Raw genomic sequence first — 120,372 nt, 5'->3', positions numbered from 1 at the left:
AACAAAACTGAACTTTGGAAATCTCCTATACTTTTGTACACAGCAAGCGAGGGAAAAACGCTGAAATCTAAAACAAAAACAGCTGAAATCAGCTTTACAGCTGAGATTTCACACCCCTGCAGGGCCCTGCAGACTTCAAAATTAAATTGATTGTTAATACAATTTTGCATGAAACACTGCTTCTAGGAATATTGAGAGTTGCCTGAATTCTACTATTAAACCAATAAAACAGTTTAGAACATGAAACAAAAAGAAATTGTTAAAGTATTTTGCTTGAAAACTGCCCCTACGTCAATTGAGAATTGACTAAATTCTACTTTTCTACCAGAAAATAACTAAAAGAAATGGTTAAAACATTTTGCTTGAAAACTGTGTCTACATAAATTGAGAATGGACTATACATGGATTTTACTTTGATACCAGAAAATGACAACTTATAAGACATAAACGTTATATGATAAAAATGAAATTGTCTTCTACATTACTTCCCCATGTCTTCTTGCTAAAATTGAAAAAGATTATCACAGCAAAATGTATCATACAACCACACTTTTTTCTAACAAACTTCAGTGAATCACACGTGAAACTCAACACAAAATTGTCTTCTAAGTTTTTTCCTGTGTTTTCTTGTTAAAATCGAAAATGACGACCACAGCAAAATGTATCATACCGGTACACCAACACTTTTTTCTAACAACATTAAGTAAATCACACATGGAATTCAAAATATGGACTCACTTTTTACATCACAACTACTAAGCAACTTTTTCAAAACAAGTTTTGAAAATTACCACTAAAAAGAAAAACTGAACATATAGTAGTAAAGTAAAGCACATACATGTACATGTATTAACTTTTTGATTAAAATCATCTTGTTTTACAAGTTAAAATAATCACACAAGTAAATGCAAAAAGAGGAAAACCTGTCTGAAGTTACTATTTTCCCAATTTAGTACACATAACATAAAGTGACTTTCATCAAAAGTATTTATGTATCAGAGGTAAACAATAAAAACTATAAAACATCTTTCCAATTGAGGGAACATATCAAGTACTTTAGAAAACCAGCTCTCAAATATGACAGTTATGTAAAACAACATTTCTATTCAAGCGTTCTTCGTAAATTCAAACATTTCTATCCAGGCGTTCTTCGTAATTCATTTAAAACCAATAGTTCCTTTCTTTTCCCCTGGGCAGGGCTCCCATCTTAATAGATTGTCCTTGTTCTAAAAGCAAACTATTCTACGCACCAAAACAGCTAGAGTTTCCAAACAAAGGCATATTTACAAATTCAACACACATCAATCTTTGTTTTGTTTTAAGCATGTTCAATATTTGGTAACACAAAACTGTCTATAAGAACTCTCTATTGTAACCAGCATAACATGAGTTTAAACGTCGTAATCGTGCTTGTAACACTTTGATAAACAAACAGTAAAAGTACATTCATTTCTACCTACTTCATATCTTAGATGTGTTTTAATGAGTTTTCAAACAGTAAATATTGAAAAATTTCAATGTTTTTAAAGAAGTGTGGACTAATCTACACTTGTTGGAAGATACACTTTATAACTTCATGCGCATATGCAACTTTTCCTTGAGCGTTTTTATGATTAAGATACGACTTAAAAAATAGTCTTAAACCTTCAGTGTTACATGTTTATGAATATCAGTACTGTAAACATACTTAATATTTTACTTAAGTCTAGACTACTTGTATAAGATGTTTTTTTAAAGATCTTAACAAAATATCACTTTCACCGACAACCTGAATTGGAATGAAGTAAATAAAGAAATAGTACTCAACTAAAAGTAACATCAATTTCTGGTTTTTTTTTTTTTAATTTCTTATTACAGCCAACTCCCGTTAATACAAAGTCAGCCGTACCTAGCCAAAAATGTTTGTTATATCAGAATTTTGTACTAAGAGGATTGTCGGTCCCAATCATTGTGCACATAAATGCACAGTCAAGATCAAGGCTTTTTGTTTGCTATAACCAGAATTTGTATTAACAGTTTTTGTATTAACGAGAGTCGACTGTATTTTCATTAACATTTTGGCATCTTTTTCATTATTGATATTTTTGCACCAAAACACTAAGGCCTCCAGTGCGCCTTGCCATTACACAACTTTTCAAATTTCTCACTAATGTTTTGACAATACTTTACAATTACTTGTCCATAACACTGCACACAGTTTGAGCCAATTTTAATGGTATATACACTGTACTTGTACTATCACAACCTTTTTCACTTTCTTTACAGTATTTTTCAAAGATAGAACAAAATCAATTCACATAACCTTAAAACATATCACAGCATAACTTTGTTTTGTTCTAAAAAAACAAACTACAGTTTGATGACTGACTTTAATACAAATTCTATATCTAAAACCGCGAAACAAAAAAAGTGACAAAATAACTAAAATGGTGAACTGATCGAAGTTGGAGCAAACTATCATTAAAATGGAAAACAAAAATTGAAATGAGAATGACACCAATGCAGTATTAATATATACATATAATGGGCATGTATCCAGTTTCAGGACAAAGTTGATCTAATCTTCAACAAAAGCATCAGCATTTCAACCCCCAAATCCCTGTTACACCCCAAACTGCCCTGCCTATTACTCCAAGTACCTCTATGGTGGTATGGATTCATGGGCGAATAAACACAATGTTATACAATGTAACACAGGTGCCAAAAAGTTCAAATTGTAGCTACAACTTGTCATAGTTGTACCTATCTTTAAAATGCCCTAACACTCTATGGTTGTATGGATTCACGGGCGAATCAATACAATCAATGTTATAGAATGTAACACGGGTGCCAATGAGTTCAAATTGTAGCGGGGAACGTTCAAATACAACTTGTCATAGTTGTACCTATCTTTAAAATGCGGTAACACTCTAGGGTTGTATGGATTCATGGGCCAATAAACACATGTTATGCAATGTAACACAGGTGCCAATGAGTTCAAATTGTAGCGGGGAACTTTCAAATACAACTTGTCATAGTTGAACCTATCTTTAAACTGCCCTAACACTCTATGGTTTTATGGATTCATGGGCCAATAAACACAATGTTAGACAATGTAACACAGGTGCCAAAAAGTTCAAATTGTAGCGGGGAACGTTCAAATACAACTTGTCATAGTAGTACCTATCTTTAAAATGCCCTAACACTCTATGGTTGTATGGATTCACGGGCGAATAAACACAATCAATGTTATACAATGTAACACGGGTGCCAATGAGTTTAAATTGTAGCGGGGAACTTTCAAATACAACTTCTCATTGTTATACCTATTTTTAAACTGCCCTAACACTCTATGGTTTTATGGATTCATGGGCAAATAAACACAATGTTATACAATGTAACACGGATACCGATGAGTTCAAATTGTAGCGGGGGACGTTCAAATACAACTTGTCATAGTTGTACCTATCTTTAAAATGCCCTAACACTCTATGGTTGTATGGATTCATGGGCGAATAAACACAATCAATGTTATACAATGTAACACGGGTGCCAATGGGTTCAAATTGTAGCGGGGAACGTTCAAATAGAACTTGTCATAGTTGTACCTATCTTTAAAATGCCCTAACACTCTATGGTTGTATGGATTCATGGGCGAATCAACACAATGTTATACAATGTAACACAAGTGCCAATGGGTTCAAATTGTAGCGGGGAACTTTCAAATACAACTTGTCATAGTTGTACCTATCTTTAAACTGCCAAAACACTTGATGGTTTTATGGATTCATGGGCGAATAAACACAATGTTTAATACAATGTAACACAGGTGCCAATGGGTTCAAATTGTAGCGGGAACGTTCAAATACAACTTGTCATAGTTGTACCGATCTCTAAAATGCGGCAACACTCTTGTTGTTTTATGGATTCATGGGTGAATCGACACAATGTTATACAATGTAACACGGGTGCCAATGGGTTCAAATTGTAACAGGGAACTTTCAAAAACAACTTGTCATAGTTGAACTTATCTTAAAACTGCCCTAACACTCTATGGTTGTATGGATTCATGGGCGAATAAACACAATCAATGTTATACAATGTAACACAGGTGCCAATGGGTTCAAATTGTAGCGGGGGAATGCTGAAATAAAACTTGTCATCGTTGTATCTTTATTTAGGTGCAGGATATTCGTCTGGCAGCAGGGTGTAGTTGCGGCACGTGGGGCATGTGCGCTGCTCCTGTAGCCACATCTTGATGCACTGTGGAGGACATAAAAAATATATCAATATACACTGTACTGCTGACTTTTAGTCCTTCATGATCTGATACACCGTGCCCTCTGGAGACATGCACACAATAGGGAACAAAAGATTGTATACGTCTCCACAGGGCAATTTCTATAGATGAATACGTCTCCACAAGGTTTTCACAAAATAGATATATGGATTTTACTCAAAAATTAGGAATTTCCAAGGTGTGTTAATCCGTCGCAAATGGTAGAGTTTTAGAAAAGGGATATTAAGTCTGAATTTCAGCCAAGGAAATTAATTCTGGTTAAAATGAGAGCATTTTGAAAGTGTACTTTCAAACTCGAAAACTTTAGTACACGAGAACAAAGAAATGTCTCCACAAGGATACAAATTTCAGTATGTATGTTTTGGATGGTTGATTGGCAGAGCGCTGTGGTCTAATAGTTACGAAAGGGTTCGACTTTTTTTTTAAACTTTTTTTTAAAACTTTTTTTCACTATTCAGCAGGGCCACTGAAACAGACTCTTAACTAACCCGCATGTTTTTCTTTTATAGAATGTTTCATATACAACAATGTGCATACATCTAAAACGTGTATCCTGAGGCAATCTTGTCAGTGATTTTATAAACATTTCTAATAATTTAACAGTTAACAGTTAATACAGTTTAGACACAAATTGATACAGGTTCGCTTTCTGATTTTAAAGATTTATTTCTTTCTGTCCTTTCATCTTTGCCGTAGCCCAATCATTTTTGACTCACCAGCTGGGCTACCTAAGGAATAGTTTGACTAGCCCGCTGCTGTTTTGACTATCAGGCTACCGCTAAAGTCAAACCCTATAAGTTCGCAAGTTCGAACCCTGACGGGGAACAAGGTGCTTGTGTTCTTGGGCAAGACACTTGACTACAATTGCCTCTTTCCACCCAGGAGTATAAATGGGTACCTGAGAAGGTAGAGACCTGATCTCGAGCTGCTACAAAAAATGGTCTCATGACCTGATGAACAGGGGTAACAATTGTAAAGTCCTTTAGAGACCCTTGATATAAAGTGCTATATTTACATGTAAGCGCCACATTATTATTATTCCTAAAGCAGTAAATCAAAGTTGGATTTGTTGCATCATATTTTTGTGCACATAGGGCGCTAAGTACGCACTACCAACTTTATTTTGAATGTCCATAAACCTGTCGCTTCTTCAGGTGCCAATCTGGGCGATTCACTATGCAGTGCGCCACCAAGAGTTTGCCACGGAGAGTCCATTTTTCAAATTTACAGTCGACAAAACATGGCCCATTTCAATGAGTGTCAGTAGACAATTTGAGCTAATGTGTTATAGATTGGGGCATATATAGCCTTACAAAAACACACCATATTGATAACAAGAAAAGAAAAGGGCAAACAGATCCTCGAATCATACGCTTACGAAACTACTGACCGCAAAACTAACAATTTCAAATGTCCCGCGCTGCGAATTTGTCGACCATCTCCCACAATGCACTGGGAAAAATGATCTCTCCATGGCAAACTCTTGGTGGCGCACTGCATTGTGAATCGCCCAAATTGGCAAGGCATTTGAATGTCCCCCAGTGGTCTCCTACAAGTTTCCCTATGCAACCAATTGAGTACATGGAGGCACCCAACATAAATAGAGCCCGAGACAGTGGTAAATTAGTTACCTCGGGATGGAATTTGTGTCCGCAGCGCAGCGTGACCGTGTCCATCAGCATCTCCTCGTGACAGATGACGCAAGGGTCCTCCTCCTCCTCGTCCTCCTCCCCGCCTCCTTCCGTCATCGGTGTCCCCCAGGCCGAGATGGGCTGGGTCTTGGCTGGCTCCCACTGGTGCAGGGAGGCGCGCGACGGTCCGGCTAGTTGCTGCTGCAGGGACAGGGTTGCTCCAGGCCGGCCGGCTTGCTGCTGCATTCTCTGTTTTAGAGAAAGAAATCCCCCAATGTAGAATTGCTAGTTTAAAAAACACTGCTATACGGTACACCTATAACCTATGACACCCCTTTTAGCACCACACGATTACTATGAACATCTTCATCCCTTTAACATTCATTAAAAGTCCATTTCTCCGTGAAACGAATCTTTAAGAGATGTTTCACGGACATTTACATGGGGCTTATATAGGACTAATCCTGTAAGGGTATTTTCACGTTTTTTTAATGACCCTGGCTGCTGAGGATTATCATTGGTTATACATAACGGTACACTTTGTACACTGGGTCTATCTCCATGGGTAAACAAAGGGACTTTCTTGAGGGTGTTTTCACGGACTCCTCATCTGGCTTAATATGTTGAAAAATCTGTGAAAATTAAGTTAACTGTAATTTCAAGGGAAAATGGCTCTTTGACAAATTTTTAAGGGATGAAGATGTTCATATAAGTATTGTGTCGGAAACGTGCTACAAAAGTAGAGAATTATCATCGGTTCATCTGGTTGCGGCGAGGATCAACGGTGAAGGTGGCACCGTTTAGGGTTTTCCGCGAGTCTCGGCTCAGAGGGGCATAGGTCGTTTGTTTTTCCCCCACCCACCCATCCCATTGGTTGGGCTCCGGTTTCTACACTTGATTCTCTCTTACCCCAGACCTTAACCTCCGACTCTGGAGCCCGAACAAAGTGGCGATGCAAACAGATTGCTAAAACGCAAGTTCGATCGGGAAGTACGGTTAACCATATTAGTTTGACTGACTCGGATCGAGCACTGGCTGGTCACTGATATATAGTACACTATTCAGGATCAGACTTGACTCAAGTTACTCAACTGAAACACTGCTGGAGTGTCCTCGACGATACAGTACAGCAAGGGTTAGGTATTAACCCTAAAGGGGCCGGGGGGGGGGGGGGTGGGGTGTGGAATCCGCCCCCCCCTCAACATTTTCCGCGATAGCCTCTAAAAAAAATTTTTTAGCGACCCGAGCTGTTATGACTTTTTAGCCTCGAGCTTTGCGCATCTTTTGATACCAAAAACATAAAAATCGGATAAAAAACATAAAAATTTTCCAACGCTACGCGCCGTGAAAACTGAATTTTCGCATATACGTCGTGCACACCGAGCAGAATTGCCATTCATACATATGAATAATTAATTAGCCATAATTCCAAAACCCTTTGATCTATAGTCATGAAATTTCTTGGGCATGTTTAGGAAGAGTTGCTCTATGCATGTGCTGAGTTTCAAAATTTTTCGTCACTCGATGGCTGAGATCTTTAGGGGGGGGGGGCAGAATCCCCCCCACCCGGCCCCTTTAGGGTTAAAGGATTACTCCTAAACCTTCCTCAATCCTCTTCAATCATCCAAGCGTTTTTGGAGGGTATTTTTTTAGGATTGAGACTGAATGTCAAAAAAAAGGGGTCGGTTGATTTTGGAGGATGCATTGTGTCAATTTGGTAGGCTGTTTCCAGCATTATTTATATTCAGTCATGCATAATTGAGCCCTGCATTCTGCTCGATATCATCCGCACTGCTTCTGAATGTCATCGGCACCGCTCAAAGTATTGACAGTGTTTGTTGGAGGATTTTGCAGGATTGAGGCGGTGGTCATCCTCCACTGAACAAATTCAAGAAGTATCGGATGATTTTGGGCGATCGAGGCTGCATCCAATTTTTACATGGTGGACATTGGAGAATTTTGGGTTAATCCATTAGTTACTAATATACCACCCCAAAGCGCCCTGCCTCTTACTCCGAATATACCGCCTCAAACTACCCTGACATGCTATGGTTCCATGGACTCATCCAAGAGTAAGTACGGTGTAGTACAATGTAATACAAGTGCTGAAAGGGTTAATAGTATTACCTGTAGTCGAGCCGCGTTCCTCTGCTGGCCGACTATGAGCTCAGTGGCTCGTTGGATGATCTCTTCAATAGACAGTCCCGACAGAGAACCCTTGTTGGCTGCGCGGACTTCCTTGATTACTTTGGTCAGCTGCACCCTGAAACAATCAAGCACAAAGGACCGGTCTGTTAAGCCTTGCCTCCTTGTTTTGACCGATCATGAGCTGAAGAGGCCGCGTCCAAATCACTTGGCTACGGTTAGCTGTAAGGGAGCGGGGATTTACTGCAATTTTGCGTGGGCACGCGGGCGTACGCATGCAAGCCGTTGTCTCGCACGCATACAGCGAAATATTGCTTTTCAACACTGCAAATGCTGCGCACACACTTGATGCGGTTGGCAGCAGTATCATTTTGGCGGGCGGCTTGATCATTTTCTTAAGAGGGGGATTATCTTTATTCTAGCATGCGCCAGCCATATCGATATCACAAATGTGTGCTCTGAAAAAAAAGGTGATACCCTTTTTAGATAATGGTGGAGCCGCCCCACAAAATAACGTTACTGCATGCAGGCGATCACATCAGGTGTGTGTGCAACGTTTGCGGTGTTAAAAAAGTGATGTTGGTGAGTAAAATCTCTGATTTATTGAAACAATTGACGCTCTGAGGTCATAAAACAGTTGTGTGGTATTTAGTATTTTGTAGTTTTCATGTTTGTTGTGTCCTCCTCTAGGATTAGTACCATGTATCGGACTTCAATCCCCTCAATTCACTTTGGATGTGAAGAAGTCGAACTTAGGCCAAACAAAAAAAGTCTCCGGTTTCTGGTATGCGAGCGCGTCGCCGTAGCCATGCGCGTCGGCAAAATGAAAAAGGTTTTTTTTCAATACAAGATGATGTTTCAAAACCGCCAAACTCACTGGTTTGACTGGAATTCTGCTGCTGCACAATTTTAACGTGTTTTTAGATGGGGTTATGATCGAGAATAAGATTTATGTGGCCTCTCTGGACTTCCATATATTTGCACTAAGTTTAGTCGGGCACCATTTGCAGTCATCAGCCGGAATTTGAAGCAAAAAAAAAAAAAAAAAACAGGTAAAAAAAAAAAAAGCCGCGTCGCCGCACCACTTTTGGGGCAAGCTCCATACCAGAAACTCCCCCCCCACAGTAGTGTGGTTGGGGTCTACGAGCGAATACTTACCTGTAGAGCGAATACTACATATGCATTGTTCCCTATGCCGGCAGGCAATTCGCTAAGAGTTTTACATACAATAGCGCCCTCACGTGTCCTACCCACGACGCCCTGTGACATGCGCACTACGTTAGCGTCCTCTTTTTCTCAAGCGTTACTTGCGTAAGCACTCAAGGAATCGAGTATAGTGGGGAAGGAGGGAGGGGTGCTCTACAGGTAAGTATTCGCTCGTAGACCCCAACCACACTACTGTGGGGGGGGGAGTCTACATCACTCTACTTACCTGTAGAGCGAATACTACATATGCATAGACTCGCACCGAGTAAGGCGGTGGGTATACGCAAATTACCGTATGTCTACAGGGGTGTAGGACATGAGGCGTGTCCAAAGGTTTCAAACAACACCCAACCAAAACCTACACCCCAGACGCTCTAGGTTTCACCTCGTCAGGGGAACCCAAAGAGCTCGTGCGCAAGAAGTCAGGGGGGTGTAACCATTATGGGAATGAACACATGATAGGTAAACCTAAGTAAACTTAATGCCCATACAAATATATATATGTATATTGATATGCTCACCCGTTAGTGCTTCCGTGAGGCTCGACTGGCCGCTAGCAGCACTTCTCTTCCAGCCTTGCCATCTGCCTGGAGGACATCCTTCAGGTAGCATTCGGAGAACGTGTTAGGGTTCTTCCAGCAGGCTGCCTTGACGATGTCACCTAGGGGGACACCCTTAAAAAAGGCCCACGAGGTGGACACTCCCCTGACCTCATGCGCTCGAATGGGTCCCTGGGTCGCTGGCCAGCCGCCCGGTACAGACCGGATAGCTGTCACGATCCAGCGAGTGATTGTATCACGGGACGCCGGCCCATGGGGCGGGGTCGTCGTGATGAACAATTTTTCGTGTCCCGTACGAAGTGACTTCGTACGGTTGACATACCACTTAAGTGCTCGAACTGGGCACCAAAGTTTGTCGTTTGCCTCGTTCGAAAAAGACTTGATGTCCGGGACAAAGATGTCCGGGGGCATAAAGGTCTCCGACTGGTTCTTTGCGAGAAAACCGGCCGTAGGGATCAGGCGGACACCCCCCGGTTCCCACCGGATGTGTCCCGTCTGTATCGATAACGAGTGTAGTTCGCTACGTCGTCGGGACGTAGCAACAGCCAATAGAAAAGCTACTTTGATGGAGAGCTGTAACAAAGTTGAGCAATTCATTGGTTCAAAGGGAGCCTTCGCCAGTGTAGATAATACACCGAAGAGGTCCCAAGATGGGATTAATGTGCGTACTGGGGGACGAGTATTAAACATCCCCTTGATCAGTTGGCTAATTGCAGGGTTGCCGGAAACGGAGGAACCGTCCGAAAATCCCTGATGGATCGCGGCAACGGCCGACCGATAATTTTTGACCGTGGCCGTCGTGAGCCCACTGTTAAAAAGGTATAGGAGGAAATCCCCCACTTCCCCTACAGAAGTATTGGGGGGATGAATGGATTGCCGTCTACACCATTTAAAGAAATGGCGTAGTCGGCTATCGTACACCTTTCTGGTTGAGGCTCTACGGGACTGGGCTGCAATTGTTGCAGCTCGTCGCGAAAGGCCTGCTGAGCAGAGGGATCGCGTGACAATACCCAGCACGTCAGGTGAAGATCCCCCGGAGCCTGGTGATTGATTCCCGAGCTGGGCTGATAAAGGAGATCGGCCCTCCTTGGTAGAATTACCGGGCGGTGAACCAAGAGTCGGACGAGCCGGGGAAACCACGGCTGGCGGGGCCAGAACGGGGCTATGAGGAGAATTCGGCAATCCTCCTGCTCGATCTTGGTCAGCACTCGAGAAACGAGGGAGATGGCTGGGAAGGCATAGGAAGGAAGAGGGAGGAAGAGGGACACGCACTGCCGAAGGTTCAGCAGGCGGTCCTCCGATGGCCGGGCCAGTCCCCTGCGAAGATCGAGGGATGCACCTAGAAAGGTGGGAACCTGAGAGGGGACTGGATGGGATTTCTTGGTATTGATGAGAAATCCCAGGTCGGAAGCAAGTTGCCACGTTAGTTGGAGCGCCGCTTCCGTCTCCCCTCGAGAACGGCCCACTACTAGCCAATCGTCGAGGTACATGAATATCATGACCCCTCGACGCCGCAGTGCCCCCCCGATCGTCTTCACGATCCGGGTGAACACCCGCGGAGAAGTGGATAGCCCGAACGGGAGCACCACAAATTCGTACAGTGTATTTTTGTATTGGAAACGTAGGAATTTGCGATGTTCCGGCCTGATCGGTACGTGAAAGTACGCGTCTTTCAAGTCTATACTGGCCGCCCACGCTGGTGTCATGATCGATGCAAGAATGGTCCGTAACGTTTCCATGCGGAAACGTTTCGGACGTATGAACTTGTTGAGGGGTTTTAAGTTCAGTATTGGACGCCACACGCCGGTTTCCTTCTTGGGGGCCAAGAAGAAGGTTGACATGAAACCTGCCCGGGTCCCCCCTTGGGGGACAACACGAACTGCTCTCTTCAGAAGGAGGGCGTCGATCTCCTCCTCGAGGGAGCGGCGTTTTGCCGTGTCGGGCGGTACGGGCGTTGTCCGAATTAGCATGTCCGACGGGGGGGTCCTCGTAAACTCGAGCGCGTAACCGCTGCTGATTGTTTCGAGGACCCACCGGTCGGAAGTCACCTGCACCCAGGACCCCACGAACTCCTGAAGGCGGCCTCCCACGGGTCCAGCGGTGGGAGGCCGCCTGGAGACGCATAAGTCACTTGCGCCACGCCCCGGTGTACCGGGGAGTGGGCGCACGGAAACCGCGTCCCGACTGGGGACGCTGTTGTCCGGTATGTGGTTGTGAATAGCGCGGGCCGACCGCCTTATCGGCGCGCCCACGAAATCCACCACGGGCCGCTCTGACCGGGGGGCGGCGCCGGGGAATGACAAAAGATGGCTGTTTCTTCTTGTCCGCGGTTTTCGGCTCGACCGGTTTCTTGAGATTTATTTTCTCCGTGGCCTTGAGGCGCTTTGCTTCGGCCTCCATGGCCTCCTGGAACTTACCAGAAAATAAGTCCGGGCCTGAGAGCGGGAGATCGTCGAGACGCTTTCGTGCTCCCGGTGAAGGGAGGAAAAGCGCATCTAGCACATTGGCGCGGCGTGACGATGTTGCTAAGGTCGACACTCTAGCAAACTGGTCGAGAGTGGAGCACAGGCCGCGATCGAGGCAATGGAGAGCAGCCACCATCATGTCGGCTGGTATCACCGAATCTTCTTCATATCCCAGTGCCAGGTACTCTGACAGGAGAAGAAGAAAGGACGTCGCACGCATACCCATGCGTGCCGCCGAGTCCATTCTGCGGGTGACATCTTCCAGCTTTCCACGGGTCTTGTCTGTAAAAGGAACCTTGGATGAAGCTGTCCCTCGGTCAGCGGCGAGCTTGTCAATGGCCGAGTCCGGCAGGACTGGAGTTGAGAAATATTTCTCAAAATCTCCTGGGGGGAAATGATAATATGAGTCTACGCGTTTAGCGTAGGCACTCCAAGTCTTTGCGTGCATTATACCGTCGATGTGGTCACCGCACACGCGGTCCAAGGGCATTGTGGGAAAAGCCCGGACCGGTTCTGCCGTCGGTCCCGATCGCTTCTTGAACGACTGACGCTCAGGAGGAGGAGGAGGTTCGGTACCAGCAGGAAGATTTAGAACTCTGATCATATCCCGTTGGACCAAGCGGAGTTCGGTCTCAGCCACCGATAGGCGTTGCATGGTGCGGGTCAGTTCGCTCTCGTCCGCCGAATTGTCAGAGTCCGGGGGGCGAGTTGCCACCGGGGAATGGGAACCAGGCCCCGGGGGCGAAGCAGCGCCGTCACGGCGTCCCGGTATCGAGCCCCGCTCAGAGTCCAGTGACGCCGATGGGTGTAAACTAATACCGGGCGGGGACGCCGGTGCACGGCCCTCCGTGCACGGCATTGTCCGCTGGTCTGTAGTCACCCCACCACGGCCGTGATGACCGGCGTGTGGGGGCTGTAATTCTGGAGGGGACTCCGGCGCACGGCTAACCGTGTGCGGTATGTCCCTTTGGCCCGGAGTCGGCCAACTGTGACCGTAATCTCCCTGTCTGCCCGACAATGAGGCCGCGAGGGAGTGAAAGGCCTCCAAAAAATCATCGCGTGAGATCGGGTCGCCACCCTTGTGGCGTTTCCCACGGTGCGATCGGCCGGATGACTTGCTGGAACTCGTCGAAGAACGGCGGGAACGGCGGCTCTTTTTTGATTTTTTCTTCTTTGAGGAGCGACTCCGAGTAGTTGCCGAGGATTGCGGGGACACGGGGATGCCCGAACAACGAATGAAATCCGATGTGGAGGCAGGGCCCTCCGAGCGTAGCGTTAAATCTCTGGGGGAATCCCAGGGATTCGGTTCTACGCTATCAATAGCCCGGGCGGCCGACAGCGCCCCCACGCCGGTAACATAGGCGGGTGCTGTACGGTCAATCAACCGGCCATATAACAGCCCATCCCCAGGCATCGTGGTAATCACGGGGCTGGGTGGGCCTGGGTGCACTGAGCCATGGAGGAGTACTTCCTCCGGCTGCGTGTGCCCCGTAGACGGGCCAGGGACAGGCACGGTGCGCCCCGTAGCGGGGCCACCTTTTGCCGTACGTCCCTTTTTGGGTATTGCCCCGGCGTTAGACAATTTCTTTGTCTTGCCGGTGCGTTTCCCCTTCAGTTGGGCGGACCCGCGAACATTGACCGAAGACGGTGGGGTTGTACGGCCCCCCGCTTGGTCAACGGGTCCGTCAGCTCCGACAGCCGGCAGTGGCTGAAGGGGCCGACTAGGGGACTGCTGCCGCGGTGACGTACCATCACCGGTGCAGTCCCCCGAGAACTCGGGCTTGTCTGGTGGGATGTACGTCCCTCCATTATCGACACACCCGGTCCTCCCCAACTTCCTATTACTCATTTCTTTCACTTTCACTCAAATCCTTCACTAGAACAACTCTACAATACTTCACTAGAACAACTCTACAATACTTTCTTTTCGAAATAGCTTTCTCTAAGCAAAAGAGGTACCAATAAAATAGCGAAATTCAGGTCGTTGAAATTTCACGTGTACCTCGTCCTGCGGCTAAGAGAAAAAGAGGACGCTAACGTAGTGCGCATGTCACAGGGCGTCGTGGGTAGGACACGTGAGGGCGCTATTGTATGTAAAACTCTTAGCGAATTGCCTGCCGGCATAGGGAACAATGCATATGTAGTATTCGCTCTACAGGTAAGTAGAGTGATGTAGACCGGAGACTTTTTTTTTTGGCCTTATACAATGTTATAAAACTAGTGCAGTGCCCGTTCAAAATGTGCCCGTTTGGAATGGGCAAATTGCTTGGCCTCTGGTAGACCGGCAAACGTGGCAGTAGAGTGCAGTGCCCATATCACAGCGCGCCATATCTACACCTCACCGTTGCGTGATCCTCCCCCTTCAAAAAATGGTTGAGGCCCACCTCACCACTGCGCGATCTTCCCCTTTCAAGAAATGGTTGAGCCCATACAGCCGACCACCATTTCCACATGTGTTAACCCGTACCCATGGCGCGGTATAGAGTGCAGTGTCTGTTTAAAATGTGCAGCAGTGCGTGGCGCGGTCTGTACACGTTTGTATGGTCTAGGCCTCTAGTATATTGCTGCTATTTTAGCAGCAGCTTTTCTGAGAACCGCTAATCCAAACAACTTCAATCTTGACACTGCACATTCTGGGGTCCTGAGCAGTACACCTGCTGATTTTCAACTTCATACATGTGCCCGGTTCTGGAGATAATCGAAGTACAGACAGACAGACACACAGAGATTCCTGGAAATATTGTCAGATAGAAAATGTGACTAGGTCTCTCTCAAAGACCGCCATCTCGGTAGGAGAACTGCAACTGGGTATTTGACTCAATCAAGCACGCATTGCGCAGTGTTGAAAATGGTCCAAACACGCGCGCTTGTTGCTCAACAAAATGTGTTCAAAATGCGACGCAGCCGATGCGCGTTACGCAAGTTGACGCTCAAAATGACAATGCACGTGCCTGGTCTGTAGGAAATGACATCATTTGAGACAAACCTATTCCCTCCCCACCGATTTCCGTCAATCTGGATGATGAAAACCTAAAACTTTATCTTAGCTGGCCATAGCAAAAATATCAGCTTGGAAGCAAGGTCTGAAGTTCAGAATACTCACTTGTTGTACTCAGGGAACATGTTGTGCAGTGGGAAGATGATTTTCTCAAAGTTGGACCTGGGCTGCGGGCCAGGGGGCACGGTGGACTGGGCTGCGGGGTCAGCACCCGCCCCTTGGGTGACGGGCGGGGACGGGGCCTTGGGCCTGGGTACACCTTGGGAGACCACGGTTGACATCTGTTGTGAACCTGTTTTGGGGGAAAAAAACAGGAAAACACAGAATTGTTTAAACTATCCAATGCCAGGCCACTTTCAATACAGGGCGAGTAAAGAAAACGAAACCCAAATGGCAGCACAAATTTTTGAAAGAAGTTTGGCCTGTAGCGCTTTCAAAATCAAGGACATGAAAATCCAGTCATTAATCTTTCGTTTAGTACAAGGATCATTCAAATCACTCATGACTGTACTTTTCAAGTGACAGAATTTTGAACACAAACACCGTTTTGAAGTTCTGTCCACTGATCACAAAAAAAGTTAGTGTTCTTCAGCAAAACGAAAACAATTCTCATAGGGGATGCGTGTGAATTGTTTTTCGTTTTGCTGAAAGAACACTTACCTTTTTTTGCGATCCGTGGACAGAAATTTAAACGGTGTTGCATATCAACTTGTGACATTCATGCCAGACTTTCGAGATAAATATGGAGTTTGCGCATAACCATGTAGGGTCTATGGTGTTTGTATAACTTTCTTGTCTTCTACATATAGGTAAAAACACCTTAATGGTAAAAGCTCAGGAATTCCTGTTTTTGAAAGGGAAAAAAAACCCCTGAAATCCCAATTCAAGGCAAGTTTAGACACACAATTTTCAAATAGTGAAAATAACCCAGACGACACGACACAAAGTGTAACCATGGGCCAGTAAGTCCACCATCACATTAGCAGTGTTTTCGTAGGGCTACAATTTTTGGCCCTTGCTTGAAAACTCAAACTTAGTCAGGTTGGATTGAAACAACAGCAGCCTCCGAAATTTATTTGAAGGTACACACAATGAATAAGAATCGACTCGTCAGCTCAATGTTTGGGAATAGCCACGATGCATGTATGATGTGATATCACTGGAAGCTTGACATTCAGACCTTACCGCTGAGAGCGTTTGAAGTCATTGTTGTCGTTGGGGGCTGTCTGATGGGTTGCGGTACCCCTTGCGGCACCTGAAACTGCCCACCTGGGGGCATGCTGTATCCTGGCATTCGTACACTGGTGGTAATGGACGGCTGCTGGTTGGACTGCATGTGGGCCAGTGACACGGGCCAGGTCGGGACGGGGGCAGCCTTCGGGGGCTGTGGGGGCCCTTCCACGGGCTGGGCCTGGGCCCCTGGATACCCGGGCACCTGGGTGGGGGCACCCATGGACACCGGCACAAGAGGGGGAGTGGCTTCCCGCTCTGGCATCGGAGCCCGGATGTCCTCCAGGGCATTGAATTCCGGGCGAGGAGGCTCTGGCTGTTGCTGTTGCTGCTGATGATGCTGGTGGTTGGCGAATCCCGCAGCTGCCACCGATTTCGGCGGCATCTGATTCTGCGGGGGCATGGGTTGGCCGTGTGCACCTGGGGGGACCCTGGGGCCACCGGCGCGGGGGCCATCCATGCGGGGGCCAAAGGGTACTCCTACCCCTGGGGGTCCCCTGTATGGCATTTGAGGTGCTTGCTGAAAACAGAGGAGAGATGATGAATTTTGATGTAAGAGATTTTAGAATGAAGACTGTGTTCTTTGGAACAAGAAAGTTCCAATATTTGAGAAACACACCTACATGACCTATAGTTATGGTCAAGGGCTAAGCACAGACAAACAAAGATGCTTAGCAAAAAGACGGCACCAGCCAAAACGTCATGCTTTATACATGTAACTTGCGAATGGATCACAGCTCAAGTTTTGCTCAGAGGACCGTGTCCGAATTACTTGGCCAAGGCTATAAATTACACACACGCCTATGGTAGCGGCTGCAAATAGACCCGTGTGTCATCTCCAGAGGTAGCCACGTAAGTGGGACGCGGCCTCACGTCCATCCTTCGACGGAGCGAACACCTTTAATGTTTAATATCAAGTGGCTGTATGGAAGCACTCCATGACAACATGTAACTTGAGCCACCCGACCCTCACAAACAATCGAAACAATCCCAATGTATATAGTGCATTTGTACACAAGCCTATGTAAATGTGCACAAGCACACAGGGTTTTCCCGCCAATTTTCAACCCCTCCAGTAGGATCGCAAGACTGACACCCCCTCTGGTGGATGTACATTGGTCCATACTAGGATCTGGTGATAGATGGCCCCGGGTGGGTATACCACGTGGCCAGGACAATATCAAACATAAAAATGTGGACAATCGTAATTCCCAGGTGAATCCTGTTAGTTTCTTAAGGCCGAGACGGTTTCAGTTGAAAATTTGTATGTTCCCCACAGTGGAATTGTTTTTAATGTCTATCATGTTTCATTTTTACTGAGCAACAATTTTTTTTTCCTGATTTTAAACCTGAAATAAGTCACTTTTTACGTTCTTCCTTTTTTATTGGATTTTGTGAAAACTGAAATTTAATTAAGTTTTTTTTTTTTAATATTGTGATAAATTTATTGAACTGAGTATTACCCGTAGATGCCCTCTAAGTAACACACTTACCGGTTGCTTGGCAGGTCTGATTGGTTTTGGGGGCTCAAGCTGGTTGAGAGAGAAGCCGGCTTTAATCTGGTGAACGAGGTCGTCGTACTTAGCCTGCGGTACAAAACAGCAAAGTGAAGGGCAAAATTTGAAGTCAAAAGCAATCACACTTTTTTTACAGAGCTAAGTCAGTGAAGGGCAAAACTTGAAGTCAAAAGCTATCACAGTTTTCACAGAGCTAAGTCAGTAAAGGGCAAAACTTGAAGTCAACCACAATCACAGTTTTCAGAGAGCTAAGTCAGTGAAGGGCAAAACTTGAAGTCAAAAGCAATCACAGTTTTAACATAGCAGAACTACATTGTAAGTCAGTTAAGGGCGAAACTTGAAATCAAAAGCAATCACTGTTTTCAGAGAGTTAAGTCAGTGAAGGGCAAAACCTGAAGGGCAAAACTTGAAGTCGAAAGCAATCACACCTTTGACAGAGCTAAGTCAGTGAAGGGCAAAACTGAAGGGCAAAACTTGAAGTCAAAAGCAATCACAGTTTTTACAGAGTGAAGTCAGTGAAGGACAGAACTTGAAGTCGAAAGCAATCACACTTTTGACAGAGCTAAGTCAGTGAAGGGCAAAATTTGAAGTCAAAGGCAATCACAGTTTTCAGAGTTAATTCAGTGAAGGACAAAATTTGAAGTCAAAAGCGGTCACACTTTTGACAGTCAGTGAAGGGCAAAATTTTGAAGTCAAAAGCAATCACACGTTTTACAGAACTAAGTCAGTGAAGGGCAAAACTTGACGTCAAAAGCAACCCTACTTTTACACAGGTAAGTCAGTGAAGGGCAAAACTTGACGTCAAAACCAATCCTACTTTTACACAGGTAAGTCAGTGAAGGGCAAAACTTGAAGTCAAAAGCAATCACACTTTTCACAGAGCTAAGTCAGTGAAGGGCAAAACTTGACGTCAAAACCAATCCTACTTTTACACAGGTAAGTCAGTGAAGGGCAAAACTTGACGTCAAAAGCAATCCTACTTTTACACAGGTAAGTCAGTGAAGGGCAAAAATTGACGTCAAAACCAATCCTACTTTTACACAGGTAAGTCAGTGAAGGGCAAAACTTGACGTCAAAAGCAATCCTACTTTTACAGAGTAAAGTAAGAGAAGTGCAAAACTTGAAGTCAGAAGCAATCCTACTTTTACAGACCTTGTGTGCATTCAGTCGAGCCCTGTTCTCTCTCAAACATTTCTCCCATGCTCCACCAAATTCCCTGAAACTGTCAGCGACATTAGGACTCCTGGTAGAAAACGAAAAATGCCATCAGCTTTGGAGGAATTTTTCAAGGTGGTTTGATTTTTTTTTTTTTAATAAATTGTTCACATTCTATAGACAAAGTCAGAGAAAGTACTGAAATGCTCTGAGGATTTTGACTATCCTTGTTGCTGTAGGTGTATCCGACAGATTGAATAAAAGTAAAGTCTGTCACAAGCCAATGTGACCCATCAGGCCGGCGTTTGCCTCCGGTTTCAGTGGCATGAAATGACGGGATGCTAGTCCATCCCAGGTTACTCCCCAGCTAATGAAGGGCAAAACTTGAAGTCAAATTCTATGTCCACTTACACCCCTGGGTGGAGAGAGGCAAGTGGGGTGAAGTGGCTTGCCCAAGGACACAACTTAGGGCCAGTAGCTGGATTCGAACCCCTGACCCTCTGATCACGAGTCACAAACCCTAACCACTAGGCAACAATCCCCCACAAGAAGGTAATTGAAATTTCTGACGCGCCATACGAAAGCAGTATTGGCCTGTGAGCTCCGCGTACCATTGCTGGAAAGCTCACCTCTCAATGACATTCTGGCAACTGCTGATGTGGAACCGACACTCTTGGATGATGTTCTCTAGGGGTGCGATATCCTTGTCACAGCGCAGGCGAAGTACGCTGATCTGAAAAAAAAAGGGGAAAATGAAATCATGCACGTCCTCTGCAGAAAACGATAGCCTTAGTTAACCCTTTCCTTACCATGGGCGACTTTTGTCGACAAGAAGTACCCCCCTGCTGGTTCCCATGGGCGACTTTAGTCGACCAGGAAACTACACACAAAACACCCTCAACACAGATATATTCACTACTTTTCAGAAAGGCCGCATGTTGATATGTTTGGCCGCCCATACATCAACTATATACCAGCTGAAAGAGTGTTTTCGGATCTTTTTATTGGTGTGGTTTATTCAAAGTGTTACCATTACAAAAAAATTAGAAAAGTGCTTCAGAAGTATCAACGCACAATTTGAGGTATGGAGTGCCATTTGGTCATGTGGTGAAATGGCCTGCAGTTTGATAATTGGGACCAGATGAACAAAAAGGCATAACTTTCCTATATTTGCACGTATGGACTTCATTTTTACATCACATACAAGAGTAAGGTTCAAGGAACAAACTTTACACACAACACATATGATTTAAATCACTCCTTGTTAGTGAAAATCTGGGTTGAAAAAAGTGAGTTTTGGACTTGTGGTCATTTTGTTCACGCTCTAGTGATTTCTGCATGACTGAGCAAACAATTTGGTCCTAGGGAGAGCCAAGTCAATAAACAATGTGGGCATGAAAGGGTTAAAACAAAAATGAGGTCCTCCTACATTTTTTGTCCATTGAGGAAAATGACATCATCAAAATAAGAAAATAAATCCTTGGTCAAGGAAAAATGACGTCCTCAGATGGGCAAACGTGATGTCCCTGGAAGAATGGTGTCCTTGGATGGAGAATATACGTCCTCGGAATGAAACTGATGTCCTCAAAAGGAAAAAACGGCACTTTTGAATAGAGAAATTGACACCCCAAAAACCATCAAAGAAAATGACATCATTAGGAGGAGAAAATTGTCTTAAATGTTTTCTATCCACTGAAAATGAAATCATGCACGTCCTCACAGAAAATGATAGCCTTAGTTAAAACAAAAATGAGGTCCTCCTACATTTTTTTGTCCATAGAGGAAAATGACATCATCAAAATAAGAAAATAAATCCTTGGTCAACAGGTCAAGGAAAAATGACGTCCTCAGATGGGCAAACGTGATGTCCCTGGAAGAATGGTGTCCTCGGATGGAGAAAATACGTCCTCAGAATGAAACTGATGTCCTCAAAAGGAAAAAACGGCACTTTTGGATAGAGAAATTGACACCCCCAAAAAACCATCAAAGAAAATGACATCATAAGGAGGAGAAAATTGTCTTAAATGTTTTCTATCCACTGTTTTATTTAATATATTCGTATTTTTATTTTCTATAATGTTTATTGTATTTTTTTTTTATTTTTTTTTTTATTTCATGTACCACACTTTTTATTTGGCCTCAGGGCCAAGACTGGTATTAAAATAAATAAATCTAAATCTATATCTAATCTAATTAGCATCTTCAGATGAATCGCACACACTGCCATGTTTCCCCTCCAAGAAGCAACTTCGGTTACCAAATTTAATTCTTTTAAAAATCTGTTTTCTAATAAAGCAACAAAAAAATCAGTGGGGTAACAGCATTGAGCGGCGGGATGCGTTACCTCTGCGTCTTGGCATCGTCTCAGCATCGACTGCTGGGCCTTCTCCAGGCTGCTTGCCGCCTCCTCCAACTTTAGCTTCTCCGCAGTCCACAAGTCCCTGCAGGGATGCGAAACACAGACATCAATAAATGGCACATTTGCAGCGACAGTAAAGCTCTTTAGTTCGTGTCGTACTGATATGTAGTCATGAGGAAAAACCTGAGTAAGCTCAAGGTACTAAACAGTACGCTCTTTTCATCATCTAAGACTATTAGCTTCCAATCGTAACCTTAAAGGGAATCTACATCATTTGCTTTTGCTGTAATTTTCAGAAATGGATGGAATTGGGGGGTTGGAAATATATAGCAAATATAGTTACACTGACTTTTTTGAGGTTTTGGGTTCGAAAATGCTATAAAAACCAAGAAAAACAATCACTTTCCTGTAGTCTGGTTCCCTGACTCCATATAAGAAGAAACAGAGCAGTTTACATACATTGGGGAATTGTAAGGTCAGGGAACCAGTCTAGCTGGCTTGTACCCGTTCATAGGTGTGTAACCGGAAAGTTAAAAAGGGCGCCACCTTGTGGCGAGATACACAAGCATGTGTACGGTCAAGCGTCGGCAAGCTGAATTGGGGGGGGGGGGGGGAGAAACCATGGCCGGATTAGGATGGTGAGGGCATCTTTTTCCCTTCCAATAACTGTTTATGATTGTTTATTGTATAATTCCAATAATTAGATGATTGATTCTTATAATGAGAGATTATTTAGATGTTAATTCGGGCTCAAATCCTTCAAACACAACGTGTCGGAAATACACGCATCCAACGAACATTCATGTACCACCGTATATATTAGTGAATGTACATGTGCATGTATGTAGGTTTTCGATTCGACATCCCGTTTCATGCACTTGTTTAATTGTTTCATTTTTTCCTCGTTACCCTTCAGAACAGGCTGACGGGCTTATGATGGGCACTCCTCAGTGCTCAACAAGGGCCTGCCACGGTGCTAACCAGGGCTTTTCACAGCCACTGTGTTCTTTGCAAGCTAACAAGAACTCGATGATAAATACACCGCTTTCCGCCACGCCCTGTCTCTCCACCGGTCTTTTCCTTTCCCCCTTTGCTATTCCATAACAATATTACAATTTATAGAATAAACGAAAATGGAAAATATAGATGGCATAGCTCATGAACCTTCAATTTCGATTTGTAATACTGGCTTTTGCCCTACTTTTATGTAACGTTAAATACAAATACCTTTCTGAATTCATTGTCTTCAGCGAACTCTCGAACAGTTCATCTTTGGAGGTCATCTGCCTTGTAAGACTGTAAAGGGAAACAAATTATTTTTTTTTCTTCAACTACATGTATACATGAACGACAATGAGTCTGCTTGAGTTTGAGAGATAACTGATTAATTTCATCAAATCCAATTTTAGAATAAACCAAAATGGGAAATACAGATGGCTTAGCTCGTGTCATTAGAACCTTCACCTTTATTGTAATATGAAACTAGTTGAAAATGTGCTCGCACTATTCCAAACTACCCCATCATAAAATGTTTAAATCCAACTCTGTAGCAAGTGAACAATACGCGCAATGCGCACACCACTAAGGCCTAAAAAAAAAAAAGTTATGTTGGCGTAACGGGCCAGAAAAAATAGGGTAGGTAGGTCGTTTTTTTTTTTTTTTTTTTTTAAATCCCAGCAACGAAAATGACATTAAGCCGGTAGTAGTACACGATAACAAAAGAAAACAAGGCTCATCATCAACCTTTCCAAAGGTACCTATCAAAAAGCGGAATCCAAAATCAGACAAAATGTTAGCCGTTTCATCTGCCGCGACATCTTTATATGGACCCGATTCTTCCTTTGAAGTTTGTATTTTTAGCACGGTGTAACCCGCTTTTACACCATCGGCACACCTCTGGGCGATTACCCCCAGCTCTAGACTCAAATTTATCCGCATTAAACGGTCGAAAATGACCGAAGATCCCCATTTGCCCTTGATGGAAACACTGTACGCTTCGGTACTGGGCGCCATGATGTGACGGCGGCGTACGCGCGTAACCGGACCACGGGTCGAGGGAGGGCCGGCCGGGTCGCGTTGGCCGCCGGGGTTATAGAATAGTTTACCATTTTAAGAATAAATATATATCAATTGTTATCGTGTAAAATAGTGGAAAATTAATTAAAATAATTTATATTATAATGAACTATTTTTTTAACATGGAATAAATAGCGAAGTATTTTCAATAGTGTATGTAGCAGTTCGCGCCGTGCAACAGTCTAGGACGAGGCTACACGTGTACTGTACATGTACATGTACATATGTGCATCTATCATGCATGCATGGTGCATCAATCTCCGCACGCGCACTGCCTGTACAGGCCTGCGCGATCAAGGTGCAAAACATTGTGCACTCCAAAGTTCCACGCGCGCTATCGTCAACGGTCAGAAATGGTTTCAAAACGTATTTAAAATTCATTTCTATAGATTTTAATTATATTTCTTCCCTTCAAAAAAAAAAAATATCCAGGGTCGGCCGCATTTTTAGGGTCGGTCGGGTTACGCCAACATAACACTTTTTTTTTTAGGCCTAAGCATGTGCACATGACCTTTTTGTTGCTACCGTACATGTGTGTATATAGTGGAACGCCGTTATAACAGACATTGCGGGATCCACAGAAATTGTTCGTAATAGCTCTGGTACTCACTTTGCAATAAATAGCGCCCTTAACTCCACCCCGCACGCCCTGGTAGTTACTGAAAGACGACTATGAACACGTGCCGACTATTGAATTATGTAATTACACAGTTTTTTTGAGCTTACTTCCTACAGCAATTGGTGGCTTTCCCCTTCTATTCCTTGGGAAAATAGCCACTTGTTGCTCTTCTGTTTACATTTTTCAACAACAAAGTTCGGTACGTTTTGTACAAAAATCGGGAGCCAAGGACGATGCTCGGTATAGCCGAATGTTCAGTATAACGGTGTTCAGTATAGCAACGTTCCACTGCAGTGCTTTTTAGCGGGAACAAATAATAGTCTTTTCTGGCCGTTGTATTGGTTTTTTTTTTTTGGCTGTGCACAGCAAGATAGTAAAAACACAAGCCAATGCCATGTGACTAGCTCTCGGCCAATCAAGATACAGAATCTGCGAGTGAGGTGTTATAAGAGTCCACAGCTAACCTGGCCATCTTGCTGTCTAGACCGCGGATATGAGTGTCTTTCTTCTGCAGCTCCTCCTGGAAGTGAATCCTCTCCGCTTCCTGAGACTTCTTACTATCCAGGAGCTGACGACTAATCTGCTTATGCTCGGCCTCGTATTTCTGCATTACGGGGATTGACACAAAAATCAGCAAAACTTGATGGATTTTGAGTGTTGTTTTGTTGTGAGCTGTCACCGCGAAATGAGCTCAAGTCGCAAATTCAAATTTCCTTGGGAGTTCAGTGAGGCAAAGCGAAAATTCAAAGGAGCTGTCAACTTTTGTTTTCAGGTGAACCTCAATCTGTGATTCCTCCCCCTTTTGTTGTTCTATCAAACATCCTGAAACGGGTCAATCTTTTCAAAAAGTTGGGCCTGTACCAGTCTTGTCTTAGGCTTCAAATTGTAATCACTTAGCTTCACTTTCAGGTGCGAAATGTTGCAGGAAAGTTTCCTTTAAAAAATTGAATTAAGACCTCCAACTTGGCTGGTGAAATACTGAGGACCTTGACTTTGCCTCACGAGCATTTGGGAGAATTTTGTTAGCTACAGAGTAAAATTGGCCTGATTTTGATAACTGTATGTTTTTCTGTACTCAAGGTCCCAACCTGGCAACAAACATGCCTGAGAGGCTGTAAGGCCAAAAAAAAAAGTCTCCGGTTCCTTATATGAAGCCTGCCCAAAAAGTGGTGCGGTGACGCGGCTTTTTTTTTTTTTTTTCAAATGTCGGCTAATGACGGCAAATGGTGCCCGACTAAACTGAGTGCAAATATATGGGAGTCCAGAGACGCCACATAAAGCTTATTCTCAATCGTAACCCATCTAGAAACACGTTAAAATTGTGCAGCAGCAGGATTCCAGTCAAACCAGAGATTTTGGCAGTTTTGAGACATCATCTTTCATTGAAAAAAAAAAAACTTTTCATTTTGCAAACGCACATGGCTACGGTGACGTGCGAGCATACCAGAAACTGGGGACCTTTTTTTTTTGGCCTAAGGGTCTTAAGAGAGAAGTCAGGTTGAAGCAATGGTTCTTTCCTCGCCTTCCATCTCTATGGCCTGGGTTCGATTCCTGCCCTGGTCCACTGTAGATTGGATATTCAGTCCCTACTCGATTCCGTGGGTTTCCCTTAGAATATTCTCCTGGGGTTTTCCTCCCACCTCTCTATAACCGTAATACCTCCTTATTTTCTTCTCTTTTACAGGCTTCTTCAGGCTTACGAGCGACACTGCCTAGGGCGCTTTTGAAGAGGAATACTTGGTTTCATTACCAGAAATATATAACAAAATATTAATGGCTGCGGAGTGTTAGATTCTCATGGATTCAGACTGATGCCTTGTTAGATTTACTTAGTTATGGTCGATGTAAATGTACTGAATATCTCTCTGTCAATTCCAAGATTGGTAATGAACAGAAGCCCTTTGTTCACTTACTGCATATGCCTGTGTAAGTCTCTTTGTTTCATCTCTGAGGCGAGACGTGTCAGTGTCGTATCTGTCCCTCAGACGTGAGTGCTTCTCAGAGATATCTTTTAAATTCATCTGGTGAAAGGGGAAAAAAGTAGGTAATTAAATAAAGTGATTGTCTGTACACACTCGAAGTCACTTGCATATCTTCAACAATGCTTTAATCATACAACCCAGTCTGTCAAGGTGGACTTCCTTCAATTTTAACACTAAAATTCATGAAAGATCAACCAAATGTGTAAAGCTCAACAAAACGTGTGAAACAGAGGCATGTCAATGGTCAAGGATGGTAAAAAAGAGGGCATCAAAGTATGAGCTTTTTCAAACAAAAGAACATACCTGTAAACGGAATTCATTGTTCTTCGATTCTTCTAGGATCTTATCGGGCCCAGTCATGATGCCGCGAGTTTTAAACACCACTTTCGGACATTGAGTCCATGAACTCTTCATAGCCTTCTTCCTGTCGGTGTAACATTTTAAAGCATTGTACAGCTGTGTGTATTTCCTCCACAGGTCATTATACTTTTCGGTGGTGACCACGCTGCCGGGGGAGTTTCCTTGATTACTTGGAGTTGCACCAGATTCTCCATTTGTATTGTTACTGGTGGCAGAGGCGGCAGTATTGGTGTCAGCGGTGGGATCGGAGGTGGGATTACTTATGTCAGAAGGTTTGTCCGAGTCAGCTGGTTCATGTTGGCGTTCTACACCTTGATTTGGATTGTTTGCGAAGCCAGAGGCCGTGTCTACGCACGTCCCTTCATCTGGTACGGGGTTCGAATCCAGCAAGGATTCAAGAACACTTTCCACATCCAAATCTTTGTTGCAGTCGTCGTTGCCGTCAATGCCATTCTGTTTGGGCACAGTGGGCTGATATTCATTCTCTTTTAGCCTGAGAGGGGCTCCAGAAACATTCTGCGAGTCCCAGTATTCAGTAGACATCTCGCTTCTGAGAGAGCTCAGAGAGGATTCCCCGCTCGTGCTGGACGAATAAAAACCACTCTCGGCACGATCAGCATTGCCAGTTTGAGTAACAGGTTGCAATTGTAATTCCGTGGGCTGTTCTAATTCAACAATCTTACATTCTGGTTTAACACTAGGGACATTAGGCTGAGTTGCCTCTTTCTTATCAGTCGATTTAGAGTCTGTATCAACAACATTCCTAGCAGAATTTGGTATAAAGGCTCCAGTATCGGCTATAAAAACAGAAGCTGAAGAGGCACGGCTCTTAGCCTTCGACTTGGGACTGGTTTTGGCAACGGGTAAATTTTTTGCTAAATGGGCAACATTCTTATCGCGTTCTAGATTCTCTTTGAGCGATTTGTCAAGTGAAAAAAATGAATTCAGAATGCCTCCCTTGGTGAGAATCATAGTCTGGATACCTTTTGGTTCTTTCTTGGGTTCTTTCTTGGGCGTGTCCGCTTGAAACCGTTCTTCTAATTTGCGTTTCCGCTCCTCGTATTCCTGATCGTCTGAGATATTTTTACGCATCTCTAATAATGTTTGTTCATGCTTTTGTCGCCGTTCCTCTTCAATCCTCTTCTCCTCACGTTTTCGTTCCTCTTGAAGTCTGGTAAAGTCTAAGATTGTCTGCTCATTTCTGAGTCGCCGCTCGTGATCGAGTCTTTCTTCCTCACTGAGTCTTTGGGCTTCTTTGAGACGCTGCTCCTCTTTGAGGGACTGCTCAGCTGCACGCTTTCGCTCTTGTGCGAGTCTCTGGAATTCTAACATTTTCACATTTTTGCGTCGTTGCTCCTCCTTGACTCGTTGCTCCTCTTTGACTCGCTGCTCCTCTTTGACTCGCTGCTCCTCTTTGAGCCGCTGCACTTCTTTGACTCGCTGTTCCTCTTTGACTCGCTGCTCCTCTTTAAGTTTATCCTCTTCCTTGAGTTTATCTCCTAACTGCTCCAATTCTGCATAGTATTTGACACTTTCGAGTAACTTAAACGCCCCACACATTTCTGGGTTCTTGATAAAGGCCTGGCGAACGGCGTTACTGTCGGTGACATCTAGATCCTTGGCATCATCGTATCCTTTTTTAACGTCTTTCAGTACTTCCCGTTTGCGCCTCTCCCTCTTCTCAGGATTGTCTGCATAGAGTATCTCCAGCTCCGCCAGGCTATAATCCTTGGGGGCCTTGGCCTTCTCTGGCTCGGTGGCAGGTGCTGGCACTGACGCGGCACCTTGTTGCTTCTTTCCTTTCTGATGCTGAGTGGCATCCTCGGCAAGCACCGCGCCGATTGCGGGAAAGTCCTCGGGCTTCAAATTGGCCGTGGCATTGTTCCAACCAGAGGGACGGTTGGGAGTCTTGGGCTGGGGTGAGGCGGGCAAATTCCCAGCCTTCAGTGCTTTGCTTTCCTGCACCATCTCCTGGCACTTGTCTGTGTCTCTTAAGAGGCAAACGTAGTCCTCCACCATCCCAAAGACTGGAGATTCCAGGAGGAAAGCGCCAAGCCCACCGTAGCGGTGCACAACAGCTTGTAGGTCGGGCGGCATCTGTTGGAGCTCGTCGCCAAGGCGCGTGTCTGTGATGGGGACGGGACCAAGACGCTGCAGAAAATCTTCAAAGTGCCTAAGAAAACAAGCATCAAACACATGACAAAAGGCATCTAACTAGGTAAACTTTTGTAAATCATTTTCCATGTGATCAAAACATATTAAACTTCAGCAGGATTGAAATTTGCGACATTAGCCATGTCATACTTTCTCTCCACCAACTGAGCTAACCAACACTTTGTTGATAGTCTCTGAAACTTGCTGAGTGTCGAGCTGTAGCCAAGTTCTCACAAGTCAATTGCACATCGGGCAATAAGCTATTGACATAGGCCATCACATTTTGCCATTGTTCATCTTCTGTTACTTGCGATTTGACTTGTGATGGATTGGACCACGGCTCTGCCAATCTGTAAAATGATCTTGTTCAAGAGGCGCTAGTTGGAAGCCATATAGCCCTGTATGTGTCATCTGGCCATGGATAATGCTTAAAGCTATAGTCCATCATTTGCAGCTATCCAAAAAAGTAACTGGCGTAATTATTGTTGAAAAACATACTGGTTGAAAGATAGTAAGGGGGCTAAACTCCCTGTGAAATTATCCTTTCTGGCAAGCTCTCATTTTGAAAAAATCAACAAAAGAAGGCATTTCCAACGGTGCTTCTTAAGAAGCACCGTAGGAAAATTTAAATTAGTTGTTTGTTTTGTTATTCGGCGCAGCGCGCACAAGCATTGGAACGACGCGCAGGCGCGCACGGTTGCTATAATTCGTCGGATCAGTGCGCGACATCGCGTAAAGCTGTAATTCAAAACAATTCGAAACATGATTTAGCAACTTTTGATTTTAAATTGAGATCCTAGAATGCTGTTTTTCTCGAAATATGAAGCTGAAGCTGAGCTGAAACTTCATCAGGTTAGTTGTTCAGTATCCTTCATTAGATTTTGAACACTTTTGTTGCTTCAAACGAACAAAATGCACTAATTACAAATGATGGACTATAGCTTTAACATGATGACAGGCTCAAATGATAGACGGGGTGGTGCAAGGTTGGTGTAGCGGTACAATAATGATCAAAAGGTAACAACTTACATGTGTAAAACTGTGATTTGGCTTTTTTCCTCCTCGGACTTGGCGCCGGCGATGGCGACTTCAGACAGCTGGGTCGGTCTGAAGACACTCTCAAAGTCGCTTGCTGCTTCTTTGAGATGTGCTGGCGTGGCAAACGGGTTGTTGGGGTCCAAAGCTGGGTAGGATCTGGCCCTAGAGAAAATTTGGTAACACAATATTAGGATAATAATACAGCCTCTACACCCTGGCAGGCATAGCCCCGCCAGACATCAGAAGATCAGCAGCCAGCATGAAGGAGCGTCAGCGACAGACAAATGACGAACGACATCCTATGTTTGGCCAGACACCAGCACAGAGTCGCCTGAAGTCAAGGAAGAGCTTTCTGAAATGTGTAACTCCTCTTGAGGATGACACAACAAGCGAGGCACGAGTCACCATGTGGGCAGACAGAAACAACAGTCTGCCACCCTCGGCAACCATGGGGCTGATGGCTAGAGAGCAACTACCACCTGGTGCAGACGCAAGCTGGGCAAAGTGGAAATGCCTCAACAGACTGAGAACTGGAGTTGGCAGAGCCAAGGTGACACTCAACGAGTGGGGATATAGTTCCTCCAATGACACCATGTGTGATTGTGGCGTAGAGCCACAAACTATGGAGCACCTTTTGAGATGCCCTCTTCTACAACACCCTTGCACAGCTGCCGACCTTGCCTTGTACAATGAAGATGCAGAGAAATGTGTTCGGCGTTGGCTGAACCGAATATAGCTTTGTGACGTGGACTCGATAAAAAGAAGGATAATTAACAATTGTTGACTGCTGTGATGTGGGATATGACTTTTTAAACACCCGAGGGAGGGGCCCCGAGGGTGTTCAAAATGTCATATCCCACATCACAGCGGTCAACAATTGTTTTGTTATAGCCTGTGTCTTGGATTCTTTGGATTTTGATGTAAAAAAGCAGGAAAACGAATAGCAGTAAACACAACAATCATGACAATCGAATGGCAACTCACAGGCATGTTGCGTGCTAGAAACAGATGATCGTCTGCTAATTCACTACTCACATTCGTATGTGGAAACATGGTGAAAATAGCATGGGTACTGACGATACAAGCGTTTCACACCGTACGTACCGTACGTACAGAGTCATTGCACGTGATATCCCACAGGGACTGTGCAATGACGTTTTATAAACTTCACACATGATCTTTCTAGGCCAATGTAGCCTTGGTCAAGGCGATAGTTGTTATTCATCCCAGCCGTAGCGCGGTAAACGATATCCTCGCTAGCGCTATGCATGCGGTGCATTAAAAATACAGTGCGAACAGCGACCTCACGCGGCCACCATTTCTATGCAAATCAGTTGGACCCAATCTAGCGCCTTGGTTCAATCGTCGGCAAAAGCTTATGTTTTTCTTTATTTTGCGCTGGATTTCTAGCGCACGACCTCGTATGCGAATAGAGATAAGTGTAGGCGGGGCTAATGTGGAGTGTCCAATCACACCTTGGTATATCCAGACGTCATCAAATTATTTGCAGCTATTCGCCTTTTGCAGACGTGACAGGAACCACAGTTTTTGTGCATCGGGGCCGTGTGCAGAGACACACAACGTGTACGTGTATGGATTATGTGCGGTGCCACGTTTCACTATGCAAGTTTCCATGCAACGATCGACCAATAAGAAAACGACATTTAAGGTCAGCTAAGGCTATTAACATAATGAGCACCACCCCCAAAACCTCACATGGACGATTGAACCAAGGCGCTAGATTGGGTCCAACTGATTTGCATAAAAATAGTGGCCGCGTGAGGTCGCTGTTCGCGCTGTAATTTTAATGCACTGCATGCATAGACATATGACTGCATGCATAGCGCTAGCAAAGATATCGTTTACCGCGCTACGGCCGGATGAATAACAACTAACGCCTTGACAAAGGCTAAGGCCAATGAAAAAAACAGTTTTCAAGACAGAGGTATAACAATGGTACTTGTATAATGCAATGCTGTATACAATCTTCAATCTATCCAATTACAATAAATGGACTCAAGAAGAGTTCAAGTTACCCTGCTAGTTGCCCGTTGGCCTCCTCGGCATGCCCCGAGGAAAACCTCATGCGCTCCGCAGCGTCTGAGAACTTGAACTCGATGGGCATGGAAGTCTTGTCCTGAAGAGAAAAAAAAAATAATGGTTTTACTAACTAAACATTTACATACAGTGGACTGATACGAGTCATGCGAAACATTTAGGGTCAAAAGTGTGGTACTTTTCCCGATCCCCGACTCACGGCCAACTGACACACCTGAGCGAGCAGGACACACTACGAGCATCCCACTCCAACACAATGTCCAACAGACAACCAATCAGAATCTACCACCACAAGCACTCCCAATCCTAACGCAGCCTACTTAAGCAACAGCATCTCCAACTCTCCTCAGTCTCCTGGCGAGATGACTAGAGCAGGCTAGTCGAACTGTTGAGACCAAAGACAAGTTCTTTGAGAACTTAACCCTTTCCTTACCATGGGCGACTTTTGTCCACAAGAAGAACCCCCTGCTGGTTCCCATGGGCAACTTTAGTCGACCAGGAAACCACACACAGAACACCCTCAACACAGATATATTCACTACTTTTCAGAACGGCGGCATGTTGATATGTTTGGCCGTCCATACATCAACCATATACCAGCTGAAAGAGTGTTTTCGGATCGTTCTAATGGTGTAGTTTATTCATAGTGTTGCCATTACAAAAAAATGAGAAAAGTGCTTCAGAAGTATCCACGCACAAATTGAAGTATGCAGTGCCATTTGGTCATGTGATGAAATGGCTTGCAGTTTGATAAATGGAACCAGATGAACAAACAGGCATAACTTTCTCATATTTACACATATGGACTTCATTTTTACATCACATACAAGAGTAAGATTCAAGGAACAAACTTTACACACAACACCTATGATTTAAATCACTCCTTGGCAGTGAAAATCTGTGTTGAAAAAAGTGAGTTTTGGACTTGTGGTAATTTTGTTCACGCTCTAGTGATTTCCGCATGACTGAGCAAACAATTTGGTCCGGGGGAGAGCCAAGTCAATAAACAATGTGGTAATGAAAGGGTTAAAGCAAGACTGTTCTTATCAGAACAAGATCTTTGTATTCAGGTCCTTAAACTTCCTGAGACGCAGCCTCAAACATTTTGTCAAAGTCCGCAACTCACACGTCAAGTAATTAGGCTACAAATCTCTTGTAAGGCCTCTTTTTAATATGGAATACAGTTCAGTAGTCCGGGATCCGTACACAAAGAATCTTAGTAGTCAACTGGAAATGGTGCAGAGGCATGCAGCAAGATTTGTTTTGAATCGCTGTGATCAGACTTCAAGTGTTGGAGCAATGCTGAAATCTCTTCAGTGGCAAACCCTTGAAGATAGGCGTACAATAGCAAGACTCACGATGTTCTACAAAATTCACCGTGGTTTGGCTGCCGTCAACATGCCAATTGAGTCCAAGAATTTAGATGCTCCTACCCGAATAGAAAACTCACAAGCTTACAAAATCCCAGAGAATATTACCAGATGTCCTTCTTCCCCCGCACTGTATTAAAGTCAATGGAACAAACTTCCTGCATCTATTATAGAGGCTTGCAACCCTTCAAACTTTAAGCAGATTCTAACTACAAAAAAATAGTTAGTGGCCTGACGTTTTGACCCTAGCAGAGTCTTTCTCGAAGGCTGAATGACAAGACTATAAACATAAACAGGTACATGTATACATTACTGATGTAACAAAAGCAGTCAAGTGGAAATAGATGATGCAGAGGAAAATACACAGAGAAAGCAGGCGGCTGAACAGAAAGGAGGGTAACAAAAGGGAGGGGGATTGGGGGAAGGGGATGGTTGACCACAAGAGGTGGGGAACACAAAGGACAAAGTCAATGATGGGGAGAGGGAGAGAAAGGTAGTTAATTGGTGAATGAGGCAGACTGGAGGGGGGGGGGCTTATCTGTGGTGAAAAGGAGAAGGCAAAGACAAAAAGTTATTAGTCATTTCCTTCTTGGATGTTCAGACCATGGGGTTGAATGGTCTGGAGACGTCTTATCATATATTATTTTAATATTTGGTCAGATTCTAACTACTAATGGGTCTACAATGTCAACATAGTAGGGTCTACAATAGTAGGGTCTACAATGTCAACATAGTAGGCTACGCACTCCATCAGCAAGTTGCGAACCCAACAATGTGCCTTTAATAGTCTTCAACATTATGAAGTTGGCGCAGAACTTGGAAGAAGAAGAGGTCTACCAAATGGCTCACCTTTCCCTTCTTCTTTCGAGATTTGGATTTGACCGGCTTGTTCTACAATGAATAAAATGAAAACAGAGCAGCAAATTACAACATATGAATAATAACTCCAACAGACAACGATAAGCCATTTGCCAGTTAAATTTGAATAAAATCTGGAACGCTGACTTAATCGAATGCTTTGCACGTTTTTACTTTGCATTCTCCCGACCAAACTATATCACGTGATTCGGGGCAAGCCTTACGCTAGCAACCCCCAGCTCCGGCATGGTCTGGTGTCTTTGTGCCATTCTCACCCATTGTGAACAATGTATTGATGCTTAGCGTGTCCTACGTAACTATGCAAGAGCTTGCCCCGAATCATGTGATTAGCAACAGTGTCTTTGGTCTGGAGAATTCAAAGTTAAAATGTGCCAAGCATTCTGAGCAAGTCAGTGTACCAGATGTTTTTCAAATTGAAATCCCAAAGGGTATAGGTCACTGGCAAAGTGGCTTATTTTAATATGTGGTCTTTATTTTGAAATATAGCAGTGTCTTATAACTTTAACAAGGAAGTTGAGCCCTGCTGCAATTAAAATAGTCCTCTTTACTGTTGTGTACATACATCGTCACCGTTTTCACGAAGAGCCACATATGTCAAAAATTACAATTTTTCCGATTTTGATTTTTTTTTCAATATTTTGCTTTAAAACAAAGTACTTAACCATGTTGACATGTTTCTGTAAGCAAAACATAATTAATTTCCAAGTAACATTAATGTTGCAAGGGGCCGAAATCTCGATAAATGCATTTTGAGTTTTCACGAAGAGCCACATACATTTTGGCCATTTGCACGGAAATACGTAAAACTAGGTCAAATGAGATTTGCGTTTTCACGAAGAGCCACATATCTTTGTTACATTTTCAGCTGTGCGCGCGTACTTACGCGCGCCTATGGAAATACACGTTGAACAGAAAGGGCCAATGTGTCGGAAAACTGAATTTGCGTTTTCACGAAGAGCCACATATCTTTACTACTTAATTTTCACTAATTAACTGCTATATTAAGTCTTATTACTGGGCTCATGTAAAAAATTCAGCTCTCGTAGAATCGTGGGATGGTTTCCTTGCTGCACAAAGTTGTTGCAAAGTGGTATTTTTTGCAGTTTTAAAATATGAGACATGTAACAGCTAACATAAAACCTGATGCCCCATAGTACATGTAGTAAACTGTGCCTACCCCCCGGTATGCAGACCCGAACACGTCAACACTGATTTATATATCAAGACTGAAGCATGAAAGTTCACTATTATAAAAAAAAGGCACTTCATTCAAGATTTTCTGTGATATTAGTCCATGGTGTTTTTATACACGCTCAGGGGCAAATGGCACCCTTGCCTTACAATTTCCTCCCCTCGGGAGTACCATTTGCACCCCTCAGAGTTACTATTTACACCCCTCGAGGTCACCATTTGCACCCCTCGGGGTTATCATCCGCTCCCCTCGGGGTTACCACTTTCACACTGTTGGGTTACCATTCGCACCACCCAGGGTTATCATTTCCACCCCACAGTGATATCATTTCCACCTCTCCGGGTTACCATTTGCACACCTTGGGGTTACCATTTGCACCCCTCAGGGTTCCTCTGGGTTACCATTTGCACCCCTCAGGGTGACCATTTACACCCTTCAGAGTTATCATTTGCACCCCTCGTGGCAACAATTTGGCTTTCACCCCTTTAAGGTTACCATTTGTACCCGTCGAATTGACTATTTTCACACGTTGGGTTACCATTTGTACCCGTCAGCGTTACCATTTGCATCCCTCAGAGTTACCATTTTCCCACCTACAGGTAACCATTTACACTCTTCAGGGTAGCCATTCGCACCCCTCTGGGTGACAATTTGCACCCCTGCTGGGTTACCATTCCTACCCCTCAGGGTTACCATTTGCACCCCTTGGGGTACTAAATCACAGCAGACCATTGTGTGGCGCGTGTGTGACTCACCACAGGTTCCTCCTCAAAGTCATCCTTCTTCAGGACGTATTGTGCGTCGACTGGCACTTCATCTTCATCCTCCTCATCGTCTTCTTCATCGTCCTCGTCGCCGTCCCCGGTGTTGAAGCTGGCCACGGAGGAGGCGTCCCCAGCGGGTGGGCGTGGCAACTCCAACCCCAGCATGGTTCCGTGGTCATCCTCCGCTCTCTTGTTTTGGTCTTCAGTCTCGTTCTCCTCGTCTGCTTGGCTTTTCTCCTGATGCTTCAGCTTCTTGGCGGGGTCCTGTTTATGTGACTTGCGGCTTTTCTTAGCTTGCTGCTTGCTCCTTGAATAACGATAGACATGAGTTGTCGTCAGGATATGTCATGATTCATCACAAGTCAATCACAACACAATCAACGAGTCAATTAAAACCATAGAGCTATATTAAATTACTAGAGCGCTAACCCTTCATTCTTGCGCACGGAGACGCTTTGAAGCCGCTCTGGGCGCAGACATTTTGAATTTATGTGCGTGTTTGTAGAGCACAGTCAAAATAGATAGATTGAATTTTAAAAGTGTACTCTAAATGCAACGCGCAAGTAGCAGATACGCAAACAACTTAAGCGCATCATGACGTTCAAAAAACGTCACGGTGAAAAGCATCTGCAGCGAAGGGACACGCACACGTTACGTGTTTGCGTAGAACAAAATGAAACGCTCATTTGCTGATCGTACGTTTCGGTTTTGGGCGTATCGGCTTCGATGACGCACCGGTATGGAATACAAAGGCAGATATGCAAATAGCCGTACAAAAGCCGTGAACAATTTTGAGTTTTCCCATAGGTTTGTGCACAAACATGGATGTTGCCATCAGGCATCACTTTGTACATCGAGTTAGTGCTCTAGTATTTTAATATAGCTCTATGATTAAAACTGAAACACGTCAAATCACCATCATTCACAAGTCCACTGTCTCATGTAGAGGAAAAACATTTTAAAATGAACTTTTCTTTTCTCTGTCAATGTTCCTGCCCACTGACTTGACTTGTGACCTGATCCGTGAGCGCTTTAATTTCCACTCAGTCAAAAGAAGACATTGTCGGTAAAGTCTCGCTTCCAATATTAGTGATGGTTTTGCGTAGTGTACAACAAGTAGGCCCTTAACTTTTACAAGTAGTTCTTTGCGTAAACTGTTCTGTTCCAAATTTACACTCCATAAATTTAGTCCAAATCACGACACAATGGAATATGGATTTATCTTTGTTCACTTCAAAACAAGTGGGGGAATGTAGCCTAGTTTTTAGGGTTCGCTGGTGACTCATGATCAGAGGGTCAGGGGTTCGAGTCCAGCTGCTGGTCATACATGTATGTTGTGTCCTTGGGCAAGCCACTTCACTTGCCTCTCTCCACCCAGGAGTATAAATGGGTACCAGCATTAGCTGGGGAGTAAGCTACGATGGACTAGAATCCCGTCCAGGCGGAGTAGACATATTCCCAGTCATTTCATGCTACTGAAACCGAACATAAACATTGGCTTTTACTTCTTCTTTTAACTTTCAAAAAAAAATTTAAAAAATGTAATGATGCATGCTGAACGCCGCAAGTTCGGTCTTCAATTCACTGATTTACATACATAAGGAAATTACCATAAAGCCATCTATGACCTGTCGCCACAAAAGGAGTTCAAAGTTGCAAATTGCCATTTTAGGGAACAGCGGGCTAAAATTTGAAAGGGGATTGCTTACTTATTTATTATTATGGTTTGTTTGGATTTTCCGGTGAACCTCAATACATGTATGTAATTCCAGCTCTACCATTTGACATTATTTTGTTCAAACATCTTTAAAACATTTGTTTGATCCTGTTTTAAAAGTTGGTTGTTCATTCACCGCAATACAACAGCACAGGGTTACAAGTTTCTGATAAAAAAAACTAAGGTTTTACAACTTCAATCATGTTGGCAGCCGTTATATCCGTCACTGAACTCAGTATCCGCTACACCATTAGACAACTCTTGTACTGTAGAATCCAGAACAATGCCGTACATATCCCAGTGATTAACCCTAACTCCCTAGTGTCTTTTACTAAGTACTGGACCAAGTCCGCCAAAATCCATCACTGACCCTGCTTCACATAATGTATCAGACATGTCAGAAGCAAATAATAAATAAGTAAGCAACCCCCTTTCAAATTTTAGCCCGTTGTTCCCTAAAATGGCAATTTGCAACTTTGAACTCCTTTTGTGGCGACAGGTCATAGATGGCTTTATGGTAAATCCGCTGAAATCCACCACAAGACCACCACTACTATAGGTGGATTTTGATGGACTTGGTACTCATGGCTTGCCTACCAAAGTCCCTAAAATGGGGAATGGATTTTGATGGATTTGGTGTGGTTAGGGTTAAAAAGTCAAATTTTGAGAACATTTTTTTGTGACCGGTCACAGTTCACTTTCTTACATCACTCCTTTGTTCTTCTTCTCCTTCGTTTTGACAGCCTCTTCCAATTGTTGCTAAAAAAAAAATTAAAAAAAAAATTACACTCTTTATAAATGCTATCTATGTACTTACTGAAGCAAACGCCAAGCTTCTTTGGCTATCCTTCTCTTGTTTTAGGTAGGTGAATATCCGACATAATTTATCAAATTCAGTCAGATCTTGATGACAAGTCAAAATTTAGTGTTGACAGTGTGATTAAAGGGAATATAAATCATTTGCTTTTGCTGTAATTTTCAGAAATGGATGGAATTGGGGGGTTGGAAATATATAGCAAATATAGTTACACTGACTTTTTGGAGGTTTTGGGTTCGAAAATGCTATAAAAACCAAGAAAAACAATCATTTTCCTGTAGTCTGGTTCCTTGACTCCATATAAGAAGAAACAGAGCAGTTTACATACATTGGGGAATTGTAAGGTCAGGGAACCAGTCTAGCTGGCTTGTACCCGTTCATAGGTGTGTAATCGATTGCAAACAAGTGCGATGGTCAATTGGGGCCCGTATTTGAAAAAAAAACAGTTTTTTCCAACGCTGGTCGGCCGACCAGCGTTGGAAATTGATACAAAAATACCACTTTTCTTAAAAATGACAGTATACCAGGTGCCATGATTTTACAGGATGCTTTACACTGTCATTCACTAACAGTCCAGCAAGGTATTTCAAAATGATTTGGTAGTTTTATTTTTTGATGTTTGCAAATGTTGTACTTTCCCTTTAAGAAAGACAGGTTTCACTTAACAGAAAATCAAATGTCCGTCAGAAAATTTACACAATTCAATCTGTAGTAGAAAGATCCTTGGTTAATATTTTTGTTCTGTAACAATATCCTTACAGTGAAATGTCCACTTCAAATATTTGAATTCAAATCAATTTATCGCCGAATCATCCCCAACGGGTGCCAGTTCAAAAGAAAATATCTCAATGTCCTAAAATGGCTTCCACCTGTCTTGACTTTGATGCTAGCTCATAAGATGTAAACAAGTTGCGTGATTATAATAAGGGAATAAATGTGTGCTCCGGAGGTTTTTATCACTCGTTTAATACCGCTTAGAGTCTGGGTGCTGATAATTACCCGAGCCGGAGGCGAGGGTAATTATCAACACCCAGACTCTAAGCGGTATTAAACAGAGTGATAAATACCGACCGAGCACATATTTATTCCCATTCATAAATACCTTATCCGTAAAAATATATCAAATAATTCGTTCAAAAAATCCCGATTTTGTTCAACAAGTTCACTTCATGCTTTTTGAAACATCCCTCTAGCAAAATAATGGAGTGTTCAGCTGGCGAGTAAGATGTAAACAACCCTTTTATGGAGATTGACGCGCGCGTAACATGTTCTGCGCGATGTCACGCAGAACGCACCTGGGGCGTTGCGTTTTGAATTTAGAACTATAAAATTCTGACTCGCTTGTAGTGTTGCGCATGCCTACGTGAGGATTGTGAACGTTCAACCAATGAAACGGTAAGAGGCACTGGTTTTTTAGGAGTCCACATTTTATTGTGACACTAGAAAAGTGTTTAAGACCAGCTAGCCATGTCGTCATGTCTTTATCATCCGTTTAAGACCGGCCACGTGACGGGCTCTCGACCAATAGGAATAGCTAAACTGTCTGAGGTATTTATGAATATGGAATGAAGTAAACTGATGCAATAACATATTAAAATCAACTAACCTCTGTTTTGGGCAGTCCATCTGGGCCGTAGATAGTCACACTAATGTAGACGCCATCACAGTCCGGGGTGCGACAATTCTTTGTCAAGAGCTCCTGCAACGAAAAACATTTAATAAATAATATTATATAACCGACATACAGATCCTTATCATTTGATTGGTGGAACTCACATCACGTGGCATTCGTTATTGCTCCCATTCATGCCGTGGCTCAAAAAGTACTATCCGCCCATGGGGAATGGGAAATACTATTCAACAGTTAGGATCATGACGCGGTATTTGTGTGCAAATGCATGCTGGTGTGCGCGTTCAGCGTTGTGCGTAGCGCGTATTGTTCCAAAGAGCCAGCGCTACAGCGTTGGGTTCAAACATTTTCATGAAAGGGTGGTTTGGAAGAGAGAAATACATTTTCCTCCAGTTTTGTATTGAAAAAAGTTCAAATATATCAAATGACAAGGATCTATATGTCAGTTATATAAAACAAATATTGAGTGGCTTTAAATTGTGAAATGGGAGGAATATTATCGCTCGGTAAAATCTGGACTTTCCCAGTTCACTCGGCTTCGCCTCGTGAAATGGAAAAGTCCAGATTTTACCTTGCGATAATATTCCCCTCCCATTCCACGCTGAGCCACTCAATATTTGTATATCGATACCTCTCTGATGAACAGAAAACTTGAATATCGGCTTGTAAAGAGAAACGTGATTCATTTCTGTAAATTACAAATGTCATGTAATTCACTAACAAATGTGCCAAGAAGAGCCGATATGGGTGTGAAACTTCCCCGCCACAAAACAAACCCTGTTGAACGACCTCTCTGACATTTTTTTTTATTTTTTATATTTTTTAATTTTTTTTTAAATGTTATTACACTCGTAATGCTTGTACAGTTCTTTGGGTGAAACTTGTTCTATGGGATGAAGTAGATCCGTAGGTCGAGTAACTCTTACCCTCTGATGGGTGACGTCGGGGTACTCCTCTGCCTTAATCTTCTTCCAGCAGGCGATGTGGTAGTCCATGTGACACCTCTCCCTACACTGGACCTTGACGTAGCCCTTGAAACCCACGTCGGTCAGGTACATCTCCGGCTTGTAGGGGCAGGAGTCCAGGCGACAGACGGCGTCAGGGGACGGGGGGTTACGGCAGATGTCCTCCAGCTTCTCCAAGGCAATCTGGGTTTGAACAAGGTTGAACAATGAAACAAAAACTGCCGGTGGTACCACGCTTACACAACCCACATAATGTTCCCAATTTTTGATAATGCCGGTTTTGACTACCTCCCTTTGCTTCGTTCATTTTCTTTGTTGTTTTCAACAGTCAGAATACACAATAAACTGCTTTTTCTTTTGACGAAACAGGTTTGAGGGTCATTGCGTTTAAATGGTGATATTCTTTAAACGGCTTGAGCAATTTCAGTTATTTTTTTATCTAAAAGTAGCTTATGAAATTGGCTTTCCAGTCATAATTACGTTTGGTGCTAAATATTTGATTAAATATGAAATATACTTTTGGGGGTTTGGGTTCCGCTTTTTTGACTCACCCTGTATGTGGACATGCATATCCTGCCTTGTGTATTTGTGTTTTGTTTGGCTTTGCTTCTCTTGTTAGTTGTTTGGCTTTGCTTCTCTTGTTAGTTGTTTGGCTTTGCTTACCTTGTTTGTTTGTTTGTTTTTTTTTTTCTTTTTTGTATACATATGTTGTTATGTTCTGTGTGCTTGGGTCTGTCTATCTATTTGTTGTGAATTTTTTTTCTGTTGATAATGTGCTTGTGTAAAAATGTACTGCTGCAGTTGAAGAGCCTCTCGATAAGCTTCTTTTTAAGCTTTTTAGCCAATACTGCAGGCCTGCATATGGTACAATTTAATGTAATTAAATCTAATTTCTTGTATTTTAGTTTTGTGTACCTTTGCCCTTTGTAGTTTGTCCTTTTGCTCATTTCCCCTTTGTTGTGACTTTATTTTACTGTTATGGTTTTTAATATTTATATATTTAACTTGTCATGTATTTTGATGTTGCCTTAAATATTATCCTGTAAATAAATAAATAAATAAATAAATAACCAGGGACCAGTACTTTTGCAACTGTCACATAAAATGTTCCAGTACATGTCATACGCATGAACACTCATGTCAACTTTCTGTGGGAAATTTATCACTACCGTGATTGGTCAAAACATCACAATACGGGGCTCCATGGATAAGTCTTTATCAAGTGCATGAGTTACGCCCAAACCTTCATCTGTCCTTCCTCCGTTTCTTTGATCTTGCGCCTCGTGCCGGGCCAGGTTTCCACGACGATGGGGAAATGCTCCACCATGTGCCTGGCTTTCTTCAGTGGCTCAAACACCTCACTGAACCTGCACATTTCAATTAAAACAAAAGCAAAACAAAAAATGGTCATCACTACAGAAATTCTCACAAGCCCATTCTAACAAAACAAATATCTTTTTCAAATGAATCACAAAGGGAAATTGTTATAATTCAACTAGACAGTTTTCCCTTTGTGGAAATAAAAAGCCATATCCTCTCTGAGTGATCCTCGTTTGCTATTTCCTAGGTCTGTATCGTGACTTTGGGTGTGATCCCTGGCTACATGGCATATACGGGTTTATGGCTTCTGACTAACGCCCCTTGAACAAAGATATTGACAAATTGGGAACTGCCAACATAGGGCTGGATAGCTCAGTTGGTAGAGCACCGGACATGCTGGAACGGTGATCCGGAGGTCGCAGGTTCAAGCCCCACTCCAATCAATTTCTTTGTTCAATTCTTCTCTAAAAAATCTTAATCGAAAAAGTTTGAGGCCTGACATTTTCACACTAGCAGTGTTGTTCTCAAAAGGAAAAAAGGAAAATGCATCATGTTGAATATATGCACAGCATACTGAATCTAAAATGCATTTAGCGATTGTTATCAAATTTGGCACACTGGGAGAGACTGTCATGCCTAGTACCGGTATAACTGCAAAGTTTCAGCTAAAATCGGACAAAGGTTTTGTAATAACAGTTATTAATATACTTCTATCGGCAAATCAGTGCTATTTCCTACACACGGTCGGGGGAAAGCACAATTTTTTTTAATATTTAATGTCAAATAATTGATGTTTCTCGTGAACCCTATTGTATGATTTTTCTGAAAATTGGTCTCAACACATCTGTGAGACATCACTTTACCTGTATATATTCCTACACACATTTGTAAAGGCTTGGCATGAACCCAAAAAACCAAAATAAAATGTATCAGCCTTTTTAGGGTTAAGGCTAGAGACAAAAAGAGAAAGTGCAAACTGACAGAATCAAATAATGAGAGAATGGTTCTGAAAAGAACCAGAGGTATAAACTTGACGTTCCGGTCAGTATTTTGATGTTGCCTTAAATGTTATCCTGTAAAAAAATACATAAATAAATAACCAGGGACCAGTACTTTTGCAATTGTCACACTGAATGTTCCAGTACACGTCATACACATGAACACGCATGTCAACTTGTTGTTGGAAATTTATCACTACCGTGATTGGTCAAAACATCACAATACGGGGCTCTCCTTTAGGCACTCTCCTGGAGACGGTCAGAGCATACTGACCGGAACGTCGAGTTTATACCTCTGGTTCTTTTCAGAACCATTCTCTTAGTTGAGAAATTATTCGCACATGGTGTTTCCGCAAACCTTTCATTATTTAGTATCTCCACCATGCAAAGCCTCAAATCTTACTTGACAGAATCAAAGCCAAACCACTTACTTGTTTTGTTTGAACAGTGCATAGCTGAGACCGTAGCTGGGAAGCGGGGAGCGGATTCTGCTGTGGTCCTCCAGAATCATCTCGAACTTGTTGGATGCGTCAAGAATCTCCTGCAAAGAAATTTACATTCAATAACAGTTATATGCGGCGCTTCATATCAAAACCAGTCCCGGAATCATTAACCCTTACCTTCCCAAATCCTCCAAAATCCTCCTTGCATACATGCAAGTGGAAGATTTTGAAGGATTGAGGCTATATGTCAAAAATGTGTGGCTGATTTTGGAGGATGCACTGTGTCAAGGTCTGGGGCCGGACCATGTGTTGTTTACGCTCAGCTGTGCATAAATTTAGGCCTAGATTATACTTGAAATCATCCGCACTGCTCCAGGATGTCACTGGCTCTGCCTCAACATATTGACAGTGAGGGTTTTGCAAAATTTTCTTCTTATGGTCTTTTCTCTACAATTTTTTTCAGGCTTTCGAGCTACAGTGCCTACCTGGGCACTTTTGAGGAATCCTTGGTTTCATTACCAGATATGCCAAAAATGAATAAATAAAATCAATACATCAAACCAGTGTTAAATGCAATATCAATGGAAACACATCCAACAAGCTTGAATTCCATCGGCAGTTTTGGTCATACAGTTTTATATTATTATTATTATTATTCTGGTTTATTCAGATAAAACACAAGGTAGGCAGCCACAGAAAAGTGTCGCTGATATAACCACGTTTACACTTCACAGGAATTTAAAATGGTTGAATAGCAGTTAAAAGGAGTAGAAGCATAAAATAACAAAGTATAGGATCATGTATACAGCACAAAACAGCACAATATTAAAAAGAAAAAGATTTATAAACTTTTTTTTAAAATTCAAAATTGAAGACAGATTATTCAGGGAAGTTGGTCTAATAAGAAGTACTCACTTGCACCTACATTGTAAACAATTCAGAATTACAAAAGTTCAGCTAAGACAGGAATTGTAGACTTCATGTATCTATCAGTTTTGCACTTGGGTACAACTAGCGTAGACGTGGAACTGTCTCTGAGTAATCTGGTAGTGGTTTTATTCAATTCAAGAGGGGGGAGCATATTTCTAAATCTGGGGGAATGTAATAGTTTGGTGCCAAAGTTATACATTTATTGTTTGAAGAATCTCACCTCATCAATGCCGGATTCCAGGCAGGCCATGCCGTAAGCATACAGGAACGTGACATAGTCCTCCTCACACAGACCCCCATACTGTCAAAGAAATATTAGAATCGGTCAAAATTCCAAAAAAAGCTATTTCACCAAACAAAACTGTTTTGATTCAAATGATAGGTTTTGCCCTTCACCGACGTTTAAACACTGTATACTCAGTGTGTTACCTCCCGAGTGAAAGTTGGGGAAAAATCACTCGGGTGGGACTCAAACCCACGACCTCCTGCTTTCCAGTGAATAGCCATTGTGAACTAATTGAATAGAAGTTGGGGTGCTTGGAAGCCAGATTTCTGGTTTGCTATTGTCTAAAGTTACCTCTAGAGCTGAATTGGTGATGTAGTCCGTTGCCTGCTTGTAGTACACGAAGGCCTGCCGGCCACGCTGCTCCAGTATGGCCTCAGAGCCCAGGTGGAGCAGCCTTTCCAATTCACTCTCCTGACGCTTTACAACCTATTAATACAAGACACAACAGTGGACGGGCTAAATAGGTACAGCGTTAAGATCATCTACCCAAGGAGATGTAGGCTTACAGTTCATTGTTGCATAACATTACATAACAATCAAAGAGAAGTAGAGCTAAAGCCGGCCTCAGGTCGACCCTGCGACGACACAGATCAGTCGGCGACTGACTTTTCAGAATCAAGCTGCGTCTGAGCTACGACTGTCGGGAACAACTCAGTCGCCGATTTTGTGCGACCTGAGTGCAACTGCCAGGATATTACAACGATCGACATCAGTTGGCGCGAATAATAAAATCACCAGTTGCAAGAGTAGAAAAATGTCAACATCTGCGATGTGTTCCATGCCATCACACGATTTCTCAGTTTTGTGACCCGAGCGTAATTTTTGTGCTGGATGCCAGCGGTTCCGTCGTGGCGCAAGCAAATCGCGGGTCGACCTGAGGCCGGCTTAACAATCCTTGTTTGGAGTGTGTTAATATTTCGTCTTCAAATCAAGCTCAGATAGCTTTACACTGTCATTCACTAACAGTCCAGCAAGGTATTTCAAAATGATTTGGTAGTTTTATTTTTTGATGTTTGCAAATGTTGTATTTTCCCTTTAACAATCCTTGTTTGGAGTGTGCTGATATTTCGTCTTCAAATCAAGCTCAGATAGCTGAGCTCAGTCAAGCCGATGGAATGAATACCTCCGTGGACAAACAGGTTTCGCACATGAAATGTTCAAACAACCAGAGCTCAGACACAAAATATACAACAGCAACAATTTGTTCATCACTTACGCTTTAAGGCCAGTACAATTAGCTACTAATCGAAAGTATAAAATAATTTTTAAAAATAGGTGAAAATTGCTGTCCAAAGTGGATTTCCTTTATTTGGAATCACCCTGCATTATGAATTGTTACGAGAGTCTAGGAGATGATATGCAATCAAGTCAAATGAGTCGTTTGTCGACCCTGGTCAACATTTTTATTACTACAGATTTGAAAAGAGCACAATCTCAGCATTACTTCTGTGAAAACCGCATGCTGACACCACCTTTAGTTAAGAAATTATGGAAGTCGGAACACCAAGAGATGTGATGAAGTGATGTGATGAAGTGGCCCTATTTTGGCCTGTATCTCCAAATGAAAATTCCCGACAAACGACTCATGTAGCTTGATTGCATCACATAGGAAGCGATGGTTAGGACAGGAATTTCCACTTACATTCATTTGCTCATCCCCCTGTCTCTTCAGCTCCGCCTCTCGTCTCTTCCTCTCCTGCTGCTTGGCTCGCTCCTTCCGTCGGGCTTCGTCTTCCTCCTTCTGCCTATCCGCCTTCTGCTTCCGGGCCAGTCGCTCAGCCTCCTCCTTCTCTTTGTTCTCCTTCTTGATGCGTCTCCTATCTTCCTCCTCCTGGCGTTCCTTAGCGGTGGTCTCTGGGGCCTTGACCAGGGCCTTGGGGATCTTGATCAGGCCTGTGTTGTCGTCCAGGGCCATCAGGTTCTTCTTGCGTAGCTTGGCTTTCTCCTCTTGGACTTTTTGCTTCTGTTTTTCCACCTTCTTGGTTTTCTGTCATATACAGGTATTGAATCAAAGTTGTTCACTGATTTAAACAATACTTTGTTTTTTTAATGAAAGATTTTTGAAAACGTAGGGTAGATACACCATGTACACAGGACTGAAGCCAATAGGGGGGGGGGGGCAGGCTGACGTCATCCGATGAAAACATCGAGTTAAGTTTACACACCAGTTTTCGTCAGTTGCTATGTGTTACCATTCAGCACTCCAGACTCAAGAACCACTGACTTTCAAGAACTTACCAATAGGAGCTAGATAAGCCAATGTAAAATATTCCCGTAAGTCCAGGCCCACCAACAAGGCAGAACTCCTTCTTTCATGTTATTTGTTTACTGCCCCCAGCAGTAATATCAACTTTTAGACAAAATGGGGCATGCGGACCTTGATGCAGGACATGAAGAAACAGCTCTCAAAAGTAACTATTTTTATGACCTTATTCCTACAATGTACATCATAGTAACTAAAAAATGACAGATGTCTTCTTCAATTCAAGACCTTATTTTAAATATTCAGAATCTTTCTAAAAGTAATATCAAAGCACTTTAAAAAGAATAACCATTAATCACAGAGGAAAAAATCAATCATAATAATAATGTGTATTTATAAAGCTCCCATTTCCACCAATATCGGTGCTTAAGGCGTTAATATTATCCTGCTCATTGGGCCAATGAAACAATCCAAATACCATCTCAGCTCCCTGGGGAGTATACAGCTCAATGCTGCCATTTCAGCGCAACGCAGCTACAATCAATCACAATAAACCATCTCTGCCCTCACACGTGCCCTTCTACATTCATGTACTCCTGGGTTGAGAGAAGCAATGACCGACAAAGTACTACGTGTACCTTGCCCAAGGGCACACACACCATAGCCCCAGGGTGGACTCGAACCCACAACCTGCAGAATTACCCGCAGCTAGACTAGACCACAAACTCAATTCATCCAGACCGCGAGGCCGCGGCACTCCACAACCGGCACTCAACAGCACTCCATAAAGAGAGAAAAACCTAAGAATGTTTTAATCCTAAAGTGCTGACAATGGCTGAGCATAAAGATTCTGCCATATGAGTTTTTTGTGAGTCATTTGCAAATAACTCCAAAACCTCTGACAAAGGAGTTTCTAAATTTAGGGTAACATTTGGATGCAGAGTTTCTCGATTGCTGACTAAAATCTTGGACGAGAACTTAAAATGGAAAGAACCACGGACCCTGCACAAAAAATGCACAATGGCCTTGTTCAGTACAGGAAAATCACCAGAACGTCCATGACTAGAGGGAATAGCTAAGGAAACTGTCGTCCATGACTGCTCTCGGCTCAGCTGTCAGGCAGGAAAAGACAGACGTAAACCACTCCAAATATTAACTTCGGGGAAAAACCAAACAGTTGTAAACGATTGGGGTTTCAAAGACGAATGCATGCTGTATAAAATGGCATACATTGTACAATAAGTTCACTAAAACCAACACCACTAAAACCAAAACTCCCTGTTGCCTCATTTGCTTCCGGCTCCCAGCAACTTGTAGACAAATGGACCATGCAGGCTCTCAACATAAAACCTTTTTATTATCTCATTCCGGATATAAATTGCACTTTTTATTATTACATGGTGTCATCGTACATGTAGAGGTCCAGCATGGAATTGCTTTCAACTGCAAAACAGAGCGGCGCCAGTTTATAAATTTGGGGTCCCTTCTTTCCTCATTGTCGATATCTGCCGACCCGCCAACAAACTTACCGTGGTGTCGGGCTCGTCCGAGGTTGCCTGGGAATAAGCGTGGGTGAAAAGCAGGTAACAACAATAGCCAGGGATGAAACAGTGAATCAACACCTGGCCGAAGATCACCACCACAACGTCCATGACCAGCGAATAGGTAATGAAGATGTCATCCATGACTGCTCGGCTCGGCTGTCAGGCTAGAAATGACTGACGCACTCCACTCCAAGCTGTGCTCGCTTTCAAGCACACGGAAACCGAAACCGTGTCATAAAATATCACAGAGGCCTGTTTTCCTCATAAGCAGAAACAATCACTTTCGCTACATGTATCACACAACACTTGCTTGAATGATACATCTTTATTTCAACATCTACATGTATTTATAACAAGGTTTTTGGAAGTCGCAAATTATATATTAGTTTCCACTGATTTATAAGTTTCCTTTTAGCTTGATACAATGTGTGTTTCCACAATGTAATGACAAAAAGTGAAAGTATAATGAAGTCCCTTTTTTTCCCCTTTTGCGACCGTGTGTTTAATACATGTAATAAGACCAATGTTTGTAAATCACAAAACTCAATCTATTTAGTTTCAGCTTATGTTTCGTTTAATTTATCGCTTCCTCCTTATCGTTTATCCAATTGGGGCCGGATCGGGTTTCTGTAATGACGCACAGTGTTCACCGAGCCGTGAAAGGCTTTGTGAAAGCGGTCACAAATTATCGGCACACTACGCACATTGTACGTCAATAAAGTGGGAAAGCAAGACAAGGCAGGCATAGAGGAAAGCTGGTCCCAAAGGGCAGAAAAGTCTATTCAAACGATTCAGAATGGCTGTTCATCGAAAGTCTTTTCATGGATACAGCCTGGGCCAAAAAAGAAAGAAAATAGTTTTGCTTCCGGTTTCCCTACCTACCCTATTCTGACAGCCCCTACCCTCATTTTCTATGGGAAAAAAAAAGAAAAAAACACCCAAAACCATGAATTTCTAAGTTTTACCACTGACTACACACAGACGCCTCCATATGATCGTACACAAAAAAAATTGGCAAAAAAAAAATCCCAACCTACATGTACATGTACATGTCTACCCTATTTTGGAATGCCATGTAATCGGAAGCAGAACTATTTTTTTTCTGGCCCTACATGTACACAATAGGCCGGATTTAGCCTGTTCATTGAAATTTATATGGGGTATTCCTTCATTTCATACTTTTGGACCAAGAGACTTGACCCTCCTTTTGTTTGATCAGTCACAGACAGTCAAAATTCAATCCTGTTCCCCTGCCTTGCCTTTTACACAGGCTAGTCACCAACAGTCAGGTCATATTTCATGTAGGCACTGTGACAGTCAAATTCCATCAACAGTTCTGTTTGAATCTGTCAAGATGGGTACAGTACCTCTAAACAGACAGTCTTTTACATTGGGTAGGCACACCTTAAGTCAGAAATACATGTATGTGTGTGCAGTTTTCCATACGGTGTTGGAATTGGCCAGGATGGGTATGGTTCCTAGTAAATCATGCTAGGCAGTTACATGTAGGTTCATGTTGTATACCGTTGGAAAGCTCTTGTTCTGCAGAATTCAGATCTATTTCTATCTCAATTCAATTTTTGATTTTCAGATTTTTTATTTGTAATCTTTGTTATCTACTACACACATTTTAAAGAAACAGTATAAAATCATGGAATTAAAATGTTTGTAAGGAAATAATCAATTGGCTTCAATCACTTTCACTTCAAAACTTGAAACTTTCAAAGCGTTTTTCTCAGTATTTTACTTTTTTGATATATCGTAGTGAAATGTAAACAGCCGTAACTTGACAACGGAATGTCCGATTGAAGTGCAACAAACAGAAGTGTAAGGAGAATTGTATTCTCTTTTCTAATATCTGCAAACCTCCATTTCGCACTCTGCCCAGTTTTGTCTTCTTTTGCCAGGGCGCCTCACATTTTATTTGCTAAGAAAACGCCTGTGTTTAGGCGAGCCATCAGATAACAGACCGTTCGGGTACCGGGACCGGTAAGCTAATTTCTTTCACCCCAATCGGTACGAAGCCAGAAGCCACCCGATCACTGAAGCGTGACGCCCCAATCCGTCCAAACTGGTGACTCAGGGTTTCACAATAGGCAACATAAATTGAAGTCTGGCCATTGTTGGAGGATTATTCAGCCCACTGGGATTACCAGCGGCAACTTCTATGAAGCTCGTCACAGTCATTGTTGCCTACTGGAGGATTAGCGCGTCGCAAGTTGGTTCCTTTGCGATGAGCCAGAGCCATGGTGCAGAAGCTTGGTGGAGTTAATCCAGGCCGATCGGTTCCATGCAAAGTCCCAATCCCTTCAACATACTGGGCGGGCTCAACCTCGAATGGTCCGGGGAGGGATTCTAATTTGAGGGCTCGCCTTAGCAATTCTACAAACTCAGCCCCCTTTGGGTTTTTCTTGCTCACCTCATCTGAATCCATGTCGCTATCCTCCGAGTCGGAGCTGGACGGATCGACGAGATCGGGCACGTCATCCAGCGCCACGCTCTCTGTCTGCTTGACCTGAAACCAGTCCTGCTGCACCTCTAGATCCTTGATGTAAGGGTCTTCCGGATTGTACGTCTTGCAGTGTACGATGGCGTCGGCGTTGGACTGCATGGCACGCTTCTGGTAGCCCAATTCAAACATGGCCTGGGCAAACCGGTGATGGCCCTAAGTACAAAGATGGTTACAGTCAGTGGAATGTTAGTATACATGGTGGATAAAAAAAATGAAACCGAGATATTATTGCTAATTGGAACAGAAGTAGGGCACATGTGAAACAAAGGGAGATATCCTCTGTTAGGGTTGAATCTCCTCTTAAAAATGACACCCTGGTCATGTCCTTACATTCACGGTTGACTGAGCAGTGACCCATTTTATGAGAGGGTCTATTTAGAGAATTGCGCCACTTTTCATGATGACATCTCTTTTTTTCCCACCTGCCTTGATTGGCGACCATATCCTTTCACGCTGTGACAAATGACATCACAAAAACCACAACTGAAAAGTAGGGCAATTCTTAGGTTTTTTTTTATCCACCCTGTACAATTAATGTTGGCATATCTGAAACCAAATTCTGTTTGGGGATGACGTGAGTTGCTCTCACATTTGGTTTGTTGTGACTCTCAACTGTCAGTCTGAAAGACATTTGTAATGACTAGACTCAAGTCCGACTCGAGTCACACTTTTTGGTGACTCGACTCGACTCGAGTCACTGCGAGCAAATGACATGACTTGACTCATGTCCCTCATCGGAAAACTCAACTCGACTCGAGCGAAGGCTAAAAAGACTCAAGTCCCAAAAATAAAACCAAAACTTTGCGAAAAGTAATTGCAACGACTTGCCCTTGCAAAATTATGTTGACGTCACTTTGTGAATGCAGTACGGTACAGCAGCCGCTTGACATGTACATGTACAAACATACGTGTCACAGACTCCCACCTCATGGTTCTAGAACGCACAAAATACTATCCAGAAACCGGACTTTAAACACATTTTCCAAATTGTTGTTTCATCATAGGCTTTGGGCGATTTCTTATAAAGCTCTTGGATTCGGATGCTGGCTAAATTTATGCCTTCCTTTGATAAGTTTCGGTATATAGTATTCAAATATTGGTGACTTGAATTGACTTGAGCTATACATTTGACTCGACTCCACTCAACTGTCTTGACCTTATGACTCGACTCGACTCGAGTCACTTCTTTAAATTTATGCTAAATTTATGCCCTCCTTTTATAAGTTTTGGTATATAGTGTTCAAATATTCGTGACTTGAATTGACTTGAGCTATACATTTGACTCGACTCCACTTGACTGTCTTGACTAAATGACTCGACTCGACTCGAGTCACTTCTTTAAAAGCATGAGCGTACTGTACTGGTTCGTGCGCGAAGTACGCACGACGTTTGAATGTGCAAAAGCTATAGCCACAGCGTCTTCGCGTGAGCATCATGCGTTGTCGGCGCTGTGCTCCAATGGTTACAGTGTTCGACTCACTTGCCGCGGTACGTGGGTTCGAACCCGGACGGGGAACATGGTGCTTGTGTTCTTGGGCAAGACACTTTACTACATTGCCTCTCTCCACCCAGGAGGATAAATGGGTTTCTGTGAAGGTAGAGACCAGAATGCGCTGATCTCGAGCTGCTGCAGAAACCGGTCTCATGGCCTGATGAACAGGGGTAATAATTGTGAAGCGCTTTGAGACCTTTGGTATAAAGCGCTATACATGTATAAGCACTATTATTATTATCCCTGCCCCCAATAACTTTGGATCGAATCAGATACCAAGGCCAACAACACTGACCTTTGACCAGGTAGTATTAAGAGTGATCGCCCTCTTGGCGTCCAGCAGGGCGTGCTTAAATTTCTTCTGATTAAGGAAAGCCATGGAGCGATTGCTGTAGAGTATCTCATCGTAGCGATTCTTGCGGATGGCCTTGCCATACTGGTAGATGGCTTTGGAGTAATGCTCTGCCTTATGTTCCATATTCCCGTTATTCTTATATGTTTCAATGGCCTGCAAAAATAAAATGTGAAGACAAAGACAAGTTTAAGGGGATCTATCCTTCTTAAATCATCACAAGTCTGTCCTAAGTCATCACAAGTCCTTCATACATTGTAAGTCATCACAAGTCCTTCACAAGTCATCACAAGTCCTTTATAAGTCATCACAAGTCCTTTATAAGTCATCACAAGTCCTTTACAAGTCATCACAAGTTCTTTGAAATTGATCACAAGTCTTTCACAAGTCATCACAAGTCCTTTACAAGTCATCACGAGTCCTTCATAAGTCATCACAAGTCCTTCACAAGTCATCACAAGTCCTTTATAAGTCATCACAAGTCCTTTATAAGTCATCACAAGTCCTTTACAAGTCATCACAAGTTCTTTGAAATTGATCACAAGTCTTTCACAAGTCATCACAAGTCCTTCATAAGTCACCACAAGTCTTTCATAAGTCATCACAAGTCCTTCATAAGTCATCACAAGTCCTTCATAAGTCATCACAAGTCCTTCACAAGTCATCACAAGTCCTTCATAAGTCATCACAAGTCCTTCATAAGTCATCACAAGTCCTTCATAAGTCATCACAAGTCCTTCATAAGTCATCACAAGTCCTTCATAAGTCATCACAAGTCCTTCACAAGTCATCACAAGTTCTTTATAATTGATCACAAGTCTTTCACAAGTCATCATGAGTCCTTCATAAGTCATCACAAGTCCTTCACAAGTCATCACAAGTCCTTCATAAGTCATCACAAGTCCTTCAGAAGTCATCACAAGTCCTTTACAAGTCATCACAAGTCCTTTCTAAGTCATCACAAGTCCTTCATAAGTAATCACAAGTCCTTCATACATGTAAGTCATCACAATCCTGAATAAGTCATCACAAGTCCTTCATAAGTCATCACAAGTCCTAAATAAGTCATCACAAGTCCTTCACAAGTCATAACAATTCATCACAAGTCCTACATGAGTCATCACATGTCGATCACAAGTCAAGTTACAAGTTATTCAGATGAACTGCCACAAAGCATCTCCTGTTACTTGTGCCCTGACTTGGGACGTGACTTACCTCTCTGTCCTCCCGTATTAATCTTGTCATTTCCTCGTGATGGTCTCTCTTTTTAACCGTATCACAAGCAAACTGAATATCTTCACAGGAGAGAACACACATATTCGAAAAGCATTTTACCTCACAGCGTATTCGATTACTTCCCTCGCGCTTACCCATCACGCCCATGCTTTTTTGTCTAAGGTGTACCGGTAGATGCATAAGCGCAATCTGTAGCAATTGGTGAACAAACTCGGCTTACATGTACTCTAGGTCCAGCAGGCATGCGGCATTGTCCCTTGGATTATCGCCTTCCATTGAGCTGAAGGCAGTGCAGCTATTGTCCCCAGATTATTGCCTTTTATTGAGCTGCAGCTGCGCAGAATGTTCGTTACTAACTAACTACATGTATAAACATGAGAGACACAACAAGTTCTTGAGCTGCTGTCAGCAGCTAACAATATATAGATACAGGTACATACATGATATTTATCCAAGGTTTTTACCTCAATGTCAATGTTCAATTACTTGAATATTCGATCGAATCCAAGTTCAAATAACTGAATACAGTCGAATCTCGTTAGTACAAACTCTGTTAATACAAAATTCTGATTATAACAAACATAAAGCCTTAGTCCCAACTGTGCATTTATGTGCACAATGAATGGGACTGATGTTCCTCTTAATACAAAATTCTGATATAACAAACAATTTGGCCAGGTCCGAACGAGTTTGTATTAACGAGATTCAGCTGTACTAAGTTTAAATGCACAGCATACGGTGAACCATGTCTTAAGGTCTTCTTGGGATGTAAGTGGGCTCTGACAATTTGAGGGGGATATTTGATCGAAAACTATGAAGTACCTTGTACCTTGTAGTTCTAAAGCTTTTACAGATTTTCACCTTTTCGGCAGAGTCCACTTTGCCGTGGAATTCAACAGTACTATTTTTGCTTAACAGCTCCTTTTATAAACAAAACAGTGTAAATTTTAAAGGCACACTTACAGGAAAAGACAACCATCATAAGAGCGGCTTTGGATTGTTCTGTTGTTGGAGAATGCCGTACCCTAAAAGTAAAAAAAAAAATATATAAAAAAGTTGGAAGAAAATCTGTTGACTGCAACAATACACGATTTTCACACTTCATCAAAGTGAGTCCAAACCACACCTGAAGCAGTGTCTGTAATAACATGAATAATGCACATGTTGCCTCGGTCCAAGACCCGATATGGTTTTTATTCCCTTAATTCATCCCCGATCCCCGCCAAACCACCGCTGCGGTAGGGTTTGTCATCGAATCAAGCCTTTGGAACATTGGCAGCGCTACCCAGTAATTTCCAAGCATACATTTGTACATACATGTACATGTACCTCACACATGTTAAATAGCTTGAATACCCCTAACCCACTAGTACTTCCTCAGGACTACCCTGCTTAATCCAACAGAGTCCAACGGGAGTTTCCTGCTCAATCCACTGTGCCTTATTTTCAGTTGTCTGCTGAATCCAACGGAGTCCAACATGGCATTATAATGCGGTTCAGTTGCCTGCTGAATCCAACATTTTGCATCAGGAATGTACACAAGGGGTTTACTGCTCAATCCAACAGTCTCCATCGGGTATATGATATCGTTGGATCCTGTTGGATTCAGCAGGGTTATAGGGATACAGTGCATGTGAGGTACATTGTACATGTACATGCCCAGCAAATTACAAAGAAAGAAAAACAAGTACACATCTTTTATGTTCTTACCAAAGTCTTTGAAAAGATACTTCTTCTTCAGCTAAAGCTCTTGCTGTTGCAAAACTAGTTTGCTAATAAAAAAAAAACAATCAAAGGACACTGTGGTCAAGACTTCAAACTCGCACAGACAGAAAGAAATTGTTAGAATCAAATACTGAAAAACTTCTAATTTCTGTTTTGAAAAGTACTGCTCATATGGTCCTGTAATTCACACATCTTTTTCAGGTGAAGTCAACTTTAAACTCACAAAAAATGAACACAGTTAATAGGGGAAGATCGATGTTCTATTGTAATGAACACACATTTGTGACCTGCCACAGCATAATGAGGAATAACGCCCACCTTTGACTTTTCACATTACATCATGTTTAAGTGCAAATCATTGGCTTTCCAATGATACCAAATTTATTTCTATAGCTTAGTTTACTCCAAAGATATGCCGCAGGAACTTCAACAGTGTCCTGCCAAGTTAAGCTACCCTTACTTTCAGAAAAATGGATTTGAAAAAAAAAAAAAAAGACACGCATTGCGCCACCAACGGCCATGACGGCAGTGATAAACATTATTGAGTTTTCCACTTTTGTGGGTATTGTTTCCCCAACCACCAACAAAAATGCATAGGGTGAATCTTGGATACCTTGGCTACTCAAAAACACAAAACAATCAATATCGAATTTGTCGTGATTTTTCTAGTGTATCCGACTGCAGGTGTCCATTACTCAAAACAAGAGTTTGGAGGATATTCCTCATTTTGGCTCAGTAGGTCACATTTATTAAGGGAATAAATGTGTGCTCTGGAGGTTTTTATCACTCTGTTTAAGACCACTTAGAGTCTGGGTGCTGATAATTACCCGAGCCGGAGGCGAGGGTAATTATCAGCACCCAGACTCTAAGTGGTCTTAAACAGAGTGATAAATACCGACGGAGCACATATTTATTCCCATTCATAAATACCTTTTCGGTAAGAAAAAATCATATAATTCGTTCAAAACATCCCAATTTTGTTCAACAAGTTCACTTTATGCTTTTTGAAACATCCCTCTAGCAAAATAATGGAGTGTTCAGCTGGCGAGTACATGTAAGATGTACACAACCCTTTTATGGAGATTGACGCGCGCGTATCATGTTCTGCGCGATGTCAGAACGCACCTGGCGCGTTGCGTTTTGAATTTAGAACTATAAAATTCTGACTCCCTGGTAGTGTTGCACATGCCTACGTGAGGATTGTGAACGTTCAACCAATGAAACGATAAGAGGCACTGGATTTTTAGGAGTCCACATTTTATTGTGACACTGGAAAAGTGTTTAAGACCAGCTAGCCATGTCTTTATCATCCGTTTAAGACCGGCCACGTGACGGGCTCTCGACCAATAGGAATAGCTAAACTGTCTATGGTATTTATGAATATCTGTTAAAATGAGCAGTAGTTCTGAAATACAATGTACAAACATTATGGATGCATTGTTTGGCAGTTTTCATATGAGATCCAACTGAACATGTACACTGTAAGCATCCATTTTGCCCATGTGAGCTTTTAAAGTTTTATTGGAAATTCATGTCTCTTGTGATCACCAAAGAAAATGGACCCACCTTATCCATTCTTACTGCTAAATTCATGAACCGTTGAAAATCAACACCATTTGTCTGAAAACAAAACGGGATAATTTAGTGAAGTTCTTGTAATGGATTTGGTTATTAGATTTAGACAAGTGAATGAAAGATGTATAACGTGCTTGACCAAAACAGTTTAGGCAAAAAAAAATAAATAGTTCTGCTTCCGGTTTCCCTACCTACCCTATTCTGACAGCCCCTACCCTAATTTTTTTTAAGAGAAAATGAGAAAAAGCACCCAGAACCATCAATTTCTACCTTTTACCCTTGACTACATGCAAACGCCTCCATATGATCGTACACAAAAAAAATGGGCTAAATTCCCTACCTACCCTATTTTCGAATGCCATGTAATCGGAAGCAGAACAATTTTTTTGTTGGCCTTAGTATTCCAACTGGGCATACACACACCCAAGATTTGCCAATTCTCAATTCAGGATAAACGTAGGAGATAAACGTTTAAGAGGGATGGTTTTTAAATCCAGAATCTGAATTTTGTTTTCATGCAATCCAAAAGAAGATGGGAATACTGTTTGCACAAACTATAGAGAGTAAACAATATTCAAAAACATGGATGTGCACCTGCCACCTAAACTGTTTGAATTCTTCTACTTAGCATGTTAACATGCTTAAAGGGAAAATACAACATTTGCAAACATCAAAAAATAAAACTACCAAATCATTTTGAAATACCTTGCTGGACTGTTAGTGAATGACAGTGTAAAGCATCCTGTACAATCTGGCACCTGGTATACTGTCATTTTCAAGAAAAGTGGTATTTTTGTATCAATTTCCAATGCTGATCGGCCGATCAGCGTTGGAAACAACTGGCTTTTTTTTCAAATACTGGCCCCAATTGACCATCGCACTTGTTTGCAATCGATTACAAACCTATGAACGGGTACGAGCCAGCTAGACTGGTTCCCTGACCTTACAATTCCCCAATGTATGTAAACTGCTCTGTTTCTTCTTATATGGAGTCAGGGAACCAGACTACAGGAAAATGATAGTTTTTCTTGGTTTTTATAGCATTTTCGAACCCAAAACCTCAAAAAAGTCAGTGTAACTACATTTGCTATATATTTCCAACCCCCCAATTCCATCCATTTCTGAAAATTACAGCAAAAGCAAATGATGTACATGTATATTCCCTTTAATGCACAACAAGAGTTTTCTCAGACTCTTCTTGTTGAAAAAAAATAAACCCTGTGAATGCACCAAAAGATATATACAAACCAATGGCAATTGAAAATGGAAACTGAAACAAAATCCAATCGTAAGCACACATTGAAATATTTATTCAAATTCTGAAGCCGAAATGTTTGACAGAAAATTGTCAGTTGACATCAACTTAGATTTAACACGTCACAAACACATGATGAATTGTGAAATTTAAAAATTTCTTGTAACACACTAAACAGGTTGAAATGGAATTGAAGATTTCTTCAGTGGAAAACAGAGATTTTTGAAACTGAAACCGCTGGACGTACACCAACTTTTGCAGAAAAAGCAATGACTGTACCGGTACTGGTACATGTATGTGAGGCATCAATCGTGTGCAAATATTGAAACAAATTGTTTATTATATCCTGAAATGACGTCAACAAATATGATACATGTACAGTGTATGTGTTGCAAAATAACAAAAGAGGTTCAAGGTACATGTGCACACAAAAGCATGAGGTTTATGGAGTAAATCAAGGACACGTGCAACATCATCGGTGGAACTTGGATAGGGACCAAATAGAAAACGTGTACAAAACCAATGAGAGCTGTTGCAAAAAAGTTGGAGTACAAACAAAGGAAAAGGAAAGAGAAACAAAGTAAAATCCTTGATTTACACCATAAACAAACGTGTATGTACGTACTTGTGTGTGTACAAGAAAGTGAAAGATTATAAAGTTCCACTTTCAGGATTTTTGAGGGCAACAGGAAGTTATATTCCGACAGTTAAAAATAAACCTTATAAAAAAAATCAATGTACTTACTATAATCTGTGAGGACAGCAAGCTGAGTAAATCTTTAATTAGATCTATTTTTTCGTAATCTTCAACGTCAATAGTTTCAACTTCTATCCATTTCCTGCAAAGGGGGAAAAAAATTACAAAGAGAAAACAAAAGTTGTGTCAAACTGAGAGTAGGCTTTGCAACTGATGAAACCGGTTTAAAGGGAAAGTCCATCATTTGTAATTTGTGTATCATGTTCGTTTAGAGCAACAAACGTGACCAAAATCTAAAGAAGGGTGCTGAACAACTAACCTGATGAAGTTTCAGCTCAGCTTCAGCTGTATATTTCGAGAAAAACAACATTCTAGGATCTCGATTGAAAATCAAAAGTTGCTAAATCATGTTTTGCATTATGTGCCTGAATTCAGCTTCCGAAACACGTTCTCACTGAGCCGATTGCAGCTACGCGATGTCGTGCACCGATCCGACGAATTAAAGCAACCGTGCACCCGCTTTGCTAAATAAATAAAAATAACTACTAACGGAAATTTCCAAAAGTGCGTCTTTAGATGCACCACTGGAAAGGCCTTCTTTCTTTGATTTCTTCAAAATTACAGCTTGCCAGAAAGAATAATTTCACAGGGAGTTTAGTCCCCTTACTATCTTTCAACCAAGTATGTTTTTCAACAATAATGTCATGTACGTCAGTTACTTTTTGGATAGCTGCATATGATGGACTGTAGCTTTAAAACCAAAAAAAATAAAATGCGAAGATTGCTCTTCATGTTGAAGCCAAGAGGATTTATAAAACCCATTTTTTTTAAAGATGGGCCTTCAAAAGGACTTTGTTGAGTATTTTTAATTTTTAAAATGAGGTTTTATCCATGGTGATGTTTGAACACAATATCAACAATTCCACATACCGGTATCCCATTTTGGATGAAACAGATTTTAGGGTCATTTCGTTTAAATGGTGACATGTACATGTATGTATAATTTGAACAGATTGAGCAATGGAAGTAATTCTTTCATCGGGTATTTCATTAAATTGGCTTACTGGAGTCATAATTATATTTAGTGCTACATATTTTTTTAAATATGAAATAAATATCATTGGGTTTGGGTTCCGGTTTTTTTGACTCACCCTGTACATGTACCATTATTGTAAACATCAATTCCCTACGTAATGTTATTAAACTCCTTAGCATACATGTATACATGTACATGTAGTACTTATCTGTGGGATACTCTGATTTCTATAGATCAACTTGTGGAGTCCTATTGCCCCTTCTGTTACCCTTTGAGCCCAGAAACCCCCAGGAGTATAATGAATACTTGAATAATGAATATATCATTGAATAATGAATATGAATAATCCACCATTGTTTGACATTTGAGGCCCCCCCCCCCCCAACACACCCAAACTGAAAAGCAGGTTATTTCCATGACTGATTGCGCAATATCCATCCTGACGCAAAGGTAAATTCCCCACCAGTGATTGCGCAACCTCCCATTGGAGTGCTCTGTACGGTACATGTACACATGGGGATACGTTTTCTGTACAAAATGAACCTTTCCTACATTAACCCTCCTATGCAAAAACACGTTCTGTGCACAGCTGTCATTTCAGTCAACATCAAGTGACTGTTTTCAATAGTTAAGAGCTCCCAGCCTGACATAAAGCAGGATTGACTGGCTGTGACTGTTTATGTACATGTAACTTGGTATACAGCTACATTTTGACTGTAGGTGATTGATAAGCCAGCTGTGCATTCGTCTTGCCTGCGTTTGTCTGTTGACTGAATTTGACTAGTCACAGTGCTTGCTTGAAATATGATCTGACTGTTAAAGGGAATGTACATTATTTGCTTTTGCTGCAATTTTTAGAAATGGATGGATTTGGGGGGTTAGTACATGTATGTTATAGCAAAACATTTTATACTGACTTATTTTACGTTTTGGGTCCTTAGATGCTGGAAAATCAAGAAAACAAATCATGTTCTTGTAGTCTGGTTCCCCGACCGCACTTAAAATGAAACAGAGCAATTTGTAGATGTTGGGGAATTGTAAGGTCAGAGAATCAGTTGTACCCCTTAGAAGATGGGTAATCAATTGCTGAGACAATGTGGAATAACTAAATATAAAAAAAGAGCAGTATTTGAAGAAAAGTCAGTTTTTCCAGCGCTGATCGGCCGACCAGCGTTGGAAATTGATACAAAAATATCACTTTACTTGAAAATGTGAGCACACTAGGAGCCATTGTTTTACAGGATGCTTCAGACTGCCATCCCCTGACAGTCCAGTAAAGTATTTTGTGATAATTTGGTCATTTATTTGTTTGATGTTTGCAAATGTTGTACATTCCCTTTAACTAGCCTGTGTAAAAGGCATACATAATGTAGCAGATATGAAAAATACTCACAAACTCTCCAAGATGTTTGAGACACACATCAAAGTAGAGCTTATTTCATCATCTTTTATTTTCTGTTCAATTTCTTTGGGGTTAACCAATGACTGTTGGAGAAAATTCCATCCAAAGATGATCACCCTAAAAGTAGTCCTGAAGCCTATCTCCATTTTGAAAAAGGATGCCTAGACACTCCATTGCAAAATAGAGCAATTTTAGGGGCTAATTCCAACCAAATTTCACAAAAATAAGAGCTCACAGTCCTTTTCACAGCTTCCACCCTTCTTTACAAACGCTCAAGTTCATGGCCCACAAAATGCTCTTAATACTGGAGAATTTAAGGGCATGAAAATCGTGATTTGGCTGGCGTAGGCAATTTTGGGCATACGTATTATTCTTTTTGGACAGGTTTTTTTAATCTCCCTCCTAGGTAAATAATCTGTGCTGTGAAATGAGAAAGATTTCTACACAAAAAGTCTGGATTTAAGGAAATTATTTCTTTTAAATTGCAGAAATTGGATTTGTAAGTAAATTCATGCAGCCAAAAACAAAGGCAGAAAGTGCATAGGCCAAGGATTTTAAAAGCAAGGCCATTTCCTTGTAACTTGAACACACACATCTAATTCCTGTAAAAAAAGAAATTGTACAAATCACTTCTTTCTATTGATGCATAGTTTCACTGACGCACGGTTACCATTGGTTACCACCTGCCAATGAAACCGCAAGCTTCTCATTTGTAGTTTTGATTTCCGTGAATAACACAAAAAAGAATTTCTGCAATCTGAGTTGAGATTTGAAGGTTTGCATGGTGGAAAGATACTAAGACAAGATAAGTTTGCGGTAGCACCATGTGAATAAATTGCTTTTGTGAGTATGTGTGGTTCTGAAAAGAACCGGAGGGACTCAACGTTTCAAACAGTATGCTCTGCCCGTCTAGTCTATGTAATAGACCCCTGGCGAATGCCAGGGGTCTATGATATGTGAGCAGATTCGCTGATTAATTAGGCAAGACCCCGCCTCTTGACCTAGATTTTTACCAATCAGCGGGCGCTTTCTATATTGGGTCTTCGGTCATTCACCCGTTGCGCGTTATAGACAATGGATAAAAAAAGCCCTGCGTCACGCGCTCTGTACATCATGTTACGCGATAACGCGCCCGGCTGTTGTTGCATTACAAAACTCTGCATTCGAATTGACCAACCAAACGTTCAGTCCTGATTTGGGAATGAAATGACGTCACGATTTAGTAAAGTCGACTCCGATTGGCTGAGGCGCGAGATCGCATAAATCTGCATGCTTTGATATATCAGACGTTGGACAGGAGTCTGGGCTCCGTGGATAACGGGTGATACTCCTGACTACTGCCCATCAGGAGAATGAGGGATTCCAACGATGACTCAATGAACCAGACTCAATGAACACAAAGCCCATGGCAGGAAGGGAGACTTCCAGAAATCTTCCATCGTCAAACACTCCCACACCGAGGACCACCAGATCAACTGGAGCCAAGCAGAACTGCTCACTAGCATCGACCGCTGTTACCGTACCCCCGACGCATCAGAGAAGCCATCGAGATCATCAAGCATAACACTGTTCCCCAAGACATCGGTTTCCACATCAGCGACATCTGGCGCCCCATCCTCAAGTCCAAGTCCGATGGGTCTCCTATACCAAACAACTTAGGTTCAGTCCTCGCCTATGGGTCACCTATACCCTGAGCTCCTTCCCCTTTGCCCCCTCACTGTGTACTGACACGCTCCAGTGATCATCCAGCATCCCTCAGTCGACTTGCATCCTTCTCTGCTTCACCGGTTTCGAGCTTCACCAGTTTGCATCCTTCTCACGCCTCACCGCACCCATCCTTATAACATCGCATCATCGTTGGAATCCCTCATTCTCCTGACGACGGGCAGAGCATACATGTACTATTCAAAACAAAGAGTCCCTCCGGTTCTTTTCAGAACCACACATACATGTACTCACCAAAGAGATTTATTCACATGGTGCTACCGCAAACTTATCTTGTCTTAGCAATCTGAGTTATTATCAACAAAAAAAGGATATTTTGGGGGGTTTGGGTTCCGCTTTCTTTGACTCACCCTGTACCGTAGATAACAAATATCAATCCAAAAATTGGGGGGAAAAATCACTCAATCAATCAATTGTAAATTTTAAAAAGGCCAAGGCCCTGTATTGTTCTCTTCTTTTGTTTCTATTGTTTAGACTTAAACCTTTTCCTTGCAATGTCTGATAAGGTTTGTACACTAAAACTACCAAGGACTCAGTAGCTCCTTAGAGTCATTGTTATCACGTAATCCATTATCGTTTCAGTTTGCGGTAACACCATGTGGTAATAACTACTGCTTAGAAGATATTTAGTTCTGACATGTCTGAAAAGAACTTGTCCTGCTTAATATCAACTTTCGCTAAGTAGTTTTTGTTCTGATAAGAACAGTCCTGCTTTAAGTTCTAAAAGAACTTGTCTTTAATTTCTACAATTTTATTTTAGAACTTAAAGCAGGACTGTTCTTATCAGAACAAAAACTACTAAGCTAAAGTTGATAATAAGCAGGACAAGTTCTTAAGTATCTTCTAAGCAGTAGTTATTACCACACGGTGTTACCGCAAACCGAAACGATACCGATACTCAACCATGCAAAGCCTCAAATCTTATATCTGGTATTCCATTGTTTCAAGTCTTTCAGCTTTGTTTTCAACGCCGTTTTCACCATATACATGTACGACCAACATCTTGTAGTTTAGGATTCTCTTAAAACAATTTCAACATGTATCTTCAATTTTGAGAAAACTGCCTCTGAAAAAGGCTAATTTTTTTTTTTTTTTACCCCTCTGTATGAAAAGTCTGAGTATCACCTGTTCTCCTTGCAGTTCATCTCTGGTAGAACGTCTGATATATCTAAACATGCGTGATGTCATTTCATTCTGAAATCAGGACTAAGATAGTGATTGGTCAATTTTGATACAACGTTTTTGTAATACAACAACCTGTACAAAAATGCTACTCATCGTGGGCGTGATGTTTATGCACGCAGGGAGCTCGCATTTACGCGCGTATAGAAGGCGCCTGCTGATTGGTCAGTTTCTCGAGGTCATACGCAGACTAGTTGCATAATTAATCGCCGAATCTGTTTACGTATCATTGACCATGGTTGGCTTCGCCAGGGCCAGGGTCTATTACTGGTACATACTGTAGACTACTGTATGAACCGGCTTGTAAGGAAATTACTAGTACAACATTGATCAATTGTCATGATTGTGGGCTTTCCCAATATGAAGACGAATTACCATAATTTCTTTTTGAAACATCACATTTTCATGATCAAATCCCATTGTACATTGTATCTTTTAAAGTGCTTTCAATAGACTCCATGTGAAAGTACAAGTACCCCCTCAATCGTTACAAACAGAAAGTTTGGGAAGACTAAACTGTACATGTACAGGGTGGGACTTTTTATAGCATGCATTGCCGACGGCAATGTTATAAAATTACATGCACATGTAGTTGTAAACTACATGTACCATATACAGGTATCACAAGTCCTACATGTAAGTTCCCCCCAACATTATTCTTAATTAATGAAATAGAAATGCACGATTTCAACAATATCCCAAATGCAAATGACAGAGGACACTCTTCTGCCCATCTTGTGAGCAAATGATAGAAATCAAATCACGCATACCAACACGAAGCTCATTAGAATGAAAAAAGTGGCAAGAAAAAAAGTTGCAGTGAATAGCACTGCTCCAATGTACTGGTTTGAGTGATCCTGCAAGGCAGGCTAGACTTTCATTAATTAATAACTTTACCTTACAAAAGTGTCCTTGTTTAAAAGGATGTTTAACTGAAACAAGACGCAATCTTGGTAATCTAACAGATAACTGCAGACCTTTTAATGCAAAGATGACAAAGAAAATGCTGTGTAATCCTATTACTTTTAGATTAGATACAAAAGGGATTAACATTCTACCTTTTAAAGCATGATCAAACCAGTACATTGGAGCAATGCTATTTACTGCAACTTTTTTTATTGGCACTTTTTTCATTCTTATGAGCTTCGTGTTGGTATGCGTGATTGGATTTCTATCATTTTCTCACAAGATGGGCAGAATAGTGTCCTCTGTCATTTGCATTTGGGATATTGTTGAAATCGTGCATTTCTATTTCATTAATTAAGAAAAATGTTGGAGGGAACTTAGGACTTGTGATACCTGTATACACGCACCAACCAGTCCATACAATGCCCTTTACGGGGTAGAAAACACAATAGACCCCATAAGGAAGATTTTAGAAATCAATCTGCCCCATAAGGAAATGCTATGAAGTTTGAGATTTCAATAGGAACAAAGGAGAACAAAAGAATGGAAACAAAAAAAATAGTTCTGCTTCCGATTACAATGTACATGCCTTTCAAAAATATGGTCCGTAGGTTGGATATTTTTTTTTTTTTGGCAATTTTTCTGTGCTGATTGAATGGGGTATTCAATTGCGAATGTCAGCCTGAACTATTTCCATTGCACTACGAAAGCTATACAAAAAATGGCCACAAAAAGTGATTAGGCCTAAAACTTACCTTAATTATTGTCAAAATATTTACGGTCGATAAGTCTTAAAAATAATGGAAAAAATCAGGTCGTGCACACCATACATGTATGCACAACGCCAGTCATGAAACGTGGCCAACACAGTCAGTACATCGGGCGGTATAAGCGTACGCAACGGTAATACATGTACATGTGTGTGGCGCGCTACGAACCTCGCTTTTACTGTAGGAAATTTCGGGGAACCACGCTGCATCATATCACTCCAAATACGAGTAGAACGACCTCGAAATAAATTCGTGTACAAACTGTTTTTTTCCCTTCCAAAAAACCTGTATGTTGCTATGCAAAAGGTATGACAGAGTTAGGCACATTTAATATAAAAGCTTGCTCTATAACGCGGCATCGAAATATCTTTGAAAGGATTGATTCTACACACACAAAAAGCACTTCAAAATTGAAAGCACTTCAAAATTGAAAGCACTACATTTGTACGTCGGGTTTTATACACATCCACTGCAGTCCTAATTTCAATCTCCCGAATAGTTCGGAGATTTAAATTACACAATTCCTGGGAGTTAAGATCACGCAAGGCATGATGGGCACCAACATGGCGCAGCACGATCGTACCTATGGGAACGAGGTTGGCCAAAACGACTGCGATCTGACCTTCATTACCTGCATCAGACTTACATGTACGTACTTCCCACAGGTACCCCCGGTACAGGTACATCCGATCTGATACACCGTGCCCTCTGGAGACATGCACACAATAGGGAACAAAAGATTGTATATGTCTCCACATGGCAATTTCTACAGATGAATACGTCTCCACAAAGTTTTCACGAAATAGATATATAGATTTTACTCAAAAACTAGGAATTTCCAAGGTATGTTAATCCGTTGCAAATGGAAGAGTTTTAGAAAAGGGATATTACATGTAAGTCCGAATTGCAGCCAAGGCAATTAATTCTGGTTAAAATCAGAGAATTTTGAAACTTCACATTCAAACTCAAAAACTTTACTACACGAGAACAAAGAGATGTCTCCACAAGGATACAAATTTCAGTGTGCGTGTAATGTTTGTGTTCGTACGCAAGATAAACGTATGCAAGATACTCACTCTACATAAGATTTAAATTTGGCTTCTTCCATCCACGTGCGCCATTTTGTGGGTAAAAAGTCCGCGCCATACAGATAAGGCGCCATTACTCTCATCCTCAACGTCCGGACGAGCGGCCGGTGCTGCTCTTCGTTGTTGACAATCTTCAGCCACTGCTGGCATTCCTTTTTGCTCTGAATGATGACACAGAAATGAGAGGACAACATGTGAGCAAGGTCTCTCCACACTAAAGGGGTGCAAAAGTGTCATTACAAGTGTACCGGCAGGGTTCGACCTTAGCGGTGGTCCGCTGGCCAAATGCCAGTTGAATTGCCGGCGGACCAGCTGAAACACCTTGCCAAGTGGTCCGGCTGGCCAGCTGAAAAAATCTGTGTCAAAAAAATGCTTGTTGTATTTATTTGTTTTCTTACTTACATTCGCTATTTTGTTTCAAAAGAAACCTCCGTTATTTTTACAAATTCGCTTCGCGATATGACTACTTCGCAATTCGATGTCACGATGACATAATCTGAAGCAGAATTGTTTTTTTTGCGGCCTCAGATCATGGAGGAAGAAAATAGACCTCTATTGCTCAGGTGACATGATGACATGGGTGTTGACTATAGTCTGATTATGACTTATGTGAAACTGATTAACTGGTGGGTACACGCTGTATATAAGACGGACCAGTCAAAAACCTGGCGGACCAATCAAAATTCTAGCCGACTGGTCCGGCTGGCCAGTCAAAAAAAGTTAAGGGCAACCCCTGAGTCCGGTATGTACATGTAACATGGACAGAATAATAAAGTTAACCCTAAGGCAAAAAAAAGTCTCCGGTTTCTGGTATGGAGCTTGCCCAAAAAGTGGTGCGGCGACGTGTTTTTTTTTTTTGTTTTTTTTTACTTGTTTTTTCTTCAAATGTCGGCTGATGACTGCAAATGGTGCCCGACTAAATTTAGTGCAAAAAGTATGGGAGCCCAAAGAGGCCACAGAAAATACTCGATCATAACCTCATCTAAAAACACGTTAAAATTGTGCAGCAGCAGGATTCCAGTCAAACCAGTGAGTTTGGCGGTTTTGAGACATCATCTTGCTTTGAAATTTTTTTTTTTTTTTTTTCATTTTGCCGACACGAATGGCTATGGCGACGCGCGCAGACCAGAAACCAGAGCTTTTTTTGGGGCATAATCTCCCCAACTCCATGAAAATCCCATCCCCCCCCCCCCCCCCCCCACCCATTTTGGTGGATTTTGGGGGACTTGGTCCGGCAGGCCTGGTTTGACTCAATATTGATGGAGTTTGATGGACTCGGGCCTGGAGGCCCGAAGAAAAGCATGCATTGGAAGCAGTGTGATTGGTGACTGCTCTGTGTTGCGACACCCCTATGTGTTCCGACAACCCGCATGTAACTTTTTGTAAGATTGTGTTACTTCAGTTAGGGTTAGGGTTAGGGTTTGGGATAGGAATATGTGGCATCGAAACATAGGGGTGTCTGTCGGAAAATAGGTGTGTAGCCGTGTGATTGATGGATTTTGGCGGACTTGGTCCAGTACGGTACTTAAAAGACAGTAGTTAGGGTTAACACTGGTAGAAAATTTTACAATCAATTAATATTGTACAATGTACGTTCGATGGCCAGATGATCCGGTGAATCGGTAAAATTGAAAAGGTGTTAATTAAGAAGAAAAAGAGCAGTAACTTTCATGTTTATTTTTAAACGAAGAAAAAAACAGTCCCGGACTTACAATACTATGGTATTGTTTTTGTTAATACTTTGTACTTACCATGAACAAAGGCTCCATGATTGAAACTTAGGGTTTATCTGAAATGGAAACCAAAAAAAAAAAAGCTAAATAATTTCAGTAATTACAAAATGTACATTGTATTGTACCAAAAAGTGGAGTAAACGAAGAACAAAGTTCTGAAACTGTACAATCGGTGATTGTTCTATGTTCCGACACCCCTACATATGTAAATGTATGTTCCGATAACCGGCACATAAGATTGTGTTACTCCCGGTTAGGGTTGTTAGGGTTAGGGTTTGGTATAGGAATATGAGCAGTGGAACATATAGGGGTGTCGGAACATAGGTGTGTAACCAAACAATCTGAATCGGTATCAAGTTTTTAAAAGCCCTCCTGTGAAAACATGCATTCTGAGCCATGCTATTAGTACTTGGACATTTTGTTCCTTACATATCAAGGTGAAGAATACCGCATTGTGATGTTGTGGTGTCCGACATGTTACATCCACAACCATTGTTTTTGGTTGTTGTTGGAAATAACAATTTTATCAATCTTTAAAAAGTATATAAGTATGGATATTATACAAATGATGAATGTTTGTGAGTGCAATGGTAAGAACAATTTCATGAGGTGACAGATGAAATGTTCCATTCCATGAGGCGAAGCCGAGTGGAATGGAACATTTCATCTGTCACCGAATGAAATTATTCTGTCCATTGCACGAACGTGAAACATTCATTATTTGTTTTCTATAACATGTATAACACCTGAATAAATCCTTGTGATTTGATTGTTTGACTTTTAATAGCCAATTTATTGTGGTTCAAAACTGTTTAAAAGTTTGACAAGTTCATCATATTTATATTAATGCAAACTGTTCAACAGGTTGAGAACAATCATATTCAATTGATCTCGATTTAAAATAGCGCCACCACCACCAGCAGTGATACAGTGCAATGGAAGTACTATTCGCAGTGCAATAGTACTTCCATTGCACTGTGCGCTGCGTGCCACGCGCGCGCCGTGCGTTGGTACGAATAATTCAATGACATGTGATCAACGATCCACCAATCAGATGACGGGGATTTATTCAGGTGTTGTATAATATTAAATGAAGCTACCGGTAACTGATGATAAACTCAAGTGTGGTGTGAATATAAAGCATTTTGAAGTATTAATTATGAACGAAACAAGGTTTGGATGTAACAGGACATGGCTTCCGGTTACATCCACAACTTCTCCATAGTCATTACATGTAAATATATATTGTGTGCAAATTGACTAACTTTCCAAAATCATGTGACTTAAATTTGAATGAATTGTTAAACCACAATGCATGGGCTATCAAAAAATACATAAATAAAACTTGTACAAGCAATTTGAAAATTTGATCCCAATGTCACACTTTGTATCTCAACTTCGTGGAATGGCCCGGGTCAATATTGGTCAAGACCCCCATTGGTTTGTTAATAGCGGGACGCTGTGGTCCAATGGTTACGGTGTTCGACTCGTGTGCCGTGGTGCATGGGTTCGAATCCTGACCGTGGGAACATGGTGCTTGTGCTCTTGAGCAAGGCACTTTACTATTATTGCTTCATCCTTCGGATGGGACGTAAAGCCGTACATGTACAAAAAATGTAGGTCCCGTGTGTTGTGTAATGCACGTTAAAGAACCCAGTAACACTTATCGCTAAGAGAAGGGGTTTGCCCCGGTGTTTCTGGCAGTGGCTGCAATATGCGCCGCAGCACCTTGTAAATCATTATAAGGTGCTACGTAATCGGTCTCATATTTCTCATAAACTTTATTTACCTTTCTTTAATAACTGACATAATTTCCAGCGCCTTGAGTACCTAATTGTTGGTAGATACGTGCGCTATATAAGACTCCGTTATTATTATTATAGTATGCCAGGGAAATGGAAGGAAATTTTGACCGTTTGTGACCTCTTAAATAGCAGGAGGGTTTTAAAATGTAACTACCAACAAATCGATATACTAAATAAAATATTTCTGCATACACACGTGTATACTTTTGTACATTTTACATGTACTAGCAGACAATTTAGCAAAACATCAAATAGTGTACCCTCCCCCTCCCCCTCCCCCCCCCCCCCCGACACAATTACAATTGGTTTGTGAACCCCCCCTCCCCCCCCCCCCCCCCGACACAATTTCACATTTTATTCACATGTACCAGTATACAATCACTGAAAATCAGAGCACTCAAGATGTGTACATAATTCTTACTGATGTCGTCAGAGCTAGAAAGGGGATTTTGTACTGGTACGGTACATAAACATTGGCACGAGGACAGAAGTCTGGATCAATTTAGTTACATGTTTTAAGAAAATGAAAACAAAAAAAATCCAATCTTTATTTTTCCTCGCTATTTTTGTAAACCTTTTAATACCTTTCTGATTTCACCAAGTCGACAGAGCAGCAGATTTCATCGGCCTACAAGTGTGTGTTTGTTCGTCAGCGATATCCAGAACCCAATAGGTGAAATTCCACAGTACGCAATGTGACTCATCAACAGCTAAAACCACTCCAATTTTAGCTTCTTTACATGTACATGTACATGTATGTGTACTTTCCAACAGACAAATGCAAACATTCGCATGCACCTACATATGCACAGGTCTCGACGCAAGGTGAACATTTGTTAAACTGAGTTGTGTTTTGCTTAAGAGGAAATTATTTCACACAAAAAAAAAAGCCAGCAAGATTGTGCAATCACGGCATGGGTATTCCCCTAAAATGTACCATTCCACACAGACATTGTTCAATGAATAGAGTATTGTTAGTACAATGTATACACTTAATTGTTCCATTCTTCCTGTGAAATTTTCAACTTCACTTAAATCATAGCCCTAGAGTAATTCTCACAGATCTACATGTACTGGTACATACATGTATGTATCCTCAAATATTCACCCAGACGTTTCAGAGGATTTGCAAGATACAGAAAAGTCTATGTCTGCATTGTGTACATGTACCACGTACATTTTTTGTGTATGCACATGTACAATGTAAACAGGTACGGTACATAGATGTACAATGTAAACAGGTATGAACATTTACATTTAACATGTTTAAAGAACATCAACTGTTGTAAGTTCATAATAGTACGCCCTCACATAACTGGATTTAGCCACACTGGTTTGAAAAATGTCATCTACGGTAATAGGACACTACGAAGGTCCACTATCAGATCACTAAAACATCTCGAACCAAGACTACTCGTGTGGGTGTGGGTATACACAAGGTACAAAGGGCACTTTGATCTCTTTGAATACGGTAATGACCTCGTGCGATTTTGTACCACACGTGGGTGTGAATTGTATTGAATCAGCACTCACGGTTCAATAAATTTGGAATATTGAATATTTTCCCACACCACACATGCAAGGGTTGGGGGTTTTGATGTTGAAATTCACACATGTATCGGTACACGTGTACATGCGGTGCAGTTTTACAAGATGTGGTTTAATTGTTGTAACCCTACCTTTTTAAACGAGCCCCCATTCTCTGTTTCCAGTGTATACTTATTGCTCAATATCATACTTGTACAATGTACGGTATATACTGACACTTATCGCTTTATGCATGTACATGTATACATTTATCTTGTATTTCTTTTTTTCGTAATATTACAATGTATACATGGGTATTATTTGCGTTTCAGAGTTAGAAATAAATGAATGAAATGAATGAAACGAATGAAACGAAACGAATGAAACGAATGAAACGAATGAAACGAATGAAACGAATGAAACAAATGAAACGAATGAAACGAATGAAACGAATGAAACGAATGCAATGAATGAAACGAATGCAACGAATGAAACGAATGCAATGAATGCAATGAATGAAATGAATGAAATGAATGAATGAACCTTCCCAACTCCATCAAAATACATCCCCCTTTTGGGGGGATTTTGGCAGACAAGCCATCTGTACCAATATTAGTCAATCGAAACCCACCTACATGTATAGTCATGATAGTAGTGGTGGTCTTTTGGTGGATTTCAGCAGATTGGGTCCTAAAGCATATTAGGCCTATGTGAAGCAGGTCTGGTCCAAAGAATCAACACACCACAAATGAAAGTAATTGAATGGATCTTTCTAAACTAGCATGCATCATATTTCAATAAATAACAAATGAGGAATTCAAAACTTGAGTATCTGAGCTTCAAACATGACCAAAAAATTTGGGCAAATTGGGCAAAAAAAATCAATACAAAGTTAAAAATACAAAAAAAAAGAGAGTTGAAATCATGCAATACGGACCTGTGTAGTTTGACTTTGAATTAATACCGCTGGTAAAATAAGCTACGTCATCACAGGATGTCTGGTACAAAATATGGGTCGACATACAGTTTGACTTTGAACCATTACCGTTGGTAATATGCCATCACAGTTAATAAATTATGTCGGATATACACTTAGTGTAAACAACGTTTGGGAAGTGAAGGTCAAAGGGCAACCTACATAAATAGAATACAAACATACACTACATCGCCTGATCACTGTTACTATAAAGGTACAGTACGTATGCAAATCTGCTGAAAACCTACTGAACTTTCAATGGGTTACAAGTGTTTGTAAACTAACAACTCAGTAAAATCATGGATGGTAAAATCTTCCAATTTTCCATGCAATGTGCCGATGTACATGTGTACATTTAAAGGGAATGTACATCATTGGCTTTTGCTGTAATTTTCAGAAATGAACTATTTGAGGGGTTAGTATACATAGAGCAAATACTGTTACACTGACAAGTTTGAAGTTTTGTGTTCGAAAATGCTGGAAAAACCAAGAAAAACAAATAAGTTCAAGCAGTCTGGTTCCCTGACTCCACTAAAGATGAAATGAATCAATTTATTGATGCCCGAAAATTGTAAGGTAAGGAAACCAGTCTAGCTGGCCTGCACCCGTTCATGAACATGTAACCAATAGCGAACAAAATTTGGACTGAAAAAAAAGGTAAATTTGGAGCAGTAGTTGAACAATAGTTAGGTTTTTCCAACGGTGGTCAGCCGACCACCGTAGGAAATTTATACAACATACCACTTTTCTTGAAAATGACTTCACACCAGGTGCCATAATTTTACAGGATGCTTTAGACTTTCATTTACCAACATCCTATTAAGGTATTTCGTAAAAATTTGGTAGTTTAATTGTTTTCCAATGTTTGCAAATGTTGTATTTTCCCTTTAAATGTATGTGTGTACAAATAAAAATGTACAAGGCATCCAGCAAGACGACCAGGACACCCGACACCAAAGTTTGTTTCCATGAAATACAATATAGCAATTTGTGGCCTTCAAAAAGTAGAACAGGATTTCCTGAGCACAAAGTCATGTACATGTACAGTATAAAGGTAGTACAATTTTGTACCCGGTACGTACATTGTACACGTACAAACTACAAAGTCCTAAAATCTGTGGCACGTAACAAAGTTTTCTGTACGGTCCTACAAATATTCAATACTTGAACAATTGATTTTTTTTCCCTTAAAAAAAAGTCATTGCGGACCACGTAAATTATGTGGATAGGAGATCTATTAAAAGAAATTCAAATTAGGGTACAAACTACCGGAACATGATGTACCGTACATACCCTGTATGGCCATTCAAATTTGGCAGAATGATTTGGGGTAGTTACTATTTAAACACTGCAGAAGGGTTTCCCACAGAAATCTGAAAACCAAATTCCAGGACTTTCCAGGACTAAATTATGACAATTTCCATGACATTTAACGCCATTTTTTTTGCCGAGAAAAGTTGCTTGGTATTTATGATACTGATGAACAAATGATGTAAGCTTTTTGTTTAATAGCTTTAATAGCTTCTGAAAAGTAAATTTTAATTAATAATCTCCTCCTCCCCTTACAGCCATTCTTCGACCCATCAAATATAACCACCCCCCCCCCCCCCCCCCGCTGGAAAAGCCAAAATAAACAATTTAAAAATGAAGGAAAAAAAAGAGAAAAAAAGAGGAAAAAAAGAAAAGAAAAAGAGGTGCAAAGACAAAGTGGTGTAAATTTAATGAGTGGGGGGGGGGGGCAAAATGTCACTGCCCCCCTCTAAAACTGATAAATCGAGAATGCGTTGAGAAATTCCAGCATTTTTTGGCCAAAAATTTTTTTTCCCCCCTCTAGAAAAAATCCTGGCGACGCCCATGTGCAAGATGTAAACAAATGTACATGTATCATGTCCGCATGTACTGATATGCATACATTTGCATGTCATGTGTACAAAAGTGGGGATGTGTGGTACATGTACATGTACATGTATGTCATGTACATGTGTGGGACATGGGACTGCATGTCTTTCCAGTGGCAGTATGGTAACAGAGAAACACCTTGGATTATACATTTTACAAGCCCAATTGCACACCTGCAATGTATGCACTACATGTACATGTACATGTGTTCTGTATCATGTGAACAACGCAGTAGGTTTTATCGGAAAATCCCTACGATGTCCATATCGTTGACATGATGTATGAGTGTCCCAAGAAGTTTAGACTGGGAATTCCCCCACAGGGAATTCCCATCTGCTAATGAATATGTATGCAAAATGTGCTAATGAATATGCAAATAGTGTAGTCATTGCTCAGTATTCAATCACAGACAAGTCCATGAGCAAATTTAGTTTGGCTCCGCCCCTCAATGGATGTGTCTCATTTGATTGGCTGGTAATATTAATACATGGTCATGGCAATCACTATAGATAGATGGCGTCCTATCTGTTGCCTTGTGGTTGCACCTTTACGTGTACTTGGCGTTAACGAAGCACCGGCACTGACAGGTTTTTTTTTTGGGGGGGGGAGACAACATTTCTGAGAAAGCGACAATTTTTTCTTGAGAAACACCTGGGTTTTACATTAAAAAAAAAACATGCTGACCTGCAATGTACGATAACTTCAGCAAGTTCTGTAGTAACAGCAATGGGTTAAAGGGCAGCTGTGCAGATGTAAATATCATACTTTAAAATTTATTTATTTATTTATTTATTTATTTATTCATCATTTTAACTGGGTAGCCCATTCAGTGGAATCCACTGATCTCCCATGGGTCCCAGTAAAGAGAAGACAATGTGAAGAAATTACAGTTTTTAGAGGTGGGAGGAAAAGCCCAGAAGAGTATTCTGAGGAAAACCCACGGAATCAGGTAGGGACTGAAAACCCAATCCACATATTGGCCCAGGCGGGATTCGAACCCGGGTCACAGCGGTGGAAGGCGAGGAAAGTACCGCTACGCCAACCTGACTCCCCCTAAAATGCTCTTTCCAATTAACAAGTTAAATGCCCCTTTAACTTTAATGGAAAATCCCTTCGAGTGCACGTTCACGTACATGTGTACATGTCATTTATATCCCAGGAAATCTGAACTGGGAATTCCCTGTCCTGCCTGTGGGGAATTTCCAAACAAGTCCATGTAAAGTGTAGTTCATGAAGTGTGTAGTGTGGTTGGCCCCGCCCCTTAACGGATGTCTCTCATTTGATTGGCCGGTGATATTAATACATGGTCAATGGCAACTAATTCCAGGACCTGCCTATATATGTATGATGATCATACAATTTCTTTATCCGCTAGATGGCGTCCTACCTGTTGCATGTGGTTGCACTGTACTTCACGTTAACGAAGCACCGTGATCGAGTCTGTGACAGGTTGTTTTTTTTTGCACAGCACTTCTGAGAACACGTGCAATGCAAGATTAAGAGCTCAATATAGATTCCGGGATTTTATAAATTTATTTTTAGTCATTATTGCATACAAGTACACCTAGACGTGTAACTTGAGTTCCGATATTTCAAATTTGGGGACTTTACGGAAATATGCAATGCACCGGTGCTTGTACAGCAGAAATGCATATAATCTGTGCAACGTACATTGTACATGTGAGCGTTTCTGCACAAGTGTCGAGACATGGCAAAACAGGGGTGAAGAGCAGCAACTTACGGAACAGGTACGTAATCAGCGTCCTTCTTGTGTGTGTGTGCATGGACCCACCATTTTTGATCAGAATCCCACGAGCGCAAGTGGAACACGGAATAAGGTAGAGTGTCTGTGTCCCACAGGGGCCGTATCATAACTCCGACGCCTCATAGGTCCGACGCCTCATAAGTCCGAAATTTCGGACGTATGAGGCGTCGGACTTATGAGGCATAGAATTTATTTATTCCGCCTCATAGGTCCGACGCCTCATAAGTCCGACGCCTCATAAGTCCGACAACGGAAAAACGAGGCGTTCAATTTGTCGGACTTACGAGGCGTTGGAGCTATGAGGCGTCGGATCTATGAGGCGTCGGACTTATGAGGCGTCGGACCTATGAGGCGTCGGACTTATGGGCCTTTATTTGGTTAGGGGATGCGATTTTGTCGGACTTATGAGGCGTCGGACCTATAAGGCGTCGGACTTATGAGCGGACCGCGTCCCACATGCCTTCGGCCTTGTGGTACATGTATGTGGACCGTAGGCTCACTACATTTTCCGTGTTCCATGAGCACGAGTGGGAAAACAAATTTATCTTCAGGCAAACTTGACGCATACATGTAGTAAAGATGGAATGTGCCCAAACTTTTCAGCGGTTATTGTGCATGTCGTACAGAACAGCGTATGCATCTTAGAAAAGCGCAATACGCAGAGTGCGTATGAACCATGGTTATAAATGTACACATGTACAATGCATGTAGCACGGCTTGTTGCCATTGATCGACCAATCAGGATCGAGGATTCAAGTTTACTTGAAGATGTACACAGTTTTGGACCTACGTTGTACTAGCTTGAGAAACTCCAGCTCCAATGCTCAACCGAATTCGACATTTAGAGCTGGAGGTCAATCTACTTCGTAGCCAGCGGTTGAAAATTGGTGGAGGCCATGCAAAATGGCCTCTGAAAAGCCACTGAAATCATCTTCTTCTTTTTTCAAATTTTAGTCAGTATACAATCTGTGTTTACTGCATGCTGCTATTCCACACCTTCGCAGATGAAACACATCACAAAGGTTCATCTGCACGCAAATCTCTCGATCATACAACTACAAGGTACATTGTACATGTAGGTATCAATCTACATGTAAGTACTCATGTACACTAGTCCATCATAAATTTGTGCATTTTGTTTGTTTGGAGCAACAAACGTGCTCAAAATCTAAAGAAGGGTGCTGAACCTGACTAACCTGTTTAAGTTTCAGCTCAGCTTCAGCTGTAGGCCCTATATTCCGAGAAAAACAGCATTCTAGGGTCTCAATTTCAAATCAAAAGTTGCTGAATCCTGTTTTGAATTGGGCCTGAATTCAGCGTCCGAGACACGTTCTCACTGAGCAGCTCCGCAATGTCGCGCACTTATCCGAGGAATTACAACGTATAGCAACCGCGTAAAAGTACCTGTACATGTACATGTACAGGAGAAGTGTGTTAGGGCGTTACCGTAAAGTCATTTGAAACTGTTTTATTTGTGCAACAAACCGTTTTTGCCTGTTTGGGATATGGTCCATGGGTTTCATACATTTATTGTACATGTAGGCCTACAGTGTAATATGCCCAAACGAAAAAAAAGCTGTAGTGTTCTTTGTTTTCAGAACACAATATTTCTAAAGCGCACATATCCACCAGGACTGGTGCTCAAGGCGCTACATCATTATTACCACTGCTCACTGGGCCCACCATTCCAAATACCATCTCACCTCCCTTGGTAGTATAAAGCTCGATGCTGCCTGTTAGGCGCAAGGAAGCTAAATCAACCCCCTTAAAAAACCAAAAGGCCAAAAAAAATAATAAGTCGGTCTCTGGTCAGCACGCGCGTCGATTTTAATCATGCGCGTCGATCTTTTTTTTTTCCAAAATGTTCCGCGGTAGCAAAGAGCACCAAGGAATGGGAAATTGCACCAAGGCAAATGATCGAAAGCACCAAGGAAAATTATGGAGGACACCAATGTACATGAGGACACCAAAAAAAGCAAAATACATGTAGTACCCACCTTGTCTGTACAATCCAAGCTTGAAGAAAAAAGCACAAAAAAGCACCAAAAAAACAAACAAAAAACGCGTAGCCGTGTCAATTCCGGAACTTTGGTCTGACCAGAGACCGAATATTTATTTTTTTTTGGCCTAAAAGGGTTTCGTGCATTATTTGTAATTTTGTATTAAAACCCCCAAAAGACAATACGTGTAGTTTGCATTCAGTTATGGTATGTGCATGGACAATGCATGGACAAAGTCAAACGATTTGTGTGATGCACTGAGAAACTAGCTTCATACAGTAGACGTAGGCCTACATGAAATAGTGCTCACTAAATATGGCTACTCAGCGACATAGACAAACGTGTCCATGTAACTGTACAGTACCGGTACGTACAATTTATGTGTAACACTAGATTTGAAATAGTGAAGTGCAATTAACATGATTAAGTTAGAACATTTCACACCAATCACAATATCACAGTACAGTGGAACGTCGCTGTACCAAACACCGCTACACCAATTAACACCACTATACCGAACATTCGGTTATACCGATTATCGTGCTTGGCTTGCGATTTTTGTGCACATGTACAAAAGTTCCAGACATTGTCAAATGATTGTTGTTGAAAAATGTCAACAGAAGAGCGACAAGTGGTTATTACTTCCCCAAGGAATAGAAGGGGAAAGCCACCTACCGGTACATGTATGTATGTAAAGATCTTTATCATGCTGCCACCATTTCAGTCATGTTCCCTGTATCCAACAACAGTACTGAATGATAATGTTTCTTGTGCAAACAGGAACCAGAGTATTTTTCCTTCCAGCCTCGCTTTGGTTAAATACGTTGATTCGAATGGGAAAAAATCAAGATGGTCGCTACATGATAATGGTCTATTGCTGTAGGTAGTAAGCTCAAAAACTGTGTAATTACATTAGTTGGCCAGGTTCAAAGTCGTCTTTCAGTAACTACAAGGGGATGCAGGGTGAAGTTCTGAAGGGCGCTATTTAATGAAAATAAAGTACCGGAGCACCAGCAGCTTAAAGGGAATATATACAACATTTGCAAACATCGAAAAATAAAACTACAAAGTTTTTAAGAAATACCTTACTAGGATGTTGGTAAATGGGATCCTGTAAAATTATGGCACCTGGTGTGAAGTCATTTTCAAGAATTCATTTTTTTGTATACATTTCCAACGGTGATTGGCCGACCACCGTTGGAAAAACCCAACTATATTTTAACTACTGCTCCAAATTTACCTTTTTTCAGTCCAAATTTTGTTTGGTATTGGTTCCATATTCATGAACGGGTGCAGGCCAGCTAGACTGGTTCCCTTACCTTACAATTTTCTGGCAACTATAAATTGATCCATTTCATCTTTAGTGGAGTCAGGGAACCAGACTACTTGAACAATTTTGTTTGTCTTGGTTTTTCCAGCATTTCCGAACATAAAACTTCAAACATGTCAGTGTAACAATATTTGATATATTATACTAACCCCTCAAATACTCCATTTCTGAAAATTACAGCAAAAGCCAATGATGTACCGGTACATTCCCTTTAAGTTAAAATCGTTATACTAAATGATTGCTATTAAGAACAATTTCTGTTGGTCCCTCGGTGTTCGTTATACCGGGGTAGCTGCGTTCTACTGTACGTGTACTACAGTGTACATGTACATAAAAAAATTTAAAGAAAAATCCCTTAACATGCCCGATGTACATTGTAAAACACAGTACATGTACTCACAAAGTCGTGCCACAGTCAATGATTTTGACTTCTATTTTTGTCCCCAGGAATTCACAACTCATTCAGCAAAGAAAGTTCTAGAAGAAATACCGTACCATCTGCTCATCCTACGTCTGACTGAAAATTGAGCAGGTGCAAGCTGCATTCTATTTAAAGCAATGACGTCAACGGTATGGACTTTAATTGTTCACCAATTCTACAGTCTGCCATTGAACATTGACCTTGGGCCATTCATACAGGTGAACTACTGGTACAACCAGGCGTACAGTAGGCCTACAACAGTTCACTACAAGAAATACAGGTATGTGTTTAGGAAATGGTAAGTGTTCGAGGGTGAACGAATGTACCGGTAGGAACCAGTGCTACAATGTACACGTTTGTGTAAAAAAGTTTTAAAAAAATGTCCTAGCCTAAATGTACACTATATAACCGACATACAGATCCTTGTCATTTGATTGGTGGAACTCACATCACGTGGCATTTGTTATTGCTCCCATTCATGCGGCGGCTCAAAAAGTACTATCCGCCCATGGGGAATGGGAAATACTATTCAACAGTTAGGATCATGACGCCGTATTTGTGTGCAAATGCATGCTGGTGTGCGCGTTCAGCGTTGCGCGTAGCGCGTATTGTTCCAAAGAGCCAGCGCTACAGCGTTGGGTTCAAACATTTTCGTGAAAGGGTGGTTTGGAGGAGAGAAATACATTTTCCTCCAGTTTTGTATTGAAAAAAAAGTTCAAATATATCAAATGACAAGGATCTGTATGTCAGTTATATTAAACAAATATTGAGTGGCTTTAAATTGTGAAATGGGAGGAATATTATCGCTCGGTAAAATCTGGACTTTTCCAGTTCACTCGGCTTCGCCTTGTGAAATGGAAAAGTCCAGATTTTACCTTGCGATAACATTCCTCCCATTCCATGCTGAGCCACTCAATATTTGTATATTTTTGTACAATTTAAACTGGGCAATTCCACACTAAAGGGCCCCAAAGTGTCACATTTGAGAAGACCTTCCAGTTTTGATGATAACATTTTTGCTGTAAACATTGCAAGCTTTAAAAAAAAATATCCTCACCTGCCAACTGGTTTTATATTTTAGAAAATATAGCACTTGGATATTGTTTTAAAACGTGTTGCTACCGTAGGTTACGAAGGACATACATTTTAGATAAGGTCACAAAGTATAAAGCATAAAATGTAATGATCCCCTAATGTTGACTTATGGAAGAATGCTATTCAGTCAAAACCTAGAAAACTCATCCGAGTCACTGTGAAATATTACCCGGTACAGTCGACTCTTGTTAGTACAAACTCTGTTAATACAAAATTCTGGTTATAACAAACATAAAGCCTTGGTCCCGACTGTGCATTTATGTGCACAATGAATGGGACTGATGTTCCTCTTAATAAAAAATTCTGATATAACAAACAATTTGGCTAGGTCCAACCGAGTTTGTTATAACGAGAGTCAACTGTATTTGATAAACAGCCAGGAAACAGTTGGTGGAATGTACTCATTTTCAGGAAACAGGGAAAAAATGTATTTTATTCCTGTTTTCTTACAAAAAACAGGGGAAAAACGTGTTTTAAACAGAAATAAAACAGGAATTCTTCAACAAAATTCGGTGAGGGATATCATATAATCAGAATTTATACGTACGAACAGACTGGACATTTGTCACAAAAAGTCCGTCCCTGTTCGTACGTGGCCCTAATCCCATCATAAATTTGAAGCCAGTGTGAAAACTGTTATATTTTTGATTAGTAACAATGTAAAATGGCTTAATAATGTCATTGGAACTGCCTATTCAAAGTATTAGAAACTGACTTTGTCCTAAGCACCCTTTTCCTAGCAGTGTGTCTGTCCACGTTACATACGTATCACACAGAAAGGATGCCTGTTATTTTCTCAAATAAAAACGATATCATCTTTTGTCGCGTCTTGTCCTAGTCACTTTCAACTTAGCAAGGAATAGGAAAACAATTTGAACTGGGCAATTCCACACTAAAGGGCCCCAAAGTGTCACATTTGAGAAGACCTTCCAGTTTTGATGATAACATTTTTGCTGTAAACATTGCAAGCTTTAAAAAAAAATATCCTCACCTGCCAACTGGTTTTATATTTTAGAAAATATAGCACTTGGATATTGTTTTAAAACGTGTTGCTACCGTAGGTTACGAAGGACATACATTTTAGATAAGGTCACAAAGTATAAAGCATAAAATGTAATGATCCCCTAATGTTGACTTATGGAAGAATGCTATTCAGTCAAAACCTAGAAAACTCATCCGAGTCACTGTGAAATATTACCCGGTACAGTCGACTCTTGTTAGTACAAACTCTGTTAATACAAAATTCTGGTTATAACAAACATAAAGCCTTGGTCCCGACTGTGCATTTATGTGCACAATGAATGGGACTGATGTTCCTCTTAATAAAAAATTCTGATATAACAAACAATTTGGCTAGGTCCAACCGAGTTTGTTATAACGAGAGTCAACTGTATTTGATAAACAGCCAGGAAACAGTTGGTGGAATGTACTCATTTTCAGGAAACAGGGAAAAAATGTATTTTATTCCTGTTTTCTTACAAAAAACAGGGGGAAAAACGTGTTTTAAACAGAAATAAAACAGGAATTCTTCAACAAAATTCGGTGAGGGATATCATATAATCAGAATTTATACTTACGAACAGACTGGACATTTGTCACAAAAACTCCGTCCTTGTTCATACGTAACCCTAATCACATCATGAATTTGAAGCCAGTGTGAAAACTGTTATATTTTTGATTAATACCAAATGGCTTAATAATGTCATTGGAACTGCCTATTCAAAGTATTAGAAACTGAATTTGTCCTAAGCACCCTTTTCCTAGCAGTGTGTCTGTCCACGTTACATACGTATCACACAGAAAGGATGCCTGTTATTTTCTCAAATAAAAAAGATATCATCTTTTGTCTCGTCTTGTCCTTGTCACTTTCAACTTAGCAAGGAATAGGAAAACAACTGAAGAAAACACTAGCTCATCTTTTGCTCTTTACAATGTACATGTACAAGTGTATGCAACATCCATAAAGTTATCTACATTGTAATTGGCCCATTAATTGGAATTGCCCATATACTTTTGGGCAATTCGGAATTAATGGAATTAGACCAACATTTCAGAATTAAGTAAACAAGACATGACAAATTTTCGTAGAGTGACTTTCATCACTTTTGTGCTAGAGGTACCCCTAGAACTATAGCTGCTCCGCGTAGTGGAGCCCCATAGACGACTTACCCTACAGCATTGTTTAACTTCTACGAAAAAAACAACTACATTGTAAGTACAAAAATATCCATCAAAACAAGCCATTTCCCACAAAACCGCTGCATCGTTTGCCCCTAAAACTCCGTACTATACATGTACTTCTTTACATACTCACGTATAAACACAGGTGGATTCTGTCTGTGGTTTTATTTTTTTTATTTTTTATTTTTTTGCCAAAATGATGAAAAAAAAGAAGCCCTTTCCGCACTGAGCCAACCTGACACTTGAAACATGCACGCAGATATGATCTACATGTAGTATGCATACATGCGTACACGTGCCTTCATGTAGCCAATGCGGTATTCTGGTTCCCAGACCAAAATATTCTGGCTATAATAATAATAATAATAACGAAGTTTTATAAAGCGCACATATCCACCAAGGTGCTCAGTGCGCTATTACAATGAAAACGAAACAAAACAAAATCAGTTTAATTACGAAAAAACGGATCTTTCGACATGAGGTGTGTTTTGAGAGATGTTTTGAATGAGTGAATAGAAGTGGAGGTTTTGATATGAAGAGGTAGTTGATTCCAGAGATGTGGTGCTGCAACAGAGAAAGATCTGTCCCTCCCCCCCCCCCCCCCCAGGTACGATGAGATTTGACTTCTTGAAGAAGATATTTATTTCCAGATCGAAGGTTGCGAGATGGTTTGTATATATTGAGCATGTCCAGGATGTACGCAGGTGCTTGCCCATTAAGTGCTTTGAAGACAATGAGCATCAATTTGTAGATGATTCTAGACGATATTGGGAGCCAGTGAAGATCCAAAAGGACAGGTTTTATATGGGAGTGTTTTGTCGTTAAAGTGACCACACGTGCAGCAGTGTTTTGTAGGCGTTGGAGACGGGATAGCTGAACATCTGGAAACCCAAATAAAAGTGAGTTTCCCATATCAAGACGATATGTAACAAAGGAGTGGACAATCTGTTCTGTGGAAGCGCGATCAAGATATTTTCGGATCTTTCCTATGTTGCGGATGTGAAATGAAGCAGAGCGAACTGTGTTAGAAATGTGATTCATGAACGACATCGATGAGTCAAAAATTACACCAGGATTGCGAACATGGCTGACTGGAACATGGTGAACATGGCTATATGTATGATGAATCAGCAAAAGCTGATGAGGTCTGCGTATGCGAGGTACATTGTACATGTACGTGACTGCAAGACAGTTGCTAAAACTTGGTTTCGTTTCCAGTTCGGCTTTGCCTGAAATTTGGTTCCAAACTTAGAAGATTCAAGCTCAACATCAGCTTTTTTGTTCTTACCCAAAAGTACACTTTTTTTAGATATTATTTACATGTACATGTAGAAACAGGTAATTAAATACAAAAGTTTGATTACACATTTCAGTTTGGAACCAAAGTTTAGGGGCAAACTGAGCAGCGGTTTTGAGGGAAATGGCTGTGTTTGATGGACATTTTTGTACTTAGTTGGTGTTTCGTAGAAGTAGACAATGCTGTGGGCTACAAATGTAAGTTGTTAAAATGGGCTCAAGAAGTAACTACAATGTAGGACTATGTACATAGTTCTAGGAGTATGCAAGACATGCAAGAGGGCGACATTTGGTTTGGTAGGTCAAATCATTTAAAGGGAATATACATCATTTGCTTTTGCTGTAATTTTCAGAAATGGATGGAATTGGGGGGTTGGAAATATAAAGCAAATATAGTTACACTGACTTTTTGGAGGTTTTGGGTTCGAAAATGCTATAAAAACCAAGAAAAACGATCATTTTCCTGTAGTCGGGTTCCCTGACTCCATATAAGAAGAAACAGAGCAGTTTACATACATTGGGGAATTGTAAGGTCAGGGAACCAGTCTAGCTGGCTCGTACCCGTTCATAGGTTTGTAATCGATTGCAAACAAGTGCAATGGTCAATTGGGGCCAGTATTTGAAAAAAAAAGCCAGTTGTTTCCAACGCTGATCGGCCGATCAGCGTTGGAAATTGATACAAAAATACCACTTTTCTTCAAAATGACAGTATACCAGGCGCCATAATTTTACAGGATGCTTAAGACTGTCATTTACCAACATCCTATTAAGGTATTTCACAAAAACTTGGTAGTTTTATTTTTCGATGTTTGCAAATGTTGTATATTCCCTTTAAAAGTGGATTTTGTGCCGTTATACCGGGCCTGTAATACACAATTGCCAGGAAAAATTAGTGATGGCCATATATATCCTACACATGGGCGATTCCAGCATCACTCGCAAATTTCCCTTTTTGCATCTTTTTCCAATTTTCAAGTAGTCTGGTTCCCTGACTCCACTAAAGATGAAATGGATCAATTTATAGATGCTGGACAATTGTAAGGAAAGGAAACCGGTCTAGCTGACCTGCACCCGTTCATGAACATGTAACCAATAGCAAACAAAATTTGGACTGGAAAAAAAGGTAAATTTGGAGCAGTAGTTGAAAAATAGTTTGGTTTTTCCAACGGTGATCGGCCGGCCACCGTTGGAAATTGATACAAAAATACCACTTTCTTGAAAATGACTTCACACCAGGTGCTATAATTTTACAGGATGCTTTGGACTGTCATTTAGCAACATCCTAGTAAGGTATTCGTAAAAATTTGGTAGTTTTGTTCTTTAATGTTTGCAAATGTTGTATATTCCCTTTAAGCATACGGTATAATGAAAATTAATGATACTAAATATGAGCATGGGCACTGTTGGACAAAACCGTCACTCGCATTTCGTGAGAAGGACATGGGCCTGCCAAAAAATTGTCTTGGTTTTAATCGAAAAGTTTCCTCAAACCAAAACCAAACGGTAATATGTACTAGATACCTACCCATACTGAAGAGTGAAGTAAAAATGAGGGTAACGAAATATCTTCAACAACTAACCGTATTTGAGTTAGAGGGGAAAAGTGCTGTCACTCGCATTTCCATTTGTCCATTCGTTTAAAGAGGTTGTGGAATGCTCGAAGACATTTCCGTCATTTTCCGGGTATATGTAGCCTAAGGTGTGATGAAATAAAAACGACTATTGTTTCTGTCATAAAATGAGTACAAAAGGTACTTTTTAGAGCTGTTTTTCAAGTCCTGTCATGCCTGTTTCGACCCGAACGTGCAATTCGTGTAAAAGTCATCGTTGCGGGCAGCAAACAAAACACAGTAAATCTTGACGTAATAAACAGGACTCCCGATGCAGAGTAGCATATACGAGTCCTGTTTATTACGTCACGATTTACTGTGTTTTGTTTGCTGCCCGCAACGACGACTTTTACACAAATTGCACGTTCGGGTCGAAACAGGACCTGAAAAACAGCTCTCAAAAGTACCTTTAGTACTCATTTCATGACAGAAACAATAGTCGTTTTTATTTCATCACACCTTAGGCTACATATACCCAAAAAATGACGGAAATGTCTTGGAGCATTCCACAACCTCTTTAAACTTGTGAACAAAATGAAGCATTTCCTCCACAACTCTTATCAAGTCTTGGCTAGGTCTTTTCAAACAACCTTTGTAAACCTTTTCAGTGTGCTCAAAAATACTAGGCCCTAATTCTAATTGCAATGAAAAAAAGTATCTTTTTTAAGTTATGTAGCGTCCGGTACATTCTTTCCTACTGGGTTAGGCTACATACATACATGTTAGTCCGAAAATTTGGAACTCTCAATACTGCGTATGAGAGTCCCAAAACTTAAGGTATTGAAAACAGGCAAAACAAGAAAATAGACTGGCACCTAAAACAACCAGTCAAACACAGCTTCAGTACTGCATCAATCAACCATGCCAAAAGAATTTAAGAAACATGTGGCATGAAGCAGGAACTAGTCTCAATTTAACACACATTTCTCCATAGTCAAGCAACCAGACTACATCATACATGTATTGACACAGAATGAAGAGGTCAGTCTTCTCAAATAGTTGGACCATGGTTGGACATGTACCAGTCTAGTATTTAGCCCCATTTTGAAATCACTTGACTTCCCTCTCATGTGCAAAATATTGAAGAAAAGTCTCCTTTAAAAATTGAATTCAGTCTGCAAACTTGGTTGGTGAACTACTGAGGACATTTTCTTTTCCCTAGTGGAATTTTTGGAGAAATTTGCTGGCTAAGCTGCGAGTAAAGTGGGCCTGATTTAGTTTTGCACGTTTCAGGGCAGTCCAGAGCCCTGTCTGGTACATTGTATGACCGCCTACTTAGTACTTTACTTTAATTCAGTAAAAAAAATCGGTCAAAGTAATAAGCACCTAAAGTGCGCAAATGTTGGTCACGCGAATGACGAGGATACTTCATGGACAACTATGATGACAAACACAATCGCAATGTGAACATGATGGAGGATTCCTACATTTGTAGTACAAACATGACAAACTGACGCCACACTTTCGCAATGTTTTGGGGTTAGGCCGACACTTGGTCATACTAATAAGCGTCAACACAGCGTCAACACACACAGAAGCGTCAACACAGCGTTGCACCTACAAAACACATTCAAATTGACAAAACCAGTGTTCAAACCGAACAGTATGAGCAACAATACAATTTTGGCTCAAAATTAATAGGTTAAACATCTGAAAATTGCAATTTTCAGTTCAAGAAAATTGGCTCTCACTACTCAGTCCAGCTCCGAAATAAGCAGCCATGTTGCTTCAGGGGCAGCGCTAGCCCCATAAATGTGGCCTATGTACTGGACTGCCTCCGTAAACATAGGCCACACATCCACATGTACAAAAATCGTGTCGACTTTGCCAAAATTTGATTTTCACATTTAGGCTTAGTTTGTAGGGTTTTTTTGCTTTAGAAGCATACTCACCCTAGGCTAATCAGAAAGTGCTGCCTTTTTCAGATGTATATTTTTCGTGAAATTTCCAGATTCATTTTTACACGTTTGCGTATCAAAATTTCAACATGAAAATTCACAAAAATTAGACATCTGAAAAAGGCAGCACTTTCTGACTAGCCTATAAAGAGGGTGAGTATGCTTCTAAAGCAAAAAAATCCTACAAACTAAGCCTAAATGTGAAAATCAAAATTTGGCAAAGTCGACACGATTTTTGTACATGTGGATGTGTGGCCTATGTTTACGGAGGCAGTCCAGTAAATAGGCCACATTTATGGGGCTAGGGCAGCGCAGACGATACCATTACGCAAAAGGGGTAGGCCTAACATTATACAATAGATCAACAAAGGGCGGCCATTAGTATACAACATGATAATTTCATTTAACCTGCAAACCTATATCTGAAATGGTGTAGTCCAAGCTTCTTGCGAAGGCACGATGGCGGACAACGGCAGTGCTGCTAAACAGATCATTTTTTCGCGTGAAAAAGCTCCATTTTCGTAAACGAAATGCAACATCTGACCCACCAAAAATCTCTTTTAGTCTAAACTTTACAGTTCTAGCCTATGCCTTTTTTGTCAATTTAGAATGCGTTTGGCACTGTTGACGGTGTGTTGAATTGACGCTTCTAAAACTTCGGAAATCAGGACCCCGTTCCTATATAGGAAGGGAAAGACTCACCAAAATAGATTGACTAAAAAAGTAAATGACACTCAAAATTGACATTCTGATATTTCTTGACACATCTGAACAATTGGCAATGACACCTTCTTGAATATCAGCAGGTTTAATTTTGTGGAAAGAGGGTAGGGCTTTGATTTATGAGGGAAATTCAGGGGTAAAAGACGATGATGACAACCAGAATACAGACTCAAAAACCAAGATGGCAAACGTGAAAGCTTGATGCAATGAAAGCTCGTTGCTGATTGGCTGATAAAAAATAAACATCTCATTTATTTGTTTAGCAGCCAATCAGCATGCAGCATCGGGCTTTCATTATGAAGGGCTTTCACTGTCTGACTGCCAAAAAAGTTAGGAAAGTCACATTTTCTTTGAAAATGAAAGTGCTTTCAAAATTACAACTAGTAAAAACATGAGTTTATGTGAAGAAAAAAAAGACTGCTTTAGCCTGCAAAAGTCACTTTGGTACTGGACAGACATTTTCAAAAGTCAGTTTTGAACAGGACTCGTAACTGAGGTGTACTGTCCTAAAAAAAAAGAAGTAAGGTCTGGGATTACCAAAATTCTTTTGTCACTTTGTGTACGCTGTGACTACTACGCTGTGACATGTGTTGACGCTTGCCAAGTTACTACGACTCCCGACACTTACCTGGCCAACATAAAGAAAGTCGTTTGTTGATTCAGCTTACCTGAAGCTCGAGTCAAAACTGAAATTGTAATTTGTATGCCTTTTGAGTTATTAGAAGGAAATTCTCTGGGTTTCCGATTGTAGGACTAGCAGTAGCAGGGTTTCATTACAAGTACAACATGATAAATTTACAATGAATGAATAAGGAAAACGTGTACGCAATTTAGTCGGTTGTAACTTGTACGTTATTGCCTAAACCGTACTGGCGACGTCTGGGTTTTGAACGTGAAGAACTTGTTGCCACCGAGAGTGCGGTAGGGCGCCCTCATTTTCATCAGTTTCATTTTTCTTCAGCTTCATCCAGAAACCACAGGTCCGAGTCCGACAAATTCTCATCCACCAAACCCCCAAAAAGGCAACAACTTAACTCAAGACCAGAACTTACATCAAGTTGTTTTTAACCCTAACCCGGACCTGGTCTTTACAAAATGTTCCCTCATTGATGTAGAAAGTAAACATCTGCCCTAGCTGGTGCCGTCCCGGTCACTAGATCATTTTCAAAGTGTCCGTGGATTTATCTCAGAAAGTCAATTACCAGCCACGGGAAAAGGTTTTCAATCAAGGGACATGTTAACCATATACAAGAGGATTTGACTAAGAAGCCGGAGTCCATCACTGAAGAAACCTACAACAGCTCACATGTACACATTGTCGTAAAAGTTATCTTGTTCTATGCAATACCCCTTACTCTGGGGGTTTGTGTAGAAATATCACATTATACATATTACTGGCCCCACTACCAGGCCACGCTGTGACCGCAAGCCCCATTTTAAAGACAGGATAAGGTACCCAACTTTTACGACAACGTAGTCCGTACTGTGGACATCAGAATCACTTTCAAACACGGACCCAGTTCAAACATGGTTCAAACACGAATGTCTTTCTTTCTGAGATGACTTTAATGATGTTGCATATTTTCATGATGAGCAACTTCTCCTTTGTCAACAATCCCCCCCCCCCTTCCTTCTTCTTCTCGGGTCATCACACCACTCCCTCCCAGTATTGAGCACAGGATCTCGCTCGGGGGTTGAACTTCTCTAGGTCCTCGTGGGTGCAGGGTTCTGGCAGGTGGGGGCAGACCAGCAGGTGGTCCATGGACTGTTCAGCCCCACAGTCACATGCGGTTTCACCATCCTCATTATATCTCCATTTCTGCATCAGGGCTTTGCAGCGTCCGGTCCCTGTCCTCAGACGGTTAAGACATGACCAGGTGGGCCATTTCTCACTTGAGCCTGCTGTTAGGGATTCCTTGGGGCTGAAGGAGAGCTTGTGTGGGCTTGTCTGGAGGTGATCAGACCAGAGGTTTAGTCGGCGGTTACAGGCACTACCATCAAGTGGATCAACAGAGTGAAGGAAGCTGTGCCTTGATTTCAGTCTCTTCATTCAAACAATGAGCACACGACACCCCACCACACCACCCCTCTTTACGTCTACGTGGAAAACAAAGTCAAATGGGACACAAGAATGCACTTCATGGATTGATTACAAACATTACATAACACGGACCTTTAGGAGATCCAGCATACACTTGCCTTTTACTGCATGTGTGACATGAACTGGCAAATTAATATGAATTCCGATTTAAAGAGGAAATATGGGCTTCACTATTTATTACCAAACTCAATGAAGCATCTGTCCCCTTTCTGTGGGAGTCCTCGGACGCGTGCTGCCCGGGCCCAGGCATACGGAATTGAATGCTCCAGGAGGAAAACGTGTCGTGTGCTCATTGTTTGAATTTGCTTGATCTGAATTTGAAATTGTCGGACAATAGACGAATTTAAACAAATTAACAGCACTTAAGCGATATTAATGGACGAATTTGATAATTAGAAACTGCTCGAATAATCATAACGTTGTAAAATCGCCAGGAAAACCTATAATAAAACTATATTAAAACGAGACAAAAGTCCACTTCTTGAATTAATTTCAATACAAATGCACATACTTATTAATGTGACCATATCGAAACAAAGTTTAGTTCAAACTATCAATTAACGTTGATATGACTACCATTATTCTAGGCGCATTTTAAGATAATACAAAATTTTGAAAACAAAGTCAAATGGGACAAAATAATGCACTTCATGGATTGATTAAAATTCATCACATAACACGGACCTCTAGGCGATCCAGCATACACTTGCCTTTTACTGCATGTGACATGAACTGGCAAATTAATATGAATTCCAATTGTTTAAAAGAGGAAATATGGGCTTCACTATTTTATGACCATTGAAACTCAATGAAGCATCAGGTTTTGTTCCCTACTGAAGAATGATTTACGTATCATGATCAATTTCTGGAAGGTCGATCCCCTTACTGTGGGAGTCCTCGGACGCGTGCTGCCCGGGCCCAGGCATACATTGTGTAGGCAGATCTCCATCGAAGAGTTCGGGAGTACGGTTCGGCGGTTGGTTGCGCCGTTGTAACTTTTGTGGCGTCGCTGTCTGGCTTCGGCATTTTGCCGCTGAGCATCTGCAGTTGCAGTTTTGACGCGATTTGTTTTGTCGCAGCTTGCCACCTATAGGCTATAGGACGGTCCATGGCGAGATTTTCCCAGTCGTTGATCGAAATGCTGGCGGCACTGAGGTGGCGTTTGATGACGTCCTTGTAGCTTCGGCCTGCAGCCGAGCCGCTTGGGAAAATCCGGGAGCTCGCCACGGAGAGGAGGATTTTCGGCAGTCTGTGCTCCTCAATGCGCACGACATACCCCGTCCAGCGGAGCTGCATATCCAGCAACGACATGTCCGCTTAACGCAGCGCACTTTGTCATTGGTACCCCGCGCGATCCCGCAGGAAATGTTGAGAATAGACCGGAGGTGGCGCCGCTGAATGGTCCGTATTGGTTCTCGAGGCTGCATGCCAGTAAATCGATCCGAAATATACGCCGGCCAAATCACGATTTGCATGCCCTCAAATTCTTCAATATCTCAGCATATTGTTGGCCATGAATTTGAGGGTTTGTAAACTGAAAAAAATATCGGTGGAAGCCGTGCACAGGAAGGTAAGCTTGTGTTTCTGTGGAACTTGGATGAAATTGGGGCCATATTTTTTTTCCAATGGAGTGTATAGGCACTGCTTTTCAAAATGGCGATGGGCTTCAGGACTATTTAAAGGGGTGATCATCTTCGGATGGAAATTTCTCCTAACAGTCATCAGATTAGGCTACCAGAAAAAAAAAATTGAAAAAGAAAATGAAAGATGATGTAAGGTAAGCTTTAAGGTACCTTTAGACTGCGAAACTGAGAGCCATGCGTTTTGGCGCCGACAGGCCTTGCTATGGGATTTACTGCACACAACCTATACTAGTGGCATCATGTAATACATCTGACCTTTACTCTAAAAGTTTCCAGTCTACAACTTTGCCAATTTACCAGCCTGTTGGCCTATTCATCAGCTTTCCAACAAGCTATAGTTTGTCCAGAACCATAAGGTACCTTTAGACTGCGATACATGAGAGCCATGCGGGTTGGCGCTGACAGGCCTTGCTATGGGATTTACTGCATAAAAACGAAACTAGTGGCATCATGTACTACATCTGACGTTTACTCCAAAAGTTTCAATTCTGAAACCTTGGCGATTTGCCAGCTTGTTTGCCTATTCATCAGCTTTCCAACAAGATAAGTTGTCCACAACCATTTATGTTGGTACCTTATTAAGACTGCAATACAAGAGAGCCATGCGGGTTGGCGCTGACAGGCCTTGCTATGTGATTTGCTGCACAAAAACGAAACTATTGGCATCATGTAGTAGCCTACATATGACGTTGACTCCAAAAGTTTCAATTCTGAAACCTTGGCGATTTGCCAGCTTGTTTGCCTAGTCATCAGCTTTCCAACAAGCTATAGTTTGTCCAGAATCATTTATGCTAAGGTGTCTTTAGAATGCGATACATGAGAGCCATGCGGGTTGGCGCTGACAGCGCGCATGACCTTGTCAAGTTATACCAACGCTCTTGTACCAGACGTTGCAAACTGTTAAATAACCCGACATTCCTGAAGAGATGTAGAGATGCAAACGTGGTCCCAAAGACTCTCCGCCTACGAGACCCTATCAAAGGAAACAATTCTGCTCAAATCATACACACTGCCAATAAAGCCCTACTCCGATCACAAATTATGCCTCCACCAGATGTTGCCTATACCGAAGCGATTAAGACATAAAGAGAAGCAGGGATAGTCTCCGCACGACTATGGACAAAACTGATTATGATAAGATATCCGCCCTCACGGATAAATCTGTATCCCACACATTTCATGCCACCCAAAGGAAACAGATCCGAAAATTCCAACGCCTCACTTCTTTTAACAAGAAGAGAATGGACTAGAGCCTCACGCAACACGTCCAAAGGGAACAATGATGACATGGAGAAAACGAACTCAGTCGTAAACCTCAGCCAACGCCAGCTATCTAAAACGGGAATCAAATGTCTTAGCCTTGTGTATGAATTTTGCTACTACCCCTAGCAAGATATCCCGGTGGAGGAGTTCATTCAATCGATTGAACCTTCTATCCGCAAGATGGAAAAAGAAAAGGCAGACAATATCCGTGGTACCCATCTTCCAAATGGGGGCGCCCTTCAAAACTGACCATTATTATGTATACTATATTAATATATATACAATTTCACGGCGCATTGTAATGGTTATGTTGAGCGGGTTTTCTTTGGTGGGATTGATGTCAGAAGAACTCTATAAACACTTCAAATCATTGATGACAACAACAAATTGTCAAAAAAATTGTCACCAAAAAGTCCGCAGGGTGGGGGGGGGGGGGGCAAAGTGCCCCCTGCCCCCCCCCCCCCCCCCCCCCCACTGGATACGCCACTGTACTCTCCTTGAATCGTAGCACAGCCTTACCGACTTCATTATACAGGCATCTTCGCTCATCCAGCTCGAAATGCCCACGATTCTTTGGCCATAAAACCGCTCCGACCCATTGTGTCGTCAACTTGCATTGGTTCCCCAACCTCCACTGTCAATAACAGAGCATTTTTGTTGCTGCACATGTGTTGCTGCACATGTTATGCTGCACATGTGTTGCTGCACATGTTATGCTGCACATGTGTTGCTGCACATGTGTTGCTGCACATGTGTTGCTGCACATGTGTTGCTGCACATGTGTTGCTGCACATGTGTTGCTGCACATGTGTTGCTGCACATGTGTTGCTGCACATGTGTTGCTGCACATGTGTTGCTGCACATGTGTTGCTGCACATGTGTTGCTGCACATGTGTTGCTGCACATGTGTTGCTGCACATGTAACTGGAAAAAGAACAGTGGGTAGACTTTTTCCGTTCTGCATTAAGCTTAATATTTACAACCAAGCCGTTGTGCTAGCGAGAATAGAACATGTCACACTTCAAATTGATCTTGGTAGCTGAACTAGAACAATTAATATTGTCCCAAATAATTATCATTGAATTATCATTGAATTGCCTATTATATACTTATTTAGAAAGTCACCGACTCTGTATTCAGAATAAAACGCCAGAAAAACCATTGCAGTTAAACTTTCCTAAACAATCATTTATATACTCTCTTTTACAATTTTTTAATACAAACTTCAATGGCTTTATATAAAATATTAATAGAAATATTATTTGTACAAACATGTAATACGAAAATACAATATGCTATACTTAGACAAGTCTATTATACAGGCAGCATGAAAACCTGTCCTACTAAATAATTAGTTGACAAAAAAATATCAGTGAAAGCTTTCTTTGTTTGTTTGGTGACCATTATACCAAAGATACACCCCGCCCAGCCGCAGGAAGAATTGGTATACAAAACTGAAAGGCAAATTGAACAGACTCTTCACAGCTCAGGCCAAGTGAATTGCGACGAGCACTTTTACCCTTGATTTTTGGAGAGGGCGCTATTGAAATATTCATCAAGTGCGAAGTCATGAGTAATTCATACTTATTATTCAATTTAAATTTCTTGAAACAACATACCAGAATATAGAACGGCATGGCTAAATAATTATTCTGTCTGCAAAGACTGTGGGGTGGAGGACATCGGCTGGTTCCCATCTTCAGGCCATCTGATGTCCATGTTCCATGTAGCAAGGCTCCTGACCCGTCTCCGGACCCTTCTTTATGATCTGCTTCCCGCTGTCCACGGATACGGTATCCGAGTCGGTCGTTTGATTTCTGTGTCATAAATAAACCAAATGATGGGAAAGTTAGGCGAGTCCTCAAATTAGAATCCCTCCCCGGACCGTTCGGGGTTGAGCCCGCCCAGTATGTTGAAGGGATTGGGACCTTGCGTGGAACCGATCGGCCTGGATTAACTCCACCAGGCTTCTGCACCATGGCTCTGGCTCATCACAAAGGAACCAATTTGCGATGCGCTAATCCTCCAGTAGGCAACAATGACTGTGATGAGCTTCATAGAAGTTGCCGCTGGTAATCCGAGCAGGCCGAATAATTCTCCAACAATGGCCAGACTTCAATTTATGTTGCCTATTGTGAAACCCTGAGTCACCAGTTTGGACCGATTGGGGCGTCACGCTTCAGTGACCGGGTGGCTTCTGGCTTCGTACCGATTGGGGTGAAAGAAATTAGCATACCGGACCCGGTACCCGAACGGTCTGTTATCTGATGGCTCGCCTTAAATAACAACATAATATTTCTTGTCTTTTCAATATCACCGGACTATCAGTCGATAACCATTCGGTGTATCAACGATCAGCACAAATGGAAACGTACTTCTTTTGTTCTTATTTGTACTGTTGAAGATAATCTGGTACCAATACACTAACACACACATTAAATCAACAGATGTTTTGGTGTTATTGGGATTTTTTTCTGTTAGAGGCGACTCATTTCCGTAGGCGAGTTATTGTGAAGCTGTTTTGATTCATAGTTCAGTGGTAATTTTTGTCTGTGAAAAAGAAACCCTGACGACGCTTTACCACCCTTATAATGTATACATAGTTATGCATATATTTCAAAGAACCAAATCAACACGCCACTGTGATGACTGCAGGGTGAAGCCTTTGGGCGCTCTGTCGCGTTTTGTTTTTACCTTTCTGCTTGTCCTAATGATGATTGAAAATCACATGAACATTTCAATATGCTGATGATAATTTGGAGGTTATTGTGTAGGGGAAACCTCAACCTTGTATCAGGGCTTACTTTATTTCAACCTCCTTTCCAACAGTAAGTCCTGGGATGGGAACTTGCTTCCTGTATCCTGATTAGATAGCGCAATTAGTAGCCAATGGATTTATATTTGCAACGTGTATTACGTGTTTTCATGTTCAGTGTAATTTCTAAAATTTCCTCCTTCTCAAAGATGATAATTTTCTGTCCAATCTGATAATATTAATATGAAAAGGGATACTGCATATTGGCTGGATACAAAATTGTAACATTTGAACTATGAAAAACAAAAAGTGTTTTCGTAACTCAAGCCGCGACGAATTGATTCTGTTTTTACCTCAGACACAATAAACAAAAACAAGCGCTGATGTAAAGCACACGCGGGCAACAGACTATTCCTTATTTGCATACGTATCCCCCAAAAATGGATATGCAAATGATCCAATACCAGTGTGAGAGAGCAGGTAGTGGTGGGAGCGTACTGCTCGACATCATGGGAACGAGGTTGGGGGAAACCTGTCTTCCATTTTCCCCTAGAACTATTCGTGACATGGCGACTCACCTTCTTCGGTACAAGAAAATCCCGGTGAACACCAGTATCGCTACAATTATTATTACACTGCAAACCGCAGCGATAATGATGGCCGTCGGCAGCTGTTGGTTACCAGCGACGTCCTCGGGGCTACCAGGGTTGTCGTCTCCTGAAAATAAATTGATTACATTGATTATTTTTTCCCCAAATAGATCGACACCATGTCTCATTCACAAACCCGAAATGCCTTTGTTGTCGTTGTTGTTGTTGTTGTTGTTGTTGTTGTTGTTGTATTTATGACATCATTTACTATTGTCATTATTTTGATGATATGAAATCGATATCAGACTGTTCCATATGTAATAAGTATGGTGATGTCTAAAAACAATTACAAAATTTTATCCACAGCGTTTATTGATTAACTAATTGTAAAACGCAAATGAAACGTTTCTTCTGAATAAATACGCTTCCCCCGAGGAAACAACAACAACAACATAATTATGGTCAAACATTGAGTCACTCGGAAGACCCATTAGGCTAGGTTATTGGAGTAACGTGCAGGCCCGGATTACGCAATAGGCATAGTAGGCACTGTGCCTCGGGCCTACGGAAAAAAATGGGGGCCTATGAAAAATTTGGGGGCCTACGAAAACTTGGGGGAAGGCCTACGAAACTACCGCAGTGTGCCATAAAACACATAGGCCTACCCACACACACACGCGCAGAGAAAAGTTTTTAGAAAGGTTTTAGGGTCTCTCTCAGAGAGCTAGGACCTATACCAGTTTGGCCTGGCTTGATTTGCACAGCCCCCCCCCCCTCAACAAAAAGTGTGTTCTGGATCCGTCCTTGTACCCCCACCCCAAATAGGCCTAATCTATAGCCACAGATTTTTATAATTTTTTTTTTTAGACAGGGACATTTTCCGGTTCTTATTACATGATTTTCCTAGTGTATCCAACTTCAGGCGTTGATTACTCATAACATGGTTTTGGGCGAAATTCCTCATTTTGTCACAATAGGTCACAAAATAATGTGCCCCCTCGAGATGAAAATGAAACTGTCTTGAAGCGCACACGAAAGCATTATGATTGCGTTTAAAAATGATCCCTCTCTTGTAATGCAAATGTGCCCCTCAAAAACACAAACACCCCTCGCGCATTAACAAGATTGTGAACCTTCTCGAGATGGAAAACTATCCCTCGAAAACACGAATGACCCCTCTCGCAATAAAACAAAATATGCCCCTCTCAAAATGGAAAACTGTCCCGCAAAGAAATAATAGTGCTCCTTTATACGCTTTTAAAATGTAATGCAAACATTTTTAAAAGTGTATGTAAATGTTGGTTGTAAATTTTACTCTGGGTAACATGTATTCCTTGCAATGCAAATGAAAACAGTTTCACAATTTTCTCCTCTTTGACTGAAGGAAATGTTTTATCTGAGAAAATGGCTCTGTTTGGTGATGCCCTCAGTTATAAAAACGTTCTGCCGCCGCCGATTGGCGTATTACATGTGCAGGTGTTAGTAAAAATTATACTCGCTTGTACACAATACGACCCCAATTTAGATCGTTCAGTCGCCAAAGGTTCATGGATTTGCTTTGTTTCATCTCAAAGGCCTTTTCGTGATCGTAGACTTGAGTCAAGGCGTATGGCAACCCGGACTCGAAAAAAAAGACCATGCGAGTGGCAGGCTTGTTGGCTCCGTTCGCCGTCATTAGGGGCGTAATTCCCGGGGTGGGGTTGGGGTGGGGGTATACCCCCACACTTTTTGACCGCGGGGATGGGCTATTGAATTACCCCCACTTTTTTGTCATGAGAAACTGAAATGTATTTAGTAGCAGAGAAAGTGGAGAAACAAAGTACAAAAGCTTTCAAAAATGTAAGCGCGAGTATACATAAATGGTAATGAATTTTCCCAAGCTAGCTAAGGGAGCTGAATTAGAATCAGACAAACAAAATTCCCTTGTAAACAAAAATTGTAAATGGGTCAGTAGTTTGATATAAATTTAATGAGGTGGGGGAAACTTGCTAGAAATCATCTCAATGATAGCGACATATCAGCGTCGGCCGAAAGACGCGCGACGCGAAACAATCATCGATGAGACAGAATAAGGACGAGCATGGTGAGGTTAATTGCTCGTAGTGACTCTGAATAGTCAACTGCTCGGTACATAAGAATGATTGTAGAAAAGAGTTACGTAACAGCATTCATGTGTATAGCACGATGCTGATGCATCTTTCGCGCAGCTATGAAACACAGAGTAAGTCTCCCACTGTGGAATTAAGGATTATGTTTTTAAACGCAAAGAGAAAAGCACCTACTGAAACAGCATAGTTGTTAAGCTGTCTGACAGCGGACCCAGGGTTAGGGGTTCGAAACCGCATGGTGTCATTTTTTTGGTTTTCGTTGACCGCAGTTCTGTCATTGAAGAGTATTTATTTCCCGTGGTCATTTACCAACAGCAGTTAGCTCGGTCGGTCGGTCGGTAAGCTGACTCACAAGTTGGGACTGTCTGGGAAGTCCAGGTTGGCATCTGCGTATAGGTACGGGGTTCTTTTGCTGACTCGGCAGCAAGGCTTAGGGTGCCACCTCGTTTCCTCCCTTTATGGTGCCTGACTTTCGAGTTACATGGATGGACAGGGAAGGAGGTGTGGTGGGCCGGGTACCGAGTCCCAGAAGAGTTCTATATGGAAGTCGGTAAGGGGCTCATTGAGTTAGGGTCATAAGTCCGACTCCTGAAGACTTGGCCATCGCCACATAACTTTTTGTTTTATTTTCTTTCTTTTCTATTGGAGAACAATTGCAAGAATGATTAATTTGTTATTTTGAGAGCTTGTATTTTAATCGTTCGAAATAAATTTTTAAAATTGTTCGAAAATACAAAATGCAATCCAGCTATAATGTTTTTATTTTATTGTCGCAAAACTGCATGTACATGCTCAGTACCTTTGCGCATACCTTGTTCAGGCCTGTTCCCTGATCCCAGACATCAGCGCGGGGGGGGGGTGTCTTTAAATCCTATAGTGGATTATTTATATTTTCATATTTTTTGTATATGCACAGTTGTAGCAGTCAACCCCCGTATATGAAGCGACTTCGCGCTGCAGCTTGTGCCGACATGACAGAATGTACAATCTTTTGGCATGGGTTTCAGAACCGGATTTTAGCTTCGAGGAGTTTTAAGCAGCGATGTTTATTATTTACATTCTCCACTTTGTTCTTATTCTCTCTTCCTTTCCGATTCCTTCTCCATTCTTCGGAACACTGATACCTAGGGCCTACGAAATACTTAATCCGGGCCTGACTTGAAAGTTACTCGATCTTAATGAACTTGAACACACTTTTTATTCTTCACCATACTGAAAACACTAATTTTGCAATCTTGCATGATCTTATGAGTGGGTTTCTCAGAACGCAGTTGACGCCCGTTTCGTTCAGAGTGGCTTTCCAGTGTCGCACCAATCCAAATGCTGTATGGGCTTAAAGATGAATTAAATGTCTGCACGCAGAAGTACAACTTTCGACGCAGTCGAACTTTTCATATAATACATTTGCGTTGTTCATGTAATTATCACTCGACGGAATTTATGGGTGCAACTTTTCGGTCAAAAGCGCGCAAGCCGGTCTCAGACTTTTAATCTACGGCGCGAGTTTTGAGGCTGTGATCGGACCAGGTAGACCTGAATCACCTTTATAATGATGTAATCACCCCTTGTTTACATGTGCGATTTCCTATGAGAGCGAGGCAGGGACAGAACCGCCAAACTCACATAAGACAGCGCACGTGTCAACAAAGCATGACGTCATTATGCTCTAGGTCAATAGACCGGGTGAAATTTGTTTTCAAAATTGGATATTGTGGTCACGTGATGCCAACGTTAGGCAAACGGTTCTCTTCTGCACTGCGTGTATATCTCTTGAAATATGGATGTTTAAAAGACTAGTGTTGACATAGGCCCATACTGTTTAATGTGGGCCAAATGACATGCAAAATATGCCACGTCATAGACCACATGGTCTATTTTAAAGGAGACGCTAACCTGGCAATGTTGATGATGAAGACAATGATGAAGATGGTGGTGATATCAACGATGTTGCTGGTGGTGATGGTGATATCGATGGCGTTGATGGTGTTGATAGGGATGAAGGAAACGACGATGACGACGATGGTGATGGGGATTGGAAAACAGGTTCTTCACAGTGACTGCCGACGAATCGACCAGCATCGCACAGACACCCGTACCCATGCCTGTTGTATACGCACGTGCCGCCGTTGCCGCACGGGTTGGACATACACCAATTCATGTCCTCTACAAATAAACACAAAATTGAAAGGAAATATGACAAAAGCTAATGACACTTTGTAATTGGATTCCCTCAACGGCAGATCCAGTGAGGGGCAGGGAACAGGGGCCGTGCCCGCCTCCCCAAAGAATCATTTTGGTTTTTAAGTGAGGTCGCAAAAAAGGCAGCCTCTGCGTACACCACCTTAATTCTTTGCTCAACAAAATGAGGTTAAAGTGGTCAGAAAAGTGGTGTTGTATACGCACGTGCCGCCATTGCCGCACATGTCCTCTACAAATAAACACAACATTGAAAGGAAATATGACAAAAGCTAATGACACTTTGTGTTCACGCAAAGTGACTGTGTGTACAATTGTAATTGGACTCCCTCAACGGCGGATCCAGGGAGGGGGCGGGGAACAGGAGCCATGCCCCCCCCATAAAGAATCATTTCTGTTTTTAAGTGAGGTCGCAAAAAAAGGCTTAATTCTTTGTTCAACAAAATGAGGTTAAAGTGGTCAGAAATAAACATTGTCTCAGATCGCACAACAGAGAATCTGGAATCTAACAGAAATAACAAAAACAAAACAATTCCCGGCCCTTAAGCGGGCCCCGAACTCCACGCCGTAAATTGTTCTGACATTTTTTGGGGGAACAACAATAGTTGTTGGCCCCCAACAAATAGTGTTCTGGATCCGCTCTTGGATTGCCTTTTCCAAAGTACTATCGGTTGGTTAGTGAATTCCAGTTGTAAATTCCTGTAGAATAGAACGTGTCATTTGAAACTGGAATGAAACTGAACAACCACAATTTAACGCTGTTACCAAAATGTTTTTGATTTAACAATTTGGTTTAACGAAATATCCCCCCCCCAGTTTTAATATTGAAATCCCTATTTTTAATATAACTGCACTTCTTTAACACCGGAAGTAAAACAGGGTGGGGGAAAATCTTAACAAAAACGTAAACTGTTCTAAATTGATAAATTTATATTTGAAATGACAGCAAGCCAGACAAAATAATTTCACAGGGTGTCTAGTACCAGTACCGATCTTTAATGATTCGGTGGGTTACTTTTGGGATTAATGCAAATGATTCTATATACCTTAAATGGCCTAATTGGCGATACTGATCATACTAAAGAGCGAATATAACTCACCTGTTATGACCGGAGCCGTGCAGACGTGGCCGCATCCATTGGAACAGCATTTCAGCGGGGCTGGGCAGGACGAATCGTCCGTGCAATCCTCGACGCACAGCCCGACCCTGTCATCTGTGATATCAGGGCAGAAACCCAACCTCCCTGTTCAAAAGGATAAGAACATCGTGCTGTCATATTACTTGCACTATTCAAGTTTTCGAAGCGTGGGTTGGGGATGGGTGGGGGAGAGGTGGAGGAGGGGGGGGGGTTAGTTCGAGGATCAGACATTTACGTAGGCAGAGCAACGGTACAAACGTGGGATACACCGCAGCATGGTCTTTAGAGACTGTGACGTAATTTCAATGATTCAATCACAACATGTGGTCTAAGCTGTGGATTGGCTGATTTTTATGAAAGGTTTTGTCATACACCAACGGATTACCGAAGAACAGATAGAAGGCGCCCGCTGAAAATTCAGAATCCCGAGGTCAAGACGCAGCTTTTTGCATAATTAATTGCCAAAACGGCTCGCTTATCATAGACCCTTGCTGTGCAAGAAAATATTCCATAGACCTTTTGCAGGGTGAATCAGGCGCTAAACGTACAACAAAATTACGATATTCAAATTTGAAAAAAAAAACACACTAACCTCCGCTGTTCTGCCTTTGCTCACAGCGTGGCCCGCTGTAACCGGCCGGGCACAGGCAGCCGTACCCCTCGTATTCGTTGTAGCACGTACCGCCATTGCTGCACGGGCTGGAAACACACTGGTCTGCATTCACTGGAATAACAACAAGTAGTACATTTATTATTGACTAATTACTTATTTTCGAAAAGCAAAACCCGTGCATACTTGCCTGTTGATAAACGTTCGTATTCGTTGAAGTCGGACGAATTGTCAGCTTGAAGAGGGGGGAAAAGAATTTTAAACGAATTTACGACACGCGGAAACTTCACGAAGGCGCAAAAGAAAGACACGTTGGTTTGATAACAGCAAGTAACGACGAGTATTATTCAAGACGCAATAGTTGACACGATGTTGTCAAGAAAAATGGGAAAGGTGTCCAGTGCGTATATCTGTGAATTTTAAACGATTTGGCATATTTCCGCAGCGTCTATCGTTCGAAACCTATAGAACTGACTACAAATCTTCAAAAATGTGAACTTACAAATTTCCCCTGCTGTAAGAATTACAGCAATCATCAGACAAATTGCCGCATCCATCTTGCGAACACAAGTTCTCCTTCTAAAAGTTCTTCCACAAAACCAAACCAAGAACGCTAAACTCAGTTCTTTTCTTGTTAACTGTTTGTAATATAAGTGATCATGACATAGTCCAGTCCCAAACTGTACGCCAAGTACTGCCGAACACCAGTTGCACGCGATTACTATCAAAACAGACGATGCTTGACGCATACTTTATTTACGGCGGGTTTCTTTGTGTGGGTGCAGTGTACCGAATCGTTGCCTTGGGTTCGGTGACAAGTTTATGAATGACTAATACGTCATAGTAAGCGCCATTCATCGAGTTGCATGCCTTATAAGGTCATTCTGGAGCTCTGGGTCACTGTCCCATTCAAACTGGTTGCCATACCGATTTCGCTGTGACACACCTGTGAATATAGTTTGAATTTGTGTTGATCGGCTTTTTGATCAAAACTACGAGTCATGAATGAGTTGCCTAATTTCATTTCGATATTTTTATATATATATTTTTTTATATATGTTATTATTATTCCTTATTGGAAAAGTTAAAGCAACGCACTCGTTTTCTAGTCGATAAAGCAAGAAACATCCGCTATATGGAATGACAATTCCGTTGAATGGTTGGTTGTAAAGTAACAAAAAAGTTGGGAAAATAGTCCAACAACAACAATATAGGTTTTCCCTGCTATTTTAAAATATTTTATCATTAAAATTCATCAACTCTATCATTCGATTTCGTCCACGAAAAAATAATATCACACGCTTTTAAGAAAACCAATTTAGTGATTTACCGTTCAATTTCAAAGCTTAGTCATCCTCTTTAGTCACCGGGGCGAGAATATTCGTCATTGCATGCAGGTCAAATTCGTCCAAGCTAATGCCGAATGGCAGGATTTAGAGATCCTACTCGTCCTATATAAATCAATTAGACGAATTGCATTTCTGAATAACAAGGTTCGACCTAGACGAGATGAAATCGAATAGTCCAGAACGAAAACGTGTGCTCATTGTTTGAATTTGCTTCAACTGAATTTGAAATTGTCTGACAAAAGAAAAAAATAAACATCGGAAGTGCACTAAATCGATATTGGTGGACACATTTAAATATTAGAAATTGTGAATTCGAATGATAAACGTTTAAAAATAGTTGGGAAAACCTATAGTATAACCAAAAAATGCGGTATTTTTACTTAGGACTTAGAATCAATTGAATGTTATCCAACACTGCAGTAAATCAACTTTCTTTGGGGTCAGTGTTACACAAGCATTACTGTTGAAGAATGGCGAAGGTCAAAGGGTAAGTTATAGCATGGGGGGGGTGCAGTGACTGGTAAAAAGATAAACAATCAGCTTGTTTTTTGAAAATACTATGTACATTTATTGCCAATTGATTAGCTCCCTTTATTGAAAGCTCTAGGTAAGCACTCGGTTAGTCTTGGGTAAGCAGTGGTAAGCACCTAGTTATCCTGCAAGTGAGCCCTGTCGTTTTGAAAGACAGAACATGGAATAAAGCAAGCACGATCGGACATATCTGGGAAGCTGCGGGCCAACGAATTCGTGTTCATGCATGATTCATGTGGATGTGCAATGTAATTCCTGGACGGAGTAGTGTTTTGATTAAAAAAAACAAAACAACAACAACCCTGACCCCATGAAGACCTTTAACCCCAGTTTGGTCATGTGACATGCTGAGGTTGGGCTACTGATAATTTTCACAAAGTTCGGTGAAAAATCTGTTAAAACATGTAGGGGCAACAGACAATGTCAACGTTTGTAACTATTAGCTAACACTAACGAAAGAACGCTCACCTTTTCTTGTGATCCGTGGACAGAACTTTAAAAGAGTGGTTGCGTTTAAAATTTCGAAACTTAAAAAGTACCACGGGCGGATCGGGGGGGGGGGGGCAAGGGGGCGAGCCCCCCAAAAACGAAACCAATTTTTTTATTTTTTTTATGTGACATCGCAATAAAGGCAGGCGATGAGTACACCACCATCTTTTCCTAAAAAAAACATTGGTTAAGGTGGTCAGAAATTGCCTCAGATCGCACCAGAGAACATCTAGAATCCAAAACTTTTTCGGGGCCCTTAAGCGGGCCCCGAACCCCACCCCGTAATGTTTTGGACCCACTTTTTTGGGCGACCAACATTTTTTGTGCCCCCCCCCAAAAAAAAATTGTGTTCTGGAACCGCCCTTGAAAAGTACATGAGTGATTTGAATGAGTACTAAAGAAAGCCTATGCATAGGACTTTCATATCCTGGATTTTGAAAGTGCTACATGCATACTTCACTGAAACAGAAGTCCCGACATTTGGGTTTCGCTTTTTTTTTGGACTCACCCTGTATACTCCGGTGTATAACTTGATGTACAGACCTACTTTTGATAATACAACAATGTAGGCAACCCGGCATGCAAAGGCAAAACTCAGAAATGCAGGACTTCTAACGGGAATTAATAATAATGCCCATTTGATAATTAGGTACCAATCATCTCAATCACACTTTGAAACTGCATGTTGTAAACTCTAATACGAAAGGTTAAAAATGCTGCCATCGTCGTTATCTGGCACATTTTTCCATCGCAAAGTTGACTCTCCAATCGGCTACTGGTGGTTCGCAAAATCATGCGCTTCCGAAATCCTTCCAAGCGGTGGCGCGCTCTTCTTGAGCCATTCATGATGAAATCCAAAACAGCCCGAATGCTCTCACGGAGGATGTGTGTAATAAGTAACCCGTGAATTAAATGGGTATCTTTGGTCAGTAGGGTCACTTTGGTCAGCACCTATAATTTAGTTACAAGTGAATATAAATATTTGTGAAACAAGATTCGTCAGTAAATTTGATATATAATTAGTTTCAGAAAATGCCACTGCAAAGTGTAATGCACTTGTTGATTTGAAGTGGATAATTATGTAATGTCAAATTACAAGAAGTCAAAGGTCAGAGGTCAAGGAACAACAAGGAATCACAATCAAAGAGGCACTCAGATTTTTTTTTAGAAATATAGGGTCAAATGTTCCTTTTTTCTATATTTCACCTGGAACGAAACAATTAAAAAAAAATGTTGAAATGTTTTGTCCAGCGGTATTATTAGGGCTGGCCAACTTGCCCCAAAACGAAATTAATTTTTGTCACATCTGTTTTTGGGCCCCACCCCTTTGTTAAATATTATGTTTTGACACCAAACAACACCAAAGTGTAGAGTTTAGTCTAAATGTTTTAAATACAGGTTTTCCCGGCTATTTTAAACCGGTTATCATTCGAACTCACCGTTTCAAATATTCAAATTCGTCCATCACTATCAATTTAATGCACTTCCGTTTTGTCTTTTGTCAGACAATTTCAAATTCAGTTCAAGCAAATTCAAACAACGACCACACGTTTTCGTCCCGGAGTATTCGGTTTCATCTCGCCTACGCCAAACCTTTTTTATTCAGTAATCAAATTCATCTAAATGATTTATATAAGACGAATTCAATCTCCGAGTGCTGCAACAGCTTAGACGAATTTGATCTGTAATGACGAATATTCTCGACCCGGTGACTATAAAGAGGGTGACCAAACTTAGAAATTGAATGGCAAATGACTAAATTGTTTTTTTTAAAGCCTGTGAGTTTTTTAGGACGAAAAAGAATGTTAGAGATGGTGACTTTGAATAACAAATGTTTCAAAATAGCTGGGAAACTTATATTGGGGGCAATCCAATTTGCCAAGTTTGTTATAAAAGCAATAGTTAAATATGCCTAAAAATGATCGAGGTTACCCCATTCGACTGCAGTTTTATAACCCATGAATTCAAGAGTAAGTGTCCTTATATATTAACTTTCTCACTTTGGAAGAAATAAGATATTGATAGCGACGGTGGCCAATATGACCCAGTGGCTGGGCATGTGTTTAGATGCATCTGGTGAGCTTAAAATGAACAAAGTCTGAAAGCTTAAGGTCAAAGATAAGGTACGATCCATTACCTGTGTGTTGTGAGCGCACTCAACTACGTAGTTGTTATTGATACACAAAGTTCAATGGGTTTAATATTTAACTATCAACGCATCATAATGACGATTCGTTGAATAGCAAGCACCATTGTAACTCGCATCCGCCCGCTGCCTGCGGACGTTTTAAGCATAATGTGTACACTGTGAGCCGATTTCGCCATCTGATCGACAGCGTGACAATCAAATTTGAACTGTTACTTCATTATCTGGTGATATGTCTGAGCGTGCCCGTAGACTTGCTTAGCTGCACTCACACTAAACTAACACCGTGTAGAACCAAGCATGCCTGGCAAGAGACGTGGCCAGCGGGGAGGACCACGGGTAAGATACACATAGAGACACATAAATATCGTTTTTAATAGCAGAATTAGGTTTCTTACCTTCATTCAGAGAATGAAAGGGTACAAGCAGAATGTAGTAATACGTGTAGTAATATATGTCCAAAGAAAATAGCTAGACAACCCGATCAAGGCTTTATTAGCTAAGAATACACTGTTGCAACTTAACTGGAATTAATTTAGCGCAAATGACGTTTCAGCTCATGTTTTAAAAATAATCATGAGGTTTCATTTTTATTTAGAGAAAAACGGCAACTAGAAAAGGAAAGACTGCAACTGTCGAGTCGATGAATGACGAACCAACAGTTGGTCCAACGATGCCTTGCAAGAGACCTAGATGTTGCAAGTGTAGGGGAATCAGGCAACAGGTAAGACAGATAATTACCCAAATATATGAATATATGAAAGAATGCCTAATAAGCTTTATCAAGCGTCAATGAAATAGATCCCTGAAATAAATCCTTTTTAGTTTTGACATACTATTACACAGTATGTCCCAAAAAGTGTCAGTCAGAGTGTTTTTAAAATAATAACACAAACATGAGGTCAATTGTAAAAAGCCTGCATGTTCTGAAAAAAAAAGGCTGATGTGGTTTTGGAGATGAATCATTTGCCCTTGAGCATTAAACTGAGGTCTTGTCATGATGGTTGATAAAGTAAGTAAATGATTCAAATTCCAACCGAAGCACTTTTTATATCATGCAGGATTTTACACAGCTTACATTACACAGCACTGAAATTGATTAAGGCAACGAATTTGGTCACAGGGTCCAAATATGTTGTTGTGATCAATTGATAATTACGAAGTGTTGCGTGATTAAAACTAAATGAAACATAGGGGTTGAAGCCAAGGCGTACAGGAGTATCTGCACAACCAAACATTTTCAAAATTTACCTCGTGGTTTTGTAGTTATTTGAAAAATGGTCAGACGGTCACTTTTTTGAAACTTCATGTAAAACATATCAAGTATGTCGTCATTTTCATGTCGGTGCACATTTCAACAAAGTCAAGTCAAGCCGAGTAACAATGGTCCCATAGCTTGCAAATTTGTATTCGACTGACTCAAAATGGCTATTGGACAGAAGTATGTTCATGTGCCTCTTCTACACATCCGGCAGCATTCAACCCTATTATTGGCGTCAGTATCAACTCAATCAGTGGGTCAGTCAGGGCGTCAGTGAGTGAGACAGGTGCAAAGATGACTCAAGGATGACTTCTCTTGGACCGGCAAATGAAAGTCGTGTCGCAACCCGGGGCTAACAAGAAAGCAGCAGTGTTGCAGCATTCGGAACAAGAAATACACCAGAATACACCAGAACGTTCGATAACTCTGTCCTGTGCATCATGCAGTTTCTGCCAGATTTCATTGCAGGAAAAATGGTGTTGCAGTCCTTCAGTAATTCAAACGAACCACAATCGATGAGCTTGATATAAGCCCAGAGCATTACAGCGAAGCCTCACTGGGTGACACTGCAAATGATTTTTTTTCAAAAAGTAAGTGGATATTTTGTTTCAGGCAGAAAAGACAACTGAAGTAGCAGGGAGTTCAGGTCAAGAGGCGATCAGAGGGGAACCAACAACGGGTCCTATCAAGCCGATCTTTGGACGTAGCAAGCGAGTAAGTTGGAGAAATACACCTGCTTCTGTGTGAATATTCGATTCGAATTTTGAAATGTGGAACATCCCCCGATTAGTCCTTTTGAACGACATTGCTGTGTCATTGACTCGCATTGCAGGTTAGCAGTGGAAGAGGCCATTGGGAGCTGTTTCGTGAGATTAAATTTGAGGGCTGTGCACACAGCTGTTATCTTGCCATCGCTGCACGTGATGATGAGATCGCTGTGGCTGACATGTATGGAAACCGAGTTGTTATCTTCAGCATCGATGGTAAACAGAAAAGTACAATACAGCTTCAAAAATGTGAGTATGCCTGCAAATAATTCTGCCCACGGTCAATGTTTTGGCCTAGTTCAGATAATGATTCTTTGAAGATTGACTAGCAGGCCTCCTTGATTTCAATAACTGTATTTTTTGTGTATCTTTAATCCCCATAGATCCACGTGGAATTGCAGTTGAACCCATTCACAATCGCTTCGTGGTTATTGAGACTTACGATCCAAAGGTGAAGGTGTTCAACAGCGACAACTCGCTGGCATACGAGTTCCCAACGGTGCCAGCAGATGAGGTCGGTAAGCCCCACTCTCCCAGGACCAGGGGTGTAGCGGTCAAGAAGGATGGTACAATCCTTGTTACTTATGACCAAGGATGGGTGTATACTGAACACAAACCTAGTAATGGTGAGCTTCTACGTACCGTACCAGTAAAACTTTGCCCTGCCCAGCTGGCTGTTGACAACAAGGATCGAGTTATAATCAGTAATTACGGAGCTAGACCATTCGTGGCCGTTACTGATGGTAATAGTTATACACTCTTCACAATCGAACCAACCATCCTCGGAAAACCAGCAAAGTACTGCCTAGATGTATACGCTGATAGCTCCGGTATATATGTTACAATGCTGGGGCCCCGTTACAAAGGTCATATTCACCACTATGACCTAGATGGCAGGTTTCTTGACTGCCTCGTTCGGGGTTTGCATAACCCATTAGGAATTACATTCACGCCAGATGGGCAGCTGGCAGTGGCTGACGAAGTATCAGTTAAGATGTTTCACAAGGTGTAATGCGACATTGTACATGTAAACATTTGAATACAATAGGTGAATGGCAAAAGCGGGTCATCGAAACAAAAAAACAATTTGGCGTATGAGTATTGCGAGACACCCAAAAAGGAATTAACTTAGAACTCTTGGCAATAGATTTCAAATGAAGCTACATTATGGTAAATTGAAATACATGTTGTAATTCCAAATGTACACTGCGATAGCCCAGGCCTGCCTTCATCACACCTCAAAGTTCAGCTTACAAGCCTTTTTCTCCCTCCAAAGTCAAGACCACTTTCTCCAAGCTGTTTACTAAACTACACCTCCCACAATCACTGTTAGCACTCACAGTTATTGCAGAGGAGGGGCGACTTGGGTTTTGTAATTTGGCCTTCCTTGTGAAATAGTCAAAATGATGGGGGACTGGAAATCTGAGGCATTCCAAGCCTGTATTACCCTATTACCTGAGCAAAGGTTAACATTTAGAAAAAAAGTTTTCAAGGCTTTGCCAATCAATTGATATATGTTTTTAAAATAATACTGATGTACCTGATAATACAATTACTGTAACTAATCGTTCTACCAGTAAGTAACTATTCAAATCAAGTTGTTTTGGTATATATTTTTTAGAGGATTCTCTTATTTTTTTTCTAGTTAGAATGTAGACTCTTTGTAGGCCTATGTGGTTTGGCCTTATAGAATTGTTCAATTCAATTTGGTCCGGCCTAAAAACCTTAGAGTAAATGGTTCTCCATCAATGTACCCAGACCAGCTTGGCTTTTTGTCTCCTTATTTTATGTGGTTCATTAAAAATACACATGTACGGCAAAAGCGTAGCAAGGTCATTCTTAATAGGGGTATTCATTTCTTGAAAAAGGCACTCTTACATTCGTGCTGAAATGTAGACAGGTTGTTTGGACACTTGGCCTCCGTATAATAAAATAGGGGGGGGGGCGGACTGGAACCATCTTTCAATGACGGCGCTGTTCAAAGCAGACAATCATACACACTATCGGACAATATATGATGTCTTTCAGGGAGGCAAACGCGCAAAATTTCCCAAAAGGCACTTGTTAGATCTCACACCCTCCCGATGACGGACAGAGCACATTTTGCGAAACGGGGAGTTCTACACTCAATAACCGATTCTTTTCAGTACCACACTTCATCAAAAAAGAGATTACTCTCCAAAATGGTGTTACCTGCAGTCTTTCTACTTTATCTCATCCGCCATGCAAAGCTTCAAGTCATATCGTTACAGCGTCTAGTTGTAAATAAGGGCAGTGTTTAACAATAAAAAAGGGCAATCTTTAAAAATATTGGAGGGGCGGGGTACACTTGCGAATAAAGGGGCACTCGAATGAAAAAGGGCAGTTGCTGGCTACGCCACTGTAAGGTCTCCATATGTATACCTTTTAAGGATGGTTTTGATCACCCCTTTATAACGGTATGTAAATCAATTGATAATTCGTTATTGTCGTCTTTTAAAATGAGGAACTGGTCTCTCACCGTGCAGAGCTATGGAGACAGGAATTCTACATAGTGACTATGGTATTCAAATAAATAGGAAAATCATTATAGACATACGCGTGGTTGCTATCATTCATTATGACCCCGTCTTAGAAGTTGAGGACGCTAATATGTAGGATCAGAAATCATACACAAGAGATGGTAGAATATACGCGTCTTATACGCGTATACGCGTCTTATACGCGTTCTATACGCGTCTATCGTCGACATTCCAGACCTGATGGATACTAGGGAGCAACCTGAATACAAACTATACACACTATTACCAATTTGGACCATTTCAAAAGCAACACTGTCTTGTTTAGAGAAAATGATGATTTTTTATTGCGTCAACAAAAAAAACAAGAGAGGACGCAGTATACCGACCGCACTTTATAAATTGTCAATGATAATGTTGAACTAGAGATTGTGGTTGTAACAGAACAACCACGGAGTTGTTCCCAACATGTTTTTGAATGTCTAATGGACATACCAAATGATTTACATGTAAAGATTTTTTTCAAGAATTTTGCAGTTATTAAAATTGAAATTAAATCTTTAATATGTGCACTTGCGAAACACCCATTAGTAAGGGTCACATGACCTTGACATTTCAGGCGGTGCATTTTTAGTCGATGGAGTAAATGTGCAAAGAACTGGAATCATAACTTATTGTATTGTAGAGATTTGGTGGTCACAATATTGTCTCATTAAATATTCATAACGTCATAACATGAGAACTGTACAGTAGACTGCACAGTAATAATAATGCAACGTATTAATCTTTGAATGTTGGTTCTTACTATTATAAGTTATCAACTCAACTCGATCAGATTTATAATGCGAAACTCAGAAATGTAGGACATCTAACGGGAATAACGTGAATTAACATGTAATAATAATAAATCCTCTCGTAATTAGGTACCAATCATTCCAATCACAGTGTAAACCACATGCTGTAAACTCTAATCGGAAAGAAAACAAATGCTGTTGACTCTCCGATCGGATGCTGGTTTTTAAAACCACGCGCTTCTGAATCCTGCCAAGCGGTGACGCTCTTCTTTGGTTATTTACAACGACATTTTATAATCCAAAACAGCCTAAATGTTCTTACGCAGAATGTGAAATGAGTCAGTTTTATCCCTGAACTCAACCCAGAAATTGTGGGGGTTCATAACCTCAAGAGTAAGTCCCAGGGCTTCAGTTTCCATAAACTCTCTCACTTTGAAGGAAATATAATTTTGATATCGTGGCCAATATAACCCAGTTACTGGGCCACAACCGTACGCACGTAGATGCATCTGGTGAGCTTAATTGAACAAAGTCTGTAAAGGTTAAGGTCAATGATACGGTTCATAACCTGTGCGATGTGAATGCAGTCAACTAGTTTTTATTAATGGGTTTAACATTTAACTACGGACGCATCATATGACGATTCGTTGAATGGCAAGCGCTATTTTAACTCGTATCCGCCCGCTGCCTGCAGACGTTTTTAGCCTACTGCCTACATTGTGAGCCGATTTCGCCATCTGATCGACAGCGTGACGATCCTATTTTAGCTGTTACTTCATTATCTGGTGATTCCTGGCTGGGTGTGCCTGTAGACTTGCCTAGCTGCACTCACACGGATAGGAGATAAACTACCACCGTGTAGAATTAAGCAGGCCTGGCAAGAGACGTGGCAAGCGGGGAGAATCACGGGTAAGATACAAAGAGAAACACATTATAGCAGAATTACGTTACCTACCTTCATTTAAAGACAGATAGGGTACAAGAAAAATGTGGCAATGTGTCTCAAAAGAAAATATCGAGAATACCTGATCTTTAATAAGGGAATAAATGTGTGCTTCAAAAGTTTTAATCACCCCGTCTAAAGACCGCTTGGAGTCTGGGTGCTGATAATTACCCAAGCGGAAGGCGAGGGTAATTATTAGCACCCAGACTCCAAGCGGTCTTAAACAGAGTGATTAATACCGACCAAGCACATATTTATTCCCTTTCATAAAAACCTTTTTGGTCACAAAATCTAAACTTTTCGGTCAAAAAAAACCCCTGTTTTGTTCAACAAGTTCACTTCATGTTTTTAAAACACCCCACTAGCTAAATAATGGAGTGTCCAGCTTGCGAGTAAGATGTAAACACCTCTTTTTATGGAGATTGGCGCGTCTTGCGTCGCATGTACTGCGTGATGTCGCGCAGAATGCATCTGGGGCGTTGCTTTGTGAATTTAGGACTATACAAAGACAGCATGGTTTGAGGGGAAGTAGTGGGAATTACTTGTCCCGATGTGAAGGTCAGCTTGACTTTCGCGTCGGGAGGTAGTCAAGCTGAACTACACCGAGGGACCAGTAATTCCAACTATTTTTCCAGAAATAAACCATGCCGTACTTCACCTCATCTTTTCAGTAGCCTCACTGCCTTGTCGATAACGGCGTTTCTAGATTTTGCAAATTTATCTCAGCACAGTTCAAGTTCTTCGTCACAGTATGAAATAGTCTGGTGCCAACACAAGGTGTTTTTACTGCAGTTGTAACAGGGATAACAACAACAGACTGGTTCCGTAAAGATTACATGTCATAGACTACACGTCTACGAGGCGGGTTCCAGAGGTAATTATTGGTGCTACCAGACAAAAACTACCGCACGGCAGCGAGCTGGATTCTCACCGCAATGACGTCACCTGGGCGCGTATCATTGTTACTTCTCGGACGCGCGGCGGAATTCTTGGCTATCTGTCTCTTTATTTAATGGTAGTTCATTAAAAATACACATGTAAGGTCCAGGCGGGCAAGGTCATTTTTATTGGGAAGAGGGTTTAAACATTTCTTGAAAATGGCACTCGTACACCCGTGCTGAAATGTAGACAGGTTCTGTTTTCTCCAGAAAAAAAATGGAGGGGGGGGGGCTGGTACCATCTTTCAATGAGGGCGCTGTTCAAAGCGGACATCATATACACTATCGGACAATATATGATGGTTTTCAGGGACGCACACGCACGAAATTACCAAAATGGTACTCGTTACAGCGGCACTTATAAATGAGCATTTTTTTTTTACACAAAAGGACACTCTTAACAAATTCTTTTTTTTTTTGGGGGGGGGCGTAAACACTTGCGAATAAAAGACACTTGAATGGAAAAGGGCAATCTTCACAAAGTATTGGGGGTGGTAAATACCCTAATTCCCCCCCCCCCCCCTCTGCTGGCTACGCCACTGTAAGGTCTTCATATGTATACCTTTTAATGATGGTTCTACTTACGGTTTGTAAATCAATTGACAATGTCGTTGTTTGATATGAGGAACTTCTCACTCACCATGCAGAGATAGAGACAGAAATTATACATAGTGTGCATAGTATTCAAATCAATTTGGACTTTTTTATACACATACCTGAGGTTGCTATCATTCATAATGACCCCGCCTTACAAGTTGAGGACGCTATGTTTGTTCAGAAATCATGTAAGAGAATTTTCCATGCTTTACTGTCGTCCTAACGCGTCTGTCGTCGACATAGTATACTATTGATAGTAGGGAGCAACCCCAAAACAATCTGTATACACACTATTACCGATTGGGAACCATGATATGTCAAAAGCAACTGCTTTGTATCGAGAAAAGAATGATTTGTATTCGCTCGTACCCCCGCCCTGCAAACAGGGCGCTGGGAAGGGCTGATTAGCTTCACAGAATCTTGTGAAGGATGTGAGGACGGCACTCTGGGTAACTTATAATGACCTATACAAAGACATATGGTTGCAGCTGTTTAAGACCACAGTTAATGCGCGCAAATGATATGCGGAAATTTTGTCATAGAAATGCACACAGTACATTCCATACCGGATGTGATTATCTGATTTGAGATTTTTTCATTGCGGACCATGTGGACAAATTTTAAGCGTCGCATAATATGTAATTTTACCGTTCGTAAATTCGAAAGCCTGTGAGCAACTAACTTGACTTGAAAATTAACAAAACATATAAGTTGTACAGATTTTCCTACATTATGCGCTTTAAAACGAAAGAAGAAATATGAATGGGAATAAAAGAGTATAGTGACTTGGTCTTAACGGCCGTTTAAAACCTTGCAAGGTCGTGGCTGATGACTTTCAAGTAATAGATCACGCAAGATCTATCAAATCAGAACTTAAATTCATCAGCCCTTCCCAGTGAGAGTGTCCTGCTTCCATGGCGAGGTGCAAACGAATAATTTGTATTGCGTCAAAAAGAGAGGACTCCGTAATACCGACCGCACTTTGTAAAATGAAACAAAATATACAAGGTGTTCAAAGCAGACCTCAAATTAAATCTCGCTTTGTTCCTTTTTCTTTTTGATGTTTCAATTTTGGACAACCCTTGACACCGCTGCTAAGTTTCCTCGCGTAGATGATCACCTTTTAAATATAGTCCCAATATGTGGCCCACAACACATTGTGAGCAGATACAAATGCGAGCGACTTTTGATCCAGTTAGGTCATAATTCGTGAAAAGCTCAGCTCATAATAACTCACAGGATGCTTCCCAGGGTTCAAAACCTCAAGACTAAGCGCTGTAAGGCCTAGTTTTCATAAACACTCTCGCGTAGCGTACAGATATTTGGGCCAAGATACTGGGCTGCCAGCGTATTTGCATCTCGTGAGAGTAAATGAACAAAGTCCGAAAAGGTTACGGTCAAAGATAAGGTCCAATTCATTGCCTGTGTGATGTGAATGCAGTCAACTAGTTCTTATTGATACACAGTATTCCATGGGTTTAGTATCTAACTATCGACGTATCATATGAATATTGGCTGAATGGCAAGCGCCATTTTTTTGGCTGGTACCCGCCCACTGCCAGAAATTTACGTATATACGAAGAATAGTGGACCCAACAAGAACGGACGAGACCACAATAAATACTGGTAATAAAAACTGCTTATTAAAAGTCATTATTGTCAAGATTGTTTTATGCTGTAATACCAACATGCAATTTCAAACTACATGTTCTGTCCAGGTCCCTCGTAGGCCCGAGTTTGCTTGTTTTCTATCGTGAACAGTGGAAGGAATCATTGGGTTTGCAAAAGCGTAGCAAGCGTTTGTCAACTTCGACCAAAGTCAAACTCTGATATTGCTGTTCAATGAAATAACACACTGATAGAAATAACGTTATGTACGATAAACCGTTCTCATCAGTATTTTTAGTATTTCAGATCAGCTTTCGCTCAAATTCTTTTATAGACTATTGTCCTCCATTAGTATTGTCGTTGTATTGCCAAACCACACAGAAGACCTAGGATCTGGCCCTCACCCTTCCAATTTGCACACATTTGGCAAAATGATACTCTGATATAGACCGCTTGCAGACGCGTTCGATAATGCAAACCGGAAGAATACGCACACTCTCTGTGTTCCGTCTACAGGGTTTTCAAAAATTGTAAAAAGGCGCCCCCGTTTTGTTGGTGCACGGAGCCCGTAGCCCCGGAGCCTCGTTTTCATTAACTCTCCAAAGTGGGGTGCACATGAAGGAACCCATGTATTAGGCTGCAAACGTAGACGCATCTCGTGAGATTAAGTGAACAAAGTCTGAAAAGGTTAAGGTCGAAGATAAGGTAGGATTACAACTTGTTTGCTGTGAATGCAGACAGCGAGTTCCTATTTACACAAAGTCCAATGGGTTCAATATTCGACTATCGACGCATCATAAAACAATTCATTGTATGGCAAGTACAATACTAATTGGTATCCGCCTAATGCCAGAAGTTTAAGTAAAACGCGTGTACAACAGGTTAAGCGAAGACGAAGACAGGTAAGCCTTCAAGAATACTTGAAATACGATATTTAGGCCTAAATGAAAAATTACGCTGAAGCTGCAGTTTGGCTTTTGAGAGTGATGTGTTTATTCTGCAAAACAAAATGCAATATCAACCTTCATGTACTGAGCAGGTACCCTCATGGGCCCTGATTTCCTTTTTGTCGATTGCTTAGAGTTACACGAGTAATCACTGTATAGAAATTGGGTTTGAAATAGGGGAGAAAGTGTATGTAAACTGCAACCACATTAGAACACGGAAGCTGTTTGATTTGGCAATAATTACATAAGTCCTTTTTACCGAGATCCATTCTTATTCTTCTCAAAGAACAGTAAACCAGTGCCCAAAGGTTTCGCCAAAGCATGTTCAAAAAGCAAATTGTTCGGTTCAAAAGTGAGCAGAAAACTCCTATACGGAAAAGTGTTTTTCCAAAAATGCAATCACAAATAAAAGTGACGTCATTTTCAGGAAAAGGATGGAAAATGAAAAAGTCCAAGCCTTACGAAATGCACCTAACGCACAAAATAGATTATCTTAATAACTCATGCCAACGTGACGATCGCATTACAACTACAGCTACTGTTCTAACTCGTTTCGAATGAATAATATTGTCTTGCTGTTACGTGCAGACTTGCCAGAATTAATACGGATAGGCGATAAACTGACACCGGCTCGAACCATGCCTGGCAAGAGACGTGGTAAGCGTGGAGGAATCATACCAATGGTAAGCTAGAGACATAAACACCTACTTATCATTTCATATTATCATGTTTTTAACAGCACAAGTTAAAACATTCCCTTCTTTTTTTTACAGAATATGTTCAAGACAAATATAGTAATGTGTATAGAGGGAGACATTCAAAAATACTTATTTCATATAACTAAGATCACTGTTAGAACTCGAATTATTTGTAAACCAGTCACTGCCAATCATATAATTTGATATGCAATTTTTGTTTTAGGAAAAAGTGGCAACTAGAAAAGTAAAGGGTTCAAATGTACAGTCGATCAAAGACAAATCAACATCGGGTCCAACCA

At 41.5% G+C, this 120,372-nt stretch overlaps 2 protein-coding genes across 4 annotated transcripts; both read right to left on the bottom strand.

The window, feature by feature from the left end:
• Window positions 1–499: 499 nt before the first annotated feature.
• LOC119735494 lies at window positions 500–90,945 on the bottom strand. 3 transcript variants are annotated; one of them, XM_038209199.1, is made up of 35 exons: window positions 90,731–90,945; window positions 69,595–69,632; window positions 67,832–68,004; window positions 59,783–59,876; window positions 57,774–57,827; window positions 56,193–56,254; window positions 55,446–55,507; window positions 54,462–54,541; window positions 53,190–53,402; window positions 51,310–51,555; window positions 46,786–47,130; window positions 45,435–45,569; window positions 45,078–45,158; window positions 43,916–44,025; window positions 42,410–42,533; window positions 41,128–41,349; window positions 40,178–40,270; window positions 38,461–38,513; window positions 36,029–36,344; window positions 34,052–34,093; window positions 31,811–31,911; window positions 29,766–29,936; window positions 26,526–28,755; window positions 26,154–26,261; window positions 24,705–24,844; window positions 22,773–22,841; window positions 21,531–21,627; window positions 19,816–19,919; window positions 19,184–19,274; window positions 18,008–18,100; window positions 16,470–17,034; window positions 15,390–15,576; window positions 8,038–8,173; window positions 5,911–6,159; window positions 500–4,242 (listed from the first exon to the last, which is right to left on the bottom strand). In XM_038209199.1, the coding sequence occupies exons 2-35, from the start codon at window positions 69,610–69,612 to the stop codon at window positions 4,153–4,155; spliced, it is 6,954 nt and encodes a 2,317-aa protein (XP_038065127.1). In that variant the 5' UTR covers window positions 69,613–69,632; window positions 90,731–90,945; the 3' UTR covers window positions 500–4,152. The 3 variants fall into 3 exon arrangements, with proteins under 3 accessions (XP_038065127.1, XP_038065128.1, XP_038065129.1); XM_038209200.1 differs by having other exon boundaries at window positions 90,771–90,945; XM_038209201.1 differs by lacking the exon at window positions 90,731–90,945 and adding an exon at window positions 71,966–72,318.
• Window positions 90,946–96,276: 5,331 nt separating this feature from the next.
• LOC119735541 (fibropellin-1-like) lies at window positions 96,277–105,182 on the bottom strand. The gene is made up of 6 exons (XM_038209276.1): window positions 105,010–105,182; window positions 104,490–104,621; window positions 103,859–104,002; window positions 102,456–102,725; window positions 98,443–98,581; window positions 96,277–96,926 (listed from the first exon to the last, which is right to left on the bottom strand). Exons 1-6 carry the CDS (start codon window positions 105,062–105,064, stop codon window positions 96,809–96,811), a joined length of 858 nt encoding a protein of 285 aa, XP_038065204.1. The 5' UTR covers window positions 105,065–105,182; the 3' UTR covers window positions 96,277–96,808.
• Between the last annotated feature and the right edge of the window lie 15,190 nt (window positions 105,183–120,372).

The sequence above is a fragment of the Patiria miniata genome, unplaced genomic scaffold (assembly GCF_015706575.1).
Source record: "Patiria miniata isolate m_02_andy unplaced genomic scaffold, ASM1570657v1 HiC_scaffold_29, whole genome shotgun sequence".
Taxonomy (NCBI): Eukaryota; Metazoa; Echinodermata; class Asteroidea; order Valvatida; family Asterinidae; genus Patiria; species Patiria miniata.
This window is presented reverse-complemented; position numbering and strand designations above follow the sequence as displayed.

Excerpts from the sequence above, each read along its gene's own strand:
- LOC119735541 (XM_038209276.1), bottom strand. The coding sequence starts at position 105,064 with ATGGATGCGGCAATTTGTCTGATGATTGCTGTAATTCTTACAGCAGGG. Across the intron at positions 104,622-105,009 it reads TCTTACAGCAGGGGAAATTT|TGAATGCAGACCAGTGTGTT; the intron begins GTAAGTTCACAT and ends TTGTTATTCCAG. Across the intron at positions 104,003-104,489 it reads GCAAAGGCAGAACAGCGGAG|GGAGGTTGGGTTTCTGCCCT; the intron begins GTTAGTGTGTTT and ends CCTTTTGAACAG.
- LOC119735494 (XM_038209199.1), bottom strand. Across the intron at positions 29,937-31,810 it reads GCCAACGGGCAACTAGCAGG|GGCCAGATCCTACCCAGCTT; the intron begins GTAACTTGAACT and ends AATTTTCTCTAG. Across the intron at positions 17,035-18,007 it reads TCAGACCTGCCAAGCAACCG|CAAGCACCTCAAATGCCATA; the intron begins GTAAGTGTGTTA and ends CTCTGTTTTCAG.